General features: G+C 39.0%; 1 protein-coding gene and 3 long non-coding RNA genes across 15 annotated transcripts; 2 read left to right on the top strand and 2 right to left on the bottom strand.

Annotated features, from left to right (window-relative positions):
* Positions 1-17,764: 17,764 nt before the first annotated feature.
* On the bottom strand, positions 17,765-104,578 carry TTC39B (tetratricopeptide repeat domain 39B). Of its 12 annotated transcripts, XM_051772323.1 has the most exons (20): positions 97,299-97,983; positions 95,822-95,948; positions 73,251-73,285; positions 43,057-43,161; positions 40,581-40,712; positions 39,029-39,105; positions 37,892-37,959; positions 35,835-35,899; positions 35,565-35,670; positions 34,145-34,210; positions 32,448-32,556; positions 31,505-31,572; positions 31,358-31,417; positions 30,890-31,051; positions 29,728-29,819; positions 29,316-29,436; positions 27,315-27,426; positions 23,966-24,083; positions 20,642-20,758; positions 17,765-19,557 (listed from the first exon to the last, which is right to left on the bottom strand). In XM_051772323.1, the coding sequence occupies exons 4-20, from the start codon at positions 43,149-43,151 to the stop codon at positions 19,461-19,463; spliced, it is 1,665 nt and encodes a 554-aa protein (XP_051628283.1). In that variant the 5' UTR covers positions 43,152-43,161; positions 73,251-73,285; positions 95,822-95,948; positions 97,299-97,983; the 3' UTR covers positions 17,765-19,460. The 12 variants fall into 12 exon arrangements, with proteins under 12 accessions (XP_051628283.1, XP_051628281.1, XP_051628290.1 ...); XM_051772321.1 differs by lacking the exons at positions 95,822-95,948; positions 97,299-97,983 and adding an exon at positions 104,170-104,578; XM_051772330.1 differs by lacking the exons at positions 95,822-95,948; positions 97,299-97,983 and adding an exon at positions 98,632-98,655.
* LOC127463198 (uncharacterized) lies at positions 46,008-52,567 on the top strand. The gene is made up of 4 exons (XR_007900691.1): positions 46,008-46,092; positions 46,587-50,770; positions 51,421-51,591; positions 51,680-52,567. It is a non-coding gene; the product is annotated as an uncharacterized LOC127463198 (long non-coding RNA).
* LOC127463203 (uncharacterized) lies at positions 58,069-60,119 on the top strand. Its single transcript, XR_007900696.1, has 2 exons — positions 58,069-59,057; positions 59,965-60,119. It is a non-coding gene; the product is annotated as an uncharacterized LOC127463203 (long non-coding RNA).
* A 2,365-nt stretch (positions 104,579-106,943) lies between the features above and the next one.
* Positions 106,944-110,419, bottom strand: LOC127463199 (uncharacterized). The gene is made up of 3 exons (XR_007900692.1): positions 110,306-110,419; positions 110,143-110,190; positions 106,944-107,066 (listed from the first exon to the last, which is right to left on the bottom strand). It is a non-coding gene; the product is annotated as an uncharacterized LOC127463199 (long non-coding RNA).
* Between the last annotated feature and the right edge of the window lie 3,504 nt (positions 110,420-113,923).

Here is a 113,923-nt window from a genome sequence, read left to right as displayed (position 1 = left end):
TGCAGATATATAGTACTTGGCTTGTAGACTAAGATTTCCAGACATTGATAACCTCTGATTCAGTTACCCTGTAGTGCAGACAATCTATAAACTTTTAGTTGATAATATGTTCATTGACACTTTCGTTATCAGAGCAGGAGCTGGCAGTGCAGAGGAAGCAGTTATGTCAGATTTTTCTCACTCATCAAGTGATTGGAAGGCATTCTAACAGTTAAGTAGATCTCAGAGAAAAGATGAGTGGTGTCTAAGGAAAGAACTGATCCTGCTTTGCATGGCTGTGCTTGTATCCACCAGTAATTTCCTACAAGGCCTTGAGCATATCACACAAGGATGACAGCTGTAATACCTGTGAGAGTTTCTTACTAAGGTCCTAAGTTTGCTGTTCTGAGGGGGGTTAAGTGGGTTGTTGGCTGGAGAAAGCTGGATGGGGACAAGAAGCCAGTACATGGTTGTTTTCTGTTGCTCTTCTCATGATTCACGTGGTCCTTAGCAAATCTACTCCTTGCCTAATGTAGTCCTCTAAGAGTAACTCTGGAGGCCTTGTGGGCTCTTAAAGTCCTCGTGTTCTTACCCCTTCTCCACATCTGCAGGCCACATCTTTCAAAAGGCTGTGTAAAAGCACATGCCTAGCAGTCCACAAAGCAGTTCTTTTTAACCTGCATCTCTCAGAAGCTACAATGGCAGCACAAAGCAGTGTCACCTAAGAGAACTGATGTGTGATTAATATTTGTCTGGATTGGGTCTAGGTAAGGTCTCTCTACTGCTGGAAAAGTTCCCAGGCAATAGTAGGAAAATAGTGGGTTGAAGCTGGGCATCTTCACATAAACTGGCAAATACCAAGTTCAGGAAACTCAAGGCTAGTATTATGTTTACTAGGAAGGAAAGAACTCATCTTACTTCCCAGTTCAATGATAAGTTGTATGAGATACTCAGCAAGGAGCTGAGCTGGAACTTCTGACAGTTCAAAACCCATAAGAGACAAGCCACCGGAACACACATTGTCATCTTTTTTTTGGATAGTTTAGAGCAAGTCAGCGGTCTATCAAAAGCCCATATTTAATCTGCTTTCTTAAACATGAATTATGGCATTCCAAATGCAGTCCTATTCAAGAGACCTAATCCTGGTGAGAGGACCTGGCGAGATACTGGTGCAGCAGGTAACTGTAGGCCAGTCAGGACAGACCAAGAAAATTAGAGCACACCACTCCAAGTCTGGTAGAACTAGGAAATTTATGTCAGATCACCTGTCACAATCAACTGGTTTCAAATATCAAATCTGTTTTCCAGAAGAGCATCTGAAGTAGCAGAAAGTTCTCAAACAATTAAGCTGTAAAGATGCAGGAAGGACCAGTCAGCATGGTATCTCATGGAGGACATCTCACATGGGAAGTTAGAAGTTATTTGTTTTCAGATAAACATGTAGACGAGATGAAATCACTTCTACTGAGAGATATAAGATGAAATAAGTTTTCCATTACACTGACAACCAGCTCTAGCTGGTGAAGCATAGAGAACCTTGTGTTTGTTCTTGGGAATTTTAAAGCTAAATGCCTGTAGCTGAGGTACCAATGTGGAGAAGATTATAATGGTTGTTGGAATCAACAATATGGATTACCAAACCTGGACATGTCTAAGGTACCCTGATACATGATGTGCTACAGTGGGACAAGCTTCCGTGTACTCAGGAGTGCTCATGATTCCCAGCCAAACGGTATAAGCAAACTTGAGTAGCAACAGCCTCAGAAGGAAGGTAACTGTTGACATCTTTTGCCGTGATCTCTTACACTAAATAAATTAATGACTCAATATTTTGAAACCTCTAAGATTTTTGAAATAAAATGGTTTCTCAAAGGGGAAATGTGTACAGACAGAGTGAATTGAAAACTGCTTTTCTGAAATGCTGAAATCTGACAAATAATTTTGAGTGAAGTTTTGTGTGAGATTTAGGTATCCATGTAAAAATACAATACATAAGAAAGATGGATGTGAAATTGGAACTAACAGGTACTTGCAAGGATAATAAAAATTGTGTTTCACAAATAAAATTCTAAGAGCTATAAAAAAAAGGAGTTAGTCTATTTAAAATAGAACATGAAAGAAGGATGATTGGATACACAAGGACAAACTTCTTTCATTAAAAGATCACAGCACAAAGCAGGGGTGTCAGGCAAGAGGGCTGTTATGTCACTCTTTCAATAAAAGGAACAGATGCAAAAACCCACCAGCTTTTCTCCAGGGTTTTCCAAGAACTGCAGAATTGTTGTTACTAAGCAATAGGACAAAGCTCCAACAAGCCTGCAGCAATGAGGTCTTGGTTGGATTTCTTGAGAGATGTATAAAGTTTGACTTAAGAGTAGTTTGTGACTCCAGAAATAAACTAACTGTAACTGAGGTAGATGGTTTAAGTTGGCATAAGCCAACATTGCCAAAACACAATTGTCCTGCTTTCCTAATTCACTGCTGCTGTCAGCCCTTTGTCTATCCCAGTGCAGATGTTCAGGCAGTCCAGTGAAGCTTCTCAGCTAGTGAACTAACACTGATTTTTGCCTGTGTCAGTTTTGCCAGGTGCTGTGGCTGGTAAAGCACCTGCGCTAGAGCAGAGAAAATGTTTCAGAGGTAGGAAGAATGAGAAGACTGCTTGTTCAGCATCATTACTTGGCTCTAGAAAAACAGTATTTATAGCCTGCATTTCCAGACAGGCATCCAATCACACAAAATAAGCAGAAATGGGAAGATTACAGTTGCCCCAAATTAAAAGGGTTGTTTTATACAGCGACAAAAAGACATCTGTGTCTCAAAAGGATTTGACTTGACTTCAGTGAAGAGATCCTTCACTTTTGAAAGGCTGGGGCAGTAAATTGAAGCATACGGTATTATCCCAGAATTAGCCAACAGACCCAGAATCTGCCTAATTGCCCTGTACAGAATAAAAAAAGAAAAGTTTTAAAGACAGGATGACTTATATAAATCAGGATACATTACAGATGGTATCTTCTATCAACAAGGATTCCAATAGACTATAATAAGAGTTATGAATTACTGAACTTTTACATAACACTAAGAAATTAATTACATTATTTTCATATGGTAGGAAGAAATGAAAACATCTCTGTGTTTGCCAAAACAGTGAGATTGTTATTAAACAAGTATGCTGCTAGATTACTAGACAATCATTACAATAAAAACAGATAAATGAAGAATTTCTATAGACCAGAGTAAGGTCCTTAATTTTTAGCGTTACCTGTTGAAAATTGCTTAGCAAAAATTTTTGACAGTATCAATTATATGTTAGAAAAAAACCCTGACACAAAAAGATGGCACTTCTCTTTGCTGTATTTCTGTTTATGTGACTTTTCTTCAGTACAGCTTGAGTAGTAAGGCACACAGATCTGGGTCTTTCAGAGAGAAAGCAAGTATCAGTGTGTTCTTAATTTGTGATGCACATGGTGACAATGGTGGGCTGTGTAATGCTCTGGTAAGTATGAAAGAAAAGAGCTTGTCAATGAAGAGGAGCAGATAGAGTCCAGATAGGACTGAATGAGACTAATTTGAGACTTGCTTGGTAAAAAAAGGCACAGGAGAAAGGTGAAGTATATTGTACACATGGAAAATGAGAGATTGTAAAAGCTTCATGACAACAACTTATTTCAGTAAATTTATCCTTTATTTGCTAAAACTAAATGTTTCCCTCAAAATTTGCTAAAACTAAGTGTTTTCCTCAAAATTCTTTGGTCTGGCTTTACAGGCCGAAACAGGTGAGGAAGAGGAGTGAAGAAATATTATTTTAAAAATAATATAACAACAGCAATTTCTAATGAATGCTTCTAAATGACTCCTATAACCTTAATCAGTGTGAGCACGTGCTATATGAAACTTCTTCTTGTAACGTTGCCTAATTGTTTCTGTTTGCAGAACACTGAATAAATGTTTAAGAAAGACCGAAAGATGAAAAATTACAATTGTTAGGTTTTCAAGTGGATTCTTGGATCTGAAGTCATTGGATTTCCATTATATTCATGTAAGGCACACTCTACATTTCAGAAAATGATAATACTACTACATAATTGATTGTTAAATCTGAAACGCAAGGACAGACAGGAATTGTGAGGCATATTTTTGACAAACAACGAATATTGAGAGCAAGGAATGGCTTGAACAGGATTCTGAAGGTAATATAGATTAAGACCCCCAAGTTTTTAGAGCAAATCTTAAAGGAAAACCGCTTAATGAACTAATCTGAAGATCTTTAGAGAGAAATTGTAGATAGTTGCTCAATAGAAAATTTTCCAAGCAGCTGGAAGCAGAGAAATGTGCTGGGGTTAATGAGATGAAATTACTTGCTACAATGGCATTCTGTACAAAGCAACATTCACATTCCACAATTCCCAGAAAATTGTTGTTAAGTCTATGTTTATACTCACTGACCACTTAAATTCCACCAGACTTAGATAGAAAAGTCAGAAATTTTCTGCAACAATAAACAATTAGGATTTATTGGCCTGATTTGTCTAATGGATTCTTATCCCTTCTGACAATAAAACTTGGAAAACTACTATATCACTGTAATAAAGGTTTCTCTGTTCTCAAGGTGTGCTGCAAATAATTTATTATAATTTATGTTTGCGCTCTTCTGCCCAGGACGAAGGAAGTCAATCTGACTTGCAAGTTTCTGTGCTATAAATGTGCTTTTACAATTACCACTGGAGTACATTTACAGCAGTGACCCATTCCTCACAAACATGAAGGTCCTTTTCATTGTCAGGGTGTTGCTTAGAGGATTTTCTGAACATCAAAGTCATCCTTTTAACACCCAGTTTTGCCTTTGTTTGCAGTTTCTACACTATCTATTGTATATAACAATATATTTGTATATATCTATATATTACAGTATCTACAGACGTATTTGATGTTACTGAGATATGTGGAAGCCAGCAGGATTTATTGGCTCTTGTTTCTCCCTTTTTTTTTTTTTTTTTTTAAGATGAAAATGCCATTTTCCATTTATTTAAACGGGATCTATACTGTGGTGAAGAACATTCAGCAGAAGAACATAGAGACTTTATTCTGGGCTATAAAGTACTCATTGCAAATACTCTACTCACTTTTTCTCTCGACAGCAGTGTTGGAATGTGGGATCACTCCCCTTTCTCAAGTTTGCATTTCAGAAGTGTCAACTTCATTTTTCTCCTTATTTTTTAACTGTTTATTAGAAAATGCAAATGTTCTTGAGGAAGGTCATTCTTTGCCTGATGCCTTCCCTCTGGATGGCGTGACACTATGACAGCAGGGTGGGGAAGCATTTCTGTATTTTGAATATATTAACTGCATCCTGCAGATTTTCATAGTTAAAGTGTTTGGAAAAATAGCTACAGAAATAACATATTGTTTCTACAGAGGGGGCATCAACTGCTGCTTTTTATTTTTCACAGCCATAGTGTATTATAGTACCAGTGTCTATATATATAACACACACCCCTGTCATTTTGTAAATTAAATGTTTATAAATTTAAAACCTTTAAGTATGTCAACATTTATTTAAATGGTAAACAGCCTACCATACCCATCATCCCTCCACAAAGGCAACATCTTAATATGCTGTACTTGGGACAGTTTGCAGTGAAATTTCTGCTCTCAGACACTGCTGCCATCTCCAGACAATGGAATGTCGTACTGTGATCACTGACCAGCCCAGATATTTGCAAGTCATTTGTGACAGGAGAGGAAGGCAGTTTCATCACCAGAGTGAATAATGAAAGAGATAAAATGTAATCTTGATAGATAATCCTTTTAAGAGGAAACTGAAAGGTGTTTAAACATCCTGCTTGATACTAATAGGCTTTTCTATAGGATTATAAAGATTCCTCTGTACACTCAAAAGCCTTTCTGAGTCTTTTTTGCAACTATATATTTTTCCCTCTCTGATTATCAGAGTGAAATCACATACACTTTTAGTAAAAAATATGGGATTTTATAAAGGAAGGTTGAAAAATATTTAGTTTTATTTACTATTTCAAATACATAATTGATTTTTTTAAAAAAAGGTGACCTAATTAATGATTTTCATGAGAGTCAAAAAATTACTGGAATTTCTTTCTTTCTACCAGTTGTAATGAAGGCAAAGAGCCTTTCTTAGGGAACCAAATCCTCAGGTTGAAGCTAGGTTCTTTTTTACAGAGGAAAAGTGTCTCAGGAGTTCTCCTTGCCTCAGGTGGCTCATGGAAATGTCCAGCAGAATTGCAGCCTTTTTTGTGGATGGGGCTGGAAAGGGTTATTTTGCACGCCAGCTCTTTTCAGTGGAATGATGCAGAAACAATTAACTCTCAGTGCTACAACTATCTCCATACTTGATCTATACTAATAAAGAATTAGTAACTATGTGAAATTACCTTCTTTTTCAATAATTTTTTTCACTCCTTACTAGAATAAATTCATGATTCAGTTGAAGTTTGAACTGGAGAATGTGGACTTCAGATACTTGATGAAGCTGTGGGTCATGTAATTAAAGATATAGTTAAAAATAAATTACTTTGGGAGCAACAGGAAAAATCTGCTACTTTTTCAGTCTGCTAGTTTTTGTGAGTCCTAATAAAGAAAGTAATTTTCACATTTTTACACGTCTTTTTAAATAGCTTAGTGCAAAATTGAGAACTCTAGATTCATCAGAACAAATATGCTTGCTTACACTAGCAGTAGTAAGTATTACATTCTGTTACGGAACTCTGATAAATAGAACTTTGAAATATACACTTGAGATCAGGGTCACATTTTCAGAAGAACAGTCGTGCAATTTGAGCATTTGAATTTTGAAGAAGAATAAAAATATCTATGCAATAATGTCCTGAGTATTAACACAGTATTGCAAGATCTGATTCAATGGAAACATATGTACATATTTGAGTCCATGTACTTTAACTTATTGTTAGATAATAATATTTATTTCACTTTGCCAGATTAAAGCCTGTGCTACAAACAAAGCAATCACGATAGTCTCTGCAAAGTCAGGTTCTTAGGAGTGTAAGAGTTTCCTGCAGTAAGAATGTGAAGAATAAAGTGAGAGCTGTGGAAGAAAAGAGGGAGGTTGTTCTGAGATTACAGCAGTTGTAATTGATGTCACATCAATATCCAACATGCATAGGCATAAGCATTAGTAGTGGAAAATATTAAGATACTGGAAATCAGGAAAAAGTCTGGAACAGAAGATCACAACATTAAGTGAAACTATTTTATACAAGAAAACACTGTATATATGACAAGTTAATGGAAGAATAATTTACGTATAGACATTACCGGTTTTGTCTTGCATTCATGACAGAAGCATTTTCTTCTCTTCCTCTTATTTTCTTCTACTTTTATGCTCCTTCCTGCTTTGCTTCTTTTTTCTTCCTATTTAATGTAAAAATTATTTTCCAGTGTGTGATTACTGTGGCATAATGTGCTCCACATATAGTCTTATTATTATATAAATAAATATATTAATATATTTATGTGCATTTTTATTGTGAATGAAAGGAGTAAAACATATATATTGAGAGATGGATGAGCACACTGGAAACTATTGTGAAATAGAAATTATTAAACTCTGAAGATCCTAGATGGGAAGGATGTTGTCAGCCTGCTGGGGGATACCTGCTTTCCTGAGGGAAAATAGCTGTGGGTCCTGAAACTAGAGAGCTACTACAGCATTCCGCTTTGAAATAAGAGAGACAACACAGAATGCTTTTATGAGGTCAAGTGTTATGTTTCCTGCAGGTTTGAAAACAGAGAGGTATACCGGGATGAAGAGAACAGTGACAAAAATTGCAGAGCTTCAAAGAGGCAACACAGTATGTGTTTTTCTGTGATTGCAGCTACCCTGCACTTTCCCACAGAGGTTTGTGTGGAAATGACAATCTCTTCTCTCCTAAAAGCCTTTTGCAAACCAGAATAGAAACGGCCCTTTTCCTACCACTCTCCTCGCCTTCTCCATGGAAAGCGAGATTTTTCCAAGTACTTGAGGCAACATGAGAGCAATCACAGAATTTCAAAGAAGAAGGCACTAGGAAGAAGAGAAAAGCTTCAATAACACTGAAAAATGAATGCAAGTAGCTTACGCTGGCCTGTAGTAAAAACCAAGGTGATTCAGCTTCCTCTACGATGTATTTTTAATTTCTGACTTCATGGTTTTTACTTCTATAGCATAGAGCTACAGGGAGAAAACCAAAGCAGTGTATGCAACATCAGTGAAAATGTTACAGTTAAACATTTTATTTCATTGTGAAACAACTCATTCCTAACACTTGACGAGATAACAACCTCCTCAGGGGTGATTCGAGAAGCTGCCATGCCTGATAGCTTTACCAGCTTCTTTCAATACTAAGAGTTGAGATGTTTGCTGCATAAGGGATCTGACACCCTCAGGGAAAACGGACACAGAGGCAAAGGGTAGGAGTCGGCTCAGGTCCTGAAAATTATTTGTTGAAAGCAACACTCTGAATCGTTCATGCTGATGTTCTAAAAGAAGACAATGTGGCGATCAATAACACCCACGAGGCGTTCACAGGTGGGACACAGACCATGGGAGCAGTTTCTAGCAATACACAGCCTTGACACACTGCAGTGTCAACACTCTCAAGTGGAGACAACATCGTATTGTTGGGTTTTCCTAGCAATATGTGCATAATTTCCCTATTTTTCATCTTAGCAAGGGTGAACTTATTTTTCCAAAATGCAAGGATTACGGCACTGTTATAATCTTCTACAGATTTTTTGACAGTGCGGGTACAAAGACAGCATGGAAATGTATATTCCTTTCTTCCACAGTGATCAGGGAAGATAATCTGGAACTGGTTGGTGGAAACGTTTAATTTTTTTTTTTTTATTTCCCTAGCCCTATAAAAGCCATATCAGACCAAATCCTCAGTAAGTCAAAACTGGCTTAGTTCCACTGAAATCAATGACATTACACAAAACCTTCTCTCCTGTATATAGATGTGGTGGGTCTGGCTGAGCAGGAATTTATTTCTCCATAGTAGCCCTCACAGTGCCTTGCTCTGCATTGGTAGCTAGAGCAGTGTTGATAACACACCCATGTTTTGGCTACTCCCAAATCTTCGTTCGTGAAGCCTAGCCATGATGATTTTGGCTACTGCTGAGCACAGCACTATAACATTCCTTCTTCAGTCGAGAGCGAGATCCTGGGAGGGGACACAATTAGGCCAGCTGACCCACACTGACCAAGGGGATATTCCAGACCATATGACATCAACCCAGATATAAAAGCTGAGGCAAGGAGCAGGGCCCGAGGCACTCATTGTCTCTGATGGCTGCCTGCTGACAACCATTAACTGGAGTCCTGCTTCTCAGAGAAGTGGCCGACCATGGCTGCTGGTATGGAGATTAACTGCGAGGTTCTGCTTTGTGCGTGCGCACACTGCTTTTATTTTCTTTTTTGTGTCAATATAAACTGCCTTATTGCAACCCACGCTTTGTGTTGTTTTCTTTTCCCACTTTGCTCTCTCCCCTGTCCACCTGGGAAGGGGAGGAATAGAGCGGCTGGGTGGACACCTGGCATTCAGCCAAGGTGAACCCACCACAAAAGATATTGCCAAAGAGTCTGCAGTCTTGTTTAGTTGTTCCATGTTTTTTGCTTTCAATGAGTGATATACATCATTTACTCTCTTCCGTGGACCCCAAGGTGGTCAACAGTGAACCCGTGCATTGCACCCAGTCCCTGAAACCAGAAACAGTGTGAGCATGATGAAGAATGAAAGAATCTGGATCTTATCTAGTTTCAAACCAAAGACAAAATAAAATTAATTAATGTTGAAGATATTATGGAGATTCTAAAACACCTATTAGAGCATGACTATTCCATAAACTTTTTTCAAGGGAGATAAGTAAGAGAAAGTAAGCACCAACTAATTCACTGAAATTATAGTTGAATGGAATATTTATTATTGTAGAATGAATCACATGAGAGAGTTTCAGAAGCAGAACTTGGGAATGGGCCTGTCTTCATACACTTGCTGATTTAATTGAATGTCCAATTGACTTCTAGACTTTTGGCAAGAAAAAAGGGTTCTATTTTTTTTCATTAAATAGATGAGAATAAGAAATTACAAAAATAAACATTTTGTTGTTTACTAATACTACAAAAACAAATTATTAAATTGTCAATTAATCTGAAGAACCTGATGAAACAGGATGAAAATAACTGAAAAATTACTATCTGATATTAAGTCTGCAATAATTCAAATTATTATAAAAATAGTTTTTAATATTTGTTGGCCATAAACCTCATTCAGTACCCAAATCCTGTATTCAAAAAGGCACTTAGCTCTGTTGGACTTCAAATAAAATGTTAGTGAGCTAAGAGTGATGACATCAGCAAGGAATTTCAGTAAAATTCTTTCTTTCTTCACTTGAGAGATTTCTTTCCATAACTACAATAGCTGTTATACATATTGTTTCACCCATAGATCTTAAAGGATTTGAATAAAATTATTGCATGTAATTAATTGTGTGGAAGATATGCTTCATCAAACACAAATTGCTGGGCTTAATGTGATGGTATTAAAAATCTTGGAATGTTTTTACTTAGTTTGCAAATGAAGCTACAGAGGATGGAAATTAGCAGAGAGAGATGCAGTAAAGCAGAACAGAAATGACACATCTTTCTGCATTGAACACCCTCTGAAGCTCTTGAAGGATTTTATCAGAAATCAACTACTCTAGCAAAAGTTACCACCAAGACTAGGGCCTCTGAGAGTCTTAGGAAAAGTTAGAGTATATCTCCTTCTACTTAGCAAACTAGTAACTCGGAGGTTGACAGGCAGCACTTGTTACATTGAATTGTGGCAAAGACCATAATTGCTCGGAAGCCATTGCAGTCGGTGGATCAAATGAATATTGTTTACTGACAGGAGATGGTTTTATCTCATGTACCAAAGAGGATTGCATAACTGACTTCATAAAGCCCTTTGAACTGTAACAAGCTATCCTGTCAATGACAGCTGAATCATAATTTTGCTACTGTTCATATATACATGCATATTATACAGACTAAATAGGGTGCATTTTTAACGATAGGTCCTTGAGTTACCCCATGCTGCAGACAGTCACTTGCATGCAAGCGCTCCCCGTTACGGCTCTCTTCCCATTACTTTGCCAATTTTAATGGAGGAAATCCGTGTTGCACCATATGGCAGCTTGTATCAAAACTGATACTAGATGCTTTATGACTAAAGGGGATGGTTCAGGTTTCATGGGTGTTTCTGGTATGTACATCAAAGTACAAACTTCAGATTGTCAGTGCAGCAGGTGGGTTTATGTGTGCAGGTGTCTCACTTTTCCTCTTTGCTTTTCTACTAAGTACTGAAAACGCACATGAGTCTCTTTTCGTTAATTCTTATTGTTTTTTTTAATTAAACAAGAAGTAGCTATAATAGATACTAGCAACTTGCAAAGGAATGTCATGAAAAGTAATAAAAGCAACATAAAGTCTGCTGGAACACTGAAACTTAGTTGCTCCATGAGATCCTAAATGATATGTAATTCAAGTAGTTTCCACTATTTAAAAAAAAAAATACTATCAGCCTCTAATGTGAAAATAATTTTCTTAATAATTTTATATAATGTAAGGGGTTTTTTTTCCTTTGTTTAAGGAAAGTACACAAAAATTTAAATAAATCACATATACATTTGCCTTTTTTCAAGGCAAATTCCTGTTCCAGTATTATCAAAAGATGATCTGAGGAAAAAAAAGGGAAGTCTTTCACTGAGCTTAGATATCAACAAAACATATTGTCAATTCAGAAGAAGTTAACATTGTAAGTGGAGCTCTTTCGTGGCAGATAAATAAATAACAGCATCCTTTTTTTGTCTGAATAGGAAATTGAGTATCTTAAAGTACTTGTGGTGGTTTGAAAAAACCTTTTCTCTGAAGTAGTAATGGTTTGCCCCACTGATAACACCGGACCAATCAATAGTCCATGTGCGCCCTACGGAAATTACATACCCACAGAAATGGAAGAGAAGGTGGTGAAGATAGTGTAGAAGGTGGGTAGCCATGATCTGAGCCACGAGGAGGCAGGGGGCCAGTGAGCCCTTCTGGGGACCAAGGGCCCCCAGCCCCCAGTTGAGGCTACGTGAGTGTGGCACAGTGTATATACCACTACACCGTATATACTACGGTATAGTGTCGCAGCTGGACCGGGTCCCGTAATGAGGAGCTGGAAGAGTTTCCTTGCTGTGAGCAGCAGCAGAAGACACTGAAAGCGGCAGCAGAGAAGTCCTGAACAGAGACAAGGGTGGCTAAAAGCCAAAAGATAGCCAGTAGCAGCGAGATAACGTGAAGCCAGCTGAAAGACACAGAGATGTTCCTGCAGGAGGGAGAGCTGGCAACAAAACAGAGGAAAACTCAACAGAGCTGGTTTGGGGTAAGACTGTATTACTTTCCCAAAAACCAGAGACTTCCTGAAGAGGAGGAGTGGACTTCCAAACTCTTAGGGAGCCCCAAAATGCAGCAGCAGCTAGAGAAAGAGAGAGAGAAAGGGGCTGAAAAACCGGAGTCGTCCGGAGATCTGAGCAAGAACGGAATGTGGAGGAGGTGGCTGTGCCCTCTGCTGCTGTTGCTGCTGCTGCTTCTATCATGCTACCGAGCTGAGACAGAGCAAAAGAGCTTTGGCAAGACTGAACTGAAAGCTGCCTTCAATGTTCTAACCCAAGAGGAGTGAAGACCTACAAGGAAATCCCCCGAAGGCTCAGGCTCAGGGCTGGAATTTCCAAAAGTAAGAACAAAAATCCTGACTGCCATTCTTAAATCTGCTGCCTTGGGAAAAATGAAGGACACTAACCAGTGCCACAAAAAACTGAAATGAAGGAACTGTGGCCTGAGAAGTGACAGAAAGACTTTTCTCTTTTCTTCTTAGGCTTTTATTGAAGGAAAAGAGGAATTTAATTCAATGTATATATATATGTGTGTGTGTATAAATAAACCTTTGTAAATATTTTCCCCTTTCCCCAATAACGAATGGTTGTGTTTTGTCTGAAAACTCTCCACATGGGGTGAAACAGATATCAAGTCCATACCATCACTAAACCCTCTCACAGGGGCAAACTGTGGGAGGGGGGCTTGAACTTAGAAATTAGATCTTGGAAGTTTCAAACCACCACACTGATTTATCATAGGAGAGAGAGTTAAGATTGTGTATATAATGTATTATAATATTTATTTGTGTAGTGATTGTAATATAATTCCCTTCTCCCCATATTGAGTCTTGTGTTGTGTCTGGAAAACCCATCTCGCACTGGGGTAAGATGTGGGAGGGAGGCTTGGACTCAGAAATTGGATTTCTGGGGGTCTCAAACTATGATAAACTATTAAAATCTTAGTTTGTAGAAAAACAAGACTCTAAATTGCTTCATATTCACTAGATGCTAAAACATTTTGATTGCCATTGGCCTTCACAGTACACTGCATTTAAAGAAAGGTCCAGTTTTAACTGTGATCTTCTACAGACATCCTGAACTCCTCACAACACGTTCCACTTTCAGCCCTTTTCTTTCAGCTCAAAGGAATCTGATTTAAAGCAGCTTCTACTTCAAAGATTCATTATGCAATAGACACAATGATTATAGTACTATCAGTCTCATTCATTAGAATAAACTAAATAAGTTGCTTCCACAGTCTATGGACAAATTCTTTACAGAGAGAGTAATCAGGCATTGGAATGGGCTGCCCAGAGAGGTGGTGGATTCACCATCCCTGGAGATTTTTAAACGCAGATTGGACGTGGCACTGAGTGCCATGATCTAGTAAATGGACTGGATTTGGACCAAGGGTTGGACTCGATGATCTCGGAGGTCTTTTCCAACCCAATCGATTCTATGATTCTGTGATTCTATAATAAAATTAATGAAAAATATGGGAGGAATACTTTCCATTTGGGTTGTGAAAAGAAACTGATTTCGAATTTTGTGTTATACAAAAAACAAGTTTAAACTTTCTTCAGAGCATAAAACCAATTAATAATAGGTGGCAGAACATCTATCATTTTCTCATTGTCAACAATGAGAAGTTTGCAATGTTCCTATGTAAAAACTAATACAGATGGATTTGAAGCAATTTTATTGATGTGACTAGAATTTGGAGAAAGATTTAAGCCAAGCATCTTTTCCAAGTAAGGCTTGAGAATGCACATTATAAAAAAAAGAGACATAAAAAATCTAATTAAGGTGGGCTGGGTGTTATGAATGAAAGTTTTGTATCTGTCCCTCAGCCTCTTCAGACATTGTGTTTTGCCTAGATGTAAGTTCTATCACCTTGAGCAAAATTTTATTGAAAATAAAGCCATATTTAAACTCATACTGCCCCCTCTTCTACAATCAAGTTTAATTCTGAAAATCTCCATACGCTCTGGAACAAGTTAAGCCTAACATAAGCTATATAAGTAGCATTAACCTAATTTTACATATCACTCCACCCTGACTTGTAGATTCTGAAGAGGTCATTTAGGCATCTCCAAAAAGTTCTCCTTATTTAGTCTTATATCCACTTGACAATAAGAAAATTGAGTTTTGAGAACCACGTTTACATCCTCAAGTACATAAGACCATTAACCTTTCAAGTGGGATTTTAGTAAAACCTTAATTTTTCCCACACAGTCCCATGACATCAACACTGAGTATTCTTCATACTATGGCCTCAGGGAGGTGGGTAGTGAATCTGGCTCACTCAGCTTGGATGCTCTATGATTTTCATGGTACAAAAGATCTGACATGGACAAGACATCTCCTACTGCTAATGTGTTTGAAGAAGTTGTTTCTTTAAATGAGTGACTAAATCTAGGAAGGTATTCCTAGGTAGGATTATTAGCTGACATGTGCTTCTCCACAGACTGAAAGTGCATGCTTACACTTCTCCAAAAAGGAGAATATTTGATTTTGCACTCACTAAACATTGAATTTGCTATACTAACCATAGACTCTGATTTTTTTTAGCCTAGCGGCTACTCTTCTACCAACTGCAATGTTTAAATTTCTTTATGAAACTGTCCTAGAGGACCTATTAAAAATTGAGTAAATTGCAAAATCAGGAAAAAAAACCAGCACCAAAACTCCACAACCCCCAAAACATCAGCACCAGAAGAAAAGCAAAACAAAACCAATCAACCAATGAAAAAAGAAGATTCAAAAAAAAAAAAAAAAAAGGCAGAAAACATAACACAATAGAAAAACCCCATAACAAAATGAACAAAGGTAAGGTCCCGACACCACTGATACCTTTGTGATGGGTGGAACACAGGAAGTGCAAGTGTTGAGCTGATCAGATGATTATAGCTTAGAGTTTTTTAATGTCGGGATTTTAAAAGAATGCTAGAAGTATATTAGGTATAGCCCCCACTGAATTTAATTAAGTAACTAATAATAGAGTGAGTCAATTATTAATCAGACCTGTATTTCATAGCATTTAACGGTATGATTTTATCACTGGTGAGAAATTAAGATTAAAGTGTCTTATTTTATATTTGCTATCTATATTTCAAAAGACCCTTCCTTTCCTCCTAGACCTTGACAGCTTTGTACAACCTCTCAGCCTAGACAGGTTAAATAAAGAGAACACTACTCCCAATACAGCATGTTTAAACTCAACTTTTTTGTTGATATTGCTTTGATAAATCTCAGCTGAAGGTTCTTTATGTGCAACTAGAATACAATGCCTAATTCAGCACGTGGTAGCACAAGCATAATATGTGATTTATTCCTCTGAGGTGAGAATCCATTCCAATGCATCAAAATGAACATTTCTACATTTAAACCAGAACATACTTCATTCATCATCCTCTGTTATTCTGATCTCGTTATTTACTCAAGTACCAGATATGAACATGTGCAAACCTCAGTAGTTCAGAAGCAAAAAAACTGCAGCACCAGAGCAAATATAAACATTCTTTGTTGAACTATGCTGTGTAAGAATATACAGAAACAAAAATACATGAAACATTAAGATTAGTAATAAAATAATTGCAAAGTCTAAGTTGAATTTGTGATAAGAAATTACTTATTTTACACATTACTTTGCAAGACATTTTAGAAGCAAAACAAGATCATTGTACATTTTTCTGGCCATAAAGTGCTACACAACTGTGTATTAGAACATTTACGTAACAATCTTGCATCAGCTTTCTTTTGACATGCATTTTTTTCCAATTTTTGATAAAAACTGATGAGCAAGGACATAAAAACCATTGTACAGTGATCTTTCACCAACAGATTAACATTTGAATGATATGCACAGACAAGAAGTTTTTTGTAGTAGATTCTAAGTAGGCAATTCTTATTCAAAGAGAAGCTTTGCCATAAAACCAGGCTAATTTATTATTGCTTACCTTAAAAAAAATACATCTATTATCAAAAAGATGTAAATGACCTTTTCTCATAACCTATCTGTGTAAGTTTAGCCTTGCTTGCCTAAACTAACAAATTAAATTTGCTCTTGTATATATTATAATTCTTAGTATTATTGAGAAAGGCTATATCATGATAGGGAAAATGCTTTGCTCAGTTTCAAAGTCTCAGCACAATATTCAAAATTCCCATGAAGATGAGCAAGTGAGGTGAAGATTATAAAGAGCAGTTAAGACTAAATCAGAGCTATATTTAAGGCCCAATATAGTACTCAGTAGATTAAAAAAAAAAAAAAATCAACCAAAAACCCCCCACAAAAACAATGAACCAACAAACCAAAAAACCCCACAGACCTTTTGTCTGAACTCTTAGCCACAGATCACTTAACTCAGACATAATGTCCTAAATAACACTGCACCAATGACATACTGTGTAGGGGAGATGTGCTTCTACAGCGTTTGGAAAACCAAGCATCTCTTACAGCTCTATGGAGACCTACTTCAAGTGAAGGGTTAAAAATCACTCTCACACGTACTGTTAGTAAGTTGGAAAAAAAAATGTCCAGAATAAAGCTTAATGTTAAGCAACTTGATCAATCAATTTTTCTAACAAAGTTTGGAACCACAGCACAGAAAAGGAGACAAGCTCTAAATAGTACTTAACAAATTAAGTGTAACATACACAGGGCAATAATATTGACTTCAGAAGGCTGAACTGAAGAAAATAAAGTTGTTTTTCAGTCTCCCTTCAGTCAGTGACATTACCCATGGAAAAAAGTACACTGTGACATGACGCTTTGTACTAAACTTTCAAAGAAACACTAATGAAATACTAACTGGAAGACACTCCCCACAAGAACCAGAAATCAGAAACTACTTTATGCTCCACCTTGAGAGTCTGTAGTCCCAGTTCTAACTCTTCTGTAGAGTGAAGTACTATTTGAAATACAGATTACAGAAATTTTACCTGCAATTGTTTCCATCACCTTCTACAGGAAATTGAAGTAGTCTCATTTGACTGCCAATATCCAATAATCGGATCAGGCCAAAGTAATCCTAAACTGCACATGTAAATGCCCATCGATGTATTAAAACTATTGTCTGCTTAAGCTGACTACAGCTTACAATCAGATGTATAAATGGACAAATAATTAGAGAAGTCAGTCGGCAGCATACGCTACTCTCTGTTTTGTACTTTAGCTACAGTCAGTAGAATATATTTTAAAATAAGCATGCTTATTTTATCCGTGATTCAGTGTCTCGGGTATCTCTAGCTTCACACCTACAGGTGTATAATTTTACACAATAACATAGTTACACATTTACAGTAGGCACAAATCCAAACCAGTGAAGAAAACAGACTCTGGATCAGGTTTCCACTTTGAAAGATCCATTATGTTTATTTAGGTAATATTTTTAAACCCTTACTTGACCTGTAAGTATGCCGCTGTATTACAGAATTATAAGCAATTAAATGACCCAGTCATTTATAAAGTCATAGAAGAAAGCTGTGCTCTCAGTCACTTGAGAAGAATAATGATTGCATTTACATTACATTGACTGTTTAATTAGGAACTTCAGTTACTCATTTACTAAAGATATACTTTTCACCTATTCCTTTTGTCCCATTTTTTCTCAGATGCAAGTTTAGGGCAGCGAATCACATACATGAGCACAGTTACTATGAATTTACAGGCAGAAGTAAATATACTGGCATTGATAAAATATGGAAATGGACAAATTTTGCAGTAACTAGTGAAAGAACAGTTACTGGGTGTACACTTAAATTAAAATCAAATATATTCTTATTTTTAAAAACAGACAGATAGAATCTGCATATCTAAAGAAATCAGAAATTTAATTTGATACTGCTATTCCCATATTACAATGAAAAGAGAAATGCATGCTCTTATAAATATCTTGATTTTACTACATATTTTTGGTAGAAATTAGATTAGAATATGTGCATTTTCTTAACTGCAATTTTAAAAGTGGATTCCCTTTTTGATGTAGAATTAAATTCCATTAATATGAGTTATTCCCATAATTAGGAAAATATATATGTTCCTCAATTTATTTTTTTTTTGGTTGGTATCCAAGAACAGAGTATACCAAAAAGGGTGCTAGTCTTCATATATTAAAAGATTGCTTCAAAAAGGAAAAGAACAATCCTTTCTCCAGGTCTATGACAGGAAAGATGGGAAAAAACTAGTTTCAGTTGTACCAAGAATTATTTGGGATAGACGCCAAGCAAAATTTCCCAGTCTTTTCCCACTAGGAAAAACATCCTATGTAAGTTGCAAAACGAATGTACTCAGCAAGCTTTTTTTTTTTTTTTTTAATTGTTAAACAAGTCAAACAAGTCTGTCAGGAACAACTCAAGACTGTTGATTCTGCTTCAAAGAAACGATACAGAACGATTTCTTAATGTCACTTATAGCCATGCTTTTCTATGACTGGAAAATATCCCCTGTAAGAACTTATTTTGACTGAAATAGACCTACAAAGATGTTATAACTGTAGCCCTCCTTAGCATCCTCTGACAATGTAAAAATATTGCACTTTAGACAGGTTCATTTTGTTCCCAAAACGAAATAAGTCAAAGATGACAAATTTTTTCCTCTGGAACACAAATTTCACAATAGCTTGTGCCAAATGTGGGTAAGCTTATCTGCTTTTTTATTCCAGAAGCAAAAAGGTCTCAAGTGTACTGCAGAAAATCAAACTTTCAAAAAATGCTAAATTATTACCAGTTCCACTGCATAACCAGCATCTGTTCTCATATAAAAAAATAGTGTTCGCATTAAACTTTATTGTACTATCTTTTTTTTTTTAAATATCCCCCATTTAAGTCAAATATTAAATTACTTTTATCAAACAAAATATAAGGTCTTCTTTAAAATAGCAAGTAGACACAGTGTAGGCGCTACATAGAAAAAGAAGTCTATGGGAATGATATACATCAAATCAGAAATGACAGAAAACAATCATTATGTTCTTTTCTATGATTAAAAAAAGATTGCAAAAAGATTGTGTAGGCTATTTATTGTGTGCATGAAAAGCATCCGTCCTCATTCAAGGTGTTGAAGCAGGCGACATCTTCAAGCTGTCAAGTGCTGCATGAATTCTGAAGTGCAACCTGGACTCCATAGAGTATTCTTTGTAGTTGTTTCTGCAAAACATACAAGTTATTTAAACAAAAAGATGCTTAAACTGGATTATTTCTACTTCACACACGCAAGGAAGTACCGAAGTTAACAGCCTTCATTCCTTCAAGAGGAAACAGAGGTTGACACAGATACAAGTTACGAGACATTGAAAGCTTCATCCACAAACTGAGCAGATAAGCCTTATATCAGTAAAAAAATTAAATGTCCTGATAAACTGAACCCATGTCTTAGATCACTTTCACTTATTTTGATCCTTTTAACAGTCCTTCCAATTACTGAAGTTTGCTGTAAAAAGACAAGCCAAAATACTACAGAAAAGTAAGGCTGTTAACTGAAAGTGTATGTTCTGCCTCAAAACACAACTCAGCCAGAGTAATAAAACACAGAGAAACCACATTATGTAAATGTACCCCCCATCCCACACCCTCTCCCCCCCAAAAAACCCCAAAAGCAAATACAAACTGCACTGGACAAAAAACTGTGTTTCTAAAAATGCTTTTGTTTCTAACTCACATTTAAAACACCGTTGCATGATTGGTAAACTTCTCTGTACACACAAGGGACATTCTTCCCCATACTACAATCTACAGATGATGCAAACATGCTGCTCCTACAGTAAATTTAGTTTCAGCTGCTCTTCTGTGACAAGATGTGAAAGCAAAAAGGTGTGTGGTCAGACACGTACTGGCTTTTAATCTACTTCTCTAACACCTTTAGCGCAGCAGGTTTAGGCCTCGCAGTTGCTCTCTGGGACAGAGTTGTACAGATCCTTTCTCTGGACTCTCCAGCTCCATCCCATGCATGCAGTGGAGCTTCAGCATCTCTGAAGCCCAAATGAAGAGGAAATATTTTCCCTTCATACTGTGTCTTTTTTGATTCTCTCTACACTGTGTCTGAAGGAGAGAGTTTCATGAAAATGCAAAATTCAACTATACTGGACAAGTTCTCCAAACCAAGAACATGGATTTATAATGAGTTGTATTTTGTAAAGAAGCTGTCAGGAAGAAAAAAACCACACGCCTTCATTGTTACAAATATTCAGCTATTCTTAATTTACAGGGTAATAAAGAAAATAAATCCACTTACTTTGCAGTTTCTATGTATCTTATTGCCTTTTCTCTCTCATCCTGTTGTTTGTACAGAAGACCTAATTCATATAGGGTGAACGGCACCAAGTAACTATCGTATTTTATTTGCTTCTCACTAGAAACCAGAAAAATACAGAAATGGTTACTTACAACCTTGTCTCAAGCAACCAGTTAACTTCTAAATGCAATCACTGCCTCTAAGAGCGTGTAGCCAGAGAAAACTCTCTGGAACCTTTTTTACTGGTTAGCGCTGTACACAGTAATTATACTTCTACACAGTTGATGTAAAATACTGCCAACGTGACCTTCTAGGAGTACAAATTTATCTTTCCTACCTTACTTTTGTACTGTCGTATGTTACCCAAGCTACAACAAACAGAAGACTAGGATCCTATTGTGCGACATACAGTTAAAAAAAACCTCCCAACCATTCAAAGCCCTACCCTGAGATAAAAACATTCTTTAGGTTATGCAGTATAATACAAATACTGTATTTCCACACAGAATTAAGACTGCTTTACTCTAGCTTGTCTGAACAAATTGCAGAGAAGTAAGAAAATTCACCTTTTCTTCAATACAAGAAATTTTCAGAATTACTGAAGGCATCTCTGAAGATCATCCAGTCCAATCCCCTGCTCAAAGTAATGCCAACAGCAGCAAACTGTCCAGGACTTTCAAATATATTCAAGGATGGAGACTCCAGTCTGGAGTCTGCGCAACCTGTGCCAGTGTTTGACCAACTTGACAGTAAACTAAAACAAACAAACAAACCAACCAAAACCCACCCCCTTATGTTTAAACAGTATTTCCTATATTTTAGTTCCTGCCCATTATCTCTTGTTCCATCACTGGGCACCACTGAAGAGAGTTCTCTCCCTCAGTCTTATGCACTCTTTTTAGGTCTTCTCTTCTCTAGGCTGAACACTCCCTGCTCTCTCAGCTTCTTCTTATAAGACAAATGCTTCAATCCTTTAATCATCATTGTTAGACTTGTTCTAGTGTGTACATGCCTCTCTTATAAGTAAGTCCAAGTCCAGAGATGGTACTCCAGATGTGGGCTCACCAGTGCTGAGATGGGAGGAGGATCACCACCCTGACCTCCTGAGGACAGTCTTCCTAATGCAACTCAGGACACTACATTGCAAAGGCACATTGCTGACTCATGGTCAGCTCCAGGTGGAATATAACACCCCAGATCCCTGAGTCATTTTCTGACAAGCTGCTCTCCAAGCAGTGAGCCCCCAGCCTGTGCTGGTGCATGGGGATATTGCTCCCCAGGGGTTGGAAATGATTCCCATTGTGGAACTTCATGATATTACTGGTAGCCTATTCCTCCAACCTGCCTAGGTTGCTCTGAATGGCAGCATATCCTTCTGGCTTATCAATTACTCCTCCCACTTTGTATCCACAGCACATTTGCTGAGCTTGCATTTTGTTCCATCATCAGCTTCTTAATGATGATGCTAAAAACTACTGGCCCCAGCACTGAACTCTGCATTGCTCCACTGGTGACTTCATGCTGCTTATCACAGCCCTTCAAAACCAGCAGTTCAGTCAGATTTCAACCCACCTCATCATCCACTTATCTAGTTGATATTTCCATCAGTTTCTTTGTGATGACATTGTAGGAGACTCTTAAAAACCTTTCTAAAGCCAAGATAAAGAACACCCACCATCCACTGAGTCATTCATCTTATTGTGGAAGACTATAAGGATGGTTAGGTATTATTTCCCTTTCATAAATCCATCCTGACTACTCCACCTTCCCAGGGACTGATGAGAATTTGATTGGCCTGAGGTTTCCCAGATCCTTCGTCTTGCCCTTCTTGAAGACAGAGGTGACATTTGTTTCCTTCTGCTCTCCATGAGCTTCCCCTAATTGCCATGACCTTCCAAAGATAATGGTGTCACAACGACATTGGCCAGCTCCCTCAGCACTCATGGATATATGCCAATGTCCTATATACTTAGATACACCCAGTTGCCATGGACATACATATGCCTAGTCTGTTCACACTTCTCCTAACCTGACCCTCCTCCATCAAGGGTAATTCTTCCTTGTTCCAGACTTCCCCATGGGTTTCATGGATCTCAAACTCCTGATCTTGCCACTAGAGAATGAGGTGAAGAAGATTATCATGTATCTTGGCCTTTCCTGTGCCTTTTAAAAGCAAATCTGATTCTTACCAGGACAGAACAGCATCAACCAATACTGCAGAACAAAAAAGTTCTTAACAAGTACTGGGAAAGCTCTCGATATTTTCAGCAGCACTTCTACAGAGGCACCTCATCCATCAGGACAAGTCTTGATGAACAGAAAGTATGTCTTTGAGCAGGGGGACTGCTGATGTGATAAATAGTCTTAAAGCACTGTAGCAGCCCTAGACATGTAGAAAGTAAAGCTGAACAAAATGTATTTAATTTACCAGGAACTTTCTCCTCCTCCCCATGCAAAACAAACACTTTATGAAGAACTGTTGTCTTTAAATTTTTTTTAATATCTCAGCTCTAAAAGTCTGCACATTGCCAACTACCTTTGGAACAAGATTTTCCAGAAATACCATTCCTTTAACTTGCAATCAGTCAAAACCCACTGCTTTGTAATTTGCAAAGTGTTTGACTAAACTCACACAGGATCTTAAAAATGGCAAAAGAGAACAAAATGGCAAGAAAATTAAAACATACAATACAATTACACATAACAAATTCTCCTGAAGTATTAAATTTTGTAAATTACTTGTTAGAAAAATTGCTCACGTAAAAATGCTTTTTCAGCCCAAATACTTTAAAACCTATAAAAAGTTTACAACTACAACCAGCACATGACTCATGTTTTACAATGAGAAGTTATTACAGGAGACATGGATCTGACACCTAAAGTATTTCATAAATCTGTAACACAGGAAAATCAAGTTTTCAGCTGAAACAAGTAGCAACAACAACTTCTCATCTACATGGGGAAGCATTAACTACTAAATCCTGAGAAAAACCCCAGGAAACCTAAGTGAATTATCTTTACTTACTGATAGTTCTGCAAGTACAATTCCAAATACATTTGCATGTGTTACCCAACAGTTTGATTTATGTGGTCTAAAACACAACATATATAAAGCTATATAAATGCTACATTGCTACAGAAAAATACTAGCAAAGTTTTGTGGTTCTCTGACTGCTTTCAGAGGTATTTTAATTTCAGGTCTTTAAAAGGATATTGAAATTTAATTATTCAAAATTCTAACTTGACAGTTTCTAAGAGTATCAGAAATTTCACCAAAAGCTTTAAAATATAAAGATTTAAAGTTTATTTCTGTTACTATTTTACCTTTGAATTACTTTACTGAAACACAGTTCAGCTTGCATGAGTCTTCCCAAGTGTTTCAGGCACAGGCCCTTCAGTAGCTGTAACATGCACACATCATCCACATAATACTCATTGGGATCTAACAGGAAAAGCAAGATATATCAAACAATTATAAGACACTGTGAAAAGGAAAATTAGATTTTCAGTAGGGAATATGTATTCAGACTCAGGATGTTGTTTCTTATGTTTTATACCCCAAAATTTACAAAATCTTCATGCATAATTTAAAATATTGTCTACTAAAGAAGATGTGTCCAAAACATCCACATCTTTCTCTTTAAAGAGAGTCAAAGAATAAGAAGAAATTGAAACAGTCAAGAAACAGGCACAGATTGGCATTAAAGATTTCTGTACTTGTAATATCTAAACCTACAGTGAGATAGGAACCACCACATTATCTTAATAGCTTCCCCTGTTACAGAGCACTTGCAGACCTCCAGTAGCACCAGTAACACGAAAAAGCACAAAATCACACTATGATTCTGTCCTATAGAGCTTTTCAGAAGCACTATTTTGCAGTACAAATTCAAGAAACCATAGTAATTCCATCATCTCTAATGATTAAGAAGACTCTATATTGAATAACATTTGAAAAATTCAATGAAGTTTACTTTCAATAAGACTAAAAATACCAGTTGAAAGAAGGTTTTTGAATCAATTCAAAATTTACTTAACAAGTGTGGTCCTTTTTTGTTCCCTTAGTTCATAGCATTTGCTGTGTGCAAGGAGGGAAAAGAAAGGAAAGAAAACACATATGGATAGACAGATGGCAGCACATACATTAACAATTCAGGAAGCAAAACATTCTCCCTTCAGATCATGTTCTTTACAACTAATTACCAGCTCCCTAAGGTCACGTTAATTTTTTTCTTAATAGTCTGCCAAAGAAATCCTACGTAAACAGCTCTGAAACATGCAAGACTAACACATTTTAGGATTCAACAAAGTGCTTTACCACTACATTCAGGCTTATTTCTGTCTGTGTTTAAACCTAGAAAGTCTCAATAGATAGAAACTCACACACTGAGCTTTTAGTGGCATGCAGAAGCACAGCGGATAAGTACTTTCCATTCTCTCTAGCCTGTTTTGCTAGGCTAAGGTACTGACTTCATGTGACTGTCTCCTGAAGGATTTATTCATTGAAATTACTGAGGGCATGCACTCATGTCAGTAAAGGCTCTCCAGTCTTTAACAACTACAACTACTATCTCCCTGGTATTTCCCAAAAGAATAAAAGCTAATATGCCAAAACAATAACAGTAAACGACAATAAATGCACAGATTTAGCACAGACAACCTAGCAATCAGCCTGGGAGAACCATCTTCTTGTGGTCCTCTACACCAGAGGAAGTATCACTATCCAAATTACTAAACAAGAAACTATTTAATTTTTCTTGGAGTTACATATTCCTTTTTTATACTTTGGAAATTACAACAATGGAAAAATAAGATTTCAAGAAATCCTGAGGGGAAAAAATGAAAAAACTACATCTCTAATATCTTTCATCTGTTCCTTCTACCATCTCTATTTTCAGCTCTATACAACATAAAATTACTTGCAATCCTTGAGAGAGTCCTTGCTGTGACTGTTCATGCGAAGCAAATGAAGTAAAAACAGCCCTGTCTAAGAAGTCTCAATCCCTAAATGACCTTTGTGTATAATCAACACACTTTTTTACAACACTTTAGCAATCCTTCCACACTATGTAGTACTTAAAACTGTCTCTTAAAGTAATATTGTAACCTTGTCATGGTCTGCTAATAGCCTTAATCACTTTTGCTTTGGGTCTTAATTCAGCAGCAATTCTGGTAATTAGAGTCTTTATCTTGTCTGAGTCCATATCTTTAAAAGCAAATCAGGGTCACATAAGCAAAGTCCAGGACAGAACTATATTTGGCTGAAGTTATTACTAAAAAAAGACACAGAAATTATACATGCTTACAGATTAAATCCTATTTGCAAACAGCGTATTTCCACAAGAAAAACAATTGTTTTACTTCTGTCCTTTTATTTTGGTACCTTATACATCTCTACTTAGGGATTTGAAAGGACATTTACTTTACCATTACAACTGTTCAGTATTTATAGCACAAGCCTCTGCATGATACAGCACTGGATTCCCAAGAGGTTCTGTCAGAAGCCTCCATGCAGAACTCAAGGAAACATTATTTTATTGGCAAATAACTTGCATATCACTATACTTTTGTTTCATTATGACAACAGCAAAAAAAAGGCAAACCACTTGAGATTTAAGAGGGACACTACTGATTCTGCAGAGAAGCAAAGACCATAAAAAAGTTAAGGGACCCAATTCGATCATGGCCTTCCAAGTTACTCTCATTTGGTTTATTATACTATCAGGACTTTACCACTATGTATTTCTTGTATGTCCTTGTATAACTTTTTATGCATCACCTCAGTTTATACTGTAAATCATACCTAGATATATTTTATGAACCATAATTGATGTTTTAACCATGTGGTAAAAGTAACTTGCTAAATTGTTGATAAGCGTGACTAAAATCTGGGTTAAATAGAAATTATTATTAATGAGTTATCATTTTAAAAGATAACATTTATTCATTCTAGAAAAACTCAAAGGAGTATTCTACCAAGAATTTCACATGACAGATGACAGCACCCACCTGATAAAACCAGGTACTTGTGCACTAAACCTGTTGAAATAATGGAATTTAAATTCTTTTAGGAGTAAGCTATGGGTTAATTCTCTAAACGTTAACCTGAACATCTATGCTGCAAACACATCAAGATGCAAAAAACTATGGTCAAATTTTAATTGTTAAGTATGTTTTATTTTACAATTAGCAATCATGTTTTATTTTACCAGAAAGTAAAAAACCAAACAACCAACCAAACAACCCCAACAAACTCATTCATGCATAGCACTTCAGCATATCTTTTATACTCTGTCATATTCTGCTCAGTATGTGTCCTCTGTAGTAAAGTTAAGTGTGATGTAAATTGGCTTAGAAAAAGTATTTTTCAGACATTTAAGAAATTAGTGGACTATGCTCCAAGAACACTCAGAGACTGGAACAACTTAGCAAGAACCACCCATGTTCTGTTACCAATAACCTCACATTCTTGAGTTTTCTGTATTCTTCTGCAGCATCAATGCAGCCCCATAAAGAACATATTGAAGAACCACTCCTAACTTTCACATGGCTCCAGACTTAATGGCACATTGCCCAAGTCAACACTTACCTCACAGAATATTATTATACAGAAGCACAGAAAAATGTCAGCATTTCTTATGGATTATTAATTCCACCTTAACTGATCACTTACTAGTTTCATTTTGTAGAGCAGTTTCTTCTTTTTCAATTGTTACCAGTAAGTTTTCAGTAAGGTCTGATCTTTTGCCCACAATTGCAAATCCATTCCAGACATACATCATTTCCTGACCAAAAAAAAAAAAAAGAAAAAAAAACACCAAACAAAAAAACCCATAAGACAAATCATGAAATTGCATAAATATTTAACTAAAGAGAACCTCTGACAAGACTGTTCTGGAACAGAAAACCACCACAGAAATTGCTTTAAACAATACAAAAGGTCTACAAACAGGAGAGGAAAAATTACTTTGAATGTGTGTTGACAAAGTTAACCTGGGTTTCTAAGTTTTGAATGTTTTGATACCTTTTTAATGGATTCTACCGTCACGTATTTTCACAGACCTTTAAAAATTACTGTCACCCAAGTAACACATCAGTAAAATTGTGTATTTTAGGTTTAATTCGTGGCCTTTACCATAGGAACTAAAGAAACAGCTGAAAGTAGTTATAGGTGAAGTTGGTATGCATTTCAGTGTGTGCATGTATACATTTATATACATGTACCCGAACACACACTCCTGTGTTTATAAATATATAGATGCTCTAATCTGTACACTGTTACCTTCCATAGAGAAAAACTGGAAGTAGATACAACTTTCTGGATAAAAATGTGGTTCCAGTGTGCACATCCAACACATAATTTCTACAAAACTGATTAAAAAATCCCCAAGGCAAATCCTGGGTACAAAGCTTCCCAGATGCTTCAGTACAAGAGTAAGTAATATGCTTGTTTTGATACATTATCACATTGTAAAACTTAAAGAGAATGAGACAATACACAGTCAGTGCTAACCAACATGAAGCTTTGCCAAGATCTTTACTCAGTCATCACAAAAAGGAGTATAATTTGTTCTACTGTATTTGAATTGTAATTACACCTCTGAAATATGAAGTCTAATGTCATTCTGAAGTTGATACAATACATTGTTGAAATATTCGCACTTGTATGTGTGCTGTAAATATGTGCATTTTAAGAGGGAGAAAAAAAGCTGGCTCTATAAAAATCTAAAGCAGCGTTATTGACACCATCAACTACATCGTGGTAGATTTGTTTCAGTTCTGCAGTCCTGTCTAATTTATGCTTACTGCAATAAACCATACACTATGCTTAGTTCTGTCAAACCCATAATGAAAAAAGTTCTTAAATTAAAAGATATTGGATTTGATGGCAAGACCAAACATATGTATACTCACAACTGCCAAGAACTGTGCTGTACAAACCCAAGACAACTTTATTACTTAGTCCTTGACATGCAATTTAGTATAGAATGTAATTTAGAACTGTTAGATAAATTTTCTTTGGACTCCTCTTTCTATATCAATGAGCTTTAATGTAAGAATCTCCTCAAATTATGTTTTCCATCTACAGTTGTTGGTAAATTATGCATGTACAAAGACTTCAGTATACACATATGAAAAGTATCATTGCTGTGCACATATGAACAGAATACTAATGCCTCTGAAGTGAAAATATGGAAAATTAGAAGAGCATTAGTAACGTATCTTTAACTTCTGCACATTTTACTCAGACTCAATATAAGATAAAAAAACCAAAAACCAACCATCACTCTTCATTTTCATCAGAAGAATAGAAAGTACTGAAGTACTCCTTAACTTCCTAATGAGTCTAGAAGACAAGGACTTAAATCCTGCCAACTTAATAACATGAACACAGGTTTCTAACTGAAAGATGACTTCTGGCCTTATGTGGCAACAGCAACCAATTCTCTGCAAGACTGAACTTCCATGTGAAAAAACTGGCTCTGGTTTTGGACTACTACTAGTTGGTAGCATGATCCAGTCTGTAGTACACTTCACAAAAATTCCATTGCATGAATGCCGCACTTCTTTAAAAAAAAAAATTATAAAATGCAGACACATAATACCCCGTATAATGAAATATACTGTTTTCTTTTCTGTTTGAAAAGGATGAAAGCAAAGCAAGAACAAATACCAAGGCAGGTAATATCAGCTTCACTGGTTGAGCACTTGCATAGCGTCGAGCTTTCCTCACTGCAAACTTCTCAGTTGGGATAGATTTTCCTGCAATTCTCTGTTTTAGACCATCCACTTGTCTACAAGAAGGGAAAACAGAAAACAAAAATTACAAAAAGCAACTTCTATTTAATCTCATTTCATTTAGTAAGATTTACTGTTTGCCCTGAAGTCTAACATCTTAAATTGTTCCACATCACTCAGACCACAGTTATAGAATGTGTGTTTGCTGAATACCATTTTAAATATTCTGATGCTAAAAGTAAAGAGAAAAACTGAAAAGTTTATGGTTATAAGCAGGAAGTAAGTCATGCAAGACGAAGACATGGGGGGAAAAAGACCGCACATCTAGTTGCTTTATAAACTTTTACCTGAATAAAGACACGATGTCCTCACCAGTCCTCTTCAAATCATCCTCTGGAAGCATACATAGAATTGCTGCCTTCTGGAATACATATATTGCCTATTTCAAAAAGAAATAGCAACATATTATCACATCTAACCCACTGTTTTCAGTAAGTACACTAAGGACTCGAATCTCTCACCCCAATTGCTGCAGCGAAGTGTTTCCAGTAATTCTCAGGCATGGTGAACTATAAAGTCTAGCATTCCCTTTGTCACATGATTTATGCTATAATTTTATTTTCAATGTATTTATTAATATTTTAAGTTAGAAAGTTAAAGGTGTCTCCTGAAAAGAACAGGAGAATTTATTATGCAAACCACTGTTAAAGAGATGAGGTTAAATGATATAACTATTCTAAAGTTCATTAGTGTTACTACATGATCTATTACATGTAGAGACATACCTGAAAAAAACCAAAAGAAAATATCTGAGTACTGATTCAAGGAAAGTTTAATAACTGAGTTTTCCAGAGAAAAAAAAAGAAACATCCATAATTCTATTCAAGACATTTGCACTTCCTGTTTAACATACTATTCTCTTCCTCTTTTGTCATGAATTGGATGTATACCCTTTTTCATTAAGCCTAATAAAACTGTAGTCTAGATAGGAACAGACAACAATAATTCATCAAGAATTATTGACACATAGTGCTTGGTTCATACTTTGAGAAACATTTTTACAAATAAAAAGCTGATACCTCAACTTCCTCAAGAGACCCTGTCTCCAGCAGCTTACTCATGCCACAAAGCATCTGCTGAGTAGGTATGCTCTTTGTTTATAATTAACCAACAAATGCAGTTTCTTCAGCCAAGTTTTACTAGTGAGTGTTAGAACTTGACTTGAGATTCAAGTTAACAGTTTTCCCATACATCATCTTTTTCACAGCTCTGGTAAGCACCTCCATTTTTGGAGAGGCCAAAACACTGCTGCTTATGGCTCTGGTGCTTCAATAAGTGAAAGAAAAATTCCTCCTTAGCCACCCAGTTAAATCTACCATTTTGGTTCCATTGTGCCTTTACTTATGAGTTTTACAAGAAGGCAAAAATTACACTTATTCTGCAAACTGAAAAGTAAATTTAACTGTAAGACCACTGGTATATCACAACAATGTCCACCTGCCCATTTACCTTAGACCACCTGCTCTCTCTGCTGAGCAGGTCTGCATATCGATATGCTTGAAGCCAGTCCTGCTGGAAGGTGTAGCACCACATCAATTCCCAGTAACAGAGATGATGAATCTGTTTCCACTCTTGCTGGGCTGCTATGCAGTCTTGGAATCTTAACTGTGCCTACAATGTAGTTAAGTAAGAATGATGAAAACTGTCTCAATTACAGTTCCATGTGAAAGCCATGTCTAATCACAGGGCAAATTCTTAGTTAACACCCAAGTGGAGAACACCTGACAGTAAAATGAGATAAACCTCCCTTTCAGTCTCACTTACAGAGAGAGGGCTGGAATCAACATTGACAGCGAACACGAACTGAGTATAGTTATCAGTTCAACTAAAAGAAGCTACTTAGATGAATTAGTTAATTTTCCTCCTCAGTCTGAACACTAAACAAACAAAAACCTTAAAAAGAAAAAATTTATTTACCTTTTCAAAATTTCCTTTCAGTATATCTATTCTAGCAGCATAAAATAGAATAATGGAACCCTTCAAAGGAGATGAAAAAAATAACCAGTTAGGATTTTAAGCTTAGGGAATTACATTGCTCTTACAAAATTTATTGAAAATACACACATTTGGAAATTTCTGGAGGTAGGGTTCGAGAAGACTTTCTGCTTCCTGAAGGTTGGCTTCCCCTGTACCTAGAAAACACAAAAAACCCAACCTCACTCAATGCACATAAAAAATCCAAGTTCATAGAATAAGATTTTTTTCCAAATTATATTATGACTGCAATAGATCAGTGGATTACTGCTTTTATGAAAAAGCAGAATTATTTCATCATACTGTGTTTCTATAAAACTAAATTCTTGTCCCAAAGGTACTAAGTGCTTTTAAGATACTAAATGTCTGTAAGTAGAAACAGACTAGAATTACAGGAATATTCTTTAAACTGTTCCATTATAGATTCTAGTTATATTTTTAAATCCCTGTAATTGCTTTAGCAAGCCAGGAAAACACTCCTCAGATGCCTCTTTTCCTAATTTTGAGCTCAGTAATGAAGTACAAGTGATACGGAAAGCAATGAAGTTCTCCTTAATTTCCTGATGAGCCTGAGGGACAAGGACTAAAATACTTAAAAATGAAAGAACATGAAAATATATGGCAAAAAAGCACATAGAATTAATTATGACTTTTAGCTCTATGTGGCAAAAGCAATTACTTCTCTACATGTATGTACTTCCAAGTAAATTGTTGGGGTGTAGAGGCTTTTTTTCTGGACATAGTTTTCACAATATCTGATGTTAATTTATGCATAATGACTTCTCTTAGCTTAAAACTGTTTTGCAATATTTTGCTGTCACATGTTGAGACAGCCCTGCAAATGGAGCAAGATGTTGGTATAATGTTATCTATCTGCACTGTTTCTGCAGACACAGCTTTGTCAAGGATATTAATTTCAGATCATAATTAAATACATAGCAATCTCCACAATTTTGAAATTCAGTTATAAAATTAAATCACAATATCTATTACAAGGTGTAGCATGACTGAAAAGCTACACAGTGGGTCTCACCAAGGATTAAGGAGACGTAAGTATGATAAACCAACAGGGTGAAAGTACACAGAATGGCCCTCAAACTGCTGCCAGATGCGCCTTCCCGTAGTTGGCAGAGGCCCAACTCCTAAGAAATATCACAAACACATGCAGAATTAACTATCAGTATACAGAGTTACTACTTTGTTTCTGGCTAACCAAAATCCAGCTTTCCTTTCATATATAAGTATTCATAATTCAGCACTTTATCATTGCAAATCCAACACAACCCCACTACCAAAACAATTCTGTCACAGCTAACAGCACTCAGAAGGAGAAGACTAATCTAATTCTGAATAAAATTACCTGTGCACTTCAGTGCTATGGTGAAATGAGAACACCACATGAATCATGCAGACACACAGGTCTACATCCCTTCCCCATTTTTTAATGGCTATGATCCTTCAGAACAACATCTTTAAGTCTATGTTCAGTGAGAACCTTTCCCAACTGTTCCAATGCAACTTCTTGGTGTGAGTCTTCCTTCACAGAGAACCCTGGTTATCTTCCATTTTCTTCCACCAAGTCAGCCACTATTTTGAGGTTATGATCAAAATACTAGCTCTGCTGATACATCAATGTCTAAACAGAGATCCAGATTCATGGAGACTTATTCAGCACTAACACATGAGACTTGTTCCACTGCTTTCCAGTTTATGCCAATTACATGACAGCTTCACTGCTTGGGGGGTGTAGAGACAAGCTCAGAGTTCCCCTGCTCAAGAGCAAGCAACTCTTCAGAAACTTATCAGAATTTAAAAATTTTGCCTCAAAACAAATATTAACGTATCAGTTCTATTGCATAGCAGCTTGATGAGTTAAAGGAGAATGCAAGTACCACACAAAAAATATGGTGATATTCCAAATTTGTTTATTCTTTTCCTTTCAGCTTTTACTGCCTTTTCAGTTAGGGCAAACATGTTATGGAAGAGCTTCAGAGTGAACCAGGTCTTTCAGAGGAAGAAACGAACAGGTCTCTACAGAAGTCTAATTTTACAAAAGGAGAGCCATGTTGTGGACAAGCTAACAGAATAAGACCATATGGTGGCTCTGTATCATTAATAACTTGAAGTTTAGTTATGTATAATTCTATGGGTTGTTTTGACAGGGTTCTTTTACTTTTTTTTTTTAATTTCTTATGGGCACCAAAAAGTTTTAAAGAGCTGTACAAAACAAGGCTAGGTTTAGAAAACGAGGCTATGGTTACAAATACTTTGCTTATCCATGAGAAAAAGATGTACCTAGACTTCAGGGTGGCATATGATATTAAGAAATTTTTTTTCCAAAGGAATGGGCTGGGATTTTGGATGGAAAAACGTAGAACTGTGATTCTTCCCTCAGTTACTGGTATGAAGAACATTAATTTCTGACTGAATCAACTAGAAAAAAAGGCTTATGTCCTCTACTCAAAGATCAGTAAAAGGAAAGAAAATTGCAATTTGAAAAATCCTCTCTGAAGCAGACTGGTCATTTCCCATGGTTGTTAAAGAGCCAGGTATCACCTTATGTGCTTTTATGCCTCATAATATCTAGTCCATTTGTCTTTTTAACAACACTAAAAGACTGATAAGCAATAGGGATCATTATACTTTTACTGTGAAATACATGACATTAAATCCATCCAGTCTTTATCTGAGAAAAGGTTAATTTGAAAAGGCAAGTATCAGATCAAATACCCTATTGCCAGAAAATCCAATAAATTCTAAAAGTCGAAGGATCCTTCCTGGTAGAAGTGACAGCATCTGAAATAAATTAGAAAAAAAAGATAAATAAAACCATATACATTTCAAAAAAAGTTAAAATCATTATAAACTTGAACCAAAAAGGTCAGCTACTATGTTACATGCTATTACATATTAGAAAAAAAAGTAAAACACAAAAGAATTTGAAAGGGGACATGCATGCTCAGAGTTTAGATGAACATCCAGCATGAAAAAAGCACAACAGAGACCAGCTGTGTTTGTTCAGATAATGACAGAGTTTTCTGTCTTCAGCTGATCAGAATTGTTTGAAAATTGTGTGTCACTCAGAATGAAAGTATTATCTATTTTGGTAGTACTTACAACCTACAATTGTCATCTTCCTTTACTTCCAATAAAATGGTATCAGGGAAATCCTACTTGCTTCTACCATGGCAGCACCGAATTAGCAGACCAGTAAGCATAACTCTTTTAGAAATACTACCTATTGTTATCATCCTTAATCCTCTATCATATGCATTTTTGTTCCCCTGTTCAGAGAATATGCATTCTCTACATCCTACACAACAGAAAACTTAAAAAGATCATAACCACATTTTCAATGAGCATTCCAAGAAGGTCTACTTGGAGATACCACTTTAAAAGCTCCATTCACCTTAATACATTCTGCCAAGCAGAGACTCCTGTTAAGCTTTCTACTGAGGAGACTACGTGAACAATAGGAAAGGTCAGAACATTTATGAACAGACATCTACTAGTTGCTTGAACTTTAAAGGCTGGTGCAGATAGACCTGAGTTCTTCTGACCATATTGAAAATTGGCCAGCTCCAGTTCAGAATGATAAAGAGATGAACATACCGGCAGAAATCAACTCTCACCATTGCCATGATGGATGTGAAAGGGTAATCATAATAAATTGTGAGGAAAACAGAGTCTTCACAGTCTTCTTTTGTACAAACTCAGTAAACTACTGTTCATTCTTCTAAGTGTAATTATGTATGCAAATCTACAGTACCACTGAAGTAAAATAATGGTATATATGGGGGAGTTATAAATAAACAGTCACTCCAGGTATCCTGTAACCAACAGCATAAGCATCTTAAAATTACTGCTATAGACAAGTAGACTTAAGTAGCAGCGCTTCTACTTCAGAAATACATATATTAGTTACTTCAACAGAATGAAACACAGTTCAGAAGAAACTAGTAGAAACATCCTAGAGAGCATGCATGCCAGAAGTCTCTGCTATTTTCCTATTGCATAAAACCTCCAAGGCTTGCATCTCCATTTTACAAATGGGCAAATGTTAAAACAGAGTTAAAGTACTGCATATGCAAAGAAAGAGACTCCTACAGAATTATCCCAACAGCCTTTCTGTAGTGTGAGGAAGTCATACCAAGTTGAATGCTCCGATTCCAAGTTTTACTCCTCCTTCAAACTGGTAATAAGTTTCATTTCTGCTTTTGTTCCCCTGAGTCATCTGTAGCACCTGATGACATTCTCTTTTGATGCACAAAAAAAAAGGAAAGGGGAAACATGACTTAGAAATTATATGGAATATAATCAATATGATTGCTATAAAAATATTTTGTTTTATTTTGGGGGCATTAATGACACTCCAACTGCTTATATCAACGTTGAAACTACGTGTTTTCTAATGGCTTACTTGTATATTTGGTAACTTGTCCTAATTTTGAGTCCACCTTTGATAAAGTTGATCATATTTTCATCCTAGAAGAAAAAAATTTAATTGTACAAAATAGTGCATTCAGCAATCACACATAACACATACATAAAAACCTTCCATCTTTTATTTGTATCTTCCACACATTTGTAACTTAATAGTCACTGGAAACATTAAAAATGCTTTTTAGTTACTAGACTCTTTTCTAAGACCAATGTTAACACTTGCTTTAAGTTGTCAGGGAAACACTTCTCTGGCGCATGTTACAAATTTTAAAACTTAAGAGGGAGGTGAAAAAGAGTCAAAGAGTTACTTTTAACAGAATTTCCAATGCATATAGAGAAAGCTTTCCACCAGATGGTGCTGTAGGAACTTTTTACAAAATTTCGAACTGGCAATTCTCTCACACACACAAGCAAGCCCACACAGAACCTGGAAAAAGACAAACCGAAGAATCCCCTGAACAGATGAAGTCCCATTGCTGATCAACATAAACCACATGTACTACCCAGTATATGTGTTTACTAATCTCTAGAAAAAGCAAAACAAAGCCACAATGTAATAGCCATCAAAACTCAACACCTGAAAAGCAAGACAGCTAACAGTTCAACAAGATGTAATTTTTTCTCTTAGAATTCACACAGAAAGGGAACATGTGCAGGCATTTCAGAAATGCATATTTAAATACTCAGGGACAGCATATATGATATGGAAAACGAAAAAGCACTAAAAAAGAAAAAAGGCTTAGAACCATCAACTAAAGGAAATTCTGGCTTCCATAAAAGGGTTTCAAAAGACCTCATCTGTTTTGTCTGCAAGTCTAAACACTCAAATGCAAGTATTTTAGTACAAGCATTTTAGTTCTGCCTTTCTGAGTGGTTACAGTTTTGTTCTCATCATTGTTCTCAGAGGAATCAAGGTCAGCCTTGATGAAGGATGAAACATATGGGGTAGGACTACAATCAGCAGAGTGGGGTACTATAGTTAGCAGCAATAGAGAGCTGCTGCTTTAGAGAAAATACATATCTAAGGGGTTTTAGAATTTATTTTATACCTTCCTAAAGTCATCTACTTCAACAACTGTTTGAAAATTCCTTTCGTGCTTAAAAAACCCTCACCCACACAATAAAAATAAAAAGGGTTGCTTCCATCTGGTTGGTAAAGGAGAAAGCCAGGAAGCCAGTTATAGGCATTCCATTAATACTATTTCCTGACACTTCTGGCCAAAGTACTGTATTAAGTGGTTTAAAAATATCTGCCAAATGAACTTATCTGATCTTAGTGCCTTGCTCCTTTTGTATAATTTATATCGGATTATCTAAAATATATTCAATAAATTTGTAAAACATTCACATATGTAAAAAAACTATGATTAACAACTCCTGTTTTCAGCCATCAAATTTCAAATCAAATTTGAAAACACTGTAGCATGAAGTCCCTTAACCAAAATCTAAACCAGTAGCACCAGATTGTATTAAAGACCAGATCTTTCTGTGGACTGAACTGTTAGCTCAGCAATGCTAAAGTATGCTCATTTTATAATCATTCCTTACCATATTATTCCTGACACCATGTCAAAAGTGCATAGAGAGCAAGACTGAATTGGAAATGACAAGTGTGCATCAGCTAAAGTTTTGTTAGTTGGGAAACATTCTATCCTTTTGTGCAAAGAAAAGACTTGCACTTTCAAACAAGGCACTTCCTCATACTTGAACATATTTTTACAGAAGCACTGGACACTGTACAGTGTGATGCAAGTCATTTAAACATAACACCTGTATAAACACTACAATATACCTTGGTGATACCTCGGTACCTGGATATTAATAACACCTTTGGTTATTCGTATAAACAAAGAGAGGACTTTGCTGAGTAGCACAGCATTTACCATACTTCCAATCACTGCCATGAAATAACATTCATTAGCAAAAAGTTTGGTTTTTAAATAGCATATCTAGTGTTGGAATGACATTATACAAATACTACTCTCTCTCTAGTACACTGCTACACAGAGATACAAAATCAAAAATTGACTTTACCTGTACAAAGGTGAGAGCTGCTTTCTGTAATAAGCATTCAGCATAGCAGATTTCAGCATGCATTTCCTCTATATAAGAAAGAAAAGTTATTTAGTATCAGCAAAATTACTGTCAGCATTTTCTTCTTGGGGTCAATGGAACAAATAAAATGCTGCCAAGACAAGGAAAAAAAAAAAAAGGCAAGATTCTGCTGTTGCCATTTCGATAACTGCTGAATAGTAGCTGTAATACACAAACCCTTCTTCTCAGACAAAAACTTTGAACTTGACAGAGCTGACTTTGGTCTATGGCAAAAGTTACTTGTCATTCTGGTAGATTGTCTCCTGTACTTTTCATTGATCCTAAGCTTAACAGCCTACAGCAACTAAGTCTTCCAACCCTCCTTCCACGTCTTAGAAGAAACTTTTTCAGGATAATGGTAACCCTCACTGAGGTTCAGACTTTTCCTACATCTAGTAAGACATTATGAACAGGTTTTCACCAAGTCATGCTCAACAAAGTGAAAGCCCCAGGCAGACTTTCTGTCTTCATGCAGCACTAAAGTACACTTGATTTAACACACATGACACGAGTTACTCTGCACCCATGCTGCAAGACCAGCCACATGCACAAGGCTGCTGTATGTACAGTGCATACGTGGTGAGTTTGATGTGTCCAAGTATTAAAGAGGATTCTTGTGCCAGGTTAGAAAAAAATGCATACTTGATTCTGCCTGAATCAGAAATAGGAGATCAGCATTTTCAGAGCCATGAACAATGTACTGATACCATTTCCCAAAACACCTTAAGGCAAAACAGACAAGCACAAAACTTGTTAATATATTCAGATTCCAATGCAACTAATGATAAGGACGTATTCCACTGCATCTATGATTCTTAAACTTTTGGGAGCTGTCCTATAATGTGTTGTGAAAGGCATTCCTTCCTTGATTCATGCATGCTCAGAGCCAAAAAAAAAAATTAGGCTGAATTCCCCACTTTGAGAAGCTTTATGTTCAAATTTAAGAAGATGACCACATAGGTGGTTTGTACGTTTATTTGTTACTGTAAGACACTGGTCAAGTTACAGAGTCACGCATTGGTAAGGTAGTTTTGAGTTTTTCCCTTTTTAATTTTAACTGTGTTATAAACCACTTACCTTCACTCAACTGATCCACTGACTGTTTCAAAACTAGATTGGACAAAGATTCCACCACTGTGCTTCTTTTCCTGAATCTAAATCATTTGTGCATGGAAGAAAAGAAACCCACATATTTCAACACAAAACTGACCTTAATTATTGGAATTCTTAACCATTTCCAACTAAAATTAATAGAAATTACCAACAGTTTCAATTCTTTGAGAAGTCTAAACACTTTTATGCTTCTAGGCTCATAAGCCCATCCAACCTTAAATGCATGCTCACAGCATCAATTAACCTGCTTTAAGTGTATAATAGCTTCAACCTCACTTCCACCCACCAGCTGCAGAAGAGTGGGTGGAAGTCTCTGATGCTGAGCAAGACACCTGAACAGGACTTCTAAGTTTCACAAATTGCTTTTTTCTGTTTCTTAAACTTGCACACAGAATTGGAATAAAAAAAATCAAATGGTGCTCTTTTTTTCAACATAAATGCTACAGTATTTAATGGTGGTTTATGCCAGATAAAATACCAAAATAATCACATATTTTACTTCCAAAGGATCTCAACTGTACATTATAATTCCAAAAATTAGTTTGTTAACTATTTACAGACAACTCGCTTTATGAAGAAGCTAAAGAAACAATTCTACATTCAGAAAAGGAGTGCATTTTGTAAGCCAGGGAGTCACTGATTATAAACACTAAGCATTAGCTTATCATTTGTTTACACTATTCTGCACATTGACAAGCGCAAGATCCTGACAACAAGATTATGACACTACAGGTTAACATAATAAATACAAGAAAAGAGTCAGGGAACATGTAGTTCTGGCAACTCTTCACATGTGAATGTTTGATTGCCTCTGTCTTGCATTTTTATGAGTTTTGCGACAGACTAGACCAGAGTACTTATGCATTAGAGTTCATATCCTGCAGAGATGAAATCCTGTAGGAAGCTGTCTAAACTACAGGAGCATCTAATCTTCAGACATACTAAACAACCAATTCAGATGAAACTGCAAATTGATAGCACATCTGAAAAAGATGCAGAAACTGCTAATCTTTTATTTTCTTCAGATAGTATCTGATAATTTCATCCTATTTCCTTTTCTTTTTTGTCATTGCTAAGATGATGATGTTAAACATCTAAACTGACATGTGGCAGTCTTATCCTCGGAGACCATTTTTAATAAATTATGGCCTAACCAATTTGATGAAGAACCAGTACAGTAGAATTAATTTCTATTTTTGTCAGAGCCTTGTCAAACACTTCAGCTTTTACAAGCCATGTAATGTCTGCTTACGGGTAGGTCTACAAAGTCAACCAACCATTTAACTTTAGCAGCTATTAATATCCAGCCACAACAAGTCTGTTGTTTCCACCATACTCTGTGGAAAAATATCCTCACCAGTAATAACTGTGTAGTAGGACTTACTCCACCTTTACAAATTTAGGTCACTATCATACTGATAGGAATCAGTTTTAAAAGCATAGAGAGAGCTGGGGTACCTTACAAAGAACACTTAGTGGATTAAGTATCTCATAAATGTTCAGTGCTTGGGCATACCTTTGGCAGGTTTGCAAAGCCTCCTTCATTGTAGAAATTCCCATTTGTATATCCTGCTGTTCAAAGGTCATAGCAGCTTGCATAACTAAAATAGTGCTGTATCCAAGTGCATGGTACATGCTATCTTTGGACCTAGGGAAAACATAAATCTTGTGCATTTAAGCAACACTTTACATTACAATACAAAACTAAATGCAGAGACACTTGCATTGATTTGTGAAAAGACAGAAGAATGAAGCAGGGAAGTAATAGACATGAGAACATAAACTAGCAAGAAAGCAAGTATCATTTTCCATTGGGTGCTACAAGTCTGCCGTCACAAGAAGTTCCAAAAAATGTCCCACATGAGTTACACAAACATTTGCACTTAATTAAATACCATTTATAGTCTGCTGGTATATCTTTTTAATTTAGTTAACTAAGCCTTGACATAAATACTCGTTTGTATGCTTTCACTCGACGTAAGTAAGAACCTCCCTCTAACATTACTATGTGATCCAAAGACAAAAATCTGTATTTGTGTCATAGAAATGTCAGTACACAAATGCTCAGTTTTACATAAAAGACTACACTGAACTAGTCTGGCTTTCACAACATAAATTATACCATTCCAAAAAAAAAATTGTTGGAAAGTGCCTACAGACGTCAAATACTAAAACATACTAAGTGCAACAAACAGCACTATTGCTAACATCATGTCAGGCTAACCTAACCAAGTTTCAAGAAGCTCAAGTAAATGAAGACTGCATACTCCTTTGGCAGCCTCTCCGGTACTGTACTAGCCAGTGACCAGTTTGAACCTCCTCAGTCTCAACTTGTGGTGACTGACTCTTGTTTTACCATCTGATACTATGGAGAATGGTGCCTCTGTCTTTGCAACTTCCTTCAACAGATTCAGACCACTACTGGATTAATGGCCAAGTCTCCTTTCTGTCAAACTAAAACAAACCCTTCTGAATAAATCATTCGCTCTAGTCTTCTAGATAGGCTCTAGTTCTTTGTTGGATGATCTCTAGTTTCCCTAACATTTTTTCTTCCTTCTAAATCAAGGAGCCAACTACCAAACGTAGTTTTGAAGACAGAAATCCTGAGCAGAGTCAAGAAAGATGACCTTTGGGCTAAGTCTTTATTTCTTAAATCTATCAACACTTATCCTAAAATTTTTTTTAGGACTTAAGTTTAACTTTCAATAAAAGTTAAATTGTTTTTCAATAAAACAATCAGGTTATCTTTTTAGTAGGCAACTTTTTTTGTTTTTTGCAATAGGTCAGCATTTGCAATGTGCTATATAATAAGCTCAAAGTTTATTAGCAAACATCAACTACAAACAAACAATTTGCTCTACATAAAAACACCATGACAAAATAAGGTGGTTTTTTTTGTTTTACAATGCAAAATGAAATATATATCAAATGCACAAAAAACATTTTGGCAATATGTGTATGCGTGTATTTAGCAATACACTCACGCACAATCCTTGCAGGTAGAACTTATTATTTTGCAATATTACCTAAAAATAGTTTTAGCATACACTCAAGTGCAGGTGGGCCTTCTCAAAGCATTTCTCTATTTCAAATAACACTATACAATGCTCAGAGAAGAGAGTTGGAGAGTAAGTATAGCTAATTTTAAAAGCCCTCCAAAGTATGAGAGCTCTCCATACTACTAAAAGCAAACACTTGATAGTTGTGTCATCCTTCTGAAGTTTCATTTAATGCTATTCTTGAACTCATCCATATAACTCCAACCCATCTTAATCCATTCTTACTAGCACTAAACTGCAGAGCAAGAACCTTACCTAGCTCTACTAACACAGGCTACAGATCCCTCTTGCCAAAACATCTCTCAATATCATACGTATCTTTGAGACACAGGTAAGAGAAGAATAGTGAATGGGATTCAGACCCCAGTCCTGAAGATCAGCCACCCAGACTGCCTCCCCACAAAGTCACAGATAAGCTAGATTTGCCCTATGAACCTCTTCGTATTCTTTAATTCCTTACATCTGCACTGCCATGCTTTTCTTCTCAGTGGAGGAAAGGCAACAGGGAAACAAGCAGAATTAGTCAGAAGATCAAAAGATGTGCTTTAAATGTGTGACTCAAACGTAATATAAAAAACAACAAAAAGAGTATTCTAGAGTTTTGTTCCAAATTTTCCCTCTTGTCAAAAGCAGTTCCACTGTACAAATTCTCTAATCAAAGATACATTGGATAAGGTCTTGCTTCCCTGCTTTCCCCCTTCACATGCGGAAAGACAGTTCGAATGATTAACAGAACAATTCAGTGGTTCATCAACAGGTTTTGAGATGGCCTTAGGGAGACAAGCACACTGCTAAAACCCCAATATATGGATAAATGCTTTTGGACAAAATGAAAACCACTATCTTCAGAGGCCTTAAATAATCTTCAGGTACTAGATAGCATACTTTACGCTATTTGTTTACAGTAACTTCAGCAAAAAAACAGGACCTCACCACGGACGAAGTAGTTCCAGTGCTTCGGAGAACTTATTGTTTAGAAATAAGTTCAGTGCCATTGAACATTCTTCCAGAGCACACTTGAGATCCATCTTGGATGCCCTAAAAAAGATTCTTAGTTTACTCGAACTGTACATATAAACACAAAATGAAAACATAGCTTTTCCTTATATAACATTGAAGGTCTTTTATAGCAATTTTATTGTTTTCAGAATCTACCTTTTCAAAAACAGTTTATATGCTTAACACTTTATCCATGCTACACAAGTGTGCCCCCTTTACTTATTTAAGTGATGTTTATGGCTTAGCTCTTCTTTTCTTACTAGACCAATTCTCAAAACTTATCACTGTGCCCAAGCTCTCAATTCTCCCCATCAATACAAACACATATCTGAACCCCAAAGAGGTGACAAAATATTTTCATCCAAAAAAGTATTAAACAGATGCTCCCTCTGCAAACAGCTATGCTAAAAATAGTCCTGTCAGAAGTCTGTACCTATGCCAAAAGCCTTTGTTCTTCCTAATTCACTACAAGTAAAATCACTTGCACTTGCTTAAGTGGAAGTCATCCTAACAAAACTGCTTCTTTGGTCAGTTTTGCCTGAAAGACTCAGGAGCATTCACAAATTGCTCCATGGGCAGATTTAGGGACAAACTGGACAATCATGGTACTGACTAACAGCTAGAAGCTACACAGCCATCAATATGCACAGCTGGAGCTGGACAAGATAATCTCTCTACAGCTTTAAAACAGGTTTAAACTTGATAATGGGCTTTATCCAAGTAAGGTTAAGCAGTGGTAAGCAACAGATCTTGTCAATGAGATAAATATTTAAGAACTAACCAGAAGAGAAAAACTCAGAAGGAGGAATTTAAGAAGAGTGTGATAGTTTTCACCCTAGGCCTTCCTGGAGACCAGCTTGTGACCAGGAAGGAACTAGGAAGGTGACTGAACCAGGAAGTATTCCATGCTATTCCTTTACGTAACCTGGGGTATAAATAAGGCACAGATAAGAGAGCTCGCTCTCTTCCTTTCCAGCAAGGTTCGAGAACGGTGGGTCCCTGTCTCGGTCTTGCTTATCTGGAGCTGAGGCCAGCAGTGACTGCTGTTGTCTGCCACGTGCAAGGGGGAGAGTGCTGAGCCGCGTCCAGCCGTCCTGCTTCTCTCAAGGGAAGTGGTGAGATTTTGCCAGTTCTTTATTTTGCTGGCTACCAGATTTTTAGATTGTGCATACCTGTTTTGCTTCTGTCCCTTTTCATCCTTTTTTTGTCCTTTTTTCCCTTTTCCCTTCCCCTCTTCCCTTTTAGGAAGCTATTTGGGGTTTCTGGGGTTTAAGGTATATAGTATTCTCACTGTATATATCTGTTTTATATGTAAAATATATATTATTGCTATAGCTTTGGCTGTTTGGTTTTTCTTCCCTCTTTGGGAAACAGGCTCTGTTGTTGAGTTTCGGAGACTTGGCGGGAAGCCAGCTCGAAACTTGCACAAAGAGACACAACAGAGGAGTGCAGCTGCTCTTAATCTAACTGTAACACACACACACACACACACACACACACAAAACAAACAAAGAAAAATGTGCACACGACAATATGACTGGACAGGCGGGTTTTTTTACTCTCCAAAGAACAGTGTTAAGAAATTTAATAAAAATAATTATAACAACTAAAAGTTTTAGAAAACACTCAGTTTTATTAGCTAATTCTATGAATATCATCTGCTAACAAATAATTTTCAAATAACTAATTTTAGCTAGATTTAAAGTTTGGGGGATTTTTCTAGTACACAAGTAAGAACCTGACTTATTCTGTCAATAACACATCATCACTACCACTGTGTATTCCCATGTTTCTGTAATCTTTTTTCAGATTTGTGTTTTAGGAAACTGTTTTACTTAGTCTGTGCCTGGTTAAATTACATGTTCCATTTGCTCTGCCTTTTCTGACAGGAAGAATGTGTTAGCTGCCTTCCGTTTCTCAAGAAGAGGAGGAAAGCAAGGTGGGGGGAGGGTGATATCTACTAGACAGCAAGAATGAATTTTTACTCTTTCATACTTGCACAGTACAACTATTTTGTTACTAGCATCAAAGCAGTACCCTGTTTCAAGTGTCTTCCCATACAAATGCCAGAGGCCATATTAAAGTATGTGGAATCTTCAAAATTACAGAGGACAGATGGACCTTCTGGTCCTCCTCTCCTTACACCATGTTTATTAGTTTTATTGTGGGCTAAGAATTCTTGTCAGCTATGGGAACAGAAAAACTCAATGAAAAGCTGTGGGTGAAGGGCAGGATTACGAGACCTGGAAAGAACAGCTTTAGAAACAGGCCCATTACAGCGGCAGCTTCCTGGGACCGAGCGAAGCAGAAAAACAACTATTTGCGTTTTTATTGTACACATTTTCCCTGAGTTATGTACTTCCCCCGGTCCATGCGCCACCCCCCCCCACACTTGGAACCATGCAGTCTCCCCCTCCTCCCGATCGTGGATCTTGTTGCACCTGCCTCTCCCCAAATCCCTGTCTCGGTTACTGGAACGTGGTCCTCCTGTATCTCCCATTGGTCAGTGGGCTCTCAAGCCACTCCTCTCCCCCCGTACCTAGACCCAATCACAGCCCTCCTTCTTGCCCTCCCCTTCTTGCCCTCCCCCCGAACCCATATGAACTGTGCAAGTTTAATATTAAAGGTCCTTTCTGCCACGGAACACCCGGGGAAGCTTGGTCTCTCTTTCCTCCTGCCAAAGGGGGACAGCGCGGCTGAGCTCCACTCTGGGAAAACCAGCAGAGTCCGCAACCAGATCCGTTAATTGGCGCCCACCATTAGATTGAGACCTACGTGGAATTTTCTACAGTGTAGATCTCCGGGCTCAAGTGACGAAGCAGTGACGGCTTCCCACTCAAACGGTATCCTGCAACTAAGCGCGGGATTCGGCCTATTGCTTAGCACAGCCTTGCATCAACATCAAAGGAGTAGGAGGAGCCCAGTCACCACTCCAAAGTGCCTGCACACTATTGATTGAAGGTCCTGAAGGTAAAACAGCCTCTACAAGGCCCTACGTCCTTAATATTCCAATAACTCTTTGGGGAAGGGATATTATAGGGCAATGGGGAATCCACCTAACCACGTCAAATTTAGTTTAGAGGCCATTGGTCAGCTGCAGTCTCCCGCCCTCACGTGGCTCTCAAATGAGCCACGCTGGGTATCCCAGTGGCCTCTACAGGGAGAGAAACTGCAGCAAGTAAACTTACTGGTCGATGAACAATTGGAAAAGGGACATTTAGTACCAACGGATAGTCCCTGGAACTTCCCTATCTTCACAATACAAAAATCAAATGGAAAATAGAGGTTACTACAGGACTTAAGGGAACTTAATAAAATCATAGAGCCCACAGGAGCTCTCCAGCCTGGACTCCCATCACGCACAATGATACCCTCAGAATGGCCCATCATTATTATAGACATCAAAGACTGTTTCTTTAACATCGCTTTACACCCTAAAGACTCTTGTAGGTTTGCGTTCACAGTACCCTCCATCAATGCAGCAGAACCATCTTGATGCTATCACTGGACCATCCTGCCTCAAGGAATGAGAAATAGCTCCTCTGTGTGCCAAAGAGTCATCACAGAGGTCTTGTCTCCAATTTGTCGGCAGTTTCCCCAGACCATCCTGTACCACTACACAGATGACATCCTACTGGCTGCTGAATCCAAGGAGCAACTCGCACAACTTCATTTGATTGTGAAAGCTGCTCTGTTAAGACACGGCCTTGAGGTTGCACCGGAAAAAGAACAAATGACAATGCCATGGAAGTACCTTGGATTTCACATCAATAACACCACGATTCAACCTCAGACTGTTGCCTTACCTTCCAACATCCACACCTTAAATGACTTACTATCCTTGCTAGGTTTAATTAATTGGGTTAGACCTCTCCTAGGTATAACAACAGACTCTTTAAAACCACTATTCCAACTTCTGAAAAGGGAGGTGGACCTGACATCCCCTTGACACCTGACACCAGAAGCCCAAGCAGTGTTACAGGACATAAATCAAAGACTGAGTGCATGTCAGACTAAGTGAAGAGTGTGTGGGTTACTGGTGGTATTAGTAATTTTTAAGGGTATCAAGCAGCCCTATGCTGTTCTAGGACAATTAGATCTGAAAAGCAAGAACTTTCTGTTATGGGAATGTGTTTTTCTAAGCTTTCAATTTTCTATATCGATTACAACACATCCTGAAATGCTCTCCAAGGTGTGTCACAAAAGCAGACTGCGGCTGTGGGAACTTTTGGGAAGGGACCCAGAAGTCATATATGTTCCCCTGTTTACTGTCAGCTAACCCAGTTGTTAATTCACAGTGACGATTTCCAATTAGCTATTGCTCATTTTAAGGGTCAATTTTCAGTACACCTCCCACCTATCCCTTTTCTACAGCTACTAGCTCTCACCCAACCAGAGCTAACAAATAATTCTTCACCTTTCCCACTAACGAATGCTAGAACTGTTTTTACAGACGGATCTGGTAGGACGTCTAACGCAGTAGTCACCTGGCAAAAGGCAGGGAAGTGGGTATTTGACATGCACAAGGTAAGAGGTTCCTCTCAGATAGCGGAGCTCTCTGCAGTCATACGCGCATTTCAACTGTTTCCAGAGCCTTTGAATATTGTTTCTGATTCAGCTTATGTGGTTGGAGTGGTCCGACAAATTGAAAACTCTTACATAAAGGACCTCTCCCAATTACAATTACCTCACATATTCAAGACACTATGTTATGAAATTAGTCAGAGCAGACACAAATTCCATATAATCCACATCCGCTCTCACACTTCCCTCCCAGGGCCCATTGCAGAAGGAAACCATGTCAGAGATGAAATAGCTGACACAGGACACCTGGCACAAACTGCAGTGGTCCCAAATAATTTTGAAAAAGCAAAACTGTCCCACAGCTTCTTTCATCAGAACATAAAATCCCTCACAAAAACATTCAACCTCACACTGTCTGAAGCTAGAACCATCATCTCTGCATGCCCAAATTGCCAAAGACTTACTCCCCTACCATCAGAGGGAGTAAATCCTCGTGAAATTAATCCACTGGACATCTGGTAGTCAGACATAACACATTATGCACCATTTGGGAAATGAAAGTACATTCATGTATCTATCGACACATTTTCTGGTGCTATTGCAGCAACAGCCCAATCAGGATAAAAGGCTCGAGATGTCAAAAAACACACAAAAAACCATATCAATTCTCGGCATCCCCAAAACCGTGAAAACCGACAATGGCCCGGCCTACACCTCTCAATCATTAAAAGAATTTTTTAATATGTGGGAAATTACACATGTCACAGGTATCCCCCATTCCCCGACTAGCCAAGCTATAGTAGAACGTGGCCATCAAACGCTAAAAAACATGTTAACCAAACAACAAAACACAACCATCGGGTTCACACCCCAAGAAAAGTTAAATAAAGCCTTGTATGTCATCAAATTCCTAAATAGGTTAGAACAGGACACCTTACCCATAGAAAGACACTTCAATTCACACCAGAATCAAGTCCGAACTGATGCCAGAGTTATTTATAAAGACGTAATAACAGGTGAATGGGTTGACCCTGTTCCTCTTATCACTTGGGGAAGGGGGCATGCCTGTGTTTCCACAGGTTCCGGTCCGAAGTGAGTTCCTTCCCATCTAGTGAAATTGCACAACAGTGACCAAGTATCATCATGATCTACATTATTCTCACCATCCTAAGCCATCCTGTCATCTCATCGAATCAGTTTTCTCCTACAAATCCTCCACTGCCAGATTGGGTAGTTGCAGACCCTGGAAACATGTGGACTTCTCTAGCTAAGTCTTAAGACGTTGATTCCTTGTGCCTCTCTGTCTCAGACCCTTCTAACCCGTTAAAAACATGTTTAGTCGCAGTTCCCTGGTCCCCTCAAAAATGGACAGGATTTAAAAGTCAATATTCCTCTCTGTGTAATGATCCGGAAAAAATTGGAAACCAAATTGGGTCCTGTTTCCCACAACCCCCAAAAGCCGAGTCAGATCCACTATACCTAGATGATTACCCTGAAGAGTTACAAATTTTGGGTACCCTCCCCTCATCCCACTGTTTGTATTTCAATATGAAAACAGAGGGAAGAGGTGAAAATCAGTTTAATGTAACATCCAATGGAGCATATTCCAACTTTGAATTCTAGTGCAAAGAAAAAATTGAACACCCCCCCACACCCTTTGCCCTCCCCAAGGGGGTGTTCCTCATCTGTGGACTTCGGGTGTGGAAATCAATCCCTAAAGGAGCAGTAGGGGGACCTTACACATTAGGCTAGATATCACTCTATAATCTCGCAAAGATAATTCATTCATTAGCCATTAGCCCCCCTAAAACAATCACAAAACGGGACATCACCTCCTACTTGAAGAAACCTTGACTCACCTGTAGTCCAGCGATTTAAAAGAAGTGAAAAACCATTCACAAACACAGCCCCTCAACAAGCCCCTCACCCCCTGGTTAAGCAACATCCCCTTTTCAAATCTCAGAATTTACAACAATTCACTCAAAATTGCGATTCTGACCTCCACTTTTGGTCCCACAGCAAGAATCTCTGGGGAGGCATAATTCCAGCCATTGGCACAACACATGCCTTAGATATGCTCACGAAAATGGGATGTTGGTTAGCCAAGGAGGCAAATGCAACGAGTACGGCACTAGAGGACCTACTACTAGATTCCCAGCAGATTAAAAAAACCACCTTACAGAATAGAGCAGCCATTGATTTCCTACTGCTAGTTAATGGACACGGCTGTGATGAATTTGAGGGGCTATGCTGCTTAAATTTCTCCAACCACTCTCAATCTATTCATTCCCATATAAATGAACTCTGTTTCCTCATACAACAAATCCTAAGGTCTGACGAGGTTAGTTGGGACGACATGTTTAGCTGGTTCTCCTTGAAGGGACTCTCACAGCCCCTGAAGAAATTTCTATTATTTCTACTCTTAGGCTTATTTGTACTAGCAATCCTTGTGTTCTTCCGTGCATAGCCAAATGTTTTCAGGGTCTCGTAATACACACTGTTGTGCAAGTTTATGTTTCATTAATAAATAAAAACGGAGGAATTGTGGGTGAAGGGCAGGATTACGAGACCTGGAAAGAACAGCTTTAGAAACAGGCCCATTACAGTGGCAGCTTCCCGGGACCGAGCGAAGTAGAAAAACAACTATTTGCGTTTTTATTGTACACATTTTCCCTGAGTTATGTATTTCCCCCGGTCCATGATCCCCCCCCACTCAGATCCATGCGGTCTCCCCCTCCTCCTGATCGTGGATCTTGTTGCACCTGCCTCTCCCCAAATCCCTGTCTCGGTTACTGGAACGTGGTCCTCCTGTATCTCCCATTGGTCAGTGGGCTCTCAAGCCACTCCTCTCCCCCCGTACCTAGACCCAATCACAGCCCTCCTTCTTGCCCTCCCCCCGAACCCATATGAACTGTGCAAGTTTAATATTAAAGGTCCTTTCTGCCACGGAGCACCTGGGGAAGCTTGGTCTCTCTTTCCTCCTGCCAAAGGGGGACAGTGCGGCTGAGCTCCACTCTGGGAAAACCAGCAGAGTCCACAATCAGATCCGTTAAAAGACAATGATCTGCTATACAGAGAGAATTAAGAATAGTCATCTGAAGTAAGAGAGGGAAGCAAATGGCAAGTGAGACATGTATAACCACACAGTTCATAAAACACTCTGGGGGAAGGTAGATCATTCATAACCACAGTTAAATTAACAGCTGATGACTGCTTTATACATTTAGTTAAAAGGTATTTGTGTTAGGCCTAGAAAGAGTAAGAAATTTTCCTACTACTTCATGTGAGAAGTAACAGCAGATAAATATATTAAAGTATTTACAGAACCCCACCACTGTAGCAGTTTCTGAATGCAAGGATCAAGGTGTAAGGGCAATGTCTTGTTTCCAACTGCTTGGCTGGGTCTCACTGTAGGACCAGAAACACATTTCCCGTACTTGTATGCTGTAAATCTGCACACTTCCTATCCTGCAATCAGAAACTGCTGGAACTTCCTCTGGAAGGAAAATCTAATCTTTATCTTATATAACACAGCCATGGAGATGCCGGCTTTTTAGGTCTAAGTGAGGAGTGTTTGCCATCAGGCTCCCAAATGCCATCATACTCCCAGCTCTACCATCAACACCATCACATATCAATATTTGTAAAATGATTCCATAAACAAGGCTCTTTAAACAACCTGGCACCATGTCAAAACTACATTTTCCTACTTAAATGGGTAAGCAGCTGATCTCTTCAGCACTTGGCTGTCATGGTTTTTTTCCTGTATTACAGACTAGTTCCCCTGACGCTGACTTTATGTGTGACCAAAGCCTGCAGACAATGCAAACAGTATTCCTTATGTTAATATATGTCCTGTTCTATACATTAAGCAAGCTTATGAAGTTATTCTGCCACTTCAGATATAAAACTTGGGAAGTTAGCTTTCTCAAACTGTTTTTTCTGGTAAGTGAATCATATTCTCTATCAGAGTGCTGCATTCTGTTTCATTACTCTTCACATATATTTTCTACTGTTTTCCTACATCCTGCAGCAGAGGAAGATAACCAAAAGGATTCACTCCAACTCACATTCATAATTTGATACCACAACAGTCAGAAGAAAGGAGCGCACTGACTCAGAAGGAACTTGACTATCTTCGCTGGCATTTCTACACAGAGGCTCAGAAAAAGCATATTTTCTCCTCTACTCCCAAAACATCACAAACCAATTTCTACAGCAAGTTACCAGACTGATGAACAGTTCATCAAGTAATGCTGACTCACACTCTCTTTCTGACTCATGTTGTTTTCCTTCTAACTCAGTATTATATAGGCAATCTTATTTTTTCCCCTACGTCCACATACAGTTTTCCTAGAACAGACAGAAGCTTTACACATTTTATCACATCAGATAAGCATATTCTTTAATTTACCTCACAGTAGATTAAATTAACACTACTTCAGTGATATTACTACACATTTTACAGTTACTAGCATGGTTTAGTCCCAGTCATCAACCAAGTCCCACACAGCTGCTCACTCGCCCACCAGCAGGATCAGGGAGAGAACTGGAAGAGTAAAAGCTGGAAAACTCTTGGGTTGAAATAAAGACAGGGAAAGCAAAACCCATACACACAAGGAAAGCAAAACAAGGAATTAATTCACTGCTTCCCATGGGCAGGCAGGTGTTCAGCCATCCCCAGGAGAGCAGGGCCCCATCACATATAATGATCACTTGGGAAAACAAACACCATCACTCCAAATGTGCTCCCTCTTCCTTCTTCTTCTCCCCATTTTATGTACTGCATGATGTCATATAGTACAGAATATCCCTCTGGTCAATTTGGGTCACCTGTCCCAGCTGTGTCTCCTCCCAGCCTCCCACACCCTTCCAGCCCCCTGGTCAGTGTGGCAGTACAAAAAGAAAAGGCCTTGGCTCTGTGCAAGCTCTGCTCAGCAATAACAAAAACATCTCTATATTATCAACCCTGTGTTCAGCACAAATCCAAAACACAGCCCCACACTAGCTACTGTGAAGAAAATTAACTCTACCCCAGACAAAAGTAGCAAAATATTGCTAACTTCTAGAAAAAAAAAAAAAAGGAATGGAAAATGTGCTATATTGGGTGTCACGCAAAGAGAATAATGTCACATTACAAGGAGACACTGTGTTACTGTCAAGGTACTAAGGATACTTTTTCCCAATACACAGTGTTTTTTATCTTCCCACTTCTATTTCAAATATGTTTTATGAAAAAAAGAGTTAATGTTCAGAATTTTAGCAATAGTTTGTGTATCTTGAGCTCATGAAACTGTTCCAATACAGTGGAGATATACTGTCCATATGCAAGTTCTTCACAACTTCAGTAGGTTCTTCTAATCAACTACTCGGAGCTGCAATAGAAACACAGCAAAAGAATGCTGATTTGAAACCCCTGAGATGTACTGGAATACTCACTATTAAGATGACAATCCTCAGGATGTACAGAGAGCAAAACCACTCATAATTTAAAATGTTAATGTAGATTATAGTTTAAGTCACTTTCCTCCCCCTCTCCCCCCTGATTAATTAAAAGGGAGCATAACTATTAGCCTAAACCAAGTGAAAAGTCACTGCATTAGTATTTAAAGTTATTCAAACATGTAATGAGTTATACAGTATCACCTATCTCTCCAACCAGGCCTCAGTGTAAAAGCATTCCTGAAAAGCCATTATATAGCTAAAGTTACACATTAACTTGATGCATGCCGCTGTCTTTGTATCCACAGAAGATTTAGTCAGCTTTTAACAATCATTCCTGGTGGAATGATTTACCAACTTTTCTCTTGAGAAAAGGGATTCAGGTGCTAGAAATGGGAGAATTGCAGAAAAAACTCATCTTTAATCCAACAACGCTTTCACATTCTAAATCACATATTGAGTTCCATATCACTTTATTAACATCAGCTGGACTTAATGTTCCAGCAACACTCTGCATGAATAAGGATTGCAGAATTTAGTTTTTAAACTTCTAAAACCTTCTGTCAGCTCTTTACAACACAGGCAAAATAATCAGCCTTATCTCATGAACAAAATTTAATTGCCAGCAAATTTGTTTTGTTCAGCTACTGGTCTTATTAACCAAAGTCTCACCAGGCTACTGATATTGAAAATACTTGTAGTTATCAGTGGGAGCAAAGCAAAACTTCAAAGAATAAAGACCACAAAAACATGAAACTAGCAATAATAATTCAATTTTACGCTAATCGTATTAAGACGGAAATCTGATACAAACAAAAGGAGTGAAAATAAGGTCTTCTAAAAAATTCAGGGTATACAGAGAGGATGCTATTTTGATTATAAGTATCAAGAAAACCAGATGTATTACAATTAAGACAACACCTCCCAAGGCATAAATACTTCAGCAAACAAATGACCCTTAACATTTACAGAGGCTTCATCAGAAAAATCTTGTAGAGGTATTCGTTTCCATAAACTCAAATAAAAACCATCCTGTGTGTGAACTACAGTATCAACAGCTAGGGCAGAAAGAAACTACCATCCGTAGCACTCTACTTGAGCAACATATAAGCATGCATCTGCTAGAGTATTTACTGCCAATTTAATGATAACAAAACAGCTTTAAAATGGATTGCTCTCAGTTGGTTCTTGTCTTCTGCAAAAAGATTGTCTTCTGCAAAAAGTCAAATAGTCCTCATACGTTGTCAAAATCTGATACTATCCCTATTCAGAATGTTTCTATACTTTCTGAAGTGGATCCTTCCCTCTGCAGCAATGAATCAGAAAACTCAGGATTGAACTCTTTATGTTTTACCTTGTCAAAAAGAGTAACTATCTTGTCATGAGTCTTAAACAGCAATGACATGAACTCTTAATGACAAATAACAGCCAATCCTTACTAGAATATACTCTGCAGTTCCATTTTCTTGGCTAGAAGGCTCTGGATATTTTTGAACACTGCTCTACTTAAACTGTACTGATCCCTTGGAATGTCCAAGAACAGCAGTCATTTTAAAGCTTTTTAGCTGATAGGGTCCATCTTCTCTTTCCATTATCCAGGGGACTACTGTGAGACACACTGTGGCATGAAGCTCTGTGCTGACATGTATTGTCTTGCATGCTTCGCCTAAAATAAACTCAAGCCTTCAACAGAAGCCTGTGAGGGCTGGAACCCACTGTCTTCCTGGAGGACTTTCTCCCAGTCAAGATCAAAAGACGTACTAAAACTGCAGTATCAAAGGTCACAGTTTACAGCTTACAGAGATATCACTAAATTTTCATGTTCACATCTTGCATGGCTTTACACGCCAAAATGCACTTGATGTCTTCTTGGCTGGCTTTAATATATAGCAAAGATCCAAAACACTTGAAAAGCTGTCACCACCACATCACCAATCATTTGTTAAACTCAAGTGATCCAGATCCTTTGTGTTACTTCAGCAAAGGACTTTGTCGCTGGCATCCTTCTTTTTGCTGTGTTTTAAATTTAAACTATGTATATTGGGTCTGGCTGAGCTGGAGTTTATTTCCCCATAGCAGTCCTCACAGTGCTGTGCTTTGCACTGGTAGCTCGAAGGGTGTTGATAACACACCGGTGTTTTGGTTACTGCTGAGCACAGCATCAATAGTGTAATATTCCTTCCCCAATCAAGGACAAGATTCTGGGAGGGGACACAAGCAGGCCAGCTGACCCAAACTAACCGAAGAGATATTCCACAGCACATGATGTCAATTCAGATATAAAAGCTAAGGAAAGGAGCAGGAAGTGAGGGGCATTCATTGCCTCCAATGGCTAAGGAACCATTACGCGTGCTGAAGCCCTGCTTCTCAGAGGCAGCTGGCCATCACTGCTGATGGGAAGTAGAGAATAAACTTAGGGTTTTTTGCTTCACTTTTGCTTTAATAAACTGCCTTATCCCAACCCACAAGTTGTTTTCCATCTTTCTCTCTCTCCTGTCCAGCTGGGGAGTGATAGAGTGCCTGGGTGGGCACCTGGCATCCACACTATGCCTCAAATTAGAAGTGTATTGCTAGAACAAGGATACTATCTTCCTTAATTCTGCAATATTTAAAAATTATTAAGAACAAGGCAATTTTTAATGAACAGGTTCTTCGCTGTTGATCCCTGACAGTCATCAAGTATTCAAACATTAGAAGTCCTGTAGTAGTCTGCTACTACTTCTGTCTCTTCAGTCTCAGTGAAATAGAAACAGTTATCCTTTACTATGATAAAGACACCTCCTTTCTGCCTAACTCTATAAAACAACTATAAAAATCTTTTAAAAAATAGAGGGCTAGGCCTGGAGCCAACACGGCTACAACCATGCAGAGCACATGGCAGGGAAAGCCATGTGTCTGGGCTATCAACAAGGTCCACCTGATGGCCTGTCCACACTGCACCCTCTGGAGCCTCCAATTGGTGGTGGCACCCCTCACTTTGGCTGGGGGGGATAGTGAGTGGCAAAGATCCCGCCCAGGGGAAGTGGTCAAAGTCTATAAACAGACACCCACATGGTCTCCATCTGCCCTTGCCCTCTGCCCTCCTGATCTGTCAACATGTGACCTCCAGAGTGTTAAATATGTCTTTCTCCTCTCTTTCCCTCTTTATTCTTTCTTCTCTTAATCTCTCTTCCTTTACTCCTGTGGGCAACTTAAACACCTATTTCCTGTATTCACTTAAATTATGGGTTTTTCACTTAAGTTGTATGGAGTTTGTGTTTGCTGGGTGTAACAAAGGTTCCCTCACTACAGCAGTGCTTGCTAGTCTCAGTAATCCGTTGTAATGCTTTTGAGAAGTTGCATGTTATTTCTGCAAAATCCTTTTTGCCAAAATGCCGACTTTCTCACCAAATTAAAAGAAATCTCTTAGAGAAAAATGTGTCATTTTTCTCTGGATGTGAACTCAAGGTATCAAAGAATCAAAGACTTTGCAAAGATTCGTGTGGGTGAAATCTCTCAAAGTCTAAAATGAAAGTGTACAACTGGTAAAAGCGTGGAACTTCTGGACCGGGTTGAAACAGTATCTTATCCCTCTCATCCATCCCTTATATATGAGCCAACAGTAATACTTCACTTTTCTGCTTAGTGCTGTGCCAAAATTTAATTTGAATCATTTCATAAGGGACAATGTTTTATCTGCTATCACTGTTATCAATTATTTGCACAGAAACTAAGTTGCAACACAAATCATCAAACAAAAGCCCACTACTTTGTAGGAGTACTACCTACCTACCACAGAGCAGCAGGTTGCACTAGTCCTCATGGCAAATGTCCACCAAGAGCATTATGACAGGAAGTAAAGGTCAAAATAAAATAAGCTTATTGCCAAATCCTACTGAGATATTCTGTTAGGTCTATGTTTAATGCTCTGGATAGTTTAGTGAAGGATGGTTGAAGGTAGTACAATCCACAGACAGGACATGAACATACAGGAAATGTTCAAAAAGTAAAGAAAATAGCTTTCTAGTTGTGTGGAATTTTCTTCCTATTACAAGGGACTACTCTTAAACCTCACAACTGGGAGACTCCTGTATGGTTTGGTTTTAAACAACTACAAGCAGAGATGCATGACCCTCAGGAACGATTTCTGTATAAAGTCTGAAACTTTCATGAAAGCAGAACATACATCATTCTGTGGGAGTACTGACCTATATAAGAAACTGCACACACACCTCAACCCCGCACTATGCTAGTGCTGGCACATCTTTCAGTATCTTGATGGATAGGTACAGGATACACCCTCTGAAAAAGCCAAGTGTGTCAGGAAAGCCTCCATGAGTCTGGATTTTATTTCTCTGCCTATATGCATGCTATGCATACCTCCCACCCGGAGAACAACTCAGAAATGCAGAATCAAAGTCAGTAACCTTTCTCACATTTGGACCCTTCTTGCTGCTAACACATTAAAGCATATTAAATCCTTGACATTAAAGGTATCTCAGTATTTTTAAATGGCCAATCACATCCAGTTTATGAACAAAAAGGATTCTTAACATTTTTTGTTAGCTTAAAATGGTCAGGGAAAAATAAAAGATCACATGATCAATATTTCTTTCCTAATGCAAACAGAAAAGTTGTTGCAAGCTTTTTTACCATTTCATCTAAAGCCCAGACTTCAACAACTCTTATAATCACACAACAGAAAAATCTTAAGCCATATGGTTAGGTGTTTGAAATTATTTCCAATTTATACAAATCACTTCCTATTCCAGGCTATTATTATCAATAAAAAAAATCTAAAACCTTCAGCCATCTGATCAGTATAGTAAATGATAACTTATTTTACCCATATAGTAAATCCACTAGTCATACCTCCGCAGCAAATTCTGCATTTATTATGTATACATCCCTTCTTATGAGAAGCATGAATTTTAGGTAAGTAAAATATTTATGGTAAAGATCGAAAAAAAAATTCATGCTGATGTAAGACAGACTGTTCCCTTGAAGGTGCAGTGTCTTCCCTATTTCAGAACTTCAGTAACACATCCTGTAGTCTGTATCCTAAACATTCATTTAAAGAAACCCAATTGGCAGCAAAACTATCCAGTGCTGTGCTAACCAAATTTGCAAACAGGCAGAAATTACTTTAAAGCTTACTATATTAGGGTGCATTCAACATCAGGCAGATTAAAAAAAATCAGCAAGCAAACAAAAATAATTTAAAAACCCACAAACAAACAAAAAATGCACAACAGATAAACACACCCTAACAACGCTAATTTAGTTTAAATTACATTAGTTAACATTCTGGCAAAACCATCATGATAACACATTTATTTTCACTTATTCCTCCCTCAGGACTTCCTCTCACACTGTATTTAAGATCACATTCTATAACAGAGAGAGGAAACCAGCATTGTTCATACCTGAGCCCTTCCTGGGTACTAGCTTTCACTTGAATATTTGAAGACACCTGTCACCCACAGGCCTGGAAACAGCACAGGATGGAAACACCTCATGCTACAATTCAGTTCAGAGAGGTTGCACCTTCTTCCTCAATCCTGCGTGGCTATGAGATAGCAGCATTTAGCCAGCTATTTGTAAATCTCTATCAGTGAATTCCTGTATTGTTGCCAGAATACCAAGGCATCTGCCTATACTATCCTTTGAATGATCAAGTCATCTCACCACTAGGGCATTTTCCCTTTCTTTAATAGTAATGTGGCTTTTGTTTCATTGTTTTGAGGGTTTTGTTTACTTTTGGGCTTGGTTTGGTTGTTTGGAATTTTTTAAATTAAATTATTTCCTCTTGCTTATCTTACAGCTGTGGCAGAAAAGCTGATGCAGAGCAAAAGGAAGAAACAATAGATAGCTGATATTATACATTTGTATACATAAAGAGAAAGCATTGAAAACTATTTTTCAAAAGGTACAGCTGTAGATACAGAATTGGATCTCTCAGAAAAACAGAGGCAGTGAGAAGGGAAGAGGTGAGAAAGAGTGAGAAAAAAATGAGGCAGTTGCCCCTCTTGCAAATCAACCATTATTAAAATTATATGCACAAAAATGAGCTGAGAATAACTTCACAGTTTTAGCTCCACCTTAGCATTGTCAAAAAAGGTCAAACTGACAACTTTTCAAAGACTACTGGAATTTCACTAAGAGAGCATTTTAATTGATCAGTCGTTACACCTTACCAGGTATAATGTTACATGTAATATAACAACAAGGCAAGGAAGACAGATGGCAGATAAAGCTCTGTTACTTACAGACCAGAAGTCTGGGGGCAGGGGGAGATGCTAGTATTTTAGGAAAAGTGTTTGCCCTCCCTTCTTTTTTTTAGAGATGGAAGTTCCAGTTTTAGTTCTTCTAAACAAAACAGGTTTACCTAGAGGTGACAACTGTTTTCTTTCAGGAGCTATTACTGCTCACAGAAGCAGAAATATTTGTAATACTGTCTTTTGACTGAAATGCATTAAAGACCCTCAAACACACTGAAAACCTTATATACAAACAAAAATTGGTTCTTAGAAGTCTTATCTGATCTTAAATTTTAAATGTCAAGATCACCACCTGTCAGGACACTAATAATGTTTCTTCTCTTTACATTCTGCATATAAGTCTTATTTGTGGTCTCAGACTTTGAGTGCCAGAAACCAGCCTAGCATCCACAGTGCTGCTTCGTTGGAATCTAATACAAGAAAGTGATCAAGAGATTTATTTAGCTTCCAAACATTTCCATGACTGAGTGGTGATGAGATAAGGGAACTTTCCTAGTGGTCTGTCTTATTGAAAACACGGATTTTGCTTATCTAGATATTTATTATCAATGCCATATTTGAACACCACAAGAAAATACTGATTGCTGTATCCTCACATATTATTACTACTCTGCAGATGCTACAAAGCAACTGAATAAGCACAAACAAAAGAAAATCTTGGCAAAGTTGATCATTGATCATCTGCCTGACCCTCGGGTGCCAGAGGAAATAGCGCCAAGACTAAGCTTATCTTGCTGGCTGACCATCACCCATCATTGCCAAGAGTCCACTCCTCTAAAAAAAACACCAAAAACCAAAAAAAACCAAAAAAAACCCACAGGCTATGTTTCTAGCCACTTTACTGTTTTATTTTTATTTTTAAATAAAAGAGACATGAGCATTCCCAAATGTTTCAGTTTTGGATTGATCATTAACCAGATTCAGTAAGCTAACAATCAATTTATTGCAAGTTGGGTGATTTTATTGTCTGAAGGGAAAAGAAACACTGGCAGCTTTATCTGACACCAAGTTCTTAAGTTCAACAGTGAATTGCACTTCATGTGAACAGAAAGGGAGACTCAAATTTTCCATAAGGACTCAGCGATATTGTGAGACATGACAACTACTTGGGTTACTATTTACCCACCTGAATATACACATACACTTCATCTGATCACAAAAGTGATTATAAAATAATCCTATTCAAGCATATCAAGTAACTCCAGCATGAAATTGACACAGCACTGCAAAAATATATGAAAGCCTAAAAACTGTCAGCAAAACAATCCGATCACAGGTATTTAGAATTGACCCCAGTTTGACAGAGTGGGTAGGAAAAAAAAAATCAAAGAATTATCAGTGTTGATTTGCAGGTAGGAGAAAAATCTGCTTTACACTATTCTGTTCAACACTAATGGAAATACACAGCAGCATAAAAGATTATCAGATTTATTAATAGAACTCAGTGGTTCGACAGTATTTTTAGATGTAAGTTTTAACACAAGATCTTTGCAGGTAAACTGCGAACTTACTATGTTTAAATATTCCTTATCAGACTAATAGTTTATATCAAATAATCCAGCTGAGATCAATACATGCAATACTGGGTACAAAAACGATCACCTGAATATGGTAGAGAGGAATACTACCAAAGCTTAATATACAGCATGTAGATACAGAAAAATAGATGTTCACCATAAAAACAAAAATATAACTTAGATCTGTTCAACATTTTCCCTGGAGAGGAGGACTAAATAAGACATGTTGACAAGAAAATAGATTGAGAAAGATCCTCTTTGAAGAGCTAGCATGTACAAATAATAATTAAAGCTTACTGGCAGTTTTACATGAATTGAATAAAAATTTCACTTATGCTCCCATGGAAAAAAAGAAAAAAAATAAATCATGCTGCAAGTAGGACACCAGATCAGGCCAGATGTTTATGGGACTAACACTGCGTCACACAAATACTGGCTCAGATTCAAAGAGACAATTAGGACAGTGTGATCCTAGCAAGATGCTCTTTCTAAACTTCAAACTAATTTACTGGAATTTATTACATAGTGACTGTACAGCCCATTCTGGAGATATTCTGAAATTACTAAAGTCTCTAAAAGGACACTGCGTTATACTTAACATTTAGTACTTATAAAGCACAGCACTGTGTTCTATGAAATAAAGGTGTAAGTAAAATATTATATAATCTCAAATGGTTAAATCAGCACAGCTACCCAGAGCAGAGGACAGTCTATAAATAGAGAAAATAACTCTAAGTCTGATACTGTCTTTAAATTACCACATTTTAAAGAATAGTACCCCAAAATACACACCTTGCGGTGTTCTACAACATACAGCATCTGAGCTGATTAAGCACTGACATCAGCAGAGAAGCTTCTGCTCTCTAAAAGCATTGTTCACCACTGGAAAGGGCGGAAGAGAAACAATTACTTCATAATCCTATTGTGATTGGTTTTCCTTTATCTTCAAGGAAATCCATCTGAAAAGGAAATGTTGTAGTTTGACATACCTGCCAAAGTAAATTTTCACAGATAAAATCCCATAAATCTTACTACCACATTTATGATTTTAGGGATTATTAGGCAGAGGTAATATACTTACAGGATTACTTCAGTTAACTTCAGGTAGGTAAATACAGTCCCTGTGCAAAAATAAGTGCTGCTTCTCTCACTCTGTCTTTTTCCACCATGCACACAGAGAGAGAAAAAAAAAAAAAATAAAGAAAAGCAATAAAGAGAAAACTGATTGCTTTATTTCTCAATATCCATGAGGTTTCTTTAATGAATTATCAAGCAAAAACAATAAAAGTTCACATGCTAGCAGATGGGAACACAGGCGCTCTCCACAGCCGAATTCAAAAGAAATGTCAGTGAGTGGCAGCAGCTACAGTCAATGCTGGAAGCTGATGCCTCTGCGGGAAGAGGATGCTGGGAGATTCTCCCAATCTGTGCTGCAGCCTAATTCTAATCCATCACTCCTAACTGCAAGAAGAAAATGGAGACTTGAACACAAAGTGATTTATATTTGAAGACAAAAACGGAGTTACCTTAGTACTTCCTGAATATTAAAAAAAAAGCCACAGTAAAAGTCACACAGAAAAGGAAAAGTATACTAATGCAACTGCAGTAAAACTAGACCAAATATATGAGAGTTGATAGCCAGCAGCACTTCAAAAAATAACTAGCTCATGTTTGATTTTCATCATTTTGCAGTACTCAAACATATCAACACTTTTTTTTAATTAACCCTTTGACATTTTTTCCCAAGAAACCCAAATTTTTAGCTAGAGTTCCAAGACCAAAACAAATCACCAGCACAGAGAGGCAGCTAATAAACAGTTCTCTTCACAAATATCAGCAGCAAAATGAAAAAGTAGGACTGAGACGCAAAACAGCTACAACACAGATAGTTTCATCCCCTTGGTCTGATCTCTAGACAAGGTATTCTGAAAGCTCAGCACATGGGAGCTAAGCAGCAGAAAATTAAACTATGTCCTCCACCTTCAAACAGTATCCTTTAAAGCTGTACCACCTGGAGTAACAATACCTATTTCTAGCTATATTTACAGTTATGAACTGAGATTTACTCACAAAAATGTCTCAAAGAAATCCTTTAAAGCACAATGCAGGAAACAACAGGTTTGCATTTACTTATTTCAGATGTGTGCTAAGTAGTAGTAGTAATAATACTTCAACCTATTTAAACAACTTTTGAAAAAACATTCTTGTAAAATACTGGGAAAGGGTTGCATAGTATTTCCTAAAGCACCTAAGGAAACCTACGATCAAGTAAAAAAGGTTTTGTAAACCTTGTAAACCTTTCAAAGAGATGAGATGGGCAGCTGGAATTTATGGACAGCAGCACCTTGAAAATCAGGACATTTCTACCTTCTCCATAAAACTGTGCCCAGTACCGTTGAAGACCAAGGAGTTCAGAGATATCCAAGTTCTCCACCATGTGACTTGGAAGCAGTGCTTATGTGTATTATCAGTTAATATTAGGGGCAGTGGAAGTCAAAGTGCCAGAATTTCTGTCATCTTGATGGTACATGAAAGGCAGAGGAGTCTAAATCAAGGTTGACCAGTCACATAAAAATCGACCCACTTCCCCTCCAAAACATACAGTGTTCTCTTCTTAACACAGCATAAGTTGCAGACAGTCCACACTTGATGGCTCAGAAAGTACCTTCCAGAAAAAGCTGAGCGAATCAGGAGCACATTTCCACAAAACTGAAAAAAGCAAGCTTTCTGTCTGCAAATATCAACCAATGCTCAGATTTTCCCTGGATTGTCTTAAAAAAAAAAATGAACCAGTACCCACTCAAGACACCTTCCAACCTGATTGTTTCCCCAAATGCTCTGAGACAGTTTTTAATCATTGTGGGGGAGAAGGGAAGGCAGGGGGGACATGACACAACCAAACCAACAAAACATCACATTAGTAAAGACCAAAGAAGTTTTGTTTGCTTAATAGTTTAAAATAAAGAATGAGGCAAATCTGGTTTTCAATAATTTTTTCCTAAAAACAATCCTACTTCTCAACATGTGAACAAGTCATAGCCAGCAATTTATTGTTTTTCTTCATCAATGAATTAAAGCTCATCTTCCATTTTCTTATTTAAAGCATATTATGTGAGTTTAATGCCATGTTGTTAATCTATTTGTAATGAAAGAGCAAGCCACAGGGCAGCAAAACAAATATTTAGACTCAATTAAGACACATTTCTTTTGGTGAACACGGGATAACAGAAAAAACAGGTTGTGGTATCTTTCTCTGCACCAGCCTTTGAGTAAAGGTTTGCAAGGGTGTAGAAGGGATGCAGAGTTTTGGGTAGTTCTCTGTTAAATGTCCCTGAGTTGGTTTGTTTGGCTTTCATTTTTTCCTCTACCTCCTCCCCTTTTTTTTCCCTTCTTGCTTTCTATGAGTTATGGACACAGGTGGAATTGCACATTTCAAAGTCAACAGAAGATACCAATATAAAAACTAACACAATGTGGCCTGAAGTCTTCTACTCAAATACAAACACAGAGAAATCTTAAACCACAGGCAAAATGTGTGGTTGCAACAAAAACAGAAGTGTTAGGAATGACATAATTACTGTCCAATTAAAATCCTTTAAACTTAAAAAGTTTATAATCCTAGAACTGTGTGGGGTAGAAAAAGATTAGGGAAATAAGGATACTGTATCGCTACTGCAGTTCCAAATCTTGAGATGGACAATACTAAGTAGCTACTGTGTCATATTTTTTTATTTATGTAGCTACGAAAATATTATCTGCTAGATACAAAAATTACCTTTACTGGACATTTTATCCATTGACCTTGAAAGTCAAATATGAGAAAAGAAAATCTGATCATTTAAATTGTTCCTGCTGCTTCTCACCATCTTAAGACAATTTCAGAATCTGAGTTTAAATTTAAGAAGACAAGAACTGTTCCTATAAGTTTTTGGCTCCCTGAACTGGGGTTGCAGTTGGCCAAAAATCTGGGAGCAATAAAAAGAGTTTTTTCAAATATATTAATGTCAATAGGCAGTATAGAAATATCACTGGCCCATTACAGGATGAGGATGGTCACCTTACAAACAGGGACAGAGACAAGGCAGAGGTGTTCAATGATTTCTTTGCCTTGCTTTTCAACATGGATGATGGACCAAGGAGATCTCAGTGTCCTGAGCTGGAGGACCATTACTGCGGGAACAATCAACTCCCAGTTGACCCTGAAATTGTGTGGCACCTGCTGCTCCAGCTGGATCCCTAGAAATCTGTGGGGCCTGATGGGATTCATCCAAGAATCCTCGAAGAGCTAACTGGTGTCATCACAAAACCTCTCTTGATGATTTTTGAGCCATCTTGCGAATCCAGAGAGGTCCCAGTTGATTGGAAGCTGGTGAACATTGCCCTGATTTTCAAGAACAGCAAGGAGGAGGACCCCAGAAACTATAACTAAGTTATGGAGAAGATTATTCTGTGAGGTATTGAAAAGTACCTGAAAGACAGCACTGCCGCTGGTCAGAGCCAGCACAGCTTCACAAGGGAAAGTCCTGCTTATCAAACCTGATTTCCTTTTATGACAAGGTAATCCACCTAGCAGGTCAAGGGAAGCCAGTTGATGTAATCTTTTTAGATTTTATGAAAGCTTTCTACACTGTCTCTCACAGGATCCCTCTGGATCCAGCACACAGCTGGATAAACACATCATGCAGTGGGTGAGCAATTGGCTCTCAGGCCCGAGCACATTATAGTGAATGGGGTGACATCAGACTGGTGACCTGTCACTAGTGGGGTTCCACAGGGCTCCATCTTGGGCCCTGTGTTCTTCAACATCTTCATAAATGACTTGGACACAGGACTGGAGGGTACATTAAGCAAGTTTGAAGATGACACAAAACAGGGAGGAGCTCTTGACTCTCTCAGAGGCAGGGAGGCCCTGCAGAGAGACCTTGACAAATTAGAGGACTGGGCAATCACCAACCATATGAAGTTCAACAAGGAAACTGCCAGATTCTGCACCTGGGATGGGGCAACCCCAGATGTACGGACAAACTGGGGAATGAGATGGTGGAAGGCAGTGTCATGGAAACGGACCTGGTCAATGGTAAGTTGAATATGAGTCATTAGTGCCTTGGCAGCCAGGAGGGCCAACTGTATTGTGAGACACTGAATTATTATATTAATTATTGTCTCTGACCAACTCAAGTGGTGGGGGGAAGGGGAAGATTGAATTTCACAAAGGTGAAGTGGTGACCTGCTCCACACCCCAGCCCCTTGGAGCCTCCTTGGGCAGCACAGGAGCAACCATCAGCCAATGGCACATCACGAGCAGTGTCCCACACCATATCCTAGAGCCCCAGCCCAGGCCCATACGGGATGGCACACTGGATATCCCACCAGCAGGGGGATGGCCACAGGGGCCCAGAGGAGATAAAACCAGCACCATGAGGGCATCGTGTGGTCACGACTCTACCATCTGAACACACTATAATTCTCTCTTTTTCTCTCTCTTTCTTTACTTCCTCTTCTAATCTCCTTTCTTGAGATTTGGGTAACTTAAAGATGGATGGGTTGGATTTTGCTAAATTGGGTTAGTGTGTGCTAAGCCAATGCTTTTCACAGAATCAACTAAGTTGGAAAACACCTCTGAGATCATCAAGTCCGACCTTTAACCCAAAATCACATCAACCAGACCTCCAGGGATGGTGACTCCACCACCTCCTCGGGCAGCCCATTACAATGTCCAATCACTCCTTCTGTGAAGAACTTCTTCCTAATGTCCAACCCAAACCTCCCCTGGTGCAGCTTAAGACTGTGTCCTCTTGTCCTATTGCTGGTTGCCTGGGAGAAGAGACTGACCCCCACCTGGCTGTCAGGGAGTTGTAGAGAGCGAGAACATCTCCCCTGAACCTCCTCTTCTCCAGGCTAAGCAATTCCAGCTCCCTCAGCTGCTCCTCACAGGACTTGTGCTCCAGACTCTTCACCAGCCTCACTGCTCTTCTTTAGACACACTCCAGCACCTCAATGTCCTTCCTAATCTAAAGGGGCTCAGAAGTGGACACAGCTCTCGAGGTGCAACCTAACAAGTGTCAAGGACAGGAGAAGAATCACTTCCCTGGTCCTGCTGGTCACACTATTTCTGACACAAGCCACAATGCCAGTGGACTTCTTGGCCACCTTGGCACACTGCTGACTCATGTTCAGCTGCTGTCAGTCAGTACTCCCAGGTTCCTCTCTGCCTGGCTGCCGTGCAGCCACTCTTTCCTCATCCTGTAGTGCTGGGATGTGGCCAAAGTGCAGGAACCTAGCACTCGGTCTTGTTGAATCTCATACTGTTGTATTTGGCCCATCTCTCCAGCCCGTCCAGGTCCCTCTGCAGTGCCCTCCTACCCTCCAGCAGATCAACACTACACCCCAGCTTGGTGTCATCTGCAAACTTGCTAAGGGTACACGATCCCTCCATCCAGATGATCAATAAAGATACTAAACAGAACTAGGCCCAACACTGATCCCTGAGGGACACTGTGAAATGCTTTATATTGCTTGAATATTGCTCTTTAAGCTTTTGCCAAGTTCCCTTATTATCTAAACTTTGCCAGTAAAAGTGTGTTATTTGACCTCCTGATAAACGTGCGCAGTGTGTTCTCCTGTGTGCTCTCTCAAGTTATTAAAGAACTGAGGGGTCTTTTAATAAATTTGGCCGGCAAATTTTTGGAGCCTTGTATATTTTTTAAAGTAAAACCCCTTCAATGAGCTCATAGCTTGAACCTGGGGTCTTACACATGTCTTGAGGGAACATCAGGCAAAGCATTGCCAGTTGGTCAAGGGAGAGGATTGTCTTGCTCTGCTCTACACTGGAGTGGCCTCAGCTGGAATATTGCGTGCAGTTTTGGGCACTGCAATATAGGAAAGTTATTAAGCTCTTAGAGAGTGTCCAAAGGAGGGTAACGAAGATGGTGAAGGGCCTTGAGGGGAAGCCGTATGAGGAGCAGCTGAGGTCACTTGGTCTCTTGACCCTGGAGAAGAGGAGACTGAGGGGAGACCTCATTGCAGTCACAACTTCCTTGTGAGGGGAAGAGGAAGGGCAGGCACTGATCTCTTCTCTGTGGTGACCAGTGACAGGACCCAGGCCTGAAGCTGTGTCAGAGAGGTTTAGGTTGGATATTAGGTAAAGATTCTTCACCCAGAGGGTGCTTGGGCACTGGAACCCAGGGAAGTGGTCACAGCACCAAGCCTGACAGAGTTCGTGAAGCATTTGGGTGATACTCTCAAGCACATGGTGTGACTCTTGGTGATGGTCCTGTGCACGGCTAAGGACTGGACTCCATGCTCCTTATGGGTCCCTTCCAACTCAGCAGATTCTGTGATTCTGTGTAAACTTGAATTTAGAGCATTTCCTCAGCTATTCAATTTCATTCAGTAGCAAAATACTCACATGTGCAGGTGTAACGGGAATCTTAACTACACTTCTGAGATGATAAGGATAACCTGCTCTAACTTCCTTAAACACTTCTGGCCCTTAATCTGTCACCCCAGTAATACCACACAGAGCTGCTTTGGTAGGATCAAGGATTAACGGTATCCAGCTTTGGGTAGGCAAAGAAAATGCAAAAGAGAATCAATGAAGCATTTCTCTTTTTGCTGAAATCGATAAAGACAGAAAATCCTGAGTATTATTATTGATCAAAAATCATCTGTCTGCTTTTCTACAGAATGTTAGCTTCTACTTTTTCAGCATTTCATGTTTTAAATGTGTTTAAATGAGATCTCACTATCTTTCCCCTAATGCTGTAACTGAGGGTCTGGTGTCAGAAATCTTTATATAAATAGGACAACATGAAGACTGCCTCTGCATATGAACTGCTCACAACAGTCAGGCAGACTACTGTGTTTCTTCCCAAAGACAACTACAAAGCATCGTCTATAAATATACCCATGCAGCTACCATAATAGAGTTACACTAAATGCTGCTATTCATTTGCATAAGCCTCTGATATTTGGGTAGTAAATAAAATCACCATCTTGTCTTTACCTCAAAGACTGCAAGGCAACGTAAGGAAGATTGCATGGAAAAGCACAACAACTTGATGGCTACTTATTCCTGTCACATACAGATGACATTTTAAGGAACAGTAAGTAAAACAAGATGGGAAGAAATCCCAATAGAATTAACATTTCATACAAGTTCAAAACAAATTGAGAACTTCAGAGGATAAAATACATACAGAAATCAAAACAGCAGTGGCAAGGTCAGTACATACATAATACAGTGATGGTTAAAAACTGTTGGGAACTCAAACCACTTTTAATCTACTTGTAAAACCAAAGACAAGATAATTTACAAAATTATACTCTGGCAACAGAAAACAGGAATATCTGCATTCTACAAAGAGATTTTCTGAATAATTCAAGGAAAAATTAAAGTAGCATTTTTTCAATATATTTCTGCATAGAAACTGAGAATTATCTTGTTCAGTAAGACTGAAATTACAGTTCATAGTTTTTCCACAGTAAGATTCAGGTACTGATGAGGCATTTTTAGCAAGAATTAAATAGAAGAATAAATCACAAATAAATCTGTTCCATCCATATATGTTTTTGAACCTGTAGATGCTTCATAGGCATTAGGTAACCTTGTGAAACACATGTGCCCAAAACTTAAAAATAAGCAGACACTCCAGTGGAAACATGGTGAAATATCTGGTAAAAAGCAGCTTACCAACTTCTTGGTAGAGGTTTGAATTTCCACAACAGAAAGAACAGTTTGACTCCAGTTCCTCTGTTTCTTTTACAACAGAATACACCAATCTGAAACTATTTCTGAGTTAATGCAACCATGTAATGGTGAATTTACTTTCACATATATCCCACGTATTCTCTTTGGAAGGTTAAAGATACTGTATTAAGCCAATATTATCGAGTCAATACTTAGAAAACTGAAAACTTAGTTACTCTCATTGGCAGAGAAGATATGAAATTAAATGCTAGTGTTTGCTTTAAGTAAAATGGCAAACTGACCTACTGCAATAGCCTTTCTTTGGCTTTAGCACCAGTGAACAAAAAAAAAATCCATGTATAGTAAAGAACTCTATTTAAAGGTTCCTTCACATTTCTACAAAACAAATATTTTGGGCTCATTACAAAACCTGCTTTGAAGTTTACCAGAAGAACATCACAAAGGAATCCAGACAGAAAAATCACTCACTGCCCTTTTAACAGTTAATCTGCACAACCCAGTATCTATAGGTAAGCAATATTTAAGGAATAAAGCCAGTGAGAGCCAACTTAGATTAGTAAAATCATTTGCTAGCATTTACTGATGCAAAGTACAGAGTAGTATTATTCCCTATATATTTTACACGAAGAATTGCAGAGTGGTGTATGAAATACAGACCTATGAAGATCTGGTTGTCACACGTTCTTTCCCAATTCTCTAAACTAACAAGATGATCTGACAGAATTTGAACCAGAACTGGTCTTATAAGCAAACATCAGTCTTTGTAGACACAAGTCCCTATAAAAAAGATCCATTTTAGTTATATTCAATTAGGTATAACAAACTGCAATAAACCACTCAAACCAATGCCAGGCATGTCATCACAGAGCTGTAACAATGCCACTTTCCTATCCAAAATAAAAGAGACTGAAACACCGACATACAGAAAAATGTTGAAGTGAATGTTATCAACAGTAAAATCAAAAAATTAGATACAGCTTCCTAGAAGGGTAAACCTCTGGCCATTCATTGTTTCAAAGTAGTCATGTTCCCAAATTTTTACTACTGTATTCTTAACAGAAAAAACTACCATTAATTCTAGATAGAGAAAGGTCAAGAATAACCAGTAGGGCATTAGATTTAGGAGAGGCTTCCCTTCAGAAAAATTACCAGCATCATTTGAAAACTACAATCAAAGTGTTTCAAGGAAGATAAGATTGAAGACTTCCACGAAACATCCCAAGTTTTTTTTCAGTTCCTTAGGCCTATTTTTTTAAACAGCTGTACCTTCTAAAGAATTTGAGGGAGACTAATCTAGTGAAGAATCCTGGCCATATATGAAATATACACATTCACTATGTTCAACTAGTGACACTAAGTAATAACACAATTTCTGTCCCATTAATATTCTCTTCATCATCCTGCACTGACTCTTCTAAATAATGGTTATTACAGATGGAACCAAGACCACCCAGAATAAACTAACATCAGCCTAACTTCTACACCACTATAAAAAGTGTCTCTGTATGAGAGCTATGAACACAGGAGACACACTCAGGAAGAAGAAATCAAAGCTCTGCATGCCAATAATAAACAACCATGGCCACCTCAGACATCAATAAAAACAATATAACAACTATCTCATAGAAAGAAGGAGTGTTGGATAAATATTCTCACAAAATAAGTATTTGAAAGTCACCCTCTTCCCTCTCCCAAGGGAAACAAGGGCCAGAGAGAGAAGTTACCTGATCATACAGCAACTGCTAGGCAGTTAAAGGAAGTAAAAGCAATTATTAACATGAAGAGTTCTCAACATGAACACATTAGACTCCGATTTCCTTTTGAGTGTCAGGAAACAATTTAACTTTTCTCAGTGTTACATAGAGAGCAGACCTTACTACTTGTCATAGTTTGAAACTGCCCCCCCCCCGAGAGGCTGAGGAGGCTCAGAGGTGACTGGTGTCAGGGCAGTGTTCCCTGGAGAGCCGATCACTGTCCATGTTGTTCGCTTCTGCTCAAAATCATATATCACAGCACCGGAAGCTGTTGGCAGTGCAGTCTTGGTTGTTTTGCTGTTGGTGTCTGCTGCATGTAGGTGTTGAAGGCCAGGGGGTGGCTGGGCTCCCTCTCTCTCCCTCTCCGGGGGGGAAGGAGGGGAACCCTACAGCCCCCCTAACTCTGCCTAGGCCAGAGTTAGAGACAGCATTGGAATAAGTGCATGTTTGTGAGGGATGCGACTCACAAACAACTGGTAAGTGGGAGAGAGAGAGAGGCAGGCCCTGCAGCCAGGTCCTCTTCTTCTTCCCCCCCACCTTTGCAGCCAAGCTGCAGAGGAGGGCTGTTTTTCCCTCTCGCTGTTCAGTGAGAGTGGATGCGAGGCTCAGCATTGGAGCAGAGCCAAGTGGATGGGCCAGAGGAGGCTCGATTGCTAGGGAGAAAAATCCCATGCAAGAACTGGAGACGGACCCCCGATAGAGAGGGGCCCGGAGGATGTCTTTGCAGTGATTTAAATGGAGGACAACCGAAAACCCGAAGGAGGAATCAACCTTCCAGGACGCAGACGCTTGATAAGCTAAACTACACTGCAGCAGCCTATGAACCAAGGTATGACACCGAGAGGGAGAAATCACACAGCAGCAGAAGAGCAAGGACTCAAAGCTATCTTCTTGGACTTCATGAGGAGGAGAGACTGCAACAAACAACTGGGGCTTGGTGAGGGGGGAGCGTTCAGACCCAGAACACTCTCACAGGAGGGACTGGTTACTTTCCAGCCTTGAAAGGCTTCTTTCTGGACTAAAGTTAAAGGAAGGGGTTAAAAGGACTGACAGAAATGTAAATATATATATAGTTGCTTTTACTTTGTACAGTATATTTATTTGTGTAAATAAATGTATATACTTTCCCTTCCCCTATAGAAGCCTCTGGCCTGAAAGTTTCTCTCCGGTGTTAGGATAAATTGTGGGAAGGGGTTGGGGGAAAGCCTGGGAATTGGATTTTTGGATTTCTAATGTGGCTGAAACTGCCACACTACTCCAGGTAAGATACAAACAGAAGGTCTGGCAAATCTGTAGAATATAATTTGCCAGGACCATGGAATTTTTAGCAATTAAGTCCAAAGCTACTGCTGAGTTTTAGAAATCCAAGGATACCACTCGAAGTCCCCTTCTCATGTGCTCCATGGTACAAAAATGCAGAAAAATCCTAGAGAAAAACTAAAACCATTTACGAACAGCATCATGTCTTTTCATCACACTGTAAGTAAGGTGTTGCTTCAGCATGAAATTTAATGCCACAGAAGTGACTGTATCTCACTTCATTAGGGAAAAACATCTGTGCAGCAGTACATCATGAGGTATGGCAATTTCCATTTGAAAATCTTCCTTGGATGGTCTTGCACAATGTGTGATCCACAGCTCTTCCATCATGTTAAGCAACTATTTCTTCAATACGCAAAAATGTCTGGAGCTATCAGTATATAACTAGAGTTACTAAATTTGCTATTTTTAATTCTGTACAATTTTCACATTTGTTGACAAATACTTCAACCTAATTACACTTCTGTTTCCCGACTCTTGGGGACCTTAACTGTTCTGAAAAATGTGAATGTAGTCAGTGCATATAAAATGATATTTCCCTGGAATGGTGTGCTTGCAGTATTCCATATGTATAAATAGTTTTAACAGAAATTCTACTTACACGGGGATGTTTTCAAAGGCATCTTCAAAATTTTCCTGCAGAAGAAAAAAAGAAAAGTTCAATCTAATGTGCGCATGTTTTCTAACACAGTAGAAAGTTAACAGTACCAGACAGCACTTAATTCTGTAACATACAGTAATAATCAGAGTATTCACAATCTACTGACTGTTAAGCTGTCAGTGCACATCATTACACAAATAGATTTCCTGTGGGCCTACTATGTCAGACTAACATCAGTTAAATTAAACAAAAGACATTTTCCTTTTCAGATTCTGAAACTTCAACCACATACATCACAGAACGCAATACAAATGTATGCCTCGGGAGTTTGTGCAGCACATCTGTTGTATTCAGGATGCACTAGCTGAACAGTATACCTACACACGAAAGAAAAAGTGTTCTATGCACGTAACTGATAAGCAAGTTCACCAGAGTATATATACTAGGTCCAGGATGCATTACAGCTAGTGTGCATATACAGCCAGCTCACACATTAATGGCAGTTATGTGAACAGCTTGGTCCAGACATCTAGAAGATGTTTCTTTCCATCTAGATTCAAAGTTCTTTCAACCTAAGTTCGAATTTCAAATTAAAATAAAGGAAGATATAAAAATGTAAAAATGAGCAGAATGGTTCAGCTTGCAGGTCACCATTTCTGTATCCATTTTCCAAAACTGGTCTGTAGAAGTGTGTAGCAAAGACAAATGGGCAAACAGTCCTCCTTGACACACCCCTCTCCACTCCACACTTTTCAGCCTTTGGAGACTCTGAGAACTCCAGAGGCACAGTTTGGCATCTGTTGATTCTGTAGGTCTCTGTTCCAAGTACCAGTCTAGTTTTCTCAATCCCATGTAGACTCCCTTTAATTCATGAGTTCATAACATTAGTAAGGAATTTCACAAGTCTGCCAATCATTTTGTGCAAAATAATTGCACGAAATTATTTCTCCTTGAACCTGGTTCCTAATGCCTTTGCTTAAAAATCCCTAGAATTGTATATTCAAAAGCAGCGAAAAATCAATTCATACTTGCTCTTTCCTTGACACTTATAATTTTGAAGGCCTTTGTAATATCATTCAACTCATCTCTTTTCCAAGTCAAAGACTTCTACCTTACTCAGTCACTCTTCAAATAGAAAATATTTCCTACTTATAACTGTGTTTTCCGCTTTTTCTGTAAGAAAAACTGGAAGCATGATGAAACAGATTTTTAACATATCCCAGGAAGATACCTAGAAGAGACTGACCCCCACCTCACTACAACCTCTTTTCAGTTATTTGTTGAGAGCCAGAAGGTCTCTTCAGAGCCTTCTTTTCTCCAGGCTAAGCAATGCCAGCTCCCTCAGTCCTCCTCACAGGATTTGTGCTTCAGACCCTTCACCAGTTTTATTGCCCTTCTTTGGACACGCTCCAGCACCTCAATGTCTTTCTTGGAATGAGGGGCCTCTACTGGAACACAGTATTTCAGGTGTGGCCTCACCAGTGCCAAGTAAAGGGAGAACTTGGCAGCAGCCAATGAAATGATCCTCCTGATCTAAGGAGAACTGAACTGAGTTTCAAAAAGCTGAACAAAACCAAAAGGAACACCCTGAACAGAAACCCTTACCCCTGTCTCACTCCAGATACTGAGATGTCACCAGTGTTCTAATAAAGTCCTTCTCTGAAGACTGGTTGCCTCCTCTAGTCACTTGTAGACAAGAAGAGAAATTCAGCAAAATAAACAAATAAAAACCACTTATGGGTTCTTGAGCACACTTCCATTTCTCCTAGGATAACAAACTTGACAAGCAAAACTCAACGTACTTTTAACTGTCAGGTACTTAATAAAGAACAGTAACAAGCAGAAATTTACAGAAAAATGCAAAGATATCTGTGGCATGAACCCTTGCAGGCTCTTTCCAAACTTTGTACATGAGCAGCACCTACATACAAGAAGAAATGGAGTGAGAATTTGCATTCTGTCTAAACAAGTACCTCCTTTGCCTGGCTTCCTCTGAATTTTGATCCCTGTTATATACACTGGTCAAATGCACATCTAAACATTTAGCATAATGAAGTACAGCCTTGGTTTTTCCTCACATTCCAAGGCACAGGGAATAGTCACAGTCTCTCATGAGATTCCTCAAGGGAGCTAAACACATCACTGAAGGGGACCTCTATGCTAAAAAAAAAAAACAACCACCAACCAACCAAAAAACACCAAACAAAAAATCCAACCCATAGTCTTTTTCCGAAGTTTACCATGCATTCCCATGCCCACTGCATGTAAAATAGGTATTAGAAAGCATTCAATTTGATATCTTGGTCCTATTTCTCCTGACTCACACAAGTCTGCAGTTGTCTCTACAGACTCTGAGATTCCCTATAGAATAGAGGGAATATACAGAAAAATGCTGGAAGCACTAGAAGTATAGCCATTTTCTACTCCAATCCATGCCCATTACAACAAAAGTTACATCATTCTAAAATGTAAAGAAAAAAAGACTGCAACTGAAGTACCTAGAACAGCTCCTCCCAGATTAAGTTCTAGGATTCATCATATTCCTACCAAGATAGAAAAGGTGTGGAAAGTACTCAGAACATATTCACTTGTCTGTTAAAATCTACCTGTAAATTAAATGTTTGACAAAAAAATTGAGTGAAGTGTTACATAACATACACAGCATCTTAAAGACCTTAAAGTATATTTAGTATACAAATGTATATAGGTATGCACATAATATATGCCAATATAAAAAATAAAATCAACTGATTGATAAAGTTTATCTATTCCTCAGAGTACAGAAGCAGCCCAAAATGATGGACACTTTCACATTCAGTTAAAGACTAGTAAAGTTCTCATTTTCAAGTGCTCATTCCAACAGTTCAGCTTCCAGCTGACATAGCTGAAATGTCACAACCAGTCTCCAGAGGTGCTTGCTCATTTCGGTCTACAGCAAAGAAGACTACTGAACTCAAAAACAGTTTTACTTAGCACCAATGATGGGCTGCTTCCCTCGAGATTGAAGTTGTGTGCAACTACATCAGCCATATATGTGACCTCCAGACTTTAGCACAGTTATCACAGGAACACCACTTCCATTATCTGCATGGCTGGAGAGACTGAGTCTGATGCAGTTCTTCATTTATTTCCTTCACCTTCACAAATCCAGGTTTGTCCTGCAGCAAGTCCCAAAGGTCCTGCTTCAGTATGTCCATGTTATAACAGCCACCCACATACAGCAGAAAACTTCAGGAAATATGAAGTGCAGTTAAATCCACAAAAAGGACAAAAAAGCCTTTTTTCAGACATTCTATCCATAAAAAGAAATACATTAACGTTTAAGTCAGTACCAAGAGAAACAGTTTAACAACTATATGCCTCAGTACAATGATGGCTAATGCTGCAAGTCACAGATTTTTACTGCACCTTTTCCAGAGTGCACGTCAGTCCAACAATTTAAAACACAGGAATAGAAGTAAACCTGCCACTAGATGGCATGACAAAAATTGACTCAGGCTTTTCCATAGATTTCAGAAAATCATTGACACAGGATTTAACAAAATAAAGCTGTCTCAAAATGACGTTTCTTGAATCATATTTTTTTTTCTGCTTGATAACTGCAGTATTTCACATCTTTATGATGAATCCTTATCAAGATTCAAGCAGGCTTGAAAACAATTAGAGTTTACACAACTCAGAGATACTGATGTTTTGCAAAGCCAAGAAAGTCAATCTGACAGACATTTGTTGCCCTCCTTTGGACACTCTCTAAGAGCTTAATAACTTTCCTATATTGCAGTGCCCAAAACTGCACGCAATATTCCAGCTCAGGCCACCCCAGTGCAGAGCAGAGCAGGACAATCCCCTCCCTCGACCAGCTGGTGATGCTTTGCCTGATGCCCCCCAGGACATGGTTGGCCCTCCTGGCTGCCAGGGCACTGCTGACTCATGTTCAACTTGCCATCGACCAGGACCCCCAGGTCCCTTTCCTGGCACTGTTTTCCAGCATTTCATTCCCCAGTCTTTATTTACATCTGGGGTTGCCCCATCCCAGGTGCAGAATCCAGCACTTTCCTTTGTTGAACTTCATATGATCGGTGATTGCCCAGTCCTCTAATTTGTCAAGGTCTCTCTGTAAGGCCTCCCCGCCTTCAAGGGAGTCAACAGCTCCTCCCAGTTTTGTATCATCTGCAAATTTGCTTAGTGTCCCTTCCAGTCCTATGTCCAAGTCATTTATGAAGATGTTGAAGAGCACAGGGCCCAGGATGGAGCCCTGTGGAACCCCACTAGTGACAGGTCACCAGGCTGATGTCACCCCATTCACTATCACCCTCTGTGCTCAACCCCTCAGCCAATTGCTCACCCACTGCATGATGTGTTTATCCAGCTGTGTGCTGGACATTCTGTCCAGAAGGATCCTGTGAGAGACAGTGTAGAAAGCTTTACAAAATCAAAAAAGATTACTAATTGGGCAGAGGAAAAAAAGCCCCACCAAAAGTGTTATCTCAAAAATACAAAGATAACATGAAGAAGACTCATATTAATTCAAGAGACAAATGAGACCAAATAGGATAATCATGAAAAAATACTACCCAGAATTTAATACTACTGCTACACCACATTACCTGTCCAGTTGCAGCATTATTTTGTCAGTACTAAATAGAGAACAGTTTTAAGATTACTTGAAAAACCATAAAGTTAGCAGTAACACCTCTCCTTGGAAAGCCCACAAACTAAGATAGTGCAAAACATGGTAATCTATGACAACAGTTAAGTATTTAGCAAGCACATGCACTTTGAGATGCCTTTGTCAAAATTTTATTCGCATACAGACACATCTAATTATTTTTGTACTCATTTGTCTTCTGTAATTCAGCCCCACACTTTCCTTCTTCTCAAAAAAGCAAGCAATTCTAGGTCAAAACGATCCTGCAGCTCCCTGTGGGAAATTCAGATACTAGTTTGGAAGTCGCTGACTGGATTCTACAAAAAGAGAAAGAGGCTTCATTGAGAGATCTATAATTTCTCAACCCAAGAGAAGGTATAACACATCTTTCACTGTGTTTACACTAAAATTACCACTCTGTATAGCAATACATCTCACAGGACTTAAGGGACTTCAAATAAAACTTAGCTGACAAGCTCAGAAGCAACTTTCTAAAATCAGGGGAGAGGCATCCTGCCCCTAGCAAAAAGCACACAGATTCAGATAAAATAGCAATAGTATATATGTTGCATATGGGAGTATGGATTAAATGTCTTTTCTCTTGTCGATATGGAATACAGCAAAACATGTGACTATAGAATAGAGTAGAGGAGGTATAAGAAGAAACTGACCTACAATGCCTATAATATGAACAGAGATTACAGAAAAAGACCTTCCATATGGAAGGAAAACACTTTCCAAAGAGTTTCTCTGAATCAGCTCTCCATTGCACAGTTTTATTACCAAATGAAATGGCACAGAATATAAATATATATATTGAACAAACAGAAGTAAATACACTCCTTTTCTCCTTTTCTGTTATGCAATTATGTGAATATTCATTTCTCCTTAGCTTTAGCCAGGACTACATTAAAAATGATTCAAAGAAAATGGCGACTAAGAATTTTAAATTCCAGGCCCACAGGAGTGACAAATTAAAATCACTGTGCATTTAAAACTTACTAGCCAATATAGCAATATGAAAGTTCCTCAGAATGTTACTCAAAGGTACCAAACAACAGATGCTATCTCTCCCCTTAGTTGACTTGACTGAACTGAGAACTGCTACCAGAGGCTGGAAAATATGAAAAAACAGTAACAGAATTAGCAAAACACCTAGAAGTGCAGCTACATGGAAGCACAGCTGACTCAAAAGTCCATTGTCAGTTCTCTGCTCAAACACTTTGCATGTGCATTATAAAAATATTGAGATTTTCTTAGTCAAGCAGACACTGAAACTTTAATTAAAGAATTGCTAGAATAACCCAGAGTTACTGTCACAGCAAGTAACAGGAAACAGAAAGATCTCAGTTACCCTAAACTCGTTAATGTGTCACCAATTTCAGGTAGAAAAACAAAACAGAAACAAACCCAAAAACCTATCACCAAACAAAACAAAACAAAATAAAAATTAAATTTAATTAAGAATTAGAGCAGAGTTGGCACTGTTGAAAAAAAAATGGTGATCCGAAAATACTGAAAAGCTTTCTTGATTGAAGGTAATGTAAAGCCTAACACTTCAGACTTGACAAGCCATTTTTTAATTGCTACACCCATTTAATTACTAAGAGGTACCTGTTAAAATATACACTACACTAAAAAGTGGCTGAGTAAACAAGAGAAAAAGCAGTTGTCAGTGGAATTTCATAATTTAATTTTTTCTAACCAAATTCCTCCAAGGCTTCTTTCCTTTCAACAGGATTTTTAATCAATACTCTCAAAACACACAGAATGCTAAAAAAATGTTCAGCTATAAAGAATTTGTGAAATACAAATCAGAATACACTCCCTGTAAGTGACTGGAATCATAGAGTAAATCAATCTCAAATGAAGAGATGCCCATGTAAATTCAAGGAAATCATACACACAAGTGGATGTTGTATGGAAAGCAACAATACTAAGAAAGACCATTTTGATAAGAAATTCAACAAAAATTCATGTTGTTAAGGTGAGCCTTAACTTGCTATTTTCTACCTTTTGCAGATTAATTTTTAACATCCAACACCAAGATGATGAAAACGGTAAAATTCTGTACTTTCCTAGAGTTCAGCTTCCTTCAATGTTGATAAATATGTAAGAAAATAGAAAAGATCCCATGAAAATCGTGCAAGAGCTAGAACACAGGACATTGTAAGAGCTACTTAAAAGTTCATACTTTTTGATTCACCAGATGCAAAACAGCAGAAGTACTTACTATCTTTGGCTGCTATAAACAAGCTTGCAGCAACAAAATCAGTACTAGACAAAACATCTTTGGTTCTTGTAAACATTAGTTTTCATAACGTCTTTTTTCCCCTGCATCAAGTTCACATTTTTCAGGCAGAGTGCTAACTACTGAAGGACTCCAATGAGAATAACCATGGACACCATCTTTTGTGTCTCCAAATTACAAGTCTGAAAAAACACACAATCCTACAGTTTAGCTAAGCAAAAACTGCTCGGTTTAACATCAGCCAGGTTTCGTGGAACTGATGTATTTTGTTACACAACGTTACACAGTTATCTGTAGTTCTGACATTACTCTGTGGAGCATTTGTTCAACTCAATTCCCAGGCTACAACCTTCAGCCGAAGACACTTTTATGCTACCAAATTTACTGTCAGAATCCCTTTCATAGAATCAAACCAATAACGGAAGCACTGATTCCTTTTTGAGTAGTTTCTGAACACTGTTGCTTCCCAACAAAAGTACACTCTCCTTATAAAATATCTGTTTCACAGATTACATGGATTTAATCTTGTTGCTTTAACCAACACCTGCTTGCTTTCACCCTCCAAACCAGTCCACTTGTTGCAAAATGTGTAACACATCAAGATTATCTTAAGTTAGGATGACCTTTGATGTTTTATCATTGTATACTTAAGACTGATCAGCAGAAAAGAAGACAAACAGATAGCAGCTAGCATCCCTTAGTCAAGGAATTTCTGGAGCTAACACGTTCTAAAAATGAAGTAAATCAAGATATTGTTGTGTGTCAGTAGAACAAGTGGTAGTTAGCATTCCTCACTCAAGGACAACCTGGAACTAACAAGCTTTAAGGAGGTAATGTATGTCTATGCATATGTTGCCATTTTGGCAAAAGACTCAAGGTCCATGTATCCTATAATTGACCTACTTTCATTACAATACTAAAAATCATGCCTACAGGTAAAAAAGACCCCTGCCCAGGTAAACACCCTTCCCCTGAGCATGTGTAGAAGTTAGCTGGGATTATGTAACTTGTATGGAAATTACTAATCAATCATAATAGAGGGGCTGTACTTGGGCAGCCACTAACACTGAACTTCTGTGTATAAATAATGGCATGGAAAGTCCTCGCCCACGAGGGGCGTGCTTGATTTGTGGAATGCCGCTGAGCACCCAACCTTGTATACCTCCAAAATAAATAAGTAATCAATATCTCTCTTGACTATGTAATTATTGGCTTGTTGCACATTGGGTAATGAATCTGATTTTTGTGGACAACACTCTGAAGCATTAAATATCAGAAATGACTACTTCACCAAAAGGAATGATGGAGATGAACAACAATGTGAGCTCATTGGCCTAAAGTTGTGTAAGTTTAGCTTGTAAAAATACTCAGTTCAAAATAAATATATTCAGTTATGAATTATTTTTTTTCTTCTACAGTAACAGTAGCAGGGTAACAAACCTATATGCATCTACAAACTTCAGATAGTACCTTCACGAACTAAAAAAAGTAATTATGAGAATTTATGAAACATAATCTGTTACGGACATCTTTCCTGTGTGCTAACAATTGGATGACTGTGTCACATAAGGACAGAATTCAACTGCTGCTTAAATGGGCAGTGGCATGAGAAAACACTACCCACGACTGCATATTTTTCCAGATGTTAAGAGAGAAAGCAATTCTCAGCATTACAGCAGAACCCAGAAGCTAATGTGTCATGTCTTGAGTTAATTCATAAAGTATTGATGTAAAGAGTTAGTGTTTTGATGAGCCAAATAACATTTAAATTTCATTTCAAAAATATAGATGCTTTTCACTTCCTAATATTTATGCAGAACTGAAAATACTTTGCAATATAAAGAGCTTAAAAATCCCAAGTTTTTAGCTATCATTTCATTAGACATGACATAGTAATTTCTTATAGAAAAAAGCAGCTTACTTTACAAACCAACAGAAAAATAACCTGGAAATTAAACTACATCTTAATGTTTATTGTCAAAAAGAAACACTGAACATGAGAGAAACCTCATTTCGATGTTGTCTTGGCAGAGAAACAACTGAGGGAGTAGACCAAGCAAAAGATACTGCTAACTCTTCATCTCTGTCACCTACACTTGCTTTATTTGACACTTTGACACCAGATCCCAGTATTAACAATTAATAGCCTAGGAACAGAAACATATGAAAAACACTAAGTTCAAAGGGGAAGGAGATGATGAAGCTCTTACAAAACAGGAAAATTATTTCCCCTTGCCAGAGATAGAAATAGCCTTGAGGCAGCAAGAACGGAATGGAAATGCACAAGTTCTGTTCTACACAGTACAACCAATTTCCATATAAAAATAAAAAGTGAAATTCATTTCTCTAAAGGACAAAATGCACATATTTTTGTGCTTACACATTATTTCAAACTTATCGGTTTGAACTGCAAACATATCCCATCTGCTTTTTAAAAATTGTTTCAAGATTATTTGCTTAAAATATCAGTGTTTTTCCAGAATGGACAGATAGCGGTGACTGTTTTGGAGGAGCTGTGTTTTGCTAGATGCTTTCCACTGTAGATGAAGAACTTCTGTAGTCAGAACAAAAATCAGGCTTGGTAATTCAGATTCACTTATTCAATCTCATATAAATAGAACATGCTGCATCTGAGACATTTACTAATACAGGTGACTTGGCTGGGGGTCATGCTTTAACAGAAAACCAAAACCAAACCAAACAAAAAACCAAAACAAAACAATTAAAAAAAAAAAAGACACCCAAGAACATCAATTCCCAAACCACACCCACATACCAAGGAGAAACCAGGAGTTGGTAAGGTAGAACTCAGCTTTGCCAGAAGTTTGGTTAACTAAAGAACTGCCGAACAACTAGAAAGCCAAACAAACGTCAGCGTCATTTAGCTCAAAAATGAGATGTCAGTAACCACAAGAACAAAGGTTGCTCCATTACGGTTTGGAAAGCAGCGGCCTTTCAATGCAGCTGGTCACCAAAAAATTCCCAGAAGATACAGGAAAACTGAGTCTTAAAAAAAAATCTAGCCTCCATTTTTTACAGAGAAGAGGTATTTACAATGAAAGCAAGTACTATAATTAAATGCAGCTAATCAACATGTTTTAAAAAGTGGAGAATTTCTACTTTGCCTTCCACTGCATGCAAGGCAGACTATTCTTAAAATCACACTGTATAAACCAGAGCAGGACTGAGAAAAACCTCAGCTGAAGGAACTACAGTCAGCAATGTCAGATGTTGTTGGTCAGGCCACCTACATACCAGAGGCAGCCTCAAAATGAAGGTTTTTCTGAACCTGCTTGTAAAGACAGGGGACAAGGCAATCACACTTCAGTTAACTGACGTCAGTCTCACCCCAAACAACTGGTTGAGCTTCTACTGTTTTAAATGACATCTCTCCCTTACTGAAAAGTGGAAATAAGCAGAGTAAGTTACACACTCAGGAAGTAAAGCATTGTGACATGCAAATAGATGCTGTCAAGAGTTATTCGTGTTCAGATTCATATCCAACATGCTGCACATAAAAGTAAGAGTACAGTTTCAGATAAAGTTGATTAAAACACCAACCCAGCTTTTTTTATTGTTTACACTGGTACCTTCCTGCCATCTGCAGTTGTTTTTGCACAAAAAGCACTGTTAAGAGGTAGAAGAATAAGATAGTGGCACAGAACTTCACTGCTGCAATAAAGCTTTGTTCTTCTTGGTTGACCACCTTTCCTGTCCATCTCACACACACCTCCTTGGACATCCCTGAGATCAAAGGAATGTCATGTAGGTTTCCACGTGGTACCAGAAAGAAAAAAAAAGGCAACAGAACAAACAAACCATATACTCAATCAGGAGTTCAACATCCACTACAATCACACCAGTGTAGACTCCTCACTGAAAATCTCCATGGAAATTGCATATGTCACTATTTTTGGTCAACTTCACTACATAAAATTGACTGCAAAACAATTCTAAACTGAAAGGCAAATACAAACAGATAACACCTTACCTGGATACATCTTCCTTCTCAAACTGTAAGAAGAGAGATTTGAGAAGAATGTGAAAGCAACTAAGGAGCCTGAGAAGGTAGAGAAAATACATAACCATTCTTCTCAAAACAGATACTACACAAGGGATACTACAAAACAGATACTACACTACTGTCGTCTCTAGTCATAAGAAAGATTATTCCATCAAATTAATTCTTCTTGCAGCAGACATGCCTCTGAGTATTGCAAGAACTAAGTATTGTCAAGCTCATTAGTTTTTGTAAAAACTTCAGTATCATCATTCAGTCATTTCACAGAAATTGCATAAAAGCCCATTGAAATCAAAACAAATTTTAGGATGCTATTTATTATGCCTATAAAGTTGGCAAGATCTTTGTTACATCCTTCTAGACATAATTCTTCCAACACCATAACCAGTAAGTACTACGTACATCCATATTTTCCAGGACACTGGACACAAGCATGGATGAGATACCACTGTAGAAAGACAAAGCTGGTAAAGACTTTCCTACTTTTAGTCACGTGGCTTAACAATTTGCTAACTTTTAGGAAACTTCTATCGGCTTCCAAACAGATTATTCGGTTAATATTTTTGATTCAGTAGAAGAGGTAAAGACACAATGGGAGATTTCAGAGACACAAGCAGAGGGTACTTTCAGACACTAACTGAAGGTAGAGCAACAGAAACAGAACAAGTGTTTACTCTCTTAACTTGCTTGTATGCAGCCAAGGCATGAGCTACTTGAAAGTCACTGGTTTACGTCCCTGCAACTCAAATCAAAAAGCTTGGTCTTACCAATTCTGGCAAGGTTAATATTTCACAGCCAGTAACTTATCATTCATTCTATTCAAAATTGGCCATCTCTCATCAAGTGTAACTTTCCATGACTGGATAACCGTCACAGAAACTTCAGTCTAATCAAAGGATCACTAGACAGTTTGCTGCTAATAAAATGGTATCACTTCAAGAGAGGATGTTAGTGCATAAGAAGCCAAGATGGTTGTTTGCACTCACTTGAGTCAACACAACCTACCAAATAAAATAAAAGTTACCGTAAAGGGGAAAGAAAAACATAATTGGAAGATCTATTTGACAAACACTAAACGACACAGACCTTCTTGGAGCTGGAGAATCATGATTCTTCCTGTCTCACAAGAGTAGTTCTATTTAGCAGTCTCATCTAACCTTCTCGCTTTCAGTCCCATATTTCAATGCTCCTTATGTGACTGATGAGGCAGAACCTGACAGTTTTTATTTACAAATATCTCACACATATCAGGATAGATCAAACAGAAAGACACGGCTGAGTCAAGCTGCAATTACAAACTGACAGACAGTTTCGACTCAACATAAGAAACAGACACAGTGGAGTTCACTTCCAGTAAAGGAAAAAGGGGAAAATAGAGATAGCTAAGAGCACATTGTGTTGTCCTGAAATTTACTAGGCAATTTCATTTAAAGATCCTTTCTACTTACTGGTTCTGTAGATATCTAAAGGTACCAGAAAAAACCTTAATTATGGTTCACTATGCACTTATCAGAGACTCATCCAGACAAAAGCAAATTACAGCTCCCCCTAGAGAGATACTTCGACAGTGTTCCAGAAGGCTTACCTATTACAGTGTAATCAACAACCCTAAAGAAGTCTCATTACAGATGTACTACTTTGCAACTGCTGATATCCATACTTTTCAGAGATGACCTCAAGTTGAGGTACAGAACATGTTTACCTCGTACTAAAAGTGATTCAATGCATGATTTGCCTATAACTAATAAAAAGAGATGAAAGGGGCATTAATATGAGCATCTTCGGGTTTAACCTTACCCTGTCTTCTTGAGGTTAAATACACTCCTCACTACGCAGCTGGTTACTCAGTTGTACAGAATGCAACAGCAGTTGCTGCATATTTAGTACCAAAAAGTTCTATTTTATAGTGAAACACAATTTAAGTAGTTTTTCTTAACTGGTTCATTTCCTTTAAAAGAAGGTCTTGCTGCAATAGCAGTAATTCCAACAACCCTATTTGTGATAATGTGGTTCTCACTTTAGAACTTCAAAGTCTCTACAGATATTTTCTGATCTATCAGCAGTCCTAATGGCAATAACAAAAGAGACCTTTAAAAGTCAATATTATCGAGAGTTATAAGTGGCTATAATACAGAATTAAAGCAATGACTTTTGCCCAGAGTACAGCTTGTTCCCTCAGTTCCATCTCTCCTAGAAAAAACTTTTTTTTCATTATAGAAAAGCATAAGGACACAGCAACTTAACTTCATTACTAGTATAAAATTAATTAATTATTAACTGATTTATACATGTGTTCTAGAGAGTTTGTTCTTTTCACCAGAAAAAAAGCCAGACAGACAGATGAACACCTAACACAGAATACAGTATCACATTCAGACCAAGTGTCACATTAAATTACACTAAGCAGAATCAGATCTTGACTTAACCAGCCAGTAAGCTAAAGTGTTAGTTTTTCCTAGGCTACTTACAGGAAAACATCCTCATTTGAAGTTATGAAGACTTGTTTTGTAGAGAATGTGGACTACTTCAGTTTCCTCAGCATCTACTAGCCAGGTGAGCTAGAAAAACCCTAAAGATCTGTGTAAGATGCCTCACTATGCTGATTTTGGCTGTGGTAAGGCTAATTTTCTTCACAGTGGCTAGCAGGGACTGTGTTCTGGATTTGTGCTGAATAAAGGGTTAACAATATGAAATATTCTTGTTATTGCTGAGCAGAGCTTACACAGAGCCAAGACCTCTTCTGCTTTTCACACTGCCACACTGGCCAGGGGGCTGGGGGTGTTTAGGAGGTTGGGAGGAGACACAGCTGAGACAGGTGACCCAAACTGACCAAGGGGATATTCTGTACCATATGACATCATGCTCAGTATATAAATTGAGGGGAAGAAGAGGGAAGAGGGGGGACATTTGGAGTGATGGTGTTTCTCTTCCCAAATCACCGTTATGTGTGATGGGGCCCTGCTCTCCTGGGGATGGCTGAGCACCTGCCTGCCCATGGGAAGCAGTGTATGAATTCCTTGTTTTGCTTTGCTTGTGTGTGTGGCTTTTGTTTTCCCTATTAAACTGTCTTTATTTCAACCCACCAGTTCTCTACCTTCTACCCTTCTGATTCTGTCCCCCATCCTGGGTGAGTGAGTGAGCAGCTGTGCGGTGCTTGGTTGCTGGCTGGGGTTAAACCATGGCATGCACCTAAAAAGACTCTTTACCAAATCCACAACTGGTAATTCTATATCTCCATAGTACTTCCAATGATAAAATCACATTTTGCCACAGGACCTTAGAGTAGCCATTTAACAGTGAATTACTATTCATACTACTTAAAAAAAAAAAATATTTTCCAGTCCTGGAAACTTACTGTGTTTGCATAAAGCAAAATAAAACCAAAACATGACACAGACAGGAAGTTCAGTTAGCTGCCCCACTGGATTTGCTAACAACAGTCCTAAGGAAAAGAACCTTGATAAAACATCTTCTTCCTAGTCCGTTATTTCTTGGCAAAAATAAAATCCAGTGAGATATATTCTACCTCTATAATCACTATAATGACACTTGCCTCAACTAAAGCCAATAGGAGTATCTTTCTTCTGCTCACCTACTACTACTTACAGCTAAGTATTCCTACTCACCTACCAAACACTATACGTTTTAGAACAACCAGTACTGCCAACAGGTGCCAGACACACAAATTCCTATCTTCAGAAACAGGTTTTCAGCAAACCTCCTCTCTCTTGGATGGCAGACTGTCCTTGTACACCCTTCAGTAAGAGGATTTCTGGAGAGCAAGAGTGTGTGTGATGTTGATTTCTGGGGAAAAGAAGAAATCAAAGTAGTGCTGCATACCCAAACACTGGCTTGCAAAAGTTTATATAACACTATTATATTGCACAGTGAACACATAAGAGAAGTGGAATAAAAAGATGATACACTTACTGCTTCAAAACAAAAAATATCATTGCTACTAAGATATTAAATTATCTTGCCTTACTATTTGGTAGCAACATTACTTCCTCACTGAGAATAAGATGACAGGCAAATCTTTACTTGCTTGATAAGAAAATTTTACCTTTAGCACCCCATGTTTGGGCATGAGTCCACAGGTCTGTGATATTTACTTACTATGGACCTAGCTGAAATGTTTTTTGAACTTGAGAGGGTTTAGAAAAGCAGAAATAATTTTTAGCACTCCCACACAAATCCTCACATTTCTGACTATTTAAGCACACCCTTGACCAACTACAGCAAAGGGTGTTGGCCATGTCCAAGCTCTAATCAGAACATCAACAGCAGCAGAGATCAACCTCTGAAAGCTGATTCTCGGGTCTTTATTTGCACAGTTTTGCTCCCTTTTCAAAATGAGTGCAATGATCCACCATTTCTGTTCCCTCTAATATAATATTTTTTCTATTAATCCATGAGAAACAGCATGTGTTAAAATTACTGCCCAACAGATGGACATGTGTGAGGGCCATATTCCTACCAGCCTGCTACCAGCAACTGCGATCTTACCTCCACCTTCTCTGTTGGTGTCACATAGGAAGAGAAAGCCATACTACTTGTAATAGCAAGGAAAGTTTCAAATGAGTTGCTATGGTTAGGTAAGCTATAGGAGACTTACTTAACAAGACAGGAGGCATAACATCAGACATGCTTATCACCTACTCCTATAGTGAATCATCCTGGTCGGTGCTGCTAAGTAACATGTGGTCTGCCAAGAAGCAACTAAGTTCCTTTTCTCTTTCAACACACAATCTTTTTGCCAAGAGAGAGGTCCAACAAGAACCTTTATCCAAACCATGGCATCAACCTCTATCAGTTCCAACAAGCTCATCAGGTCTAGAGGTTTTTCCTAGTACACTGGGATCAATGTCAGCAAACGAAGAACAAACATTTACAGAACCAAACATGCTTCTACAAAGTCATAATTCTCACATAGATTGACTGGAATGACAAGAAGCAACCCATCCCCTTTAAGTTTATGTACAAAACAGACCTGTCTTTCCATACAGGTTGTGGATGAAACTGAATCATCTTTCCAGGGCCATGGATGCCCAAACCCTGGCAGAGTTCAAGGTCAGGCTGGATAAGGCCTTGAGTAACCTCATCTAGTGGGAAGTGTCCCTGCCCTTAGCAGTGGGGGTTGGGACTAGATGTCCCTTGTGACCCCTTAACATGCTTCGATTCTATGATTCTACAGTGGATGGCAAGCTTTTAGCTAAAACTACCAAGACAATTGTACCTGTAAAGGCAGTAACTTCCACTGCCAGAAGTAAAGGCTACATTAAAAGACATTAGATGCTATTTCCCACAACAGAATAGCAGAAGTTCAATATACACAAATCCCAAAACCTTAAGAAGAAAAGCTGATTCTTCCTTTCAGTTATGCTATTTTCCATCCATATGCAAATAAATATCATCACATGACATCGCTCCCGCTCAAAAAAACAAAAACAAAACAAAAAAAAGAACCTCAGGAAAGAGAAGTAAAGCAAATTTACTTCTCAAATTCACTTCAGAGGTACTAAGCTCTCCCAGCTTATATCAGCTCTGCTTCCCTAAGAGCCATCCGGTGTTTTTCATAATAATCCTACCTTTTCCCATATCCCCTGGACCTTTTATCTTTTACCCTGAGGAGAAACAGCACAGAGGTTAACCGAAGTGAATATTAAATAAAAAAATTTAATTGGAACACTACATACTCCTCCTTTTCCTCTACAGAAAATAAAGACTTTGGTTTTTATCTACCCAGCTTTCAAATTTGGTCACAGTCAACCAAGGGGCTTAAATGCATGACTCTAGGAAGCCAAATAAGAAATGAACAACAAAAATAAGCCATCTCGGAACCACATAGGTAATACAGAATTGCAGTACAAGTCCTTACTTTGAATAGTAGTCACAAGGAAAAATAGTACTTCTCAACAGGTATATCCACAGGTAAAACAAAGTTTATTTGAACTTAAGAACCTCAGAATCTCAGAAGGGGAGACGCCAACCTAATTTTATTTAATGAAGAAGAAATTACTAGTTACGTTAAGTTTTCCCATTGTCTCATCTGTGCTGCTGAAATAGTTTATCCCTCATCTGAGATATGGATGTGCTCTGACAGTAGGCAAAACCAACAAAGAACCAGGAAAAACACGAGCCATATGCCAAAGCACAAGACTTTGCAAAAAGCAGACAAAAGAAGTACAAATCTTACTTCTTCAGTTGACCAAGGTATACTTCTCAAAGAAATAAAACTATACAGGTCAGATTAGGATGTTTAAAAACAATAACAAAAAAATCATCCTTCATGAGAGGAAGCACTCCCACTATCCCTTCCCAATTCTGTATTTCCAACATATTCTTCATTTTTTACGGTAAAAAAGGTACCACAGTAGCTTGTTTCCAGCCTCTCAAACTCTCTGTGGGAGTGCAGCTACCACTGTTTCTCACCACTGAGACTCTTCTTCCAGGCTGAAATAATCAAACAAAATTTGTGAAGAGTCCTCAGCATAAGCATAAGAGAGAGAACAGCCAGTGCTGCACAGTTCTATAATTTATTCTAAAGTGCAATTATTATATTAAGCTTCTGATGTAAAGAAGCACAACCACTAGCAAGTTCTTTGATCATAATGCAGCAGCTGCTACAGCAGTGGATGAAACTCTTGAGTACTTAAACCAAGTACTAACCGGCTTTTGAGTTAAAGACGAGGCTGATTTCATTTGAAATTAGCTCTGAAGATAAACTGTCCAGGCTGATAAAGCCAGCCTACACAGTGTTTATCCCTGCTTGGGCAGTTCAAGAGAGTACAACATGCATCATAAGACCTTCATTACCTACATTTTCCTTAATAGCTTATTTTAGAGATGAGGCACAGATTAGCTGAATTGATCAAGCTGTCCTTAATACAAGCCTGTCGTGGTTTGTACCCACAACTAAGCCAGCAACTATGTACCATGTAGATGTTCGCTCACCCCACCACACCTCACACTCCTCACCTCTGTCCCTTCAGCAGGGTTGTGTTTCCACCCCGAAGCAGTCAGTTCTAGGTGTACCTGACAGCTCTCCAAGTGAAAGTGAATTGTGGCCTACATTCTGCTGCAAAAGGGCTTAGGAAAAATGCATTAGCAATATCAATTGTTGCATACCACTTGGCTACCTTTGACTCCAGCCCTTACTGGGTACGGCAGCACTCAGCAGCAATGTGACTTCATTCAGGTCACAATAGTCTACTGTTAGTCTCCACACTCCATTAGATTTCTCTAACTGCCCCTATGGGTCTATCAGAGGGTAAGCAGGTCCTGCTGATCCCTCCTTGACTATAGAGTCAACAAATCAGCTTCTGGATGAGAATCACAGAGTCTCTGCTGATGTGATACTGATGCCAGTGTACTCGTGGTAGCAATCGGCAACTGTTCCTCTCTGACCTTTAGCAGTTCCACAACAGAAGGATCCTCCAAGAAACCAGGAAAGGTAGACAGCTGCTTAGTTTTCTCCATCTCCAAGGCAGCAAGATCAAAAATGCACTGGTACCCTTTTGGGCCCTTGAAATATTCTCTCCTAAACTCACCTGTGACAGGGATGCAGGAAGACTCTGCGACCATCAGAGTAAGGTGCTTTTGCCACTCATTCCCAGTCAGACTTACTTCAGCCTCCAACACAGTCAGCTCTTGGGATGTCCCTGTCATTCCAAAAATACAAATGGGTTCTGCCTCTTTATAGTTTGATGGCATTAGAGTACACTGTGCACTGGTATCTGCTAGAGTCTTGTATTCCTGTGAGTCTGACATGCCAGGCCCCTGGGTCCACAGAGTCCAGTAAATCTGGTTGCCCCTCTCCTCCATCAGGCTGCAGCAGGGCCTCTCCAATTTGTCCACTCCATATAAAAAAAAAAAAATTTTTTCCTTAGGATCAGCCCTTCCACTCTGGGGAACTGCCCACTGTAGAGTGAAGCAGCAACTTTTCTGGAAAAAAAGAACACATTTGTGATTGCTTTTCCCTACAACTCAGGTACCCATGCCTCTAGGGTTGAAGGTAGGTTTTTTATCCCACTTCCTCATGTCCTGTCCATGATCCCTCAGGTAAAAACACAGAGCAACCCACTGTGTCTACCCCCTACAACCTCTCTCTTGAGCAAAAGAACATATACTGTTAATAGCTGAGACACTGGGCTAGACAGGTAGGCAGTAGGATCGCTCCTCTTTTTGTTGCTGGAACTCCTGGAACAGTTTTTCCCACTTTTCAAGCAGTTTTTCAGCCAACTCCATAAGGACTTCATATTGCCAGAGCTGGCAAGCTATTCACCCACTCTAAGTGCCTCTTTGTGTCCCCAGCTCATTACTACCAACACAACAATGCTGTGCTCTGCACAAATTGCCACCACACTGGACTTCATCTGGATCTGTGGGTAACCACACATTGTCCTGGTCATAATAAATCATCTCTAGGTATTGGACACTTGCCTGGGTGACATGTAACACCTCCCTTGAACAAATACTTTTCCTTCATACTTGACAGGAGTCATCTCCAGAGGCTGAGGATTTATGCCCCTTTTTTAATTGCCTTGTTCATGCCTCCTTTCCTAGAAAGCAATCCCAGCTGCTTGGCTTCCCTATCCTGTAATTCTAGGCTACTAGCCCTGTTATCCCAGCATCAGAGCAGGCAGGTAACAACGTGCACACCTGGATGATAGCTGAAATCTCTTCACCTGTTACCAAAATCTCAGAAAACAGAGAGAACCCTCTGACATCAGTGCAGCTATTCAGACAGCAGGTACTCTTTACTGACAGTGCCAGAAGCATGGGGGAATCCTTCTACCTATCATATGTACTATCAGAGAAAAATCCTTCCCTTTTTATTTCATCTATGCAATGTACATGTAAACTTCCAGTATCTTGAGCCAATCTGTTCAATGTTTTCTATTGGAACATCTTGCTTTCTATCAGCACATCTAGGTACAACCTGCACTTTACTGCTGTGTATAATATAGTGAGAATTAACTTGTTCTAAACTCCAATGTTCTAGTACAGATATATATTCTATCTCCTTGCTTGCTTAGATAAATTCTCCCATATCAAACCCACAGGTCACTCAGGGATAGGTATCGAATTGTTATCTTTTGTTCTGCCTCTTCCACCTGGTCTTGGGACGGCCCTGTTTAATTTTCCTTTACTGTGAAATGACTTCTGTGTCCATTTCTTCTTATGTATAGGAGCGACTGATACAGATATGGGTTGGTCCAGCTGCAGTGTCTGTCACTGGATTTGGAGTACCCACACTGCTAGTCGCCTTGTTGTTAGATCCAGAGACCATCTTTTCCCTTTGAGGGTACTGAGTAGGACTTTCTCCTCATGAAGCCATGCTAGCTCTGACCAATGCCTGCACTGTCCTTCAGGTGTTTTTCAATAACTCCCAGAATAATCCTCTCCATATCTTCACCAGTCACTGAAGTGAGACTGACAGGCCTGTAGTTTCCAGGGTCACCCACGCTGCCCTTCTTGAAAATTGGGACATTAGCCAGATTCCAGTCAATTGGAACCTCTGCAGATTCCCAAGACCATTTAAAAATCATTGAGAGAAGCCTCACAATGATATCAGCCAACTCTTTTGAGTGGTCTTGGATGAATGCCACCCAGGCCCATAGACTACAGGGATCCAGCTGGGAGTTTATCATTCTCACAGCAATGGCCCTCCAGCTCAGGGCAATGGGACACTCTTACCCCATCTTCAGTGTTTAAGATGGAGGCAAAGAAAGTATTGAACACCTCTGCCTTGTCTGTGTCCCTGTTTGTGAGGTGAGCATCTTCATCCTGTAATGCGCCGATGTCTTTTCTGCATTGCCTTTTGCTACCGGCATATCAAAAAAATCGTGTCTTTTTATTGTCCCTCCACATTTCTGGCAGCATCAACTCCAGTTGAGCTTTGGCTGCACAAATTTTCTCCCCAGAGTGGGGAGTAGCACCTCTGTATTCCTCCCGTGTCATTAATATAAAAAATGCTTCTAACAAATTTGTTTTAACATGTTCTAGTCAGATTTGTGATTACCTCAACTCATCATGCCCTGCACTGGGCACCAAAAAAAGACTGTCGTGGCTTAACGCCACTCAGCAACTCACAGACACTCACTCTCCCCTGTCCCTGATGGGATGGGGAAAAGATCAGGAAAAATGTAAAACCCATGGGTTGAGATAAAAACAGTTTAATAACTGAAATAGAGTAAAATAATGATAATAATAGTATAGAAAGGGAGAAGGAGAGAGAAATAAAATCCAAGAAAAAGAAGTGATGTAAAAATACAATTGCTCACCATGCCTTGACTGATACCAAGTCTCTCCCCAAGCAGCGATCAGCCCCTCCAGCCCAACTTCCCCCAGTTTATATACGAGCCGTGACATTGTAGGGTATGGAATATCCCTCTGGCCCGTTCATGTCACCTGTCCTGGCCAGTCTCCCTCCCAGGTTCTTGGGCATCTGCTTAGCAGCAGCACACCAGACACAGAGAAAGTCCTTGTCTTAGGTAAGCTAAGGTAAGTTGCTAAGGTAAGCACTACTTAGCAACGACTAGAAATCAATGTGTGATTCCAAGGATTCTCAGACTGAATCCAAAACACAGCACTGCACTAGCTACTGTGAAGAAAATTAACTCTATCCCAGCCAAAGTCAGGACAAAGCCTTAGAGTTAACCACCAGATCACCTTCAGATCTGTGTATAATCCTTAGTCTGGCTCCCTTTGGCCAAACAAGGAATTTTTTAGCACTCAGATCTTTCTCAATCATAAACCCTTCTGTCTGACATTCACATGCACAAAAGCCCAGGCTGGGTTTGTGGTTTTGATTTTTTTTTTAATTTATAGGGAATCCCCAAGTAACCAATTAAGCTGGCTTTAAGACTTTGAAAAACCAGGGCAGCAAAGAGTGAACTTAATGGGAAGCAGATCTGGCCCGCTATTTTAAGTAATCTTTAGACAGTGCGGGGGGAGTGGGGGTGGGGATGGATGGGGAGAAGACAAAGTTTTGCTTGAAGACTCTGCAGTGGCTGGAAGTGCCTTTGCCCTTAAAGTTAAGTGTATCTGCCCTAGATTTGCAACCCGCTCTAAAGGAATACCAGTATGAGTTATTTTAGGGGGTGAATTCAGTCATATAGCGGTTTAAGTATTGATACCATATCACATTCTGAGTTCACAACTGGGCACACCTCAGGTGGATACTTTGACCACGTAGCAGCCAGGAAACTGCTTCCTAGTAGAGAATGACCACACACATTCCAACACCAGGGAATTGACATTGCACAGTAAAATCCTGAGTTTAACAAATATTTTTTTTCCAAGGTGGGCACACTCATAGCACTATCTCATTAACACAGTCTCTTAGTCTTGGGTCTCCACTTCCTCAAGGTGGGTTTCTTTTCCTTTAAGTAAAAAACAACAACAACAGACTACTACACTTGCATTAATTGGGTTAAAAAGAATCCAATTATTTATTTACACTTCATGCCACTTTCTCGCCATTCCCACCAGAAAGCCACAGCTGCAGGACTATGAGACGTAAATCAGCAAAAAAATCAAATATATATAAACATGGTATCTGGCATTTCCTTTAGCTGTGAGAAACATAAGGAAAACAATAAATTGTATTCAAGGACTCTCTACAGCAGGGGGCAGCTACCTGGTACCTTATCCTTAGACTTTAGAAGCAGGATTCTTGCTGGTCTATTTCCTGTTAAGTAGGAAACAACTTCAAGGTTTAGCTCAACATATCCTTCTTCAAAGCTTCTGGGGTGAAGAAGTATTCACAAGTTCCTGCAAAGCAAAATTCTATGCTAAAAGCTATGTTCAGAAAGTACTAAGCACATACGCTTAAACCAGGAAGCAGAGCTCCCATCTGCCATGTACCATGTAAACAACATTATTTAGATGCATGCAACTCTTAAAAACAAAGTTAATAGTAATGTTCTCTTACTTCTGTTTCTCAGCATTGTAACCATTGCAAACACCAAAAAAAAAGCTAAGACTTTAAAAACAATTATCACAGGCATGAAGTGCTGAAATCACATCAAGGTTATTACTAAAGAGACTATAGTGAACCTGTAGGCAAGGGCAGTCTACAGTGGTCTAGATAACTTCTGCTACAAAAGCAATGACTTTCCCTAAGATCAAGCCACTATCTGCCCTCCCCTCCTGAACTCTGGGATCTCACCAGGAAAAAATCAAGAGTACTCTCTCTGTTGCCAATACAGGTCTACTTCAGACTCCACAGAATCAAGCGTAAGTCTCTGCAGAGAGCATGAGGTCTTTCAAGCTCATCTGGACAAAGCTTTACAATTTTTGTAGAGTATTGCTCAAATAACCTCCGTTTTATGTGTTTTTATGCCTACCTTTCAATTTTTTTTGCATGGCAGTTGCTTTTCCTCTAAGAAAGCATTGATCCTTAACATCAAACTCCATGAAGTATATTCTTCCCTATTGCTCATACAAGGTTGCAGCTAGGTTACAACGAAGTTGCTGAATACCTCTTTTAGTAATTGTGAATTCCAACTACTTTCTTGCTGAGAGCAGCAAGAGTTTATAACTTTTACCCCCCTACTACTCCTTAGAATGGAAAAAACCTTGACTCCCCAGAGATCACTATGATTTTTCAGTGATTCACACTAGCAAACAATGAGATTCAAGCACTTCACATCCTCTTCACGTTATACCACTACATATAAATTTAGGAAGTAGAAACTTTTATAGTGTGTGCTGAAATACAGGCTAATATATATCCCCACCTTCTAAATGAGAACAAGCTAGTTCCACTGAACTACACAGCATACCCAGTCCTATGTAGATATTTGTATGAAACACTGTCCTGCCTCAGAAATGGAGCACTGTAAAAAACACAACTTATTAAGTACTCACGTGATTCATAAATTGTTTTCAGCAGAATTTGGGCAGAAGCATGCCTTACAAATCTTTCTGAAGAAGCTGGTGGATGCACACAACACTAAAATCATTCATTACAGACTGCGCAGTCAGAAATCAAGTCAATATTCCCACACGCGTGTGCCAGGACTGCAATTTACTGTGTTTAAAAACACCCTCCAGTTAAGACTGCCTCAGTTTGGCAACACCCTTCTCAAAAGCTCGTCTAGGACAATCCCTTGCACTCACTAGTTTCCGAGAGGTGTTGTCAAAGAACCCTGCTCCTGTTTTTCTTTAGACTGAGAGGACACGGAAAAAACATGCAAGTTCAAGCGATCGTGTTAAGGGATTCGCGTTTGGGCTGTTTGAAGCCCAAAGGTGAAATCATAAACGCATTTTACATCAACTACAGTTCTCACCAGCATTTCCCAGACACCGAAACTGCCCCGTGACCCCGGGCACACGGGGCATTCTCGGACCACCCCGACAGCGGCGCCGCTGCCGCCCGGCAGAGCCGGGAGTGGCCGCTGCCCGCACACCTGCCACGCAACCCGCGACTGCCCGCCCGCCGGCAGGGACGCGCACCGGAGCGGTGGCGCGGCACCACCGCACGGAGCAGCGCAGGAACTGGGGATAAAGAATTTTTTTTTCATTAAAAACCAGGGAAATTTTTAAAAAAATAAATTAAAAAATAGAGCAAAGGCGGGGGTCGCGGGACGCGCGAAGGGGCTGCCCGCGGCCCCGCCGCCGGGACAACTTTCCTCAACTCCCGGCGGCGGCGACTCGCTCCACCTGCGGCCGGGCCTGCCCCTCCCTGTCTGGCTGGCCGCCCACCGGCCCCACCGCAGGGCAGGTGGGCGACCAGGGCGGCCGGTGCAGCGGGGCCTCCACCCGCGCCCGTCCCGCCGCCGCCGTCGTGCCGGCAGGGACGGCTGCTCGCTGCCCGCACGCCCGGAGCCCTCCCGCCGCCGCCGCCCTCCCTTTACCTCCTCGCCGCCGCCGCTCTCCTCCGTGCCGTTTCCTACGCTCGCCATGTTCCCGCTCCTCTGCCCGCCTCGCCGGGATCTCTGCGACCGCCTCGCCCCGTCCACTGCTCACAGTTCAGCAGTGATACCGCCCCCCGCCCTTCTCGGCCGCCCCCGCTCAGCTGGGCCCGGCCCGGCCCGGCCCAGCCCGGCCCGGCTGCTCCCGCCCGGTTCGTGCAGATCCCCGCCCGCCGCCTCCTCCCGCCCCGGCCGCCCCGCTGCCTGGCGGCCGCGCCCCCTCGTTTGCATGCAGGGCCCGCCCCGCCGGCCCTTGGCTCCCGCCCCCGCCGCACCGCCGGCTGTGCCGCTTGGACGGGGCAGCGCCGGCGTCCTGCTCCCGGCGGACCCTGGGAGCGGTCGGAGGTGCGCCTGGCCCGGTCGGGGCAGGCGGAGAGTCGTACCAAACTCGTGCCGAGGCCCCTTGCTTCCTCTGTCCTGACGCCTCACCTCCAGCCACGCTGCGGCTCCGCGCCACCGTGACCAGCTGCACTGGCCGAGGCGCCGCAAGTGTTCTTCCCCCAGCCGTTCCTGCGGTGTCCCTCCAGTCCCCGGCTTACCTGAGCGGCATCTCGAGCCGGTTCAGCACACCTGAACCAGCGCTGCCGGTCTGATTTTGTGCCGGCGCCATCCGCCCCCACCGGTATCCGCCGCACCGCCCGGACAGCGGCTCCAGGGAAGGGCTGTGCTCCTGTCAGGAGGGGCCTCGGGAAGCACTGCGTGCAGACCCGGCCACTCCGATGCCGTCAGTCAGCTCCAGGCATTCAGTACCTGATGTCTGGGAGAAATGTGCACCTACAGTCAGTCCCTCAACTCCTTGTGGCCAGGCTCTGTGGAAGAGCGGCTTCATCACCACGCTGGGTCGTGCTTGCAAAGAAAGTTAACAAAGCGGCCAGTTCCCTGAAGTCTGTTAGACTACCCTGCCCCACCTTGTTCTATGATTAGTTCATAGCACCATTGTGTTCTTTGCTAAAAATCTACCAATTTCCACTTCTCCCCATTCTGCCAGCCGAGGTCAAGATCTATTAAAAGGCATGATGCCCATATCCACTTCCTACCAATTCCTTTCCTGTCACTGCCTTTGTTAAAAAATACATGTAGTTTTGATTTACTGGCTTTCATTAGAACCAGAGACAGATTAAGAGAGAAACAGAACTGAACAGATTCAGATGACTAGGTGGTAGATACAGTCTAACAGTTTTTTGCAAGTTGAGAATACAATCTAAGATAAGCCAGGTCCTTCAGTCTAAGAAGAAGCAGAAGTACAGGCTTTTAGTGTAGGCCAACAACTGAAGTGTCCCTATTAATCTTACATAGACTGTACTGCTGTATCTGCTATTTTTACCCAGCTGAGCTAAGTAAAAAGGGGAAGGGAACCCAACACGAATATGTTCATCTGTCCTGCAAAATTCAGTCATTTCAGTTAATGACAGACACACTGTTCTCCCTTACTCCTGTTGCATTTGAATAAGTTTCTTCACTGGCAACTTGTTGAAAGATACTTCTAATGATATTATTATTTTTCCAGGACTGATCTAAAGCACATGAAATATACCAGTACGGCAAAGGCAATAGACAGGCCCGTACATGCTTTGTATTTCATTCACGGTACAGGCATGTCTGGCCACACAGCTCCACTTGAAATCTTTTTTTATACTGTTTGCAAGTATCATGCAAGTTATCGTCCTCTGTTGAAGACATTCACCCCTTTCTATTTTTCAACTCCAAAGGCAATCCCTTTGAGATATCCTTTAATTTAGAGCAGCATACTACCTCCATTTCAAAACTAGTTTTTAACCAGTATTATTTAACAGAATACTATGGGATACATAGTATATCAGTAGGATAACTAACACATAAGGTCTCCAAGTTCTAGGCAGATGGCCCTTAAAGATGAGTACCAGTTACGGCGTTCTGTAGAAGCCACACACATAACCAGTTATGCACTGCCAGTTCTAGCTACAGAGAATAAAAACTTAGCACAACCCCTTATGTTCTTGTAGAAACTGTTAATGGACTATAGCATCAATACTTTCAGGGTTAGGTTGGGGAAATCACAGTAATGTGCAGTTTGTAGTCATGAGTAGTCACTCTAAGTGTAGAAGACATAGCTGCACATGTCAGAGGTTCAGTCAACATGCTCATCAAGTTCAAGATTAATGTCTAGTTCAACACTTTGTCAAAATTAGTTCTTTATAGGCTTCATTTATATTATTGTATTCTTTCCTCTCCAGCAAGTCCTTTAGCTCGTTTATATTCTTTTGTGCAGATTTAAGGCTGTATCTATCAATGACTTTTCTCTAGTCAGAAAAAAGATGCATACTAAAATAATCATGGAAAAGATAACTACATCAAATCACTGCTTACCAAGGTAGCTAAGGCATGATAATTGCTACTGAAGTCTGAATACAAGCCCTGTGAATGGCAGAGCCATTACTGAGTTTTGCTTGGTCTTTTACAAGCTGCCACAGGGCATACTCCCATTGAAGTCATTGTAATAATAGTCAAAAAGGACATCTCAAAGCCACACCCTAGTTGGCTTTAATCAAGTTTAATCATTCTTCCCCTTCTCACTTGAAATGTAAGCATTAAAGAAAAAAAATCCTTGTAAATTCCTCTTACAGTTTTCTGTGTGTAAAAAACTAAACAAAACCCAACACACCACTTCTGATGGAATATGTACAAGAACTAATAGGTCTTAATCCTCTGAGAAGAAAAGCCTGCAGCAGTTCTCGGACAACTCTAGTTTCTACCCATTTGACTGCAGGTGTCTTTGCAGCAAGAATTAGGAAGATTATGAGCTGATTACTAATCTTTCAAAGAGCATTCAGGGAACATTCCAGTGAATGTGTTGAAAAGATTTTGCTGAGATCTGACAAAGGAGACAAGACCTTGAGAGTGTGTTCTCTGTCTGGAAAAGCTGTATAGATTTCCCACACGGGAAAAACCTGCCTACATTTCCCCTCATCTTCAGAGCCATCACCTGCTTGCTGCTGTGTTAAGACTACTTGGATACTTGATAACTCTTCTAGTGTATCTTTCTGCAGTACAGCTATTCACTGTGAATTTGCCTTATTATAAGAATTCATGGGACAATTTGGAAAAATATTTTTTTTGAGATTCTGTAATCAAAGACAGATCTTACAAGAATGAGGGGCTATTCTGCCCCTCATCATCAGATAATACAGAAGAATAAAATCAACCTCAGTATAAACATTTGGTACTGATACAGTTTTCTTGAGGATTAGAAAATTGTCGTTGAGAATAGGCTGTCTGTAAAATAAGCCTAGGCAATTGCATTAGCAGTCCTGCAGCTCCTTTCCAGTAGGGTTACCCTGTCTCAGACTCACACAAACAGAAGAACTGTAGATAACACTCATTAAACAATTAGCAGATTCCCCAGTGGAGGTAGGGCAAGTGAGCAGGACAGAAACCAAGTCCCGCCTAGTTCCAGAAGTACTGTTCCATAAACCACGTATTAGAACAATGAGTACTCTGAGCTGTACAAATTGTACGTGACTCTAACTACAAAAATACCCTGTAAAATATTTGCTGAGAGAGTCAGAATCACCATAGTTGAGGAATACCTTTCAACATCAAGAGAATGAAATTTCTTACCGAGTTAGAAGCCAGCTAAGCAAACAAACAAAAAAGTATTTGCATGAACTTGTCAGAGATACTAGTTCATAAAAAACCTGTAACAAAAGCAAGATGTAACAGCCAAGAAAGAAAAATTGCTGAGATTGTATTTCCTTTTGCATTATATCTGCCATGCTATAACCTCTAGGCAGTTAGGGTTTTTTAGCCAGCATTTATTTTGCCAATTGATATGAAGCAACACCTCTTTCTGACAGGGACCAGTATCAAAATACTGCTTCTTCACAGAAGCTGAGCTAGTCTGTGGCTCAAAAACAGTATTTCAGATATTACTATAGCAACAGCAGTAATCTCTTTAGAGTTAAAACACATATGAGTGCATTGATGCATACCTGTAGTTGCATGAGGAAGCTAAGATAGACTTTAAGATTATTTCAGTTCCTGCACACACACAAACACACGTGCGCGTGCACAGTCCTTTGCCACTATCCATTCCCTCAATAAGTTTCAGGTTCTACCTTAGACTCTAGAAGAAATACTTACTCTCAGTCCAAGCACCCATTTTCCCACATCCAACTAGAATGAGGGTGTAGCAAGCCACAGTGCAGCTCACCTAGTCAAGTAAATACAACAATTGAAGTCACTAAAACAAGGAAAGTCAGTGTCCACAAAATACATGCTCTGTCTTGGGCCCCAACAGAAGGGCGAAAAGGGCTGAATCAAGGAACTGAAACAAGCACACCAACATACATTTCTTATGAAAGACCTAAAAGAAAGCAGGCTGTCAAGGATACTTCTTGGTATGCATGAAGGCAGTACTACAGCCCAGAGTATTCATGTTCTTCAGAGACTACAGATATGGATATCAAGTAAAGCTTAAAGTACCGGGTTGTTATAGTTAAGAGTGAAAGTGTTGTACCCTCAATAAGCTGCTTCATCTAAATCCTGTTTGTTAGACCTCTCAAGAACTTTATTTGGAAGTGAAGAACATAGGTGTTACTTCTTTGACAAATATATCCAATGCAGTAATTGTATTTGAATACTTAGACTCTCACATTCTGCTAGGTGCTCTTTTAGAGAGCCACAGTAGTTTCAAACTCCGAGATCATGTTTCCATATTTAGAAGGGGTGGCCATCTTGAAGCAGAGCCACTTCTTTCAGTCAGACATATTTCCCTTCAATCACCATTGTAGCATGAAGCAAATATTGCAGTGGTAAAAAGACATACAAAAGCCCAAGATTAGGAGAAGGTGATGAGGCAGCTACCAGACCTTTCAGCATAAACAGGATCTTGAACAAGATACATAAGAAAGCCTCCTCTACTCAGGGAACCCCTGCCTCTTTCACAAAGCCAGGGAAAGGACAACAATGAAACTTTAGACATGGTACAGAGGTTTACCTCAGTTACCATGTGACTTGTTTCCGTATACCTAAGCCAGGTTGTATAAGTGATCCTCAGTGAAAACATAATGCAATTAACTCACTCAATTTTCAGGCACTCTAGTTCTTTTACCAATGTGTCTACAGAGGCATTATTTACATAATAGTTTCTAGCAACTCTTCTACAGGTGCCATCTCTAACTTATGGGCTATATTTAGATAATTTTGTGTATCCCCTTATAATTTCCTTAAGGGAAAATCCTGAAAGATGCCACTCAGAATGACTCATTAAATCTTTTAGGCCTAGAAACCGGCATACACCCTAACACTTACATAGCACGTTTCCTGCTCCAGGTGGAAACAAGCTATTCTTAGGCTCACACCATTTAAACTGGATTTATCCACAGCCAATGCATAACTTTTCACAAGAGTGTAATATAAGGTAAATCACAGAATACCTGATCCACCCACTGCTAAACACACAACTAGGCTCAAGGTTAGAGCCGGCTGCTTATATTGCACTAGATACATGCCTTAAGGACATCTAATACACTATGTAAGTACAGACCTCTAAGCAAAACATCAGAATATCAGGTCAGATTCAGTAGGATGATACATGAGGAAATTGGTAAGCCATGCAGAGTAAAGAACACCAAAAAACAAGCAAACAAAAAGCCTCACCAACAAAACACCGCAGCATTTATTATCTTTTAGGAGGCTTAAAAGTCACCCTGTTTTCTGTGACTATTTGACAACCAAGCCAAAACATACCTGGTATTTCACTACATTTGGCAGCACAAGTAGGTTTCGCATCACCTACACTCCTTCTCCTCCTACCTTTACTGGTTAACATTCTCTCTTCTCAACATTCATATCCCATTCACACTCCACTCCCACTCTCTGACATTCCATTCCATTCCAGCCCATTCCCCTTTCTCCCCTCAAAGAAGAAGTTCCCTTTGCTTTTGTGTATTTGTTTTCTTTTCTGTTTATCTCACCCTCTGCTCATTTATCCAACCAGGAGTTTTCTAACAGTGCTGAAGAGGTCTCCCTATAACTCCTTGCATCAGGCCAGATGATTAATTCTTTCCTGTCCTACAGCAGATGGAACAATTACTTACCTTGGGATGATGATGTCTCATCTCTTTCCAGTTTTCTTCCCTTCTCACCTTTACAGTAAGCAGTTCCCTGCTATTTTAGCAAGAAATTCTCTGTACTTCTCCCAGTCTTATCTTTAAACTTCTTCCTGTTTATCATCATATTTAATCTCATTGGAAGTATTTTGATGTTCTTTTTCCCAGCCTTTAGTCAAGGAGCATGTTTCAGAGAGTTATAGAGTAATAAAGGTCAGAAATGACCCCTGCAACTGTTCTCATTCAACTCTCAATGTTTTTAAGATATAAAAAGCCACATTAAGTTATGGCATTGGTTTAGAAAGCAAAATACATTAATGTGCCATCGCTACCTCTCAAATTAACATGAAGCTTGGTGTTTGCATGCCATATTGTAAATGACTGAACACCTCTTCCTGCAGAAGCAATCCTGTTAAATAAACCCATAAGGATGTTACTGCACTGCTGCACCTGGGTTAATTTTTAATTGGCTCTTTTTTCCTTTGGAAATCTTTACTCCTATGAACAGTCTAAACTGGTTTTTGTAATTTGATACTTTTATTAGCTTCAAGAAATAAAGCAGTTTTCCTGTAAATCCTCTAATGTAGGGGGTGTGTTCAAGGTACAGGGATGTACCAGGGCAAGAGTGCCCGAGGGAGCATGCATCGACATAGACAACCCTATTGGTCAAAGAAGTCACATGGTTTTGAGGGATAAAACCAGTGCCGAATTTGAAATAAAATCTCTTTGTTCACCATCTCACAAGGAGCGTGCTTCCTTCTTTACCATGTAAAGTACTGCCACGCTACACTCTAATAACTAGAGCTAACAGCACCCTTGAAATTATATTATTTATGTAGCTGAATCCTTTCCACGTGCTTTTTCATTACAAACTGTACTATTTGTACCAGAAAAGCAAAGGTAAAATCTGTAACTTCACCTTACAGGAATGTTCTTTGCCTTAGTAACAAAAGTTTTCAAAGATAGGTTTGCCAGAAAATATGTTACATCTTTTGTCTATTCATTTTGTTATTTTTTCATTGCTCTGAAAACATGTTTGGGATTGAACTAGCTGAACAGATGGTTGCTGTGTGTCGAAGTCATCAGGGAATAAAAATGACTGAATGCAATCCCTTCCTTTCCCCCACCAAAAAAAAAAAATATCCTTGAAACCAAACCCAAAATGTCACATATACAAATCAATGTTCTTGTTCCCACAAAAAAAAAAAATGGATCCTCCCTCCTCTCTGAGTGAGGATCCTATAACGTAATAATAAGACAGTGTTTTATAATTGCTAAATTGTACCCAAATGTCTTCCCTTCACACTGTTGGAAAATACTTTTATCGATTTATTTATTTACGTACTTGTATTTTAACTCCTCTTAATTGATGTATTATCCATGTTAAAAATACTTTTTCTAAAAAACAAAGACCTACAAAACCCCATGTGATTCCTTCTTCTTGTCATGTAGGCTGCTGTGTTCAGAAGCTCCTACTGTACAGCAGGTCTATGTCCCTCTGTTCAGTGATGAGATTTTGCTGCAGACTGGCTAGGAACTGTCTCTATGCTTTGCAGCTAAATGCATAGATTTATCTGAGAAAAGCCTAAGGTTTCTCATCTGAAAACATAAACCTTGTTCAGTACATCATGGCATTTGGCCAGTGTATTAGTAAGAGCTCTTGACGCTTGAATATAACTTCTGGCTTTAAAATTCCACATTAGTCAATGGAGAGAGTGACATATGTTAAGAATAACGTGAGATGTTGTATTCTCCTACTAATATTTATTAGAGTGAGCAGTATTTGTTAATGACTGAAGTGCAAGAACTCTAGGTTTCAAATATTCTGTTTCTTGATTTTACTTTCGATTTTACCTACATCCATTATTTAATTAGTTCATTCAAGCCACCTGTTATTTAAGAAGTCCTAAAACTGAAAGACTTAGATAACAGATTTCTTTAAAATGTTATTATTTGCTTTGTTAGTTAAAATTTAATAAACAGATTTAGAGTATGGACAGTTACAGATAAACCCAAGCTTGCCTTGTCTACATGTTGTGCTGATTGTATCTGATTGTGCTGGTTTAAAAGTTAACCAGCAGGGGGAATGAACTCAACTCAAAGGAGAGATTATAAGTCAGAATAACAATTTATTAAAATAATACAGTAAGTACAATAATACAAACAAACAATTGGTCTCAACCCACAAAAACCCAAATGTATAACCCAGTGCCCTGGGGCCTGAACAAAGTGGTGTTCCTTGGGCCCTGTTTGAGTCCAAAGTAAAGGGAGAGGGGAAGAACCTGCTGGTGGGAGAGCTGCTGCAGTCTGGCCAGAACTGGTGATCGCAGTCCAGTGGTGGTCTAAGTCTGGTTGAGAGCGATGAGATGCAGCCGTCCTCTGGATCCCACGAGTGGGTTGAAAAATGTTCCAAAACTCCAAGATTATATATCCTCCAGTTCAGGCAGGAATGTTCAGTGCTCCCCTCAGGGCGGGGAGTTCCACAAAGGGTGTGAGGACAGAAACATCCTCCTATCTCACAGGCCTCTTAACACCTAGTTTATAGCCTGAGGAGTCAGGCTCTATGGGCAGAGGGTGCGAATAGTCTATTGACAACAATAGTCTAGTTTCTGGGAAATGACATGGAAGGCTATAGAATACAGTTTTGGGTTACACCCACCATGATGAACTGATCTCAGCTGTCCTAACTAGGACACTGATCTAACTAAATCAAAAGCCCAGTAAGCATGTTAGTATGATACCATGCCTAAACTAACATGCTTCCATGCAGTAGTTTTCCAGTGTTCCTCCATTAGAGTTGAAAATATCCATTCTGTATTAAAGCATTCACATAGTACTTTGTGGCAGTTCACTTGTCCAATGATTTGGTAAACGATCTGAAGGAACTGAGAAACAAAGATAAATACTTCACAAAAGGATCCAAGGATAAGTGGATTTGTGGAGGACTATGCAGAAAAAGCATCTACTGAATTTACAGTCTTTTTGTAGCTAATTTTGGGTTTTTGAGAGAAATGAGCTAATACATCTTGTAGAAAGCACTCCTGCAGCTATGCTCTTCGTGAAAATATTTGTTTTAGCTGTATGCTGAGTATAGGCCACAGGCAGACCCTGATGGGGAAATCAGTGTATTATGGGTATACATTTGCTTTGATTTGGAAAACCATAAAACCATTAAAATTTCTCCTGGATAGATGGACTTCACATGGATGCTTCTGTTTGCGATGAAGATAAATTCTCTCAAGTAATTCTGATTTGATTAAAATCCTCAGCACTGTGCGGCACAAATCCGGGAGATGTCATAACATCAAACGAAGTGTAGATATTTCCTGAATGATCATTTCCATTACTAGCCACAAATAACCAAAAGAAAATCTCTGTTTATGCACAAGCAAAATAGCAAATGTTGAAGAGTATGTAGTCAGGGATAAATAGACTGTATACAAGCTATAAAGAAAATGTTTTCTGAGTGCTCCAAGTTTGATTTACAGAAAGATGTGAGGAGAAGCTTTCTTCTGAGAAATAGATGGGCTGGGGCACAGAGGTATTCTGCTCCCCCCAAAAGAAATATATTACTGTGTTCTTGTCCAAGTCATACCGAGATATGAGATCCTTTTGGGGACAAGGTGACTTGGTATTCCTGTCAGTTATGCAAAGAACAGGTTCTTTGTAAGAAAATTAAGGCTTATACTAATAAAGAAACAGCTCAGGCTTTTCATAGTATTTATAGTTTCCATACAAAACCGCAAAACTATTTTTATTGAACAAGGAAATTTTCTAAGAGGACATATCACATTTGGTTTTCTGTGTTGCAGTGGAATGTAACTTGTGAATAGACAAGATAATATTTTGCCTGTTTCTAGCTTCTCTATTGATTAACTAAAAATGCTTTCAAAAGTAGTTTTTAACTGAGAAACATTTTTATTTCATTTAGAAGGTAAAGTTTAGAATACTTTCCAGCTTTGTATGAGCTGCTCCAGCCTCATTTCTCACTTTTAAAAATCCTGATGTTACTTTCGGATTTTTAAAATTCAGTATTGTCTTCAGTGTGCTCACTCAGAGAAACACTTCAGCATCATGTGACTAAGCGAGATTGGGCCTTTTCAACTCCAGTTACGTGAAGCGTGAACTCATTCTCAGAATGTGGGTGCATGGACAAGATACCATGAGATATGAATGCACACTGTTAGTTGTTACACAGAACTACCCATACGGATACTCTCAGTTGTTGAAACTGCAAAGCAATTTTCTGGTGAAGGCCAGTAGGACAAGCAACTTCTCATTCTGCATGGCACAAGTTATTGTTTCCTAAAATGTTGTAAACTGTCAGAGATTTCTTGCGATGATTTGCTTATATTAATGTATCTGATGTGTCCTCCTCTCTATCCTGTCTGTCTATCACAGAATCACACAGAAGCACAGAATCACAGAATCAATTAGGTTGGAAAAGACCTCTCAGATCATTCAGTCTGATCTATGACTGAACACCACCATGCCAACTAGACCATGGCATGAAGTGCCACATCCAGCATTTCCTTAGACACTGCTACGGACAGTGACTCCACTGGCCAGCCCATTCCACTGTCTAATCACCCTTTCTGGGAAGAATTTCTTCCTAATGTCTAACCTAAACCTCCCCTGGTGCAGCTTAATACTCTGTCCTCTTGTCCTACTGCTGGTTGCCTGGAAGAAAAGACCGACCCCCACCTGGCTACAACCTCCTTTCAGGTAGTTGTAGAGAATGATAAGGTCACCACTGAGCCTCCTTTTCTCCAGCCTAAACAACCCCAGCTCCTTCAGCTGCTCCTCATAGGACTTGTTCTCCAGACTCTTCACCAGCTTTGTTGCCCTTCTCTGGACCTTCTCCAGCACCTCAAATATCCTTCCTGAACTGAGTGGCCCAGAAGTGGACACAGCCCTCTAGGTGCAGCCTAGAGCTTGACACAGCAGTGTCAAGTACAGTCAAAGAATCACTTCCCTGGTCCTGCTGGCCACACTATTTCTGACACAAGCCACAATGCCAGTGGCATTCTTGTCCACCTGGGCACACTGCTGGCCCATGCTCAGCCAGCTGTTGACCAGCACCCCAAGGTCCTCTGCTGATGGACAGCTTTCCAGCCACTCTGTCCCCACCCTGTAGCGCTGCATGGGGTTGTTGTGGCCAAAGTGCAGGACCCTGCACTTGGCCTTGGTGAACCTCATCCTGTTGGAATCAGCCCAACTCTCCAGTCTGTCCAGGTCCCTCTGCAGAGTCCTCCTGCCTTCCAGTTGATCAATGCTCCCCCCCAGCTTGGTGTCACCTGCAAATTTGCTAATGATAGACTCAGTCCCCTCATCCAGATCATCAATAAAGATATTAAACAGGACTGGGTCCATCGCTGATCCCTGGGGGACCCACTAATGAGCAGATGACAACTGGATGCAGCCCCGTTCACCACCACTCTCTGGACCCGGCCCTCCAGCCAGTTCCTAACCCAGCACAGAGTGCCCCTGTCCAAGCCGTGGGCTGCCAGCTTTTCCAGGAGAATGCTATGGGAGACAGTGTCAAAGGCTTTGCTGAAGTCCAGATAGAGCACATCCACAGCCTTCCCCCATCCGCCAGGCAGGTCACCTGGTCATAAAAGAAGGTTGGATTGGTCAGACAGGACCTGCATTTCCTAAACCCATGCTGACCCCGTGTATGTCCCATGTGATTGCACTCAAGATGATCTGCTTCATAACCTTGCAGGGAACCACGGCCAGGCTGACAGGCCTGTATCTATCCTGTCTGTTTATCTGTCTGTTTGTCTCTCGTGTGCTCTTGTATCTGCCCAAAATTTTTGGCATATTTGATTTATTTAACCAAGCATTTAGTTAATGTCTAAGTGGTTCTCATATTTCATTAGGTTCATAATGCTTTATTCTCAGTAAACTCAGGGGACAAGGAATAGTTACGCTTAAGAAGAACAGTTACATTCTCCTTACCAGTTCAAGGAAGTCACATGTGTCAGGCAGGCAACAGACTCCCCAGGACTTTAGAAAAAAAGGGGAAAGAGGCTGACAGCAATCAGTGAGGTGCTCCCCACACTAGCACGCATAGCATGTGTTTGCAAACACTTGTCACAGAGATGTTTTTTGTTCAGACTACCTCTCACCAAATGCCTTGGCTTCTTCCACGGCAGCAACAATTCACGTTCTCTCCCTCTGGCAGTGGCAGTGGTTTTGCAGTGAATAGGAATGCAGGACAATCCCAAGAACGCTTCAGAAGCTGCACATGGCCATCAATTCTATGATGCAACCATATGCTGGAATGTCTTCATCTTTGTGGCAGCCATGGAACTTCCTTCTCTGCTGAGCAAATTTACCTCTGTTAGATGTGGGCAACATGTCTTTTATGAACACAGATAAGCACATGAGGATTTTCTTGTCATGGAGGTCATAAAATGGTAAGAACAGCTGTGCTTTACACGTTCCAAAAATGTGTTCGTTTGATACCTGAAATATGAGCGCACTCTTTAATAACATCTTGTAAAAAATACTGAGACCTAATTTGATCTGAATTTCGTCCTTTGACAATGACATTTATGGGAAATCTTGAGGTTTAAGACTTTTTGCATAATCACATTCACAAATATATATGTAGTCTAGCAGAAACATAATGGAGTTGCAAAATGTTGTGGCTCTTCCTGACACTAGCACTGATGAGAAAGACTGCTGAGATAATAAGACTGCTGACAGTCTGAAGTCAGCTGACATGGAGAAAAATAGAGTTCCCAAATGCCAGATGGAGGTGCCCCCAGCACCCCTCACACACTGGGGAAATTAATGGGTATGACATTTTTCCTTGTTTATTTTGACTAGGTCTTGAGTATCTACTGGCTGTCTGAATATGCAACCACTGCTAGAGGACCAGGAAGGATTTGTAATAAGAAAACAAACTAGCAATCTTTTCATCTACTAGTAATACAAAGGCATCTTCAAAGCACTAGCGCAGAGAACTGCTAGACTGCAGAAAAAAAAAAGTATCTTTGCAGACAGTTATATCTATATGGAGGCACCCTGAGAATGCAATATATGGAGAGTGAAAGAGAAAAAAAGAAAACTTCGGGGCTTTGGTACTGTTTACAGACTAATGCATGTGGGCGATCTCTTACTGTAAACACAGATGGCTGTGAGCCACACCTAGGTCATGCTGAGACGCCCAGCATGTATTTGTGGGTTTTCTATTTCCCACTGAAGCAATGATTTTTCAGCAGAATGGCATATATTTGTAGTCCTTAAAATAAAATCTTCTTGATTAGACAATTTTGAATTTAAATACATTGTAGATGTAGCAAGTTGAAGCTTAAGAATGGTGTGTGATCATGGTTCTTTACTGAGTGCACATAAGGACTGCAGATTTAGGTTTCAAATTTTTCTTATAAAGATGGAATAAGAAATTCAATGTCATGGCACACATGATTACAAGATTTTATGCCTGCTTGAGCCACTGTGCAAGGTAACCAATCATAGAAAATAAGGTAGAGCACTTGGATGTAGCCACATAAAAGGACAGATAAATAGAAAGGACAAGACAGAAGGTAGAATACTAACATTAAGCTTGAGTAACTAGTTCTACTGCCTGCCCTTGTACATACTGACTGTGCTGGCTACCCAGTCTTTCCATGCCACAGTCCTATAATATGAGATAACAAGACTAGCTTGAATAGGCAGGGTGTCATTAGGTTTGATACTCTCATAAGTATTTGCATAACCCCATAAGACCATGTAATTACCTAGAATATATATACACTACCTGCCTGTAATAGGTCTGTGTACAGCTGCACAACCTACAAAGGTCAAAGGACTTATCCCCAGATTAGTCTTGGCTTATAACTGCATATTACTCTCACTGAGAGCTGTGGCGTGCAAGGCGAGGAGAACCACAGAGACTGTCTTCTTCTATCCCCAGTCTCTCCCTGGGTCAGTCAAACCACAGCACCAGCCTTAGTAGCTAATATTAACCAAATGCCTCCTAGGGAGCAGCAGTAGTATTTAAACCTGTGTCCCCATACCTTAAAGTCCTAGGACAGATAAGATTGCACCAATTCTTTTACTTTGTATGAGTCACTCCATGCAGTGGCCACACAAATAGGATGCCATCATCTGAGGTTTCTGCAGCACCAAGTTATTCTTTTACATAATGGGAAACACAGGAGAGTGCAGAGAAGAAGTTGACCAAACGGCAGTGGTTTATTTGTTCTTTCCCCTTGTGTTGCTGGATTGGTCCATTGCTCAGAGGAGGACATGGAAAGCATCATCAATTAAGAAGTTCTATGTGACACAGCGTCGGGTTCTGCCAGCTGCTGGACAGAGGGCATGTTGACACTGGGAATGTGAACAGCAGGCATCCTGTGAGCCATACGATACAAATCCAGCCAGGGAGAACAGCATTTTGAGGACCAAATTAGAGTCATTCTCAGAGAACACAAACCATCTGCAACTATATTCCTCTTCATACTGTTCTGTTTATCTCAGTGTCCAGTTATATACAGTAACTCTCAAAGAATTCCATCAGCTGAAACTGTCCATTTAACAGAATGCAGATTTATTTGCATAACAAGAGATATTTATTAAATTTTAGTACTTGTTGAAAATCTTACTAATTGAAGGATCACATAAGTTTGCAAATTTCCATTTGTCAGCAATTGAACAACTTTTCAACCCACCATTTAAATATTCAAAATTTTCTCTCACATCTACAGAGTTTACTTGCATGATCAATGAAAAGGACACAGAGAATGCTCTCCTTGAATTCTTTGCCTCATTAGGCCTCCCTTGAGGCCTAACAGTGATCTAAAGCTGCAGTGCTTCTTCTCATGCATTCCTCTTCTCCCCCTTTCATTGACAGTAATGCTGCTCTAGTCACACAGTAAGATCAGTTCTGTGTTCCAGATGAAAAGAATGCAAGAAAACTGCAACAAAACCCACAAGAATTAAAAACAGTTTTCAAATGGTTCACAGGAACAGCCTTTCAGGTTCCAAGTAAATGCTTACTTCTCTCAGTACTAGAAACTCAATTTATAAGATATGGATGAGGGCTCAAACCCTCTGAAAAGAGAACTATAGAGGTGAGGATTAATCAGTCTTTTACAAATAGGTTTGAGAGATCAATTTACGAACACCTTCAGTATTGTTCTGTAGTTAGGTGTGAGTTTGCTACTCTGTGTTATCAGTTCATGAATGCTCTGTTTGCTTGAAAGCTTGTCATTTTTTTCCAGCTGTGCCATCTGGTCTCACAAAAGATCTGATTTCTTTCAAAAACCTCATGCAGCATTGCTTCCAGGGTGCAAACGAGTTATAAGAACTTCCACTTTCCTTTGACCTAGTCTAAATCTCTTCTACCAGAAAGATGATTTCATCTTTTGTCTGGCATCTTTTATTTTAACAGGCTTTAGGCAACACTTCTTTCTCTGCCTTCTAGAATTCAATTTATTTTCAACTTGAAATATGCCTGAAAAATAAGTATAAAATTTTCAGTTACTGAATACTAGTTTTTTTCCTTACAAAGAGTTATTGTTAGAACTTAAAATAAAAAAATTTAGCCCTCATATCCATGTGAAAAGCTGCCATGCTGTCCCTCTCTTGGAATGTCTAAATCTAGAACACATTAACAATCAGTGAGTAATCACTAATAATTATCATCACTGGCATTCAACAGATTTGTTTAGAGGAATAGCTTCCAGTTTCTGTTTGCAGTGTACCTCCCTGAATTATGCCTACACAA

The sequence above is a fragment of the Manacus candei genome, unplaced genomic scaffold (genome assembly GCF_025592945.1).
Source record: "Manacus candei isolate 608988 ecotype Guabito, Panama unplaced genomic scaffold, ASM2559294v1 h1tg000152l, whole genome shotgun sequence".
Taxonomy (NCBI): domain Eukaryota; kingdom Metazoa; phylum Chordata; class Aves; order Passeriformes; family Pipridae; genus Manacus; species Manacus candei.
The sequence above is the reverse complement of the archived record's forward strand: the minus strand, read 5'-3'. Positions and strand labels throughout refer to the sequence as shown.

Bases quoted from the DNA above. Each gene is read 5' to 3' on its own strand.
- TTC39B (XM_051772319.1), bottom strand. From the start codon at position 98,083: ATGGCGAGCGTAGGAAACGGCACGGAGGAGAGCGGCGGCGGCGAGGAG. The intron at 29,437-29,727 runs GTAAAAGTTTAT...CCCTTCTTGTAG, and splicing joins GACATCGTGTCTTTATTCAG to ACAAGTGGATGGTCTAAAAC. The intron at 19,558-20,641 runs GTAAGTGGATTT...TATGTTTTGCAG, and splicing joins AGATACATAGAAACTGCAAA to AAACAACTACAAAGAATACT.